We start from the raw sequence: 144,179 nt of genomic DNA on the forward strand, positions 1-144,179 counted from the left end.
TACCTCAGGTATACTTGACCTGGAAAACTGGGTGGGAATGATCCTCCACACCAGTGATGCAATTTCTGCACTAGTTACTGAGTCCTGAATCTCTCAGAACCCACTCTGAACTAGGAACTTCCAAATACTACCCTTCCTGGGTTAGGCCCTAGCCTATTTATACTAACTTCGGGGCTCCCTCTACTGGCTGGAATATGAATTGCCGGCTACAGGCCTAACTTTCTTAAAGGGAGCTACACATTATAATATTGCAGTGTCGGGTAACCTACCCGTATACTGCACACCCCCAGACTTTAATGTGAGTAAGGCCTCGTACTCACACACATGCCTTTCTGAACCGGCATCCAATGGTACATAAATTAAGCATTACATTATAAATATGGTAAATAATTATTTCACACAGAAGATATAACATTTGTAACTTAATGAACAGACGACGCAAGGGAAAGGGGCGTCTTCTTGCTTCTTAGACACGGCCGCCGACCTGGCACAGCGGACTTAAGGTGAACCAGGTTAGTCCATTTTTCTTGGTTAAAGTATAACAAGGGAAGTACACAGGGGTTTCCTGCGGGTGTATAACAGGCAAGGGCTCACATGGAGGAGTCCATTCTTGCGCACAAACGTCAAGCAAGCTATTTCCAGTAGCAACTGCCTGGGAAGAGACACCACCAGCATAATCAAAGTCCCCTAAACGGACTGGCGGACGTCCCCTGTTCATCCGGGTGGACCTTCTCAACACAGGGGTCTCCTCCTCCCTTAGCATCGAGGTAGGAGAGAGACGAGCAACAGGAGGGTCTCCACCAGTGGGACCCTGGTCAGGAACAACAGGATCCCCTATAAGGAGGACTGGATCCGGGGCATTTTGAACCGGCTCTTCTGGAGGTAAAGGCACCATAGGTGTCGGAGCGGGCACCAACAAATTCAACCATGGTGTCAGGAGCCAATGCATGGGTTCGGTGTCATACATTCGATTACTGACAGCCTGCATAGGATCCTCAGGCTGTATTGATGACTCTGACACAGGTGATTCAGATTCAGAACTCTCAGCACTGGGTTCTTTCATCAGGCAGAGCTTTAACCGGTTCCTGTGCACAATTTGGGATCCCCTGCCTTCTCGGGTAATCTCATAAGTGTGGGTCCCAGCATTTGGGATCGCAATGACAACATAGGGAATCTGCTCCCATTTACTGTCCAGTTTACTTGTACGACGGTTGTTTTTCAACCACACCACATCTCCTATTGTCAAGGGTTCTGCATGGGCTGCTTGATCATAGTCTCTCTGCTGTCGGTCTCTAGCATAATCCATACGTTCCTGAACAATGGCTTTGGCCGTATTCAATCGCCTTTGGTGCTCAGCAACCCAGTCGGTGTTAGGTAATGGGTTGATGCAATCAGGTACGTGTATGTCCAAGGAGTGATCAGCAGGCAATGTCCCTTGGCGCCCAAACATCAAGTAAAAAGGGGTATACCCAGTGGAACAATGGATGGTATGGTTGTACGTGTACATGAGCTGTGGCAACAGACTGGGCCAATCCCCTCTGGTTTCAGGAGGCACGGCCCTCAGCATTTCTATCAAGGTCTGGTTCATTTTTTCACACAGTCCATTACCTTGAGGATGGTAGGCCGTTGTCCGGATCTTCTTGCAGTTGTGTAAGCGGCACAGTTCATGGAACAGATGGGACTCAAAAGCAGGGCCTTGATCAGTGAGGATCTTTTCTGGACATCCGTAGGGCAAGAGGAAGTGTTTCCAGAACAGTTCGGCTGTAGTCTTGGCCGTCTGGTCTCTCATAGGCACTGCTATGACAAACTTGGTGAAGTGGTCAATAATAGTCATGGCATAAGCATACCCTGAGCGACTAGGCTCCAACTTCACATGATCGATGGCGACAAGTTCAAGAGGACGGGTACTTACAATGGGTCGTAGTGGTGCCCTCTGGTCGTGGTGCTCACTTCGTTTTAAGGCACAGGCTATACACTCCCGACACCATCTCTCAATGTCCTCTCTCATGCCCACCCAATAAAACCGCTGGCGGATATTAGCCTCAGTCTTTTGGACCCCAAAATGACCGGATTGATTATGATACATCTCCAACACCATACCTGCATCTCGTCGGGGTATGAGAATCTGATGCACTCTCTCGTTGGATACTGGGTCTAGGCTTCTCCGTAGTAATAGGCCCTTTTGTATGAAGAGCTGATGGCGCTGTCTCCACAGTTTGGTGAGCTCTGGATCTGCAGTCTTACGTCTAATTCTCTCAGGGGCTCTGCCACTAGTAATAAAATCCAACAACTCACCCAGCACTCTACTTTCAGACTGTAATTTCACCCATCTTTCCTCTTTGGGCTCGGGCTTACTGGAGGGTGAAGGGGCGGTGGCTCTGTCATTGGTAGCTCGAGCCTGATCCTGTTGAGCAAATTTGTTATAGAAGGCCGGCATTTCTACATATGCCCAAGCATCCCGCCCGTCATCAGGAGCTGTCTCTGTGGGAAGCCTGGATAAAGCATCAGCATTATCATTAGTACGTCCAGCACGGTATTTTACAGAGAAATCATAGTTGGCGAGGCGGGAGGCCCATCTCTGCTCCAAGGCCCCCAATTTAGATGCGCCAGAGGGTTATTGTCGGTGAATGCAATAAACGGGGTGGCGGCTAGATAGTCTTTGAATTTCTCCGTCACTGCCCACACTAATGCCAGGAACTCTAGTTTGAAGGAACTATAATTCTGATCATTTTTCTCAGCCCCTTTCAGGGAGCGGCTTGCATAAGCTATCACTCTTTCTTTTCCCTCTTGGATCTGAGCCAACACAGCTCCCAGGCCTCGTTTGCTAGCATCGGTATAAAGATGGAAGGGTTTGCTGTAGTCTGGGTAACCTAACACAGGAGGCTCGGTCAATTTCTTTTTTAACAATTGGAACGCTATTTCCCTTTCCTCATTCCACTCAATGGGCACAGGAGTCCTAGGGCTTTTCTTGGGTTGCCCCCTCAGGAGTTCCTGAATAGGATCAGCTATTTGAGCAAAATGGGGGATAAAACGTCTATAGTAGCCTGCAAAGCTAAGGAAACTCCTCACCTCTTTGACGGTAGTGGGGACCGGCCAATTACGGACAGCCGCTAGCTTATCAGGGTCAGGCTGCACGCCCTCTGCGCTTACCACATGCCCCAGGTATTTTACTGCAGGTTTGAGCAAGTGACACTTGGATGGCTTTACTTTCAAGCCATATTTGATAAGGATTTCAAATACTTCTGCTAAATGTTTCAGATGGTCCTCATATGTTTTTGAATATACAATGACATCATCTAGATACAGCAGCACTGTTTCAAAGTTTTTGTGGCCCAAACACCGCTCCATTAGTCTCTGGAAAGTCCCTGGGGCATTACATAGCCCGAACGGCATACAATTGAATTCAAACAGGCCCATGGGAGTGGTGAAAGCCGTCTTTTCCCTATCTGCTGGGGCCATGGGTACTTGCCAGTAGCCACTGGTCAAGTCCAATGTGGAGAAATAAGCGGAGGAGCCCAGAGCAGTTAGTGACTCCTCAATGCGGGGCAGTGGGTATGCATCTTTGTGGGTTATTTGGTTAATTTTTCTATAATCCACACAGAAACGGATACCACCATCCTTTTTCTTTACAAGGACCAGGGGTGCAGCCCACGGACTACGGCTGTCCCGGATTACCTTAGAGTCTTTCATCTCTTGGATCATTTCTTTTACAGTCTGATATGAAGTCGGCGGCAAGGGTCTGTATCTCTCCTTGATAGGAGGATGAGAGCCAGTAGGTATGGTGTGTTGTATGGCACTAACCTCTCCATAATCAGTAGCATGTTTACTGAAGGCCTGGTGGTGCTCTTTGACAAGCTGTAGGATCCCTTCTCGTTGATGTTGGGGGGTAGCCTCGTCCCCGACATGGAGCTCTTCCCACCAGGGTACTTGTGGCTGGGTCACCGGCGGACGTCCGCTGACTGCAGCTGGCGGCTTTTCTGTCACTGGCAGACGAATGATGTCCTGGAAGGACACCTGGGAAAGCTGGGCAACAGGGCAGTGCTTAGTAAGCGCAACAGGATGATCACTCAGGTTAATCAGACGGACAGGCACTTTACCTTGAGAGACGTTCACCAGGCACTTGGCAGCTCTCACATAAGGGTAGTTCTCCATCTGGATTGGTTCCACCAGGCTGGATAATCTTGGCCTTAGACTCCCAGGACAGCACGACACCATAAAAGAGTTTGAGAATTAGGAGGCAGAGTCACAGGCTTATTATCACGGATCCTGGCAGTACAAATTTCTCCTTTCCCATTAGCAAACCTCTGCTGAGCACTTAACACGGTAATAGTCTTCTGAATCACCCTCTTGGATGCAGAGGAAGCAGTGGGCAAAGTCTGATGCAGTGCGTCAAGTATTTCAGAATAACAGTTCTTGAAGACATTGGTGCCTAGAATGACAGGATGTCCTCCTCTGTCGCCGGCTTGTACTACTATCACCCCCTGTTGAGGCAAGGTTGCTTCTCCCACCTGCAGGGTGGGTTCCCAGTACCCATGAACCTTTACTGGCTTGCCATTGCTGGCGATAATCTCCACCCAGGATTCAGGCGGTTGGGCTAACTGGTTGGTGTCCCAGAATTTTTCAAATGTGGGCAGCTGAATGGTAGTGACCTGGGACCCAGTATCTAGTAGGGCTTCAAAGGGGACCCCGTTGATCTCTATATTGATTTTAGGATGGGATCCTACATACCGGGGCATCCAACTTGGATCCTTTGGACCTAATGTTCTACCTCCCGAGGGGTGGTCCTCAGCCTCGAGGGTAGCCCGTTTAACTGCCAGCACGTGGATTCTGTGTGTCCCACCTTTTTACAGTATTTACACACGGGCCGTTTGCGGTCTTTGGAACGATCTCTATTACGCCTCCCAGGATCCCTGGGGTGAGTCTCTTGGTATGGAGGTGAGAATGGTTTAGGAGGTGACAGGAACTCTTCCTCTGACATTAGGGGTTTTTCCCATTCTTCTATCTTTCTGCACACTCTCTCTAAACTTTTAGTGAGATGGTTTACCTGTTCCGTCAGCATGGCTATAGTATCAGTAGCTGAAGCTTGAACAGCTTGGCCGGCCCCAGCCTGGTGAGGGATAAGCGGTTTTGGCCTGCAGACTGGCGACTCAGGTGGGGTGCTCACCTCCGTAGATACTGTTGACCCCAGAATTTTTATAGCTAGCTCTTTAAAATCCAGAAAGGTACTGCCGGGGTGTTGGGCTGACAGCATTTTTAATTGAGTCCTTATTTGCTCACTAGACACCCCTGTGATAAATTGTTCCCTCAGGGTCTGGTCCTGATTATCAGCCTCCCTGGGATCTATCTGGATTACAGCCCCCAAAGCCTCCTGAAGTGATAGGGCATAGTCACGGAGGGACTCACCAAACTTCTGCTTCTTGCAAAAGAAGTGCATCTTTATCTCTGAGGCAGTCCTTGTTTCAAAAATGGTCCTGAGGCGGGTGAATATTTGCTCTAGAGTACTCCGTTCAGCATCAGGCCAGGATAATACCTCTCTGCGGGCAGCTCCCTCCAATTGTGCTAGCAGGATTTCCATCTGCTGTTCGGCATTTATGGGGTACAGTTTGAATAATGCCAGCAACTTTTCTTTAAAGTCTCTTAAGGTATGGGCCTCCCCTTTATAGCGGGGAAACCATGGGGCCCCAAAATAGTAAGGCATAGTAAAGGGCATCATGCTGGGGGCTTTAGGAGGATTAGAAGCCGCAAGTTCTCCTGGTGCCGGCTGCTCGGGAACTCCCGGCTCTGACATATTAGTTTAATAAGATGCGGCCGCTGGCGACTAAAAGGGCCGGAACAATCCCCTTCCCTCCGGTTACAAGTCCTTACAGGTATCGCCGGGGTTGTGCAGGCCAAGTCTCGTGAGACTCCGGACGTCCTGTGTACGCGGTGACGTTGCTGATGCAGGAAAAGCAGGGCCGCGGCGGTGCGATGATGAAGAGGGGCGGGATTCTCTGTGTCTTTGAAGGGATCCGCCCACGAAGGTCCTCAGCAGCGCGGGAAACTTTACTCTATGCGGCCGGCGGCCATCTTGGTCGCCATCCCCTGACAGCAAGCAGGGGCGTTGAAAAGTCAATAAATTGCAATCCACAAACACGATTTTCTCTCTGGGGGTAGCGAAGCGCCTCCGATTCTTCCCAGGCACAATTATATTCCACAGACTTGGGAAGAAAGGGTACAGTCCTTGCAATACGGTGATGGAATAGTTAAAGCACACAGTTCACACTTCTCTGCACTCCAGAAGCATGCGATCCTGTTCGTGACGCCAAAAAGAGCGATGCAGTGTCCCAGGGGGTCAGTAGTGTAGCTTTAGGTATGCTGGGCTTTGTAGTGCAGGGTAACCCACTAACCTGGGACTCACTGTCGTCTTCAAACGGGTCAGCACTGGAACAGGCAGGTGATGAACGTCGTGACGCCAGTGCCAATTGAACGGTGGCACACCGTGTAGTGACAGGCGGAATAATTGAGGAATCTTTATATTTGAATAACAGGGTAACTTTACTGAAGATACTTGAAGATAGATGAACAGTCAGTAAGTACAGTTCCAGAATATTCCACACGTTACAAAACAGTCATAGCAGTGGTTCAGGCTATTAAGCGCAGCCGCAAAAAGCTATCTTCAAGACAGGCCTCCTAGGATCAGGGCTTTCCTCTTACTCTAGATGTAGCAATACACTTCAGGCAACTATTCTCTCTGCAGGGGTACACTTCCTTCCTCTCCTGCTTTAGTTCCTGGCTGTAAGCAATACTCTCAAGGTCCAGACACCCAAATCACGGTGATAACCCTTGAGCAAAGGTTTTGTAGAGGTTCCCCTTTTCTCCTGTGGACAGGCTGTTACTTAGAGTACCTCAGGTATACTTGACCTGGAAAACTGGGTGGGAATGATCCTCCACACCAGTGATGCAATTTCTGCACTAGTTACTGAGTCCTGAATCTCTCAGAACCCACTCTGAACTAGGAACTTCCAAATACTACCCTTCCTGGGTTAGGCCCTAGCCTATTTATACTAACTTCGGGGCTCCCTCTACTGGCTGGAATATGAATTGCCGGCTACAGGCCTAACTTTCTTAAAGGGAGCTACACATTATAATATAGCAGTGTCGGGTAACCTACCCGTATACTGCAGACGGAAGCTTCAATTCACTCGCTGACTCGGCTCTTGGTCTGACTCAGGAAGTTGATTCTTTAAAACCCTGTGTGTAAATGTGTAATTATCTACCCCACTGTAGGGAAAAAACAAGCTTCCGGGGGGGGGGGGGGGGGTGAATTTAACACTGGGGTAAATAATATAATTAAAATGGAGGGTTAAATGTGTAAATGTATTTAAAAAAAATACATCTCTCTCAATAGTTATATAGCCAGTGGCGTCGCCAGGGGGGGGCCAGAGGGGGCCACGGCCCCCCCTACATCAAGCTGTGCCCCCCCATGTGCCCCCCCAACTAAAATGTCCCCCATTCATTTTGATACTAGTGTTGGTCTGTGCTGCCTGCTGCGCACTGTGTAGGCACTCCTACCGGACATCTAAGTTCACACATCTCAGTCTGATGATCTGACTGAGTCTTGGTGCCCGGGTGCCGTTGCGCTCTCTCTCACTCTCCGCCCACTGCCGCCGCGCACGTCATAAGCCCCGCCCCCGCCACGTCATAAGCCCCGCCCCGCCACGTCATAAGCCCCGCCCCCAGCCCCATACCAGTTGAGTCAGACTCAGTGTCTGAGCTAGTCTCAATCACCTAGTCGAGACTAGCTCAGCTGATCTGAATTTATTCAACTACTGGCAGCAGTGCGGGAGGCGCTCCTGCTCCTCCTCCTCCTAGGCGTGTGATGTCACCGTGAGCAGCCCTCCCACTGCCTGTAGTCTAACTTGCTTAAAGGGGTTCTGCACTTTTATTTAACTGATGATCTATCCTCTGGATAGATCATCAGCTTCTGATCGGCGGGGGTCCGACACCCGGGACCCCCGCCGATCAGCTGTTTGAGAAGGCAGCGGCGCTCCAGCAGCGCCGCGGCCTTCTCACTGTTTACCGCCGGGCCGCCCGCCCACTCACGTCACGACTTGTATCAACTAGAGTGGGCGCGGCTAAGCTCCATTCAAGTGAACAGAGCTTAGCCGCGCCCACTCTAGTTGATACAAGTCGTGACGTCAGTGGGCGGGCGGCCCGGCGGTAAACAGTGAGAAGGCCGCGGCGCTGCTGGAGCGCCGCTGCCTTCTCAAACAGCTGATCGGCGGGGGTCCCGGGTGTCGGACCCCCGCCGATCAGAAGCTGATGATCTATCCAGAGGATAGATCATCAGTTAAATGAAGGTGCAGAACCCCTTTAAGCCAGCCAGGGCCAGACGAGACTAGAGACTGACTGAGACAGACGAGACAGTGTGTGGCCCTACCGATACCGAACAGACAGACAGACAGACTGGACTGAGACTGACCTAGTGATGACGGTGTGTAGCAAGCAGGACACTCAGGTTAACTTAATAATATAAGGTACTACAACTTATGCGTTCTTTTCTTCCGGCATAGAGTTCCGTCGTCGGGGCTCTATGCCGGAAGAATACTGATCAGGATTATCCTAATGCATTCTGAATGGACAGTCCGTCCTTCAGGATGCATCAGGATGTCTTCCGTTCCGGAACGGAACGTTTTTTGGCCGCAGCAAATAGCGCAGCATGCTGCGCTTTTTGCTCCGGCCAAAAATCCGGAACACTTGCCGCAAGGCCGGATCCGGAATGAATGCCCATTGAAAGGCATTGATCCGGATCCGGCCTTAAGCTAAACATCGTTTCGGCGCATTGCTGGATGCAACGTTTAGCTTTTTCTGAATGGTTACCACGGCTGCCGGGACGCTAAAGTCCTGGCAGCCATGGTAAAGTGTAGTGGGGAGCGGGGAGCAGCATACTTACCGTCCGTGCGGCTCCCGGGGCGCTCCAGAGTGACGTCAGGGCGCCCCACGCGCATGGATGACGTGATCGCATGGCACGTCATCCATGCGCATGGGGCGCTCTGACGTCATTCTGGAGCGCCCCGGGAGCCGCACGGACTGTAAGTATACCGCTCCCCCGCTCCCCGCTCCTACTATGGCAACCAGGACTTTAATAGCGTCCTGGCTGCCATAGTAACACTGAAAGCATTTTGAAGACGGATCAGTCTTCAAATGCTTTCAGTACACTTGCGTTTTTCCGGATCCGGCGTGTAATTCCGGCAAGTGGAGTACACGCCGGATCCGGACAACGCAAGTGTGAAAGAGGCCTAAGTCTCTTTCTATTCTAAGGCTACTTTCACACTTGCGGCAGTGTGATCCGGCAGGCAGTTCCGTCGTCGGAACTGCCCGCCGGATCCGCCGATCTGCAGCTGACTGAAAGCATTTGTGAGACGGATCCGGATGCGGATCCGTCTCACAAATGCATTGCAAGGACGGATCAGTCTCTCCGCTTGTCACGCAGACAGACGGATCCGTCTTGTACATTTTTTCACATTTTTACCGGTCTTCGCAGGCCGGAAGGACGGATCTGGTATTTTGAATGCCGGATCCGGCACTAATACATTCCTATGGGAAAAAATGCCGGATCCGGCATTTAGGCAAGTCTTCAGTTTCTTTTCGCCGGAGAGAAAACCGTAGCATGCTGCGGTTTTCTCTTTTGCCTGATCAGTCAAAACGACTGAACTGAAGACATCCTGATGCAACCTGAACGGATTGCTCTCCATTCAGAATACATTAGGATAAAACTGATCAGTTCTTTTCCGGTATAGAGCCCCTGTGACGGAACTCTGTGCCGGAAAAGAAAAACGCTAGTGTGAAAGTACCCTAACTAGAGAGATTAGATCTGACTGTGACTAAGGGCTCTTTCACACCTGCGTTCTTTTCTTACGGCATAGAGTTCTGTCGTCGGGGCTCTATGCCGGAAGAATCCTGATCAGTTTTATCCTAATGCATTCTGAATGGAGAGAAATCCGTTCAGGATGCATCGGGATGTCTTCAGTTCCGGACCGGAACGTTTTTTGGCCGGAGAAAATACCGCAGCATGCTGCGCTTTTTGCTCCGGCCAAAAATCCTGAACACTTGCCGGATCCGGAATTAATGCCCATTGCCGGATCCGACGTTTAGCTTTTTCTGAATGGTTACCATGGCTGCCGGGACGCTAGAAGTCCTGGCAGCCATGGTAAAGTGTAGTGGGGAGCAGTATACTTACCGTCCGTGCGGCTCCCGGGGCGCTCCAGAGTGACGTCAGGGAGCCCCACGCGCATGGATGACGTGATCACATGGCACGTCATCCATGCGCATGGGGCGCTCTGACGTCATTCTGAAGCGCCCCGGGAGCCGCACGGACTGTAAGTATACTGCTCCCCCGCTCCCCACTGCTACTATGGCAACCAGGACTTTAATAGCGTCCTGGCTGCCATAGTAACACTGAACGCATTTTGAATGTGTAACGTGTAATTCCGGCAAGTGGAGTACACGCCGGATCCGGACAACGCAAGTGTGAAAGAGCCCTAAGACTGAGAGGAGAGCTGGCTGGCGGCTGCCCCTGAATCTTCCTGATTTAAAAGTTAAAGGGGTTCTGCACTTTCATTTAACTGATGATCTATACTCTGGATAGATCATCAGCTTCTGATCGGCGGGGGTCCGACACCCAGGACCCCCGCCGATCAGCTGCTTGAGAAGGCAGCGGCTCTCCAGTAGCGCCGCGGCCCTCTCACTGTTTACCGCCAGCCCAGTGATGTCACGAGTTACGACTAGTATCAACTAGCGTGGACGTGGCTAAGCTCCATTCAAGTGAACAGAGCTTAGCCGGGCTCAGGCTAGTTGATACTAGTCGTGACGTCAGTCACTGGGCCTGCGGTAAACAGTGAGAAGGCCGCGGCGCTGCTGGAGCACCGGTGCCTTCTCAAACAGCTGATCGGTGGGGGTCCTGGGTGTCGGACCCCCGCCAATCAGATGCTGATGATCTATCCAGAGGATAGATCATCAGTTAAATGGAAGTGCAGAACCCCTTTAAAGTTACTGTCAGTGCAGCCTGGATGATTACAGTGTTTACTTTACCGTTTAGAGAAATCATGTTCAAATGTGAGTGGTGGGAGCGTGATGTCATGAGTCATTACACTGTTATAGGGGGGGAAGGATCTGTGGATGATACTCTTATAGTGCTATAGGGAGGGGGATCGGGGGTCTGTGGATGTCATGACACTGTTATGGGGGGGGCGGGGAATCTGTAGATGACACTGTTATAGGGACGAGGATCTGTAGATGACACGATTATTGGGGGGGGGATCTGTGCCACTCTGTGGATGACACTGTTAGGCTCCATTCAGACATCCATAACAGCGGCAATGTACGGGTCGGCATTTTTTTTCGGGAACGGAATTGCGGACCCGGAAGTGCGGGTCCGCATTTCCGTATCCGCCAGCACGTCGTGCTGCCCTATAGAAATGAATGGGTCCGCAATTCCGTTATGCAAATTTCGGATGTGTGAATGGGGCCTTATAGGGAGAGGGATCCCGGTATGACACTGATATGGGGTGGATCTGTGGATGACACATATAGCATAAGATGCTATAAACGGTATGTCATCCACAGATCCCCCTCCATAAGGGTCATCCACAGATCCCCCTCCATAAGGGTCATGCACAGATCCCCCTCCATAAGGGTCATCCACAGATCCCCCTCCATAAGGGTCATCCACAGATCCCCCTCCATAAGTGTCATCCACAGATCCCCCTCCATAAGTGTCATCCACAGATCCCCCTCCATAAGGCTACTTTCACTTGCGTTCGGAGTGGATCCGTCTGGTGTCTGCACAGACGGATCCGCTCCTATAATAATACTGAGTACAAGTACTTCAGGTGCTTGCCGATAGCGATACTATCGGTTCATGCCATGTGACAAAGAGAAGGGGACTTGACACAGCTGGTAGATGCTGTATCTGGAGTAATTCCAGCATGCCCAGGCAGCTAGGACATGTTGAAATCTGAGTGATTATTTTTATTTATTTTTAAACCACAGACAGCAGGACTTTTCTTCCCTATTGCGGTTTTAGGTATTGGGTAAAGTATCGTAGCATTTCTAAGCATACTTGTGTAAATGTATCGTTGTTATAGCTGCCCCCCCCTACTTTTGTCCTGGCCCCCAGTGTGCCCCCCCAAAATTTGAAAGCTAGAGACGCCACTGTATATAGCTACTGAATGAGACAGAAGTAGGGATTCCTTTAACATATATATCTCCTTGAGAAGCCAATTTGACTCTAAAGGGTTAATTCAACCTGTAATCTAAACTCTGTGTCCTGTCACTTCTCTTATCTCTCTGCTGACTGTCATCTGTCCCTTAACCTTATCACTGCTGCACAGGGGCGGATTAAGTGCATGATAGGCCCGGGGCTGTCTACCCAACTTGGGCCCCCCCCCCCCCCTCCCTCCATTTTATTTTTTTTTATTTTTTTTTATGAAGAGGCTGCGGTGCTTTATGAGCGCCACAGTCTCTTCTTAGGCCATATGACATCTTCAGACAAAAAAAAAATACCCCAAATTGGGTCCTAAACTGAAAAATTTGGTCGTCAAATTTAAAATACATATAATTGTAATAAAAAAGACATGGAGGAGAATACAGCACCACATACCTGTTACATCCAGTGACATCTCCTGTCATGTAGACCTTCTATTTCCTCTTCTCCTCCATTTGACCCAGACCACCATGGCAAATTCTTTTAGCCGCATCTCGTCTCTACAGTTTGTAACACAGACACGTTAGATTTCTCAATTTTTCCATCAACCTCCTCATCCTGGTGTCCCCACAGTGTCATCCTGCCACCCCCAATACTGTGCCTGTTGTGCTCCCCAATGCCCCAGGAACTATACTGCTGAAAAAATAGTGACCCTGATAGATATAATTGGGGTAATTTATCAAACTGGTGTAAAGTAGAACTGGATTTCCAAAAGAGCTGTCAAATATGAAAGGTGGAATCTGATTGGCTGCTATGGGCAACTAAGCCAGTTCTGCATTACACCAGTTTGATAAATTACCCCAAATGTCCCTATAGTGTCCACAGCAGCTATAATGTCCCCTAGAGACCCCCAGTAATAATACCACCCTCTATTGTGCTCCAGGCAATAATCCCTGTATAGTGTCCCCAGAAATAATAGAATTGCCCCTATAGTGCCTCCCCAATAGCAACACCCCCATATAGTAATTTCCACCACACTGCCCCCACATAGTAATCCCCCCCATAGTAATTTGCCCCCACACAGTAATTTCCCCCAAACTGCCCCCATATAGTAGTTTGCCCCCACACAGTAATTTGCCCCACACTGCCCCCATATAGTAGTTTGCCCCTGCACAGTAATTTGCCCCACACTGCCCCCACATAGTAATTTGCCCCACACTGCCCCCACATAGTAATTTGCCCCACACTGCCCCCACATAGTAATTTCCTCCACACTGCCCCCACATAGTAATTTCCACCACACCGCCTGAGGCCTATGCGGTGAATGCCGGTGATCGGCGACGGGACAGGGAGCTATGCGGTGCTGGGCCCGGGGCTGCCGAACCGAACGTCCCTATTGTAATCCGCCACTGCTGCTGCAGCCTGGTCATCAGCCTCCGTGTAAACTGTTCTAGTGACTGACGGTTCTCAAAGAATCGAATGAGTCTCTAACTAAGGCTACATGCACACGACCGTATTTTGTTTCAGTGTCCGATCCGTTTTTTTTGCGGATAGGATGCGGACCCATTCATTTCAGTATGTCCGTTCCGTTGCTCCGCAAAAAAAATAGAACATGTCCTATTTTTTTCTAGTTTGCGGACTTGGATAGGCATTATTACAATGGATCCGCAAAAAAAAACGGATCCGCAAAAAAAAACGGATGCCATACGGAATGTCATCCGTTTTTTTTTTGCGGAACCGCAATTTGCGGACCGCAAAACACACACGGTCGTGTGCATGTAGCCTTAGTCGGATTTTTAGATTCTTTTAACCTGTGACTCATTCGATTCTTAGACTCCCTGTACTCTGTGACTCAGAGCTGCTAGTGCTTGCGTCAGCTCTGATTGGTTGCAGGGCGGGGTGAGCGGGGAGAGGAGGGTCGGCTTCCACGCTAGGATCAGATTACACTCCTCCCTGCTGCCAGCGTCTCTCTGCTCTGCTATCTGACTGAGCTGTTCGACTGGGATATATTGTTTCACATGCGGGCGTCAGGGGGCCGCTATCTAATAGCGGGAGACTCCCTGAACGTCCGGGAGACTTGAGATCCCTGAATATGAAAGTCTTAGGCTACTTTCACACTAGCGTTCGGCTGTCCGCTCGTGAGCTCCGTTTGAAGGGGCTCACGAGCGGACCCGAACGCTTCCGTCCAGCCCTGATGCAGTCTGAATGGATGCGGATCCGCTCAGACTGCATCAGTCTGGCGGCGTTCAGCCTCCGCTCCGCTCGCCTCCGCACGGACAGGCGGACAGCTGAACGCTGCTTGCAGCGTTCGGGTGTCCGCCTGGCCGTGCGGAGGCGTGCGGATCCGTCCAGACTTACAATGTAAGTCAATGGGAACGGATCCGCTTGAAGATGTCACCATATGGCTCAATCTTCAAGCGGATCCGTCCCCCATTGACTTTACATTGAAAGTCTGAACGGATCCGCTCAGGCTGCTTTCACACTTAGAAAATTTTCTAAGTTATTAATGCAGACGGATCCGTACTGAACGGAGCCTCCGTCTGCATTAATATGATCGGATCCGTTCAGAACGCTAGTGTGAAAGTAGCCTAACACTGGTAACAACTCCGGCCTAATTCTTATCCTTGAATAAAAAGGTGCTTTTCTGAATCCTGAAACTTCTATTCCAATGTTGTTCTGACAGTTGGCCTGAATGTCCTCAGGATTTGAACTGGATGTGTGGATGCTTCATGCTGTCTCCTACACCTACTACAAAGGTGCCTAATAAGTCCTCAGGTAATGACCATCTTGCTAATCCTTTGCTTTGCATAAACATGATAATTCCTTAAATATTCAGCTGCATGCAGTTTAGACATTGGTCACCCTGGAAGAGCGATCTATAGGAGTGGATTGCTCCCCTCTAGGTAGAATAGTTGCAGGCTTTAACCCTGGACTGTGAAGCCGACAGGGACAGAGTAGAGAGGCTAGGAATAGGCCTCCCTCCAGATATTCAGCTACATGGCTGTTGCTTTCTGCACAGGCTCATGAGAGAACTGCTTTGAACTGAACTCTCACTTGGATTGACCTCAACCAGCCAACTGAACTCCACTGAACTCAACTGCCTAACGTAGGTCTGAGCTAAGCTATTTATACACACTGACACTGCTCCATCTTGTGGAGAAACAAATGTAGTGCACCCTGACTAGGCCTGTGTAAAGGATCTCTGCATATAAAATCACATTGTGACACAAAGAATATGACAGGAGATAAAATACAAAATGCAGGCATATTACATGACATTAATACATAATTAAAACACTTTTGCGGTGCCCACTATCACGTAGTGGGACACTGCACTGGGAATTGAAGTTTGGCAACAGCTGGAGGTGCGCAGGTTGAGAATCCCTGGATAAAATCATTAATTTTGCAAATCATGTCCAGGGCGGAAAAAATAGCGTTGCTCACCAATCAGCAGCATAAAACAATTCAACATCTTTCAACTTCAGCTGCTTTCATATTCCTCCACAGAACCAAAGAGGAAGTGACATCCACTGAATCCAGATCGAGGGCTGGAAAGCAAAAATGGAACACAGCGTGCGCATCTAGTCGCATTGTAGTCACATGAGCGCCGTAGGAGTGTCAGCTAATCATTTGGCACATACAAGAGGTCAGCATAAGTATAACATACCTACCTACTTTAGAAAATTGTAAAGAGGGACAACGGCAATTTTTTTTATACTAGACCATGCGTTTAACTCTGCCAAAAGTATAACTGTACACACCCAGTCCCCTTAATGACCCCCACATAGTAACTATTCCCCCTTTGTGCCAGCACATAGTAGTAATGCCCACATTGTGCCACTTCACAGTAGTTATCCCCGTATTGTGCCCCTTCATAGTAGTGATGCCCACATGTGCTCTCACAGTAGTTATGCCCAAATGTGCCTCTTCACAGGAATTAAAAAACAAACGGTAAATACCTGATTCCTCCGATGATCACAGCTCAGATGCTGGCGCTCCTCAGCAGGATACAGTCACACATGGCGCTGTTGTGTAGGAGGAGTCCACAGGCTGATTCCCGGCTCCTCCTACACAGACCAGCAGCGCCATGTGTGACAGCATACTGCTGGGAGCGCTGGCATCTGAGAGGAATGGTGAAACAGGGAGGAAACGGCTCCTACTTCACCATTACAATCAGCTGAGAGCGGGACATACCTCAGCCGTTCCAGGACCGCGGGACAGCCAGTGAAATCCGGGACTGTCCCGCTGGATCCGGGACGGTTGGAAGGTATAGGTATTATATCCAACATCTTGAAAACTGGCAACTGTCAAACTATATAAATGTTGTTGGAGTGTTGTGGTCTCTTCTTCAGTTTATCTTTGTGACCTGCGGATCAGGGTCTGGATTGCAAGCACCATTTATGCACTTTATCTTCTCCACTGCTGCTGTTGTCTTCATTTTTTTAATTCCAAACAAATGTTATTGTATATTTATATCTCAAAAGTGCAAACATATGAGATAGCAGTTTACAATTGTCAGTATAGGCATGGATGACATCTTATACATTGCGCATAATTATCTCAGAAGTGCCAAAGTATGTTAAATCAGTTTACAGTTGTCAATAAAGGCATGCATGACATCTTGTATATTTTATAACGTCTTATTGCACTTGTGGCCAAAAGTGATATATGCAATATTACAACACAGCAACAGAATTTAAAGGGGAAAAAAAAGAAATGAATACGGGGGGAGGAAGGGGGAAAGGAACATATAGGGATGGGGGGGAAGTGGATGGTTGCAGCACACGTTTCAACACTTCCTTAAAAATAATCCTTTATTCTCTCAGACAATAGGAAGGAAGATGGATAAGCTACCTTGAGCGGAACAGAAGCCTCTATATGTTACCCAAGGGCCCCACACTTTTTGGAACACATGAGTGGATCTATTCTCCCATCCAGCTATTTGTTCCATTCTATATATACAGGTCCTTCTCAAAAAATTTGCATATTGTGATAAAGTTCATTATTTTCTGTAATGTACTGATAAACATTAGACTTTCATATATTTTAGATTCATTACACATCAACTGAAGTAGTTCAAGCCTTTTATTGTTTTAATATTGATGATTTTGGCATACAGCTCATGAAAACCCAAATTTCCTATCTCAAAAAATTAGCATATTTCATCCGACCAATAAAAGAAAAGTGTTTTTAATACAAAAAAAGTCAACCTTCAAATAATTATGTTCAGTTATGCACTCAATACTTGGTCGGGAATCCTTTTGCAGAAATGACTGCTTCAATGCGGCGTGGCATGGAGGCAATCAGCCTGTGGCACTGCTGAGGTGTTATGGAGGCCCAGGATGCTTCAATGCGGCGTGGCATGGAGGCCATCAGCCTGTGGCACTGCTGAGGTGTTATGGAGGCCCAGGATGCTTCGATAGCGGCCTTAGGCTCATCCAGAGTGTTGGGTCTTGCGTCTCTCAACTTTCTCTTCCCAATATCCCACAGATTCTCTATGGGGTTCAGGTCAGGAGAGTTGGCAGGCCAATTGAGCACAGTAATACCATGGTCAGTAAACCATTTACCAGTGGTTTTGGCACTGTGAGCAGGTGCCAGGTCGTGCTGAAAAATGAAATCTTCATCTCCATAAAGCTTTTCAGCAGATGGAAGCATGAAGTGCTCCAAAATCTCCTGATAGCTAGCTGCATTGACCCTGCCCTTGATAAAACACAGTGGACCAACACCAGCAGCTGACATGGCACCCCAGACCATCACTGACTGTGGGTACTTGACACTGGACTTCAGGCATTTTGGCATTTCCCTCTCCCCAGTCTTCCTCCAGACTCTGGCACCTTGATTTCCGAATGACATGCAACAGTCCAGTGCTGCTTCTCTGTAGCCCAGGTCAGGCGCTTCTGCCGCTGTTTCTGGTTCAAAAGTGGCTTGACCTGGGGAATGCGGCACCTGTAGCCCATTTCCTGCACACGCCTGTACACGGTGGCTCTGGATGTTTCTACTCCAGACTCAGTCCACTGCTTGCGCAGGTCCCCCAAGGTCTGGAATCGGTCCTTCTCCACAATCTTCCTCAGGGTACGGTCACCTCTTCTCGTTGTGCAGCGTTTTCTGCCACACTTTTTCCTTCCCACAGACTTCCCACTGAGGTGCCTTGATACAGCACTCTGGGAACAGCCTATTCCTTCAGACATGTCTTTCTGTGTCTTACCCTCTTGCTTGAGGGCGTCAATGATGGCCTTCTGGACAGCAGTCAGGTCGGTAGTCTTACCCATGATTGCAGTTTTGAGTAATGAACCAGGCTGGGAGTTTTTAAAAGCCTCAGGAATCTTTTGCAGTTAATTAGTTGATTCAGATGATTGGGTTAATAGCTCGTTTAGAGAACCTCTTCATGATATGCTAATTTTTTGAGATAGGAATTTTGGGTTTTCATGAGCTGTATGCCAAAATCATCAATATTAAAACAATAAAAGGCTTGAACTACTCCAGTTGGTGTGTAATGAATCTAAAATATATGAAAGTCTAATGTTTATAAGTACATTACAGAAAATAATGAACTTTATCACAATATGCTAATTTTTTGAGAAGGACCTGTATATCGTCACACCTAAGTTCCCAGTTTCCCAATGGAGGGGGAAATGTTTTCCGCCAATTAACTGCAACTAGTACTCTAGCCGCTGCAAATAGTTGCGTGATGAGACGTTTGGTAGCGGCTGAGCATTTTATTTGGTCTAATACGTTTAATAGACAGATCTGTGGAGAAGGTTGTACATTAATCTTGCACACTTTTGTGATAACTAAGCAGATCTGTTCCCAAAATTTTTTGATTATCTCACACTTCCACCAGATATGAAGAAAGGTGCCTTTTTCCCTTTCACATCTCCAGCATCTCTCACTGACCTCGGGGTACATTTTATGTAAAACTTCTGGCGTGTAGTACCATCTGGTTAATATTTTAAAATAGTTTTCTTGCAGCCGCACGCAAGTTGAAATCTTCGGGGTCAGTGAGAGACACCTATGTAGGGACTTTTGATCTTTATCTAAGCCTAAGTCCAATTCCCATTTCTCTAAATAAGGGTTAACATCTGGGCTTGTAAGTGTGATTATCATAGAGTATAGACTGGAGATTTTTTTTTAACAGGTTCCTGTTTCTGGAGGACTAGCTTCTCAAACCTTGTTGGGTCTGTCTTGTTTATAGGTGTAATTGGCCTTAAGTAATCCCTTACATATGATTTTTGCAGAAAAGATAAATAGGAAACATTTTCCCCTCTATCCCACTCTTTTCTCAGTGTGCCCCATTCGTCTAATACATCCACTATTGGCGTATTGATAGCTTTAGCCTCTTCTGAGAGAGTTTGTATAAATTGTGGAGGTGCATCTTGTAGAATATCCCTCAGTTGTGTCAAGGGGGAGATGGTGGCAGTGATAAAGTTATTTTTCCGTTTTTGTCTCTATAGCCGTGTCGTATTCTTAGTAATGGGATTTCCAATATATGTTTCATTAACACACTTTCCATGTAGAAGTAGGGGTCGTATTACCGAGTATTACCAAGTCTATCCCCTTGATAGCGTAGCCACTCTAGACACCTCATCCCTTGAACTGCCAAGTAATATCCATAAAAGTCTGGCACCCCCATACCTCCTTGTTTGACAGGTAAAGTAGTGTATTGTTTAGTAAGCCTGGGTTTCTTCTTGTTCCATAAAAACTTAGAGAGAGTTGACTCTATTCTGGCAAAAAATGAGCGGGGTATAAATATAGGGAGGGTTTGGAGGAGGTATAGAACTTTGGGTAATATAATGGTTTTGGTTAGTGAACGTCTTCCAAACCATGATGTGAATGGTATCTCCCAGGAATCCAATGTACGTCTAATATAATCGGATAAGTACTGATAGTTTTCCTCAAATAACCGGGCAGGATTGAATGTAAGCTTAATGCCCAGAAAATTAATGCTTGAAGCTGACCATTGATACGGGGTATTGAGCTCCAGTCTTTTCAGCCGCTGTGTGTCTAATGTCACATTTAAAACTTGCGACTTTGTGGGGTTAATCACAAAATCAATACCAATAAGTTATCAGCAAACGCCGCCAACTGATGATGAACCCCCTGTAGCAATACCCCGTATTCTGTCATCTTGTCTTATAGCCTGAAATAGACATTCAACTGTCAAGACAAATAGCAGGGGTGACAGAGGACATCCCTGTCTTGTCCCATTAGAAATTTGCAGAGGGGGAGAGAGCGTACCATTGACCACCACCTTAGCAGATGGCTTGGAATACATGGCCATGATAGCGTTGACAAAATCTGCAGGAATTCTGAATTTCGTCAAGGCTTTTTGCATGAACAACCAATCTATGCGGTCAAACGCTTTTTCGGCGTCTGTCCCCAGCAGTACTAGAGGCACAGATCGGCTACGCGCGTGATGTATAATGTTTATAAGGCGAGTAGTGTTCATTCTACCCTCTCTTCCCGCTACAAATCCTACTTGTTCGCTATTTATAAGGTTTGGCAATAATGGTTTTAGCCTGAGCGCCAGGAGTTTGGCGAACATTTTTAAATCATTGTTTAAGAGAGATATGGGTCTATAACTAGCACACATCGTCTCATCTTTTCCTTCTTTAGGGATAATAGTAATGTGAACCATCAAAATCTGTTCTGGCAGAGATTTCCCTTTGAAAGTGTCATTACATAACGCTAGGAATTGAGGAAGAAGGACTGTTTGAAACTTTCGGTAATAAACCATTGGGAGGCCATCAGGGCCCGGACTCTTATGCATCGGGATTGATTTAACCACTTCTGTCAGTTCCTGCATTGTAAATGGTTTTAATAGAGAGGCAACCTGTTGGTCTCCAAGTGTGGGAAGATTTAAAGAAGCTAGCCAATCATCAATCCTTTTGGATCTCTTTTCTCTATCTTGTAATGTATCATTGGAACGGATATTATATAATGACTCATAAAATTCCTTGAACCGTACCGCTATCTCTTCTGTATTTCTAGCTAGTGAGGATGTTGTCGTACGTATCTTTTGTATGTATGACTTAGCTTTCCTCTTTTTGATCTGTGCGAGTAAGAATTTCGAATCTTTATCTCCATGCGCATAATATTTAAAGCGCGCAGAAAGAAAAAGCTTAGCTGTTCTTTGGTTCAAGATGTTTTTGAGGGAGGAACGTGTTTGATTCAGATGAATCAGATCCTCCTCAGATCGGGTTTTTTTGTGGGAAGTTTCTAAAACTTGTATTTTTTTTGTTAGGGATAGTACCTGTTCTTCCCTTTTCTTTTTAAGGAAGGAACCCAAGCTTATAAAATGGCCTCTTATCACGGCTTTATGGGCCTCCCAGATTATGCCTTGTGCCACATCTGGAGTTGCATTAATCTGAAAATATTCCTCTAATTTTCCTGCAGCTCTCTGAACATGATCCGGTGAGTCCAGCAATGTTTCATTGAGCCTCCAATTCGACATCGGCTTTGGCACAGACTCAAAACCCATTTCTATAAATACCGGAGCATGGTCCGACAGTAGCATATTTCCTATAGAGGCATCAATACACGAGGTAAGATTATGAGTAGATACGAACAAATAATCAAGCCTTTGATATGACCTGTGGGCTACCGAGTAGTGAGAGTAATCTTTAACAGTGGGATTTAGTGTCCTCCAGACATCCACCAGTCCTAGAGAACTGATAGCTGATTTAACTCTATTCAAGGCTATTCGCGAGGTAGACGAGGTGCCTGTCGAAGAGTCTAGTAGTGGGAACAATGTGATATTTAGGTCTCCACCTAAAATCAAAGTACCTTCCGTAAAGTCCCTCAGGAGGTTTAAGGTATTACCTATCCATTTAGTTTGCACAGTGTTTGGCGCGTAAAGATTGCCAAATGTATAGGTGCTGTTTCCTATTATGCCTTTTATAAAAATGAATCTACCCGCCGGGTCCGCTAGTGTGGAGCTGACATTTAGTGGGAAGTTTTTGTGTAAAGCAATTGAAGCCCCTTTTGAGGCCGAGGAGGGCCATGTACTGTGGTGCCACCTATTATAAGTAAGATGGCTTAACCGCGGCACGTGGTCCTTCTTGAAATGTGTTTCTTGTAGCATTAGTACGCTCACCTTTTGTTTACGCATAAGCTGAATTATCTGACTTCTTTTGGCAGGTGAGTTTAACCCTCTGACATTGAAGGAACATATCTTTATAGTAGCCATTTCATCTCTTCTTGTAGGTTCATTGAGCAGCCATTATGGCCTGAGAGTGAAGAACACCGAAACGTCTGCTGCAGAGAAAAGGGTGGGACGGAAAGAAGGGAAATATGGAAAATGCAATCCAAAAAAAATATAAAAAGAGTAACATTAGTAAGTAAATCCAATGATATATCTAAACATGTAGCACATATGATGAGTACTAGTAAGTTAACCATACTTATAAAATAGTCTCCTCATAGAAGGAGGTGGATTGAGGGGAGAGAATTGGTCCGAGAACACGGCTAATCCGCGCACACGAGCATGTAAAACTTCCTTATGTCACAACAAGAGGTAGCAATTTAGATACAGGCAAACAGATCTGTGGATATTTGGCATATCTAATAAATCCAACATAACTATAAAGGGATCTGAGTGTAGCAGCTCATTAACCACTTCAGCCCCGCTAGCTGAAACCCCCTTCATGACCAGAGCACTTTTTACACTTCGGCACTACACTCCTTTCACCGTTTATCGCTCGGTCATGCAACTTACCACCCAAATGAATTTTACCTCCTTTTCTTCTCACTAATAGAGCTTTCATTTGGTGGTATTTTATTGCTGCTGACATTTTAACTTTTTTTGTTATTAATCAAAATGTAACGATTTTTTTGCAAAAAAATGACATTTTTCACATTCAGCTGTAAAATTTTGCAAAAAAAAACGACATCCATATATAAATTTTTCGCCAAATTTATTGTTCTACATGTCTTTGATAAAAAAAAAATGTTTGGGCAAAAAAAAAAATGGTTTGGGTAAAAGTTATAGCGTTTACACACTATGGTACAAAAATGTGAATTTCCGCTTTTTTAAGCAGCTCTGACTTTCTGAGCACCTGTCATGATTCCTGAGGTTCTACAATGCCCAGACAGTAGAAAACCCCCACAAATGACCCCATTTCGGAAAGTAGACACCCTAAGGCACGGGTGTAAAACACAAGGCCCGCGGGCCGAATCCGGCCCGCCAGACCTTGTCATGTGGCCCGCCGCCGGCCGCCAGCCTTCACCTTTTATTATCACTTCCTGCAGGCGGCCCCTGCAGGAAGTGATAATAAAACTACAAGCACTCGCCGAGACTGAGAGGAGGGAGGAGGCAGGCTGGGCGCTGGCAGTGTGAGTCATACGTCACGCGCCTGCGCCGCCCACTTTATGAATGAAGCAGGCGGCGTGGGCGCATGACGTATGATTCACGCTGCCAGCGCCTGTCCTCCCGGCCTGCCTCCTCCCTCCTGCCTACCGAGCGGCGAGCGCTTGTAGTTGTAAGTACCCACAGATCCCCCATAAGTGTCACCACAGATCCCCCATAAGTGTCACCCACAGATCCCCCATAAGTGTCACCCACAGATCCCCCATAAGTGTCACCCACAGATCCCCCATAAGTGTCACCCACAGATCCCCCATAAGTGTCACCCACAGATCCCCCATAAGTGTCACCCACAGATCCCCCATAAGTGTCACCCACAGATCCCCCATAAGTGTCACCCACAGATCCCCCATAAGTGTCACCCACAGATCCCCCATAAGTGTCACCCACAGATCCCCCATAAGTGTCACCCACAGATCCCCCATAAGTCCGATACAACCGGCCCTTTGACGGTGACCAAACTGCTGATGCGGCCCCCGATGAATTTGAGTTTGACACCCCTGCCCTAAGGTATTCGCTGATGGGCATAGTGAGTTCATAGAACTTTTTATTTTTTGTCACAAGTTAGCGGAAAATGATGATGATTTTTTTTTTATTTTGTAAAATGTGTGAGAAGAACTTTGCAATCAAAATGTGTAAAAAATGACCGGTGAAATCCGAAAGGTGCACTTTGGAATATGTGCCCCTTTGCCCACCTTGGCAGCAAAAAAGTGTGACACATCTGGTATCGCCGTACTCAGGAGAAGTTGGGGAATGTGTTTTGGGGTGTCATTTTACATATACCCATGCTGGGTGAGAGAAATATCTTGGCAAAAGACAACTTTTCCCATTTTTTTATACAAAGTTGGCATTTGACCAAGATATTTTTCTCACCCAGCATGGGTATATGTAAAATGACACCCCAAAACACATTCCCCAACTTCTCCTGAGTACGGCGATACCAGATGTGTCACACTTTTTTGCTGCCAAGGTGGGCAAAGGGGCACATATTCCAAAGTGCACCTTTCGGGTTTTGCAGGCAATTTTTTACACATTTTGATTGCAAGGTACTTCTCACACATTTGGGCCCCTAAATTGCCAGGGCAGTATAACTACGCCACAAGTGACCCCATTTTGGAAAGAAGACACCCCAAGGTATGCCGTGAGGGGCACAGCGAGTTCCTAGAATTTTATTTTTTTTGTCACAAGTTAGTGGAAAATGATGATTTTTTTTTTTTTCTCTTTTTTCCTTACAAAGTCTCATATTCCACTAACTTGCGACAAAAAATAAAAAATTCTAGGAACTCGTCATGCCCCTCACGGAATACCTTGGGGTGTCTTCTTTCCAAAATGGGGTCACTTGTGGCGTAGTTATACTGCCCTGGCAATTTAGGGGCCCAAATGTGTGAGAAGTACCTTGCAATCAAAATGTGTAAAAAATTGCCTGCAAAACCCGAAAGGTGCACTTTGGAATATGTGCCCCTTTGCCCACCTTGGCAGCAAAAAAGTGTGACACATCTGGTATCGCCGTACTCAGGAGAAGTTGGGGAATGTGTTTTGGGGTGTCATTTTACATATACCCATGCTGGGTGAGAAAAATATCTTGGTCAAATGCCAACTTTGTATAAAAAAATGGGAAAAGTTGTCTTTTGCCAAGATATTTCTCTCACCCAGCATGGGTATATGTAAAATGACACCCCAAAACACATTCCCCAACTTCTCCTGAGTACGGCGATACCAGATGTGTGACACTTTTTTTGCAGCCTAGATGCGCAAAGGTGCCCAAATTCCTTTTAGGAGGGCATTTTTAGACCTTTGGATCCCAGACTTCTTCTCACGCTTTAGGGCCCCTAAAAAGCCAGGGCAGTATAAATACCCCACATGTGACCCCACTTTGGAAAGAAGACACCCCAAGGTATCCAATGAGGGGCCTGGCAAGTTCATAGAAATTTTTTTTTTTTCGCATAAGTTAGCGGAAATTGATTTTTTTTTGGTTTTTTCTCACAAAGTCTCACTTTCCGCTAACTTAGGACAAAAATTTAAATCTTTCATGGACTCAATATGCCCCTCAGCAAATACCTTGGGGTGTCTTCTTTCCAAAATGGGGTCAGTTGTGGGGTGTTTGTACTGCCCTGGCATTTGAGGGTCTCCGCAATCATTACATGTATGGCCAGCATTAGGAGTTTCTGCTATTCTCCTTATATTGAGCATACAGGTAATGAGATTTTTTTTTCCGTTCAGCCTCTGGGCTGAAAGAAAAAAATGAACGGCACAGATTTCTTCATTCGCATCGATCAATCTGGATGAAAAAATCTCTGCTCAAAAAAAAAAATGGAGGGGAAAGGCGTCTGCCAGGACATAGGAGCTCCGCCCTACATCCATACCCACTTAGCTCGTATGCCCTGGCAAACCAGATTTCTCCATTCACATCAATCGATGTGGATGAATAAATCATTGCCGGGATTTTTATTTTTTTATATATACAAAGTGTTTGCCAAAGCATAGGAACGCCGCCTCCTCCTCAGCTCGTATGCCTTGGCAAATGTATCTGTTACTGCAGAGGAGAAATCTCGTCTTGCAGCGCCGCATACACCGACTTGCGTGTAATCTGACAGCAGCGCAATGCTTCTGTCAGAATGCACATCAGTACTGCAGCTAATCGATCGGTTGGTCCACCTGGAAGGTAAAAAAAAAAGAAAAAACCAGGCCGCAACGCAATAATTTTATTAACTTTGCAACAGAACATATAAACTTTAACTTTTTTAACTGAACATTAACCTTTTTGCTTACTGGTGTTTTTTTTTTTTTTTTTTTTTTACCTTTATAGAACAAACCTCTCCTTCCCCATGGGTCAATGTGCAAAGCGCAAATCGCCCAAAGATGTGGCGAAGTGCGTTATGCACTTTGTCCCATGTGAAAGGAGACGTTTGCAGCAGCTGTGTGAGTGAATGGGCCCTAATAGCCCTGTGTGTCTGTCCTGGTGAGATGATCCCTATGCTAATAGTGTACCTGTGAGTGGTACTTCCGGAAACACCCTCCAAAGCATAGGGCAGGGTGGTCAGGACAGTCAGGACAGAAATAGCGGGTGTCACGCCTTATTCCACTCCTGCTACAGACACGACATCTTTTTCGGGGGGCGGTTGGGTTGAGGTACCAGGAACGACATTGGGGAAATGTCGCTCGTGTAGACGGCTAACTACACTGGTGGATGGGGCCACGGAACCTCCTGGGTACAGGAGGTTCTCGATGATCTCTTCCTGAAATTTGAGGGAGGATCCAGTTCTCCCAGCCTTACTGTAGAGAACAAAACTATTATACAGAGCCAATTGAATTAAATATACAGACACCTTCTTATACCAGCGTCTGGTTCTGCAGGAAACTAAATACGGAGACAACATCTGGTCATTGAAGTCCACCCCTCCCATGTGAAGGTTATAGTCGTGGACTGAGAGGGGCTTTTCAATGACACGGGTTGCTCGCTCAATTTGTATTGTCGTGTCTGCGTGAATGGAGGAGAGCATGTAAACGTCACGCTTGTCTCTCCATTTCACCGCGAGCAGTTCTTCGTTACACAGTGCGGCCCTCTGCCCCCTTGCAAGACGGGTGGTAACGAGCCGTTGGGGGAAGCCCGCGCGACTAGTTCGCGCGGTACCACAGGCGCCAATCCGTTCTAGAAACAAATGCCTAAAGAGGGCCACACTTGTGTAAAAATTGTCCACATAAAGATGGTACCCCTTGCCGAATAAGGGTGACACCAAGTCCCAAACTGTCTTCCCACTGCTCCCCAGGTAGTCAGGGCAACCGACTACCTTTTCCATCATAGATCCGAAATTTGTGGGTATAGCCTGTGGCCCTTTCACAGAGCTTATACAATTTGACCCCATACCGGGCGCGCTTGCTTGGGATGTATTGTTTGAAGCCAAGGCGCCCGGTAAAATGTATCAGGGACTCGTCTACGCAGATGTTTTGCTCTGGGGTATACAAATCTGCAAATTTCAGGTTGAAATGGTCTATGAGGGGCCGAATTTTGTGGAGCCGGTCAAAAGCAGGGTGGCCCCTGGGACGGGAGGCGGTGTTGTCACTAAAGTGCAGGAAACGCAGGATGGCCTCAAATCGTGTCCTGGACATAGCAGCAGAGAACATGGGCATGTGATGAATCGGGTTCGTGGACCAATATGACCGCAATTCATGCTTTTTAGTTAGACCCATGTTGAGGAGGAGGCCCAGAAAAGTTTTAATTTCGGAAACTTGGACTGGTTTCCACCGGAAAGGCTGGGCATAATAGCTTCCCGGGTTAGCGGTGATAAATTGTGTGGCATACCGATTTGTTTCGGCCACAACTAAGTCTAAGAGCTCCGCAGTCAAGAACAGCTCAAAAAATCCCAGGGCCGAACCGATCTGAGCTGTCTCAACCCGAACTCCAGACTGGGCAGTGAAAGGGAAAACTACAGGTGCGGCTGAAGTTGGGGACTGCCAATCAGGGTTTGCCAGCACCTCTGGGATTCTAGGGGCTCTACGGGCACGTCTTTGCGGTGGCTGCGACGGGGTCACTACTGCACGTGCCACCGTACCAGCTTCAACTGCCCTTCTGGTGCTCGCTACTTCACCAGGTTGTACGGCAGTGCTGGTTCTAGGTCCCGGAAGGGCTGGGCTGCTGGTGTATGCCTCACCACGTAATCCGACAGCACCAGCCCCACTCTGCTGCGCAACCTGTGGTCTAGCGACACGGGGCCGGGTACGCCTGGTGCTATCAGGGACCTCAGCCTCCTTGTCCGAACTTTGGGTCAGAGAGCCACTGCTTTCTACAGGTTCGTATTCTGACCCGCTGGATTCATCAGATGAGGGTTCCCACTCCTCATCCGACTGGGTCAGAAGCCTGTAGGCCTCTTCAGAAGAATACCCCCTGTTTGACATGTGGGCAACTAAATTTAGGGGTATTCCCTGAGACTACCCAAGAAAAAAAAGCAAGCCTGTCTTACAAATGGGGAGGCTAGCGAAGTACCGGAGGCCGCTGCGGTTGATAAAAAATATCAAAACAGATTTTTTTTTTATCGCCACAGTGCGTGTAAAGTGAATGTGCAGCGATCAAAAAAATTTTTTTTTATTTCACTGCGGTGGGGCGGGCGTGGGCGAACGCACGTGTGGGCGACCGATCAGGCCTGATCGGGCAAACACTGCGTTTTGGGTGGAGGGAGAACTAAAGTGACACTAATACAATTATAGATCTGACCGTGATCAGTTTTGATCACTTCCAGATACTATAAAAGTACAATTGCTGATTAGCGATACGCTAATCAGCGAATAACGGACTGCGGTGCGGTGGGCTGGGCGCTAACCGATCCCTAAACTACCTAACCAAGGGGCCTAAACTATACCTAAAACCTAACGGTCAATACCAGTGAAAAAAGAAAGTGACAGTTTGCACTGATCACTTTTTTCCTTTCACTAGTGATTGACAGGGGCGATCAAAGGGGTGATCAAAGGGTTAATAGGGGTTCAGGGGGGTGATCTGGGGCTAGTATGTGTAGTGTTGGTGTACTCACTGTGTAGCCTGCTCCTCTGCTGGATCCAACCGACGAAAAGAACCAGCAGAGGAGCAGGCAGCCATATAACAGATCATATTTACAAATATGATCTGTTATCTGGCGCTCTGATTGGATTTTTTTAAAATCATCAGCTTGCCAGCCACGATCATTGGCTGGCAAGCTGATGACGATTTAGTCCCTGACGAAATGCCGGCCCGAACTGCGCATGCGCGGGCCGGCATAGCGCGTCATCTCGCGTCTCGCGAGATGACGCGTATATGCGTGACTCTGCGCAGCGATGCCGCCTCCGGACCGCACATCTGCGTTAGACGGTCCGGAGGCGGTTAAGGAGGAGCATTAAGTCATAGGGAAACGGGAGAGATATATAATTCCTATGTCAGCTACGTTTTAGTAAGACATTTATAGATTCATCATTAGTTTAACTAGCTTAGAGGACATATGAAAAACATACTAACAACCTCATAACTTATCCCCTAGCTACTTTCCAGATATGTGTAATGCTCCTCAACGCCCTTTTGCATAGATGTAAACATAGCATCAGAAATCACCACACAAACTCAATCTGGATGCAATGGTAGCCTCTTTGGAGTCATCTTGGGAGGATTCCTCTTGTCTGGAGGACGAGGCAGGGGTCCAAGCAGCTAATGCCGGAACAGCAGGGAGGTCTGTAAGATTCCTCACAGTGGTCCAGTCCTGGATCTCTAGTGGCTCTATTTCCAGGGTATTGTACAACTGTATAAGGTCTGCAGGAGACCTGATTACCGCTTTGCGTCCTGGGGGTATTCACCAGCAGTCCGAACGGATGGAGCCAGCGGTAAATAATGTTCCTACTTCGCAGGATTTCCAGGAGCGGCTTCAAAGCTCGCCGTTTCTGCAGTGTCATTGGTGACAAATCTTGGAATAAGGTGATTGTGGAGCCGAAACAAGCTTTTGGATGTTTATCCCTTGCCGTTTTGAGCAACATCTCTTTAGTACTGAAGCTGGTGAGTCGGCATATTATGTCCCTTGGAGCTTCTTGAGGCTTAGGGGGAGGGCGTAATGCTCTATGGGCCCTGTCCATAGTGAAATCATCAGTGGCGTCCGGGCCTAGTATCTTGTGAAACAGTTCCACCATTGAGGCCATGATGGCGTCTGAAGGCAAAGTCTCCGGTACACCCTTAATACGTAAGTTTTTCCTACGCCCGCGATTGTCTTGATCTTCAATAAGATTGTACAGCTGATTAATATGGGCTTGGGCATGGTCAAAGCTGTTGGTAACCGCCGAATTAAAAGCTATAGTCCCTTCCCAGCCCGCTTCAAGGGATTCAACCCTGTCTCCAACCTGCTTCAGGTCGGATTTAATATCCTGCAGGTCTTGTCTCAACGGGGCCAGTGCAACCCCTAATGCTTTTGTGATAAAGTCTCTGGATACTGGGAGGTTATCTCTGGGACATCTGGTACCGGCTTCACTATCCCTACCTCCATCTGAGTCGACCGAGGCGTCCGTTTGCTCTCCTTGTTCAGAGGCTTCTCTTTCCGGCGCCATCTTGGATTCGGCTATAGTCGGCACGGCTCCTTTTCTCAAGAATTTCTCCATTTCTCTGTGGGAATGGTGGGATCCACGTGTGCCCGGGGTGTCTTTGGCCTTATCCCTGCCGATTTTCCCCATTTCTGGGCTCTCGTTATAGCTTAAAAAGCTTGTGTACGCGTAGCCGATAGCAGAGCTCACACGGACATGTGCGTCTCGCTCTGCCGCCAAGCTCCGCCCCCCGTGTTCATTTTTTTAGATGTACATTAAGAAATAGGGCATGCATCTATAAATTCAGAGCAAATTTCTCCCTGGAATTGCTTCTCAAAATATGTCATGCAGAGCAGGTGGTGCTGGAACCAGTGGTGGTGCTGGAAGCTGCATTGCCCGGTGAAGTGTGTGGTCAGTGTATTTCTGCCTTGTGCACATCTGAGCTGTGTACTGGTGTGCGACCTGGAAAGAAGCCTATATCTGGCACAGTCTGTATGAGATTTGTGGCATCGTGGTAAGGCTCCAGCCTGTGGTACAGGACCAGTGAAACTCATGCCAATTGATAGGGGCAAACTGTGAATTTAATGTGGCCCCATGTTGTAGGTGGGTCCAAATTGACAGAAGGCGGCACCAACACAAATAGGCGGGGCGGCAATACCATAGTGCAACACAAAATGCTGTCCTAGCAGAACCAAAATAGTAACATAGGGAGTCATTTATTATACTTAAATACGCCTATATTAGGCATGTCTCAGGCGCAGATGGCTGCGCAACTGTTACTTGAGCCGATATCCGCTAACGCTCCCTGCTCACACTAGGTCTAAAATAGCGAGCGTGGAAGGGGAAGTGCAATGAGCCGGACCGTGGGTACATTAACACGGACACCAAATTATGCAGTGGGTCAGGATATGGTTATAATAGTCTATAGTTTTGTTTGTGACGCTAATTGCAGCGTTCGCAGGGTACTAACACAGGGCCCTTTAAGGTTGTTGTAACTGACATACCAGGTTAGAAATGCCAGAGTGGTGTAATGTCTCTGTGTGGTAATTGCAATAGTGTCAACGGTGTCTCCTACCTGGGTAAGGCTGGACTCCTGGATCCTGGCTCACTTGCAATAAACTGAGTGTGGTGCTAGTAGGAGTAATTGAGGAATTTGCAGCAGTAATTGAGATCCAGACCTTTGGTAAAGTTCAAACTTGTCTTTACTAGTTGCAGTTTTCATCCAAGTGAGATACAGCATTAGTCTTTGATACCAGCAGGTATTGGCAATGTGTGGCAGGAAATTATCTTTTGCTCTATCATGTGCCTGGAGCTTTTGCAGGAAAAGGACGTCTGCTTATTGCTCTGTAATGTGGCAGGAATTTATCTTCTGCACTGACTATCTTCTGCTGTCTTGGGGACTGACTTGCTGAGGAGGAATTTGGCTTCTCCTGGGGTCTCTGGACGGTACTCACAGTTATTTTCTCAGGGTATGCTTCTTCCTGTAACTGGAGGTGGCTGCTTGCTTTCTTCCAGCTGAGGCTGCAAGGCTCAGGTTGGGGATGATGATCAATTGTCTCAGCCGAGACAAGATCCTGGCTTCAGATCCCTATAACTGGGAGCTCCTACACGCACAGCCTTCCCCTAGCCGGGGTGGCTGGCACACTAACTTAACTTCCTTCCCCACCCATTAGGCAGGATGTGGACGAGCCCACTTCTGCTCACAGAGGGGGGAGCTAAACTGGAATGAACTATTCCAGCCTAGGAACACTAAACTGGCTTAGTCCTTGCTGAACACATTGCTGCCACCTGCTGGTGAACATAGAGATTACAGCAATATATATTTACAAGGCTTTTCAATGCACATTTGTGTCACCGCCAGATATCTGAGAAGCTCTGACAGACGTTCTTCAGAACCTCCTGCTTGAGGTTCTTTTGTTTTGCTTTCGTTTTGTCATCTCGTTTCCCTCTCTCAGCTGTTATCTAGTTGCACTGATTGCATCTCTTAAAATCCCCTCCCATACTGCATCACTTTGCGGTTTATACAACTTCCTGGAGTGTGCTGATGCTAGAAACTGTTACTGCTGCATCCACAAGATAAGTCTTTTTCTTTATTTCTGTCGTGTCCCCTCACTATTATAGGGTGTTCAGGTGTCATACAGTCGAGGAACGAGGGTATGCAATTTTCTACCATTGAGATTTTTGCATAGGCTGAGCAGTAAGGGAGAGAGCTAGGGCTGTTACAGGGCTTACCTTTTTGTTCCTTAGTTTTGGATCAAGTCAGTCGGATCTTCATTTGTGTCTTCTAGTTTTCTGTAACACCATCCGTGACATTATAAACCGCCAAAACCGTCTCAAGCATGTATCCGGTTTCACTTTTGACTGAACGCATGCAGGGTCGTTCATTGGAGGAAGCAGATCTCCGTAAGACTGTATATCAGTTTCAGGTAACCGGTTCAGCTTGCGTTCATGGAGTTTGTTCTGAGCCTAAGATCTCGCTCCCGGATACGTTCTCCGGGGGTAGTGAGAATTTTGTTTGTTTTAGAGAGGCTTGCAAACTCCATTTTCGTCTACTTCCCCATTCCTCTGGTGAAGAGGAGCAGAGGGTGGGGATCATCATCTCGCTGCTCAGGGATAACGCTCAGTCTTGGGCCTTTTCGCTGCCGGTGGGGGCACGGCCCCTCCGTTCAGTGGATGATTTATTTTTTAGCCCTGGGTCAGATATATGATGATCCGGATCATATTGCTCTGGCTGAGTCTAGACTACGTCTTTTATGCCAGGGTAAACAGTCCGCAGAGATATACTGTTCAGAATTTCGGAGATGGGCAGCTGATACTGGTTGGAATGATGCTGCACTCCGAAGTCAATTTTGCCATGGTCTTTCAGAGGGATTGAAAGATGCATTTGCCTTTCATGAGAGACCTATCTCTTTGGATTCTGCCATGTCTCGGGTCGTTCGTATTGACAGGCGTCTTAGAGAGAGAGGAGAGATCACTCCTTCCTGTCATACTCAGTCCAAGGACAGTGCGGCGGTCTTATTCAGTGCGCAGGGGTCTCAGTCTCTCTCAATCTCTTCTGAGCAGGAGCCCATGCAGCTGGGTTTGCTAGTCTCTGACAATAGAAGATTCAGCTCTCAGAGGAGGGTTTGTTTCTTTTGTGGAGGTATAAATCATTTGGCAAATGTTTGTCCCTCTAGGAGATTCAGACAGTTTTTTGAGAAATATTTCGAAACAAACTGAAAAAAATCCTTTAAAGGGAGTCTGTCACCACTTTTTTGCATGTTAGACCATTAAAATAGGGTTATTTGATCCAGCCAGAACATAAAAACGGTACCTTTGTGGTAGAAAACGGACTTTTCAATTTGCAGAAAACGAAGTTATAAGATTATTTTCGGAGCCCTCTCAAGTGCCCAGGGCGGTCTCTCAATCCTCAGAGCCCAGGCAGGCACCTCCTAAACGGCTGATAACGCCGCCCTCCGTGCGCCTCTGCCCGCCCGTTTACTCCCCTCCCCTGTCCCTTTCCACTGCGGCTGTGCGGTACAAATCGTAGCGGGCGCATGCGCAATGCGATGCCCGCTCCTGGCAGGGCATCGCAATACCTATTGCGCATGCGCCGGCTAAACGGCGATTAGCCGGCGCATGCGCAATAGGTATTGCGATGCCCTGCCAGGAGCGGGCATCGCATTGCGCATGCGCCCGCTACGATTTGTACCGCACAGCCGCAGTGGAAAGGGACAGGGGAGGGGAGTAAACGGGCGGGCAGAGGCGCACGGAGGGCGGCGTTATCAGCCGTTTAGGAGGTGCCTGCCTGGGCTCTGAGGATTGAGAGACCGCCCTGGGCACTTGAGAGGGCTCCGAAAATAATCTTATAACTTCGTTTTCTGCAAATTGAAAAGTCCGTTTTCTACCACAAAGGTACCGTTTTTATGTTCTGGCTGGATCAAATAACCCTATTTTAATGGTCTAACATGCAAAAAAGTGGTGACAGACTCCCTTTAAAAACGTTCCATCTGTTACTAATGGCAAGGTCGATGCGGAAATTGAAGGTTTTCAGTTTGCTTGTAGTTCCCGTTTTGTCCTACCTGCCAGGGTGGCGCTGGAGAGCAAGAACATTTTTTGTGAGATTTTTGTAGATAGTGGAGCAGCTGTCAATCTCATTGATAATCAATTTGCTTTAACACATGGTTTCCAGGTATGCACTTTGGGAAAGGATATACCTGTTTTTGCTATTGATTCCGCTCCACTTTCTCAGAACTCGTTAAAGGGCATAGTTCACAATATCCGTTTGATTGTGAGTGATACTCATGTTGAGGATGTGTCATGTTTCGTCCTAAGCGGGTTGCCTACTCCTCTAGTGTTGGGGCTACCCTGGCTCATAACCCCACCATTGATTGGCAAGCGAGGCAAATAAATGGTTGGAGTGACTTTTGCAGAGAGAATTGCCTCACGACATCTGTTTCAGAGGTTTCTACTAAGACTGTACCATCTTTTCTCTCTGAATTTTCGGATGTGTTTTCTGAGAGTGGTGTTCAGGAGCTGCCCCCTCACAGGGAGTACGATTGCCGTATTAATCTCATCCTAGGCGCCAAGCTGCCTAATTCTCGTTTATACAATCTCTCCCAACCTGAAAGGGTCGCTATGCGTGCTTATATCTCTGAGAGTCTGAGAAAGGGACACATACGACCCTCGAAGTCACCTGTTGCCGCTGTTTTTTTCTTTAAGAAAAAAGATGGTTCTTTAAGACCATGTCTGGATTTCAGGGAGCTCAATAGTATCACAATTCGTGACCCTTATCTGCTTCCTCTAGTCCCGGACCTGTTTAACCACCTTAAGACCGCTATACGCACGGATGCATCCTGGCAGCGTTCGATTCATTACTCCTGGATGCATCCGTGCGTCATCTCTCGAGACGCGAGATTTCCTGTGAACGCGCGCACACAGGCGCGCGCGTTCACAGGATCGGAAGGTAAGCGAGTGGATCTGCTTACCTGCTTACCTTAAGTAGCACCAATCACCACACTACACTACACCCCCCGTCACTTATTAACCCCTAATGAACCCCTGATCACCCCATTTAGACTCCCTGATCACCCCCCTGTCATTGATCACCCCCCTGTAAGGCTCCATTCAGACGTCCGTATGCGTTTGGCGGATCCGATCCATGGATGCGTGGATCCGTAAAACACATACGGACGTCTGAATGGAGCCTTACAGGGGGGTGATCAATGACAGGGGGGTGATCACCCCAGATAGACTCCCTGAGTACCCCCTGTCATTGATCACCCCCCTGTAAGGCTCCATTCAGACGTCCGTATGTGTTTTACGGATCCACGCATCCATGGATCGGATCCGCAAAACACATACGGACGTCTGAATGGAGGCTTACAGGGGGGTGATCAGGGAGTCTATATGGGATGATCACCCCCCTGTAAGGCTCCATTCAGACGTCCGTATGTGTTTTGCGGATCCACGCGTCCATGGATCGGATCCGCAAAACACATACGGACGTCTGAATGGAGCCTTACAGGGGGGTGATCACCCCATATAGACTCCATGATCACCCCCCTGTCATTGATCACCCACCTGTAAGGCTCAATTCAGACATTTTTTTGGCACAAGTTAGCGGAAATCGATTTTTTTATTTATTTATTTATTTATTTTTATTAATTTTTTTTCTTACAAAGTCTCATATTCCACTAACTTGTGTCAAAAAATAAAATCTCACATGAATTCACCATACCCCTCACGCGTAAAAATTTTTAGACATTTATATTCCAGACTTCTTCTCACGCTTTAGGAACCCTAAAATGCCAGGGCAGTATAAATACCCCACATGTGACCCCATTTCGGAAAGAAGACACCCCAAGGTATTCCGTGAGGGGCATATTGAGTCCATGAAAGATTGAAATTTTTGTCCCAAGTTAGCGGAAAGGGAGACTTTGTGAGAAAAAACTAAAAAAAATAATTTCCGCTAACTTGTGCCCAAAAAAATAAAAATTCTATGAACTCGCCATGCCCCTCATTGAATACCTTGGGGTGTCTTCTTTCCAAAATGGGGTCACATGTGGGGTATTTATACTACCCTGGCATTTTAGGGGCCCTAAAGCGTGAGAAAAAGTCTGGGATCCAAATGTCTAAAAATGGCCTCCTAAAAGGAATTTGGGCCCCTTTGCGCATCTAGGCTGCAAATAAGTGTCACACATGTGGTATCGCTGTACTCAGGAGAAGTTGAGGAATGTGTTTTGGGGTGTCATTTTACATATACCCATGCTGGGTGAGATAAATATCTTGGTCAAATGCCAACTTTGTATAAAAAAAATGGGAAAAGTTGTCTTTTGCCGAGATATTTCTCTCACCCAGCATGGGTATATGTAAAATGACACCCCAAAACACATTCACCAACTTCTCCTGAGTACGGCGATACCACATGTGTGACACTTTTTTGCAGTCTAGGTGGGCAAATGGGCCCACATTCCAAAGAGCACCTTTTGGATTTCACAGGCCATTTTTTACAGATTTTGATTTCAAACTACTTTGCACGCATTTGGGCCCCTAAAATGCCAGGGCAGTATAACTACCCCACAAGTGACCCCATTTTGGAAAGAAGACACCCCAAGGTATTTCATGATAGGCATAGTGAGTTCATGGAAGTTTTTATTTTTTGTCACAAGTTAGTGGAATATGAGACTTTTTAAGGAAAAAAAAAAATCATAATTTTCCGCTAACTTGTGACAAAAAATAAAAAGTTCTATGAAGTCACTATGCACATCAGCGAATACCTTAGGGTGTCTACTTTCCAAAATGAGGTCATTTGTGGGGATTTTCTACTGTATGGGCATTGTAGAACCTCAGGAAACATGACAGGTGCTCAGAAAGTCAGAGCTGCTTCAAAAAGCAGAAATTCTCATTTTTGTACCATAGTTTCTAAATGCTATAACTTTTACCCAAAACATTTTTTTTTTTATCAAAGACATGTAGAACAATAAATTTAGCGAAAAATTTATATATGGATGTCGTTTTTTTTGAAAAATTTTACAACTGAAAGTGTGAAATGTCATTTTTTGCAAAAATTTAGTTAAATTTTGATTAATAACAAAAAAAGTTAAAATGTCAGCAGCAATAAAATACCACCAAATGAAAGCTCTATTAGTGAGAAGAAAAGGAGGTAAAATTCATTTGGGTGGTAAGTTGCATGACCGAGCAATAAACGGTGAAAGTAGTGTAGTGCAGAATTGTAAAAAGTGGTCTGGTCATTAAAGGTGTTTAAGCTAGGGGGGCTGAAGTGGTTAACCAGATTATTGGGGCTAAAGTTTTTTCCAAGTTGGATTTAAGAGGGGCATACAACCTGGTCAGGGTCAGAGAAGGAGACGAATGGAAGACGGCCTTCAATACCCCTGAGGGCCATTTTGAGAATTTGGTTATGCCTTTTGGTTTGATGAATGCTCCAGCCGTCTTTCAGCATTTTCTGAACAGCATTTTTTATCATTTAATGGGGAAATTTGTACTGGTGTATCTAGATGACATTTTGATTTTTTTCTCCTGATTTCAAAACTCATAAGGACCACCTACGTCAGGTCTTGCTCATTCTGCGGGAGAATAAATTGCACGCTAAACTGGAAAAATGTGTGTTTGCGGTTCCACAAATTCAATTTCTGGGGTTTCTTCTCTCCGCTTCTGGTTTTTGCATGGACCCCGAGAAGGTCCGCGCTGTGCTTGAGTGGGAGCTTCCTGAGAATCAGAAGGCGCTGATGCGTTTTTTGGGTTTTGCCAATTATTACAGGAAGTTTATTTTGAATTATTCCTCTGTTGTTAAACCACTCACTGATATGACTAGAAAAGGGGTGGATTTTTCCTTTTCTAGTATCAAGGAGAGTTTTGCTTCCGCTCCCATCTTGGTACAACCTGATATCTCTCTGCCCTTCATAGTTGAGGTGGACGCTTCTGAGGTGGGTGTGGGTGCGGTCTTGTCTCAGGGTCCCTCTCCTGCCAAATGGCGACCGTGTGCCTTTTTCTCGAAGAAACTCTCCTCCGCAGAGAGAAATTACGATGTGGGAGATAGGGAGTTGTTGGCCATCAAGTTAGCTTTTGAGGAATGGCGCCATTGGCTAGAGGGAGCCAGACACCCTATTACCGTGTTTACCAACCATAAGAATCTGGCCTACTTGGAGTCAGCCAAGCGTCTGAACCCGAAACAGGCCAGATGGTCTTTGTTCTTTTCAAGGTTTAATTTTGTTGTCACGTTCTGCCCTGGGGTTAAGAATGTGAAGGCGGATGCCCTGTCACGTTGTTTTCCGGGAGGGAGGAACTTTGAAGACCCGGGTCCCATTTTGTCTGAAGGGGTGGTTGTGTCTGCTCTTTATCCTGAATTGGAGGCAGAGGTTCAGGCAGCCCAGGCAGAGGCTCCTGATCTTTGTCCTCCTGGGAGGTTGTTTGTGTCTCTCGCTTTACGACACAAGGTTTTTAAGGAGCACCACGATACTGTCCTTGCTGGGCACCCGGGGGGTAGAGCCACAGTGGATCTCATTGCTCGGAGATTCCGGTGGCTGGCTCTTCGTAAGTCGGTTGAGGGTTTTGTGGCAGCCTGCGAGACCTGCGCTCATGCCAAAGCCCCTCATTCACGGCCATCGGGTCCTCTCCTTCCGTTACCCACTCCTTCCCGTCCTTGGACACATCTGTCCATGGATTTTATTACGGACCTGCCTCGTTCCTCGGGGAAGATTGTGATTCTGGTGGTGGTGGACCGTTTTAGCAAAATGGCGCATTTTGTTCCTTTTCCTGGCTTGCCCAATGCTAAAACGCTGGCGCAGGCATTTATTGATCACATTGTCAAACTGCATGGTATCCCTTCAGACATAGTCTCTGATAGGGGCACGCAGTTTGTTTCCAGATTCTGGAAGGCCTTCTGTTCTCGCTTGGGGGTTCGTTGTCATTCTCTTCTGCTTTCCACCCGCAGTCGAATGGCCAGACAGAGCGCGTCAATCAGAATCTGGAGACATATCTGCGTTGTTTTGTGGCGGAGAATCAGGAGGATTGGTGTTCTTTTCTCTCCCTTGCTGAGTTTGCTTTAAATAACCGTCGTCAGGAGTCCTCTGATAAGTCACCATTTTTTGGTGCATATGGGTTTCATCTGCAGTTTGGGACATTCTCTGGAGAGGGGGCTTCTGGTTTACCTGATGAGGAGAGATTCTCCTCGTCTTTGTCATCTATTTGGCAAAAGATTCAGGATAATCTAAAGAGCATGAGTGAGAGATATAAGCGTGTGGCGGATAAGAGACATGTGCCTGGTCCGGACCTGAATGTTGGTGATCTGGTATGGTTGTCTCCTAAGAATATCAAATTGAAGGTTCCCTCCTGGAAGTTGAGTCCTAAGTTTATTGGGCCTTACAAAATCTTGTCCGTCACCAATCCCGTTGCCTACCGTCTTGATCTTCCTCAGACTTGGAAGACCCATAATGTTTTTCACAAATCCCTATTAAAACCTTATGTCCAACCCACTGTACCCTCCTCTTTGCCTCCTCCTCCGATTGTGGTTGATGGTAATCTTGAATTTCAGGTCTCTAGGATTGTGGACTCTCGTATTGTCCCCGGTTCTCTTCAGTACCTCGTTCATTGGGAGGGTTATGGTCCTGAGGAGAGGATGTGGGTTCCAGTGGCGGACATTAAGGCCACTCATCTTCTCAGGGCATTCCATAGGTCCCATCCTGAGAAGGTGGGCTCTGAGTGTCCGGAGTCCACTCGTAGAGGGAGGGGTACTGTCACCACCAGATCTTTGAGAAGTTCTGATAGACGTTCTTCAGTACCTCCTGCATGATCTTCTTTTGTTTTGCTTTTGTTTTGACATTTCTCCTCCCTCTCCCAGCTGTCATCTATTAGCAGTGATTGCCTCCCTATATATCTCCTCCCCATACTGCCTCACCTTGCGGTTTATATTACATCCTGGATTGTGTTCTCTGCTAGAAGTTGCTACAGCTAGGTTTTCAGATAAGTCTATTTCTGTATTTGTTGTTTTCCTGTTGGCTTGGTTCTAGGTGACCCTGACTCCCTCGGTATTAAGTGCAGGGAGCTGGTGGTCGTGTCCCCTCACTATTATAGGGTTTGCAGGTGTCATTCAGTCTAGGTACATGGACATGCAACCTTCTATCACTGAGATCTTTGCATGGGCTGAGAAGACAGGGAGAGTTTCAGGGCTTTAATAGGGGTCACCCTTTTGTTCCTTAGTTTTGGATCAAGCCAGTCGGATCCTTATTTGTAACTTCTTGTTTTCTGTTACACCATCCGTGACACTTGTGCTGTGTGCACTGGGAGCAGTTGTTGTCTCTATTATAAAGCTGGAGGCAGATAAACGGCTCAGCCAATGACTATAGGTGCTGGTCACACCTCACCTCTTCCTCCACAGGCCTCAGAGCATGCCCACAACACTCTTCCAACAGGTATGATTTTTCTTGAAATCAACATTGATAACCTATCTTCAGGGTAGGTCACCCGTATCTGGTCAGTGGAGGTCCTACTCCCAACACCCCTGACGATCAGCTGTTTGAAGAGGCCACACCGTCTTCCTAGGTCAGTGACCTCATGTTTATTGGTCACATGGCCTAGGCACAGCTGAATCCCATTCAAGTGAATGGGCCTGGGCTGCAATACTAAGCACCGCCACGTCCCAATGGACCGAGCTGGCTATGCTGTGAGGAGGCTGCAGTGCCCCAGCCTCTGCAGACAGCTGATTGACGGGCGTGCCAGGAGTCAGACGCCCACGATCAGATCCTGAAGATAAACCATCACTATTATGCCTCATTCACACGTCAGTGTTTGTCACCCTTCTTCCTTTTTCCTCTTTTTCTATTTGTTGCAGACAGGACCACTGGTGGGGAAAGAAAACAAAACAAAAGGATGGAGAAAGGGAGGGGGTTATTGTGAGAAAGGAGGACGGGGAGGGGAATGGAGGCCCCAAGGGATACCCACGAGAAAAAGACCAAGTAGAAGATGGGAATGAGTAAGGCTGCTCATACTGAGTTGGACTGATAGTCCAAGCCTGCCCGACAAGCGGGTCGCAATAACAGTGGATATACAAGAATAATGGAGGCAAGTGGAGCGCCAAGGGGTAAAGGATAAGTCAGGAGGTGGCGAAAGATGGCACCAACAAAGCCAACACTACTTTGGGAATTTAAGAGGCTTTTAAAGCCACCCTCTATATCATAGAGAAAGGCTGTGTATGTGAATACATCAATTAAAAGGTATGAATGGTGTAGAGCCACAGGAATAAAGAATATATATAAAAAGGACTGGCATACAATTACGACAATAAAATCAATACGAGACGACTACTGTGGTCTTCAATAAGAGAAAATACACACAATCTTGTGTGTTACTCACGTGACCAGGGAGGGTGGTGCAAGATAAGCTCAAGACACTTGACACCGGATCCTCCCTTGCCGAGGTCGCCTGTAAGATGGTGGTTCCTTCGTCGTCCTGTTGATAGATGACTCAATGGACTTCACAAGTAATACGAGGTGACTTTTATTAAAACTAGCACGACGCGTTTCGGGGCAATCAAAAAAAAAACCTTCCTCAGGAGCAAAACAAAAAAGTTTGTTCCATGTGGTGGCAGGCTAACTTCCGGTCACATGACCCAGAACCGGAGGTGCGTTCCACCCGAGGAGAGCATATTCAGTCAAACCTATTTAAAACATACCAATAGACAGTTGGAATGATTGGATGTGGTAAATATAAAAACCAATGTAGTGTAAGAAAATTATATTTGGTGCTAGAGCTTGAAGGAGCACTTCATTGGTTTACTTCCGGCATTGCTCTGTCCATGGTGCGTTCCACCGGTGGAGCGCATATCCGGCCTTCAGTACCACGTGACCGGAACCTGGGGTAGGGTGGTTATAGCAGTATCTCGGCCGCGGTGCGTTCCACCGCTGGAACGCATTTCTGGCTTCCGGTATCTCGTGACCGGAAGTAAACCAAAGAAGCGCTCCTTCAAGCTCTAGCAACAAATATCATTTTCTTACACTACATTGGTTTTTATATTTACCACATCCAATCGTTCCAACGGTCTATTGGTATGTTTTAAATATGTTTGACTGAATATGCTCTCCTCGGGTGGAACGCACCTCCGGTTCTGGGTCATGTGACGGGAAGTTATCCTCCCACCACGTGGAACAAACTTTTTTCAGGTGTTTGATGAGTATAAAATACAGTGAATTTGTGTATACTATGTTTTCTCCTGAGGAAGGGGTTTTTGATTGCACTGAAACGCGTCGATCTAGTTTTAATAAAAGTCACCTCGTATAACTTGTGAAGTCCATTGGGTCGTCTATCATCAGGACGATGAAGGGACCACCATCTTATAGGTGACCTCGGTGAGGGAGGGCCCGGTGTCCCTGGTGACATGAGTAACACACAAGATTGTGTGTATTTTCTCTTAGTGAAGACCACAGTAGTTATCTCGTATTGATTTTATTGTCGTAATTGTATGCCAGTCCTTTTTATATATATTCTTTATTCCTGTGGCTCTACACCATCCATACCTTTTAATTGATGTATTCACATACACAGCCTTTCTCTATGATATAGAGGGTGGTTTAATAAGCCTCTTAAAGCCCAAAAGTAGTGTTGGCTTTGTTGGTGCTATCTTTCGCCACCTCTTGACTTATCCTTTTCCCCTTGGCGCTCCACTTGCCTCCTTTTTTCTTGTATATCCACGTCAGTGTTCGGTCAGTGATTTCAATCAGTGATTTTGAGCCAAAACCAGGTGTGGCTCTAAACACAGAACAGGAGCAGATCTTTCCCGTATACCTTATGTCTGTGGAGGCTCCAGTCCTGGTTTTGGCTCACAATCACTGACTGAAACACTGATGTGTGAATGAGGCTATAAACTCCAAGAACTCACATTTTAGGATCAGATGCAATAATGCAAGCCAGATAGATCCCTGTATTATTTGGCAGCAATTTTAACAAAAGATAATATAGTAAGAAAATACACAAAGTATAAAAAAGCTAATATGGTTTGAATATATATATCGTATATAAGCTGCAGGTAATATTCTGAAATAAACACATTTCCTACAGTGATGATGTGCCCAAGATCCAAGTGAACTCATTGGCAAAGCTAGCATGCTCTGCGTGTTACTGCCAGTGATGGGCTGCAGCAGTCACACGGCTGTATTGCACATCATCACTACAGGAAGGTAGACAAACACCATCATGGACCACCGCAGCATCAGTGCCGGAGCGGTGGGGGATTTAACTAAGCAAAAAGCAATACATTTCCTTCTGAATCTTCACAATATAGCTGGACTATAATAGAGTACTGGTAACACTGATGTTATTTATATATTGCTATCACATAACACCATAGCGCGGTACAGAGATAGTTTTCACTCAGATCAGACCTGGTCCCCATTGAGGCTCACAGTTAGTAAGTTTGTAGTGGTGTGATAGGAAGTCGGGGCACCAGGAAGAAACCCACATAAACACGGGGAGAACAAACTCCATTCAGTGGTTACTCTTAGTCACCTTCAAACCGGGCACCGCTGCGTGTTATGAAGCGTAGTCTTCTTTACAGCGACTGCTGTCTTACTTGTGCAGAGGACAGAGAAGGCTCATCATGGCAGCTGAAATAGTCTAGAGCCATGATGGCTAACTTCCGGCACTCGAGCTGTGGTAAAACTACAACTCCCAAGATGCACACTTGCTTGGCTGTTCTCAGAACACCAGAGAAATGAATGAAGCCTGCTGGGAGTTGTAGTTTCACCACAGCTAGAGTGCCGGAGGTTAGCCATTACTGGTCTAGAGCGTCCTTCATTTGCAGCATTTCTGCTGCATTTTATCAGCTGGGGTGACAGCGATGCAGAGTTACAAATTGGCATATTGGATTTTATTTGTCAACTGTGGTCGAGCTTGAAGTGACTTCATGTAAAACGTTCCTTGTGGTTTCTTTATGTATTTATCAGTAATACAGTGGTAACTGGGCGAGATAACTCTGATCCCGGTCATTTAACCCCATCGGCACCCTGTAGCATGATTGTGGGGTGCTGATGGGTTTTCATGGCAGACAGGGGCCGCCTAACAAAGGCCCAACCTAATACATTGCCTGTGAAGAAGTAAAAAAAGCATCTAAAAAAGTATTTGTATATTTGGTTTGGTGTAAATGTAACAGTCCGTAGAGTAAAGTTAAGTTGTTCTTCATAGCTTACAATGTATAAAAATTGTAGAATTGCTGTGTTTTTTTTCTTTCCCCCAAAAGAAGACAATTAATAAAAGTGTGGGGGGGAAAAATCACAAAAAAGTCTCATTGTTCTGAAAGTCAAAATACTGTAGGCCGTGTCCTTAAAGGGTTTGGGCCAAGTTTAAAAGTTATCCCCTATGCACATAGAGAATGAGAGGAGCAGCAGAGTGCATGTTCCACCTGCCACTCTATTCAAAACAGGGAATAGGATCAATTCCGGTCCCTACGGTCAAACTCCCACCACTCGGATAGTTATCCCCTACCACTTTAAGGCCTCTTTCACACGAGTGTGTCCGAAAAAGGTCTGGATGCGTCCCGGTGCATTGCGGCAAACCCACGCAAGTAGGTACGCAATTGCAGTTAGTTTTGACTGCGATTGCGTTCCGATGTTCAGTTTTTATCGCGCGGGTGTAATGTGTTTTGCACACGCTTGATAAAAAACTGACTGTGGTACCCAGACCCGAACTTCTTCACAGAAGTTCAGGTTTGGGTTCAAGGTTGTGTAGATTGTATTATTTTCCCTTATAACATGGTTATAAGGTAAAATAATAGCATTCTGAATACAGAATGCATAGTACAATAGGGCTGGAGGGGTTAAAATAAAATAAAAAATAATTTAACTCTCCTTATCCACTTGTTCGCGCAGCCGGCATCTCTTCTGTCTTCATCTGTAAGGAAAAGGACCTTTGATGACGTCACTACGCTCATCACATGGTCATTCACATGATCCATGACCATGGTGATGGATCATGTGATGAGCGCAGTGACGTCATCAAAGGTCCTTTTCCTTACAGATGAAGACAGAAGAGATGCTGTCTGCGCGAACAAGTTTTTTTAAATGTTGCATTCTAAAGATCATTTTTTATTATTTTTAAATCTATCTCAAATATTATTATTTTTTGTTTGTTTTTTAACAATTCACTGTGCCTTACCCACTTGATGTGAAAGAGTCTTGACTTTGTGGGAAAGGGGATGCAGCTTAGGATGCATTATTTTACCACAAAAGTCTGTTGCAAAGTAATGCCTTAGGGCTCATGCACACAAACGTATTTTCTTTACGCTTCCGTTCAGTTTTTTTTGCAGACCGTATGCGGAACCATTCACTTCAATGGGTCCGCAAAAACAACGGAAGGTACTCCGTGTGCATTCCTTTTCCGTATTTCCGTTGCGCAAAAAAGTTGTGCATGTCCAATTGTCCGCAAATCACGGTCCGAGGCCCCATTCAAGTCAATGGGTCTGCAAAAAATACGGAACGCACACGGAACACATCCGTATGTCATCCGTATTTTGCACATCCATACTGTAGAAATGCTATGCCCAGCCCATATTGCTCATGTGTTTGGTGATTAATAAGTTACGGTTTCCGTTTCCGATCCGCAAAAAACGGATCGCATACGGAAACCATATGGATATGTTTTGTGGAATAACGGAATGGAAGAGGACTTAAATCAGAGGAAAAAAACCTCAGCTACAGAACAATGGATCCGTAAAAAACGGACCGCAAAACAACAATAGACGTGTGCATGAGCCCGACACGTCAGTGTTCGATCAGTGATTTCCATCAGTGATTTCAAGCTAAAAGCAGGTGCGGCTTTAAAGAGGACCTTTCATGGTTTAGAATTAATTGAGATAAATACCTTTACTTGCGGGGTACCCCCGCTGATGCTGCCACCCTGCCTATTTTTTTAAAATGCCGCTAGTGCGCCCCGCTGTGCCTCCCTGCACTTTTCCCGCTCAGTATGCTAAAACTGAGCACCGGTACAGGGAGGAGGAGATGCCAGGGTTTCTCAATGGGCGTCTCCTTCTCCCTGGCCGCGCCGCGATACAATCACAGCTCACCTTATCCCTGGCTGTGACGCTCTCCTCTGTGATTGTATCGCGGCACGGCCAGGGAGAAGGAGACGCCCATTGAGAAACCCTGGTGTCTCCTCCTCCCTGTACCGGTGCTCAGTTTTAGCATACTGAGCGGGAATAGTGCAGGGAGGCACAGCGTGGCATACGAGCGGTACTTAAAAAAAAATCAGGCAGGGTGGCAGCATCAGCCGTGGTACCCCGCAAGTACAGGTATTTATCTCAACTAATTCTAAACTATGAAAGGTCCTGTTTAAACACAGAACAGGTACAGATCTTCCTCTTATGCCTCATCTCTGTGGAGGCTCTAATCCTGGTTTTGGCTCACAATCACTGATGGAAATCACTGACGTTTGAATAAGACAACTAATGGGTGGCATAAAGTCTGACTGGACAGTGTAAAGGTGCACCAGATCTGTCACCCAGCATCAGCCACTGTGGTACATCTGGTGGACCTTTAGACTCTCTCTCTAAAGTTTACACTCTCTACATTTTAGACATTAGATTAGTAAATCTATCCCTGTGTTTTTTGCCCCCCAAAATACATCCTGTAGTCCCCCTGTACATACTGATAGAAATGTGCACGTTGTAAAATGTATCATATCACTATAGCTCCAAGAATAAGGCTTGGACAATAGAGCAACATGTTGTAAAGTTGCGTGACCAGAAACATTTGTAAGACTAGTCCACAACCTGCAGTCGCGCAGCTATTTTAGACCTACTGTTTGGCTATAAAAAAACATCCAAATTGCAAAAAGGTTGCAAGCACGTTGCAGTCACTTACAACTTGTTTTGTGGTCTTTGATGGAAAAGTCACATGCAACATATGACCCCCAAAAATGGAATAGTGATTGTGGGAGGTCGGATGTCGCAATGTGTCCCTGTTCACAATCATTGGGCTTGATGTTGTGAAGTGGCACCAGTGGTGTGTAGACATGGCCTTAGATGGGGTCTCCTTCCCTTAATTTTAAACGCCATCATTGTACATGGGGGATAATCATCCAAGTGTTTGTTTTGAGCCTGGACATTGGACTGGTCAACTGGTTGTGTATGTATAGTGAACTGGTCAGCCACTAGTTGAGTCTGGAGAGTGGACCAGTTAGCCACTAGTTGAGTCTGGAGAAAGGACTATTCAGCAAATCTTTGTATCTGGATAGTTGACTGATTGGCAACTAGCTATGTCTGATAGTGGACTGGTCAGCAACTGCTCATATCTGGATAGGGGACTGGTCAGCATCTGTTAAGGGTCCATTCACACGTTCGCAAAATGGGTCCGCATCCGTTCCGCAATTTTGCGGAACGGTGCAGACCCATTAATTTTCAATGGGGCTAGAAAATGCTGTCCGCCTCCGCATTTTCGGATCCTTACTTCCGCAAAAAAATAAAACATGTCCTATTTTTGTCTGCAATTGCGGACAAGATTAGGCATTTTCTATTATAGTGCCGGCGATGTGCGGTCCGCAAATTGCGGAATGCACATTGCCGGTGTCTGTGTTTTGCGGATCCGCAAAACACTTACGGACGTGTGAATGGACCCCAAGTCTGGGTGGTGGAGACCTTGGCACAAGGTTGTGCCTGGATAGTGGACTACAAAATAATCCCAGCAGACGAACTTGCTTTTCAGAAGAATTCTGAAGAGCGAGTTCGTCTGCTGGGATTATTTTGTATGCATCATTTGGGGATGGCTCCTTTCCTGTGCAGACATTGAAAAGGTCGCGAGCTGTCTTATTTGGGAACTGTTGCTGGGTAGTGGACTAGTCAACACCAGGTTTTGTATTGAGTTTAAAGGGAATCGGTCATCCCAATTTTGGACCATTATCTACAGTCATATATAAGTAGTACTGCAGATATAGAGTTCAGATCACTATTGTATAAAATAAAAATAGTGATCTGGACTCATTATCTGTAGTACTAAGCAGAGATTACTGTTTAAAATTGGGGACAGATTCCCCTTAAAACGGTCACCATCAGATTACGTTTGACTAGTGGACTGGCCGACAGAGTGGTCTCCATAATTTCATCATTTTCTGCCAGTATTAGTAGTCACCCTTCAGTTATCCTCATCATTGTAAAGAGAAGATGAATTCCAGAAATTATTCAGTGCTGATCCCACATGGACTTAATGTTGCTTCAATTTCCTACAAGACAAAGTAAGAAAAAAATAATAATAACTCCCTACATTACTAATTGCCATAGTATCTGTACAGCAAGAGCGTGTGATAGGATTAGTGACATCAGGAATACCCTGTGCAAATGTCACTAGAAAATATTTTCTATGAAAAGATGGCAGGTCCACGTTAAATCAGAAGATTTGTTATTTTAATAATTCAACTTTTTCTTAGAATACCCCCACCAAATTTGATTGATGAGGGTCAGATTCCAAGATCTCACCAATCAGTGCAAAAATGGGGCCATGAAACCCGGTACTGCAGCGCACCATATTCGTTTGACTGAATGGCACAAGCTGCAGGACCAGGCACAACAACTGGTACAAACCCAGGGGTGGACTGGCCATAGTCCGTACAGGAAACTTCCAGGTGGGCCCGGGGCCGTCTAAGCCCTCCTCATGGCCGCCAGCCACGTAAGTAATGATCTGACATTCCTAGAGCTGGGAGCATCAAGTACCTATGCCTGGCTGGCAGCTGCCCTCTTCACCTGAATTTAATTGTATTGCCATCCTGAGGCAACTGGAGTAGGAGAATGTGGTGCCGGCCTCCACGGTGGGGCATCTTCAGGGGAGGTAGTTTATTCTGCTGGGGCATTACTTTTTGGTGCACTGTGGTATTTGGCTCTGCCGAGGTGATATTTTGTGCTGCAAAATAGTATTGCTGACTCCACCTTTTTGTGTTGGTCCCACCTACTTTTGTTGGCTTTGCCTTCTATTAATTTGGACCCACCTACTACAACATGGGGCCACTTTTTTTTAATTTTTTTTTTCACAGCCTCTTTAACCACCTCAGGACCGCCGTACGCAGGATTACGTCTTTGCGGCGGTCCTGTTTCTCTGGGTGGACGCGCCGGTGCGTCCTCTCGCGAGACGCGAGATTTCGGGGAAAGCCGGCCCGCGCATGCGCATCGCGGGCCGGCAAAATTTAAAAGACAAGTTCGTCATCAACCTGCCAGCCAATGATCGTGGCTGGCAGGTTGCTGATTTTCAAAAAAAAGAATCAGCAGCCAGATAACACATCATATTAGTAAATATGATGTGGTTATATGGCTCCTCTGCTCCTTCTTTTGGTCGGTTGGTTCCAGCAGAGGAGCACACATCACTGTGAGTACCCACCAACACCACACTTAGCCCCCAGATCACCTCCCAGCACCCCAATTAACCCCTTGATCACCCCTTCTTGCCCCTGTCAATCACTAGTGAAAAGGAAAAAAGTGATCAGTGCAAACTGACACTTTTTTTTTTTCACTGGTATTGACTGATAGGTTTTAGTATAGTTTAGGTCCCTTGGTTAGGTAGTTAGCGATCAGTTAGCGCCCAGCCCACCGCACCGCAGTCCCTTATTCGCTGATTAGCGTATCGCTAATCAGCATTTGTACTTTTATAGTATCTGTAAGTGATCAAAACTTATCACGGTCAGATCTATAATAGTATTAGTGTCACTTTAGTTCGCCCTCCACCCAAAACACAGTGTTTGCCCGATCAGGCCTGATCGGTCGCCCACACGTGCGTTCACCCACGCCCGCCCCACCGCAGTGACAAAATTTTTATAATTTTTTTATCACTGCACATTCACTTTACACGCGCTGCGGCGATAAAAAAAACAGTTTTGATATTTTTTATCAACCGCAGCGGCCTCCGGTACTTCGCTAGCCTCCCCTTTGTAAGACAGGCTTGCTTTTTTTTTCTTGGGTAGTCTCAGGGAATACCCCTAAATTTAGTTGCCCAAATGTCAAACAGGGGGTATTCTTCTGAAGAGGCCTACAGGCTTCTGACCCAGTCGGATGAGGAATGGGAACCCTCATCTGATGAATCCAGCGGGTCAGAATACGAACCTGTAGAAAGCAGTGGCTCTCTGACCCAAAGTTCGGACGAGGAGGCTGAGGTCCCTGATAGCACCAGGCGTACCCGGCCCCGTGTCGCTAGACCGCAGGTTGCGCAGGATCCGCTTCAAGAGCAGCAGAGTGGGGCTGGTGCTGTCTGATTACGTGATGAGGCATACACCAGCAGCGCAGCCCTTCCTGGACCTAGTACCAGCACTGCCGTACAACCTGGTGAAGTAGCGAGCACCAGAAGAGCAGTTGAAGCTGGTACGGTGGCACGAGCAGTAGTGACCCCGTCGCAGCCACCGCAAAGACGTGCCCGTAGAGCCCCTAGAATCCCTGAGGTGCTGGCAAACCCTGATTGGCAGTCCCCAACTTCAGCCGCACCTGTAGTTCCCCCTTTCACCGCCCAGTCTGGAGTTCGGGTTGAGACAGCTCAGATCGGTTCGGCCCTGGGATTTTTTGAGCTGTTCTTGGACTTAGTTGTGGCAGAAACAAATCGGTATGCCACTCAATTTATATCCGCTAACCCGGGAAGCTCTTATGCCCAGTCTTTCCGGTTGAAACCAGTCCAAGTTTCCGAATTTAAAAAATTTTCTGGGCCTTCTCCTCAACATGGGTCTAACTAAAAAGCATGAATTGCGGTCATTTTGGTCCACGAACCCAATTCATCACATGCCCATGTTCTCTGCTGCTATGTCCAGGACACGATTTGAGACCATCCTGCGTTTCCTGCACTTTAGTGACAACACCACCTCCCGTCCCAGAGGCCACAAAATTCGGCCCCTCATAGACCATTTCAACCTGAAATTTGCAGATTTGTATACCCCTGAGCAAAACATCTGCGTAGATGAGTCCCTTATACATTTTACCGGGCGCCTTGGCTTCAAACAATACATCCCAAGCAAGCGCGCCCGGTATGGGGTCAAATTGTATAAGCTCTGTGAAAGGGCCACAGGCTATACCCACAAATTTCGGATCTATGAGGGAAAAGATCAGACCCTGGAGCCGGTCGGTTGCCCTGACTACCTGGGAAGCAGTGGGAAGACAGTCTGGGACTTGGTGTCACCCTTATTTGGCAAGGGGTACCATCTTTATGTGGACAATTTCTACACAAGTGTGGCCCTCTTTAGGCATTTGATTCTAGAACGGATTGGCGCCTGTGGCACCACGCGAACTAGTCGCGTGGGCTTCCCCCAACGGCTCGTTACCACCCGTCTTGCAAGGGGGCAGAGGGCCGCATTGTGTAACGAAGAACTGCTCGCGGTGAAATGTAGAGACAAGCGTGACATTTACATGCTCTCCTCCATTCACGCAGACACGACAATCCAAATTGAGCGAGCAACCTGTGTCATTGAAAAGCCCCTCTCAGTCCACGACTATAACCTCCACATGGGAGGGGTCGACTTCAATGACCAGATGTTGGCTCCGTATTTAGTGTCCCGCAGAACCAGACGCTGGTATAAGAAGGTGTCTGTATATTTAATTCAATTGGCTCTGTATAATAGTTTTGTTCTCTACAGTAAGGCTGGGAGAACTGGATCCTTCCTCAAATTTCAGGAAGAGATCATCGCGAACCTCCTGTACCCAGGAGGTTCCGTGGCCCCATCCACCAGTGTAGTTAGCCGTCTACACGAGCGACATTTCCCCAGTGTCGTTGCTGGTACCTCAAACCGACCGCCACCCCGAAAAAAATGTCGTGTCTGTAGCAGGAGTGGAATAAGGCGTGACACCTGCTATTTCTGTCCTGACTGTCCTGACCACCCTGCCCTATGCTTTGGAGAGTGTTTCCGGAAGTACCACACACAGGTACACTTAGCATAGGGATCACATCTCACCAGGACAGGCACACAGGGCTATTAGGGCCCATTCACATAGAGCTGCTCCAAACGTCTCCTTTCACCTGGGACAAAGTGCATAACGCACTTCGCCACATCTTTGGGCGATTTGCGCTTTGCACATTGACCCATGGGGAAGGAGAGGTTTGTTCTATAAAGATAAAAAAAAAAAACACCAGTAAGCAAAAAGGTTAATATTTAGTTCAAAAAGTTAAAGTTTATATGTTCTGTTCCAAAGTTAATAAAATTATTGCGTTGCGGCCTGTTTTTTTTTTTTTTAACCTTCCAGGTGGACCAACCGATCGACTAGCTGCAGCACTGATGTGCATTCTGACAGAAGCATTGCGCTGCTGTCAGATTACACGCAAGTCGGTGTATGCGGCGCTGCAAGACGAGATTTCTACTCTGCAGTAAAAGATACGTTTGCCGAGGCATACGAGCTGAGGAGGAGGCGGCGTTCCTATGCTTTGGCAAACACTTTGTATATATAAAAAAAAAAAAAAAAAAAATCCCGGCAATGATTTAATCATCCACATCGATTGATGTGAATGGAGAAATCTGTTTTGCCAGGGCATACGAGCTAAGTGGGTATGGATGTAGGGCGGAGCTCCTATGTCCTGGCAGACGCCTTTCCCCTCCTTTTTTTTTTTTGGCAGAGATTTTTTCATCCACATTGATCGATGCGAATGAAGAAATCTGTGCCGTTCATTTTTTTCTTTCAGCCCAGAGGCTGAACTGAAAAAAAAAATCTCATTACCTGTATGCTCAATATAAGGAGAATAGCAGAAACTGCTTATGCTGGCCATACATGTAATGATTGCGGAGACCCTCAAATGCCAGGGCAGTGCTAACACCCCACAACTGACCCCATTTTGGAAAGAAGACACCCCAAGGTATTCGCTGAGGGGCATATTGAGTCCATGAAAGATTGAAATTTTTGTCCTAAGTTAGTGGAAAGTGAGACTTTGTGAGAAAAAAAAAAAAAATATATCAATTTCCGCTAACTTATGCAAAAAAAAAAATAATTCTATGAACTCGCCAGGCCCCTCATTGGATACCTTGGGGTGTCTTCTTTCCAAAGTGGGGTCACATGTGGGGTATTTATACTGCCCTGGCTTTTTAGGGGCCCTAAAGCGTGAGAAGAAGTCTGGGATCCAAATGTCTAAAAATGCCCTCCTAAAAGGAATTTTGGCCCCTTTGCGCATCTAGGCTGCAAAAAAGTGTCACACATGTGGTATCGCCGTACTCAGGAGAAGCTGGGGAATGTGTTTTGGGGTGTCATTTTACATATACCCATGCTGGGTGAGAGAAATATCTTGGTCAAATGCCAACTTTGTATAAAAAAAATGGGAAAAGTTGTATTTTGCCAAGATATTTCTCTTACCCAGCATGGTTATATGTAAAATGGCACCCCAAAACACATTCCCCAACTTCTCCTGAGTACGGCGATACCACATGTGTGACACTTTTTTGCAGCCAAGGTGGGCAAAGGGGCACATATTCCAAAGTGCACCTTTCGGATTTCGCAGGCCATTTTTTACACATTTTGATTGCAAAGTACTTCTCACACATTTGGGCCCCTAAATTGCCAGGGCAGTATAACTACGCCACAAGTGACCCCATTTTGGAAAGAAGACACCCCAAGGTATTCCATGAGGGGCACGGCGAGTTCCTAGAATTTTTTATTTTTTGTCACAAGTTAGCGGAAAATGATGATTTATTTTATTTTTTTTTATTTATTTTTTTTCCCTACAAAGTCTCATATTCTACTAACTTGCGACAAAAGATAAAAAATTCTAGGAACTCGCCATGCCCCTCATGGAATACCTTGGGGTGTCTTCTTTCCAAAATGGGGTCACTTGTGGCGTAGTTATACTTCCCTGAAAGCAAAGATATAAATGTAAAAATTACAAGTTTTATTGAATCTTTTCCCATTAAATATATATCAATCTGCTTCTCCTGCTCTATAACATGGTGCTTATAGATTGCTCTGCATTATTTGGTGTCAGTTCCTCTTTAACCACTTCAGCCCCGCTAGCTGAAACCCCCTTCATGACCAGAGCACTTTTTACACTTCGGCACTACACTACTTTCACCGTTTATCGCTCGGTCATGCAACTTACCACCCAAATGAATTTTACCTCCTTTTCTTCTCACTAATGGAGCTTTCATTTGGTGGTATTTTATTGCTGCTGACATTTTTACTTTTTTTGTTATTAATCAAAATGTAACGATTTTTTTGCAAAAAAATGACATTTTTCACTTTCAGCTGTAAAATTTTGCAAAAAAAACGACATCCATATATAAATTTTTCGCCAAATTTATTGTTCTACATGTCTTTGATAAAAAAAAAATGTTTGGAAAAAAAAAAAAATGGTTTGGGTAAAAGTTATAGCGTTTACACACTATGGTACAAAAATGTGAATTTCCGCTTTTTGAAGCAGCTCTGACTTTCTGAGCACCTGTCATGATTCCTGAGGTTCTACAATGCCCAGACAGTAGAAAAACCCCACAAATGACCCCATTTCGAAAAGTAGACACCCTAAGGTATTCGCTGATGGGCATAGTGAGTTCATAGAACTTTTTATTTTTTGTCACAAGTTAGCGGAAAATGATGATGATTTTTTTTTTATTTTTTTTTTCTTACAAAGTCTCATATTCCACTAACTTGCGACAAAAAATATAAAATTCTAGGAACTCACCATGCCCCTCACAGAATACCTTGGGGTGTCTTCTTTCCAAAATGGGGTCACTTGTGGGGTAGTTATACTGCCCTGGCAATTTAGGGGCCCAAATGTGTGAGAAGAACTTTGCAATCAAAATGTGTAAAAAATGACCGGTGAAATCCGAAAGGTGCACTTTGGAATATGTGCCCCTTTGCCCACCTTGGCAGCAAAAAAGTGTCACACATCTGGTATCGCCGTACTCAGGAGAAGTTGGGGAATGTGTTTTGGGGTGTCATTTTACATATACCCATGCTGGGTGAGAGAAATATCTTGGCAAAAGACAACTTTTCCCATTTTTTTTATACAAAGTTGGCATTTGACCAAGATATTTGTTACTGCAAAGGAGAAAATCCCGTCTTGCAGCGCCGCATACACCGACTTGCGTGTAATCTGACAGCAGCGCAATGCTTCTGTCAGAATGCACATCGGTGCTGCAGCTGGTCGATCGGTTGGTCCACCTGGAAGGTAAAAAAAGAAAAAAGAAAAAACAGGCCGCAACGCAATAATTTTATTAACTTTGCAACAGAACATATAAACTTTTACTTTTTTAACTGAACATTAACCTTTTTGCTTACTGGTGTTTTTTTTTTTTTTTTACCTTTATAGAACAAACCTCTCCTTCCCCATGGGTCAATGTGCAAAGCGCAAATCGCCCAAAGATGTGGCGAAGTGCGTTATGCACTTTGTCCCATGTGAAAGGAGACGTTTGCAGCAGCAGTGAGTGAATGGGCCCTAATAGCCCTGTGTGCCTGTCCTGGTGAGATGATCCCTATGCTAATAGTGTACCTGTGAGTGGTACTTCCGGAAACACTCTCCAAAGCATAGGGCAGGGTGGTCAGGACAGTCAGGACAGAAATAGCGGGTGTCACGCCTTATTCCACTCCTGCTACAGACACAACATCTTTTTCGGGGTGACGGTTGGGTTGAGGTACCAGGAACGACATTGGGGAAATGTCGCTCGTGTAGACGGCTAACTACACTGGTGGATGGGGCCACGGAACCTCCTGGGTACAGGAGGTTCTCGATGATCTCTTCCTGAAATTTGAGGAAGGATCCAGTTCTCCCAGCCTTACTGTAGAGAACAAAACTATTGTACAGAGCCAATTGAATTAAATATACAGACACCTTCTTATACCAGCGTCTGGTGCGTCGGGAAACTAAATACGGAGACAACATCTGGTCATTGAAGTCCACCCCTCCCATGAGCAAATTATAGTCGTGGACTGAGAGGGGCTTTTCAATGACACGGGTTGCTCGCTCAATTTGTATTGTCGTCTCTGCGTGAATGGAGGAGAGCATGTAAACGTCACGCTTGTCTCTCCATTTCACCGCGAGCAGTTCTTCGTTACACAGTGCGGCCCTCTGCCCCCTTGCAAGACGGGTGGTAACGAGCCGTTGGGGGAAGCCCGCGCGACTAGTTCGCGCGGTACCACAGGCGCCAATCCGTTCTAGAAACAAATGCCTAAAGAGGGCCACACTTGTGTAAAAATTGTCCACATAAAGATGGTACCCCTTGCCGAATAAGGGTGACACCAAGTCCCAAACTGTCTTCCCACTGCTCCCCAGGTAGTCAGGGCAACCGACCGGCTCCAGGATCTGATCTTTTCCCTCATAGATCCGAAATTTGTGGGTATAGCCTGTGGCCCTTTCACAGAGCTTATACAATTTGACCCCATACCGGGCGCGCTTGCTTGGGATGTATTGTTTGAAGCCAAGGCGCCCGGTAAAATGTATCAGGGACTCGTCTATGCAGATGTTTTGCTCTGGGGTATAAATATCTGCAAATTTCTGGTTGAAATGGTCTATGAGGGGCCGAATTTTGTGGAGCCGGTCAAAAGCAGGGTGGCCCCTGGGACGGGAGGCGGTGTTGTCACTAAAGTGCAGGAAACGCAGGATGGCCTCAAAACGTGCCCTGGACATAGCAGCAGAGAACATGGGCATGTGATGAATCGGGTTCGTGGACCAATATGACCGCAATTCATGCTTTTTAGTTAGACCCATGTTGAGGAGGAGGCCCAGAAAAGTTTTAATTTCAGAAACTTGGACTGGTTTCCACCGGAAAGGCTGGGCATAATAGCTTCCCGGGTTGGCGGTTATAAATTGTGTGGCATACCTGTTTGTTTCGGCCACAACTATGTCTAAAAGCTCCGCAGTCAAGAACAGCTCAAAAAATCCCAGGGCCGAACCGATCTGAGCTGTCTCAACCCGAACTCCAGACTGGACAGTGAAAGGGAAAACTACAGGTGCGGCTGAAGTTGGGGACTGCCAATCAGGGTTTGCCAGCACCTCTGGGATTCTAGGGGCTCTACGGGCACGTCTTTGCGGTGGCTGCGACGGGGTCACTACTGCACGTGCCACCGTACCAGCTTCAACTGCCCTTCTGGTGCTCGCTACTTCACCAGGTTGTACGGCAGTGCTGGTACTAGGTCCAGGGAGGGCTGGGCTGCTGGTGTATGCCTCACCACGTAATCCGACAGCACCAGCCCCACTCTGCTGCTCTTGAAGCGGATCCTGCGCAACCTGCGGTCTAGCGACACGGGGCCGGGTACGCCTGGTGCTATCAGGGACCTCAGCCTCCTCGTCCGAACTTTGGGTCAGAGAGCCACTGCTTTCTACAGGTTCGTATTCTGACCCGCTGGATTCATCAGATGAGGGTTCCCACTCCTCATCCGACTGGGTCAGAAGCCTGTAGGCCTCTTCAGAGGAATACCCCCTGTTTGACATTTTGGGCAACTAAATTTAGGGGTATTCCCTGAGACTACCCAAGAAAAAAAAAGCAAGCCTGTCTTACAAAGGGGAGGCTAGCGAAGTACCGGAGGCCGCTGCGGTTGATAAAAAATATCAAAACTGATTTTTTTATCGCCGCAGTGCGTGTAAAGTGATTGTGCAGTGATCAAAAAAAAAATTTTTTTTGTCACTGCGGTGGGGCGGGTGTGGGCGAACGCACGTGTGGGCGACCGATCAGGCCTGATCGGGCAAACACTGCGTTTTGGGTGGAGGGCGAACTAAAGTGACACTAGTACTATTATAGATCTGACCGTGATCAGTTTTGATCACTTCCAGATACTATAAAAGTACAAATGCTGATTAGCGATACGCTAATCAGCGAATAACGGACTGCGGTGCGGTGGGCTGGGCGCTAACTGATCGCTAACTACCTAACCAAGGGGCCTAAACTATACCTAAAACCTAACGGTCAATACCAGTGAAAAAAAAAAGTGACAGTTTACACTGATCACTTTTTTCCTTTCACTAGTGATTGACAAAGGGGTGATCAAAGGGTTAATTGGGGTTCAGGGGGGTGATCTGGGGCTAAAGTGTAGTGTTTGGTGTACTCACTGTGTAGCCTGCTCCTCTGCTGGATCCAACCGACGAAAAGAACCAGCAGAGGAGCAGGCAGCCATATAACAGATCATATTTACAAATATGATCTGATATATGGCTCTCTGATTGGATTTTTTTGAAAATCATCAGCTTGCCTGCCGCGATCATTGGCTGGCAAGCTGATGACGAAATGGTCCTCTTCGAAATGCCGGCGCGAACTGCGCATGCGCGGGCCGCATATCGCGTCATCTCGTGTCTCGCGAGATGACGCGTATATGCGTCGTTGTGCGCAGCGCTGCCGCCTCCGGACCGCACATCTGCGTTAGGCGGTCCGGAGGTGGTTAAAGGGGTTATCTGAGAGTATAAAAAGCCCCCCAATATGCCGGGCCCCCCACACTGAATATACTTACCCTGCTCCCCCCGCACCGCCGCTGCTGCTTCTCCCGGTGCGCAGATGAAAACATCCGGTGTCGGAGGAGGGGGTAGCAGCTAATGGCGGACGGGGACGAGCCTCCCTAGCGTCACCTGCGATACTAGGGAGACTCGTCCCTGCCTGCCATTGACTGCTCACCCAACCCCCCCGCCTCCGGATGTTTTCATCCGCGCACCGGGATACTCTCAGATGACCCCTTTAAGACTGTCTCCTGGAATCTCTTACCTGTTTTCTTTTCCAGTCTCCACTGGACACTATCTTTCTTATACGGGTGTTTAATTTGACAGGTAAATATTTTCCCGAAATCTTCCTCTTCAACAGTGTAACTTATATGACCGAGAACATAATAGGGTTCACTCTCATCTTCAGGTTCGCGCGTTTGTGATGGGATCTCTTCTTCTCCTTTCTGCCATGTCACTTGTATGTTCTGTGGATAAAATGAGTGAATTTTGCACTCCAGCTCCAATGTTTCTCCAGCGCTGTATGCTTCTTGGTTGGCTTGGATTGCATCCATTATGGGTGGAGCTGTTCATAACCAAAGATAAGGAAAAATTACTTTGAGAGCATACAGAACTAAAGGCTGTACTCGACATCCTGATTTAACAGGCGATTGTCGGGAGGGAAGCGTTCCTTCCCAGCATTCGTCCGCCTGCTAGGGGAGGAGACCGCTGCTATTACATGCAGCGATCTCCTCCTCAGTATAGGGAGGAGCAATCTGTATGCCATCGCTCTTCCCTATACTGAATCTTTGTTTGCCGGCAGACGATCGTGGTTAGACAAGATTTGCATCGCCCGATTAACAAATGTTTGCTCGTTCGTCAGGCAATCGGCGGCAGTATTAGACTGCCAGATGATCGGTAACAAGCGTTACTACAAACGGTTGTTTGCCGAAAAATCAGCAGGTGTAATACAGGCTTAAGTAGAAGAATGGGAAATAAACCATCACAGTCTACCAAGTGAGGGACTTTTATGTAGAAAAAGATTGACAGCAGAAAAAGACACCTCCGTCCATCTAGTCTGCCCTTATCCTATTTTAGATTGATTTTTTATCTTTATTTTAGGAAGTTTGTTCCAAGCATTTACTGCTATTCCAGTAACATAATATTCTCTGACATTGTCTTTTATTTTACTACTAAGAAATGTTTGTAATCAGTGTGTTCCTGGAGTCCCCCAAGACCCAAGGAACTCCCAAAGTGTACGGGTTATGTGGGATCGCATGACATCCTTCAGACTGTTATAATTGGAATATTTCCCAACATATACCTCTGAGGCAAGCCTCTGGCACATGAAACAGTAGGTCAACCATAGGGTTCCATGTTTAAAATAATACAATAGTGAGTGCAGCTCTGGAGTATAATACAAGGTGTAACTCAGGATCAGTACAGGATAAGTAATGTATGTACACAGTAACTGCACCAGCAGAATAGTGAGTGCAGCTCTGAATTATAATACAGGATGTAACTCAGGATCAGTACAGGATAAGTAATGTATGTACACAGTAACTGCACCAGCAGAATAGTGAGTGCAGCTCTGGAGTATAATACAAGATATAACTCAGGATCAGTACAGGATAACTAATGTAATGTATGTACACAGTGACTGCACCAGCAGAATAGTGAGTGCAGCTCTGAATTATAATACAGGATGTAACTCTGGATCAGTACAGGATAAGTAATGTATGTACACAGTGACTGCACCAGCCGAATAGTGAGTGCAGCTCTGGAGTATATGTGGCGAAACCAACCTCGCCACAGTGTTTTGGAGAGGGCTGTTTAAAAGCCTCTTGCCTCAGGATTATGGCCCATAGTAACTTTAAAGGAGAAGACAGACCGGCCGCACAGCTTAAATCTGTCTGTGGAATTGTATTTTATGTTATTATGCGTTTGGTTAAATTGTATGTTATGCGAGGGCACCCAGATAGCTAATATTATTGTATTCGTGTATTCTGAGTGCCATTCACCTAATGATATGCACTCCAACTTGAGCTATCTGGGGATATGTTAAATGTCTGTGTTTGCTGTGGGGGTGTGCCATTGTGTGTTTAAATGGTGATGTCTGTCCTGTTGTCTCCACATGTGTATTGGTGATCTCCCTTTGTCCTGAGAGATAATTGGATTGCCTTCGGTTGTCTCCAGGACAGAGAGGAGGAAACCATGATGCATTGTGGGGATATGTTGTATATGTCCTGTGTCGCAGTCTCCCTTCTGGTCCTCTGGGGGCATGAACGATTGGTTGCTGTATTTACATTGTATGTGTTGTAAATTACTGATTGGTTGTATTTCAAAACCCTGTGGGCGGACCTGTATTTGCAACAACTGTAATAAAAACCAGGCTGGGTGTGCCAGCACGAGAGACCACTGCTGACCCTCAACACGGAGCCTTGTCTCGTTATTGGGGGGATTCCCTGTATGCTGTTGGAGACTGATTGCCAGGAGTGTAAGCTGACTGTACTCTTTTCCTGTTCGTCTGCCGGCAGCTATTTGCGAGGTTCCAGTTTGGAGTGCTATTTTGAATCCAGTTCGGGAGTTTGGTGTCCTGCAGCAGCTGTGCCTGTCTCTCAGAAAGGGGTATATTGCCTAAACGGATTTTAACCCCTTGTCTGCTGAAACGGTCCAATACAGTATATTACAGGATGTAACTCAGGATCAGTACGGGATAAGTAATGTATGTACACAGTGACTCTACCAGCAGAATAGTGAGTGCAGCTCTGGAGTATAATACAGGATGTAACTCAGGATCAGTACAGGATAAGTAATGTATGTACACAGTGACTCCACCAGCAGAATAGTGAGTGCAGCTCTGGAGTATAATACAGGATGTAACTCAGGATCAGTACAGGATAAGTAATGTATGTACACAGTGACTGCACCAGCAGAATAGGGATTGCAGCTCTGGAGTATAATACAGGATGTAATTAAGGATCAGTCTAGGATAAGTAATGTATGTACACAGTGACTCCACCAGCAGAATAGTGAGCGCAGCTCTGGAGTATAATACAGGATGTAATTAAGGATCAGTCTAGGATAAGTAATGTATGTACACAGTGACTCCACCAGCAGAATAGTGAGTGCAGCTCTGGAGTATAATACAAGATATAACTCAGGATCAGTACAGTTTAAGTAATGTAATGTATGTACACAGTGACTGCACCAGCAGAATAGTGAGTGCAGCTCTGGAGTATAATACAGGATGTAACTCAGGATCAGTACAGGATAAGTAATGTATGTACACAGTGACTGCACCAGCAGAATAGTGAGTGCAGCTCTGGAGTATAATACAGGATGTAACTCAGGATCAGTACAGGATAAGTAATGTATGTGCACAGTGACTGCACCAGCAGAATAGTGAGTGCAGCTCTGGAGTATAATACAGGATGTAACTCAGGATCAGTACATGATAAGTAATGTATGTACACAGTGACTCCACCAACAGAATAGTGAGCGCAGCTCTGGAGTATAATACAGGATGTAATTAAGGATCAGTCTAGGATAAGTAATGTATGTACACAGTGACTCCACCAACAGAATAGTGAGCGCAGCTCTGGAGTATAATACAGGATGTAATTAAGGATCGGTCTAGGATAACTAATGCTTTCTAGGTTCTATATCCACACAAACACTTTTCTCAGCGTTCATCCTGGTTGTGTTCTTTAAAATCATACTAAGGTAACTAATTTCACTTAGATTTTTAGCCCCCCACGGGGCTATCAATCAGTGGGTATATTGACTTTAATGGATTAAACAGAATTTGAAGATTCATCTGTGGACTCAGTTTGACCTGTTTTTCTTTCCTTTCCAGCATTTTCGCCAGACAGAATAGAGCAGTTTACCATTATTACTACTATTACTATACTACTGGCAGAACAGGTCAAATGGAGTTCAAAGTTGAATCCTTTGAACTCCATTTAACCCATTAAAGTCACTGTACCTGTTGTGGTATACGTCTGAATACCTTTTTGAAGTATTGAGAAATACACCTCTGAAAGAAAGCTGTTCTGAGGGCTAAAGCGCTATGTGAATGCAGCCTTAGTAGGATTTTAAATGTAACCCAACAATGTTCTGACCGTGTCATAGTATTTATTTCCTCAGTTACTTACCTCGTTTCTCTAGTCTCCATGTAACAGACTTGGAGGTCGTCTCGTGCATCACCCTACACCTGAATGGTTTCTCAAAGTCTTCCTCTGTAACAGTGCATTGCATAGAACTTACGACAGAAAACAGCCCTTTGTCGTCTTTTTCAGCTGCAGTAACCTGCGATGTAATTTCTTCCATGTCTTTGTACCATTTCACATTTATACTTTCTGGATAAAAAGAGTGAATTTTAGATTTTAGCTGCAACAGGTCCCCAGATTTGTAGAATTCTTGGTTGGCCTCAATTTTATCCATTTTGGGTTTACCTACATAGTAATACACAAAAATGTAAACATGTAAATACTGTATCCCTATTAAAGTCATTTTGAAAATAGGTTGCCCTAATGTAGACAAGATGAAATGCATCAAACTCCATCTCATATGGCTAACCACTGCTCCCCGCTACTTACCTGCTCCTCTCCACTGGGTCCTGACTCCTTTACTCAGTTCCCCCGCTGTCAGCATCTGCTTTGATGATGACCTTCCCCCCTATCATCACATCAGTTGGTCATTTGACACAAGGGGGGACAGGTCAGCGCTGTGGCCAGTCATTGGCTGCAGTGGCATCAAGTTAGATGATGAGAGCAAAGGAGCCGAGACCCATCGGTTTAGCTTGTAAGTATTTTTCCCTTTACAGATCTGCCCAGGAGAGGGGGAGGGGGGGGGGGGGCTTGGTACCTCTAAAAGGTGATCCACCCCTTTAATGTCTTATTTTATATGAATAAACTTAGACCTAAAGATGTTTTTCAAGGTTGACCGTCTGTACAATACACTGCAGTATGTCTGTATTGCAGTATATTGGTTTTTTACTGCCACCAGAGGTAGGATGTAATAGAGCCCTAACATGGCAGGTCTGGGGGAAGGGGAAGGTTCTCTCTACATGGATCCACCTGAATGAAGGTTCCTAGTAGCCAAACAGTAAAACATTTTTGTGTCGTTTCGGCTACTAGTAGTGTGGACCTGTAACTGTAATATGGAGCAGCACATTAAGATGAGAGATCCACTTTAATGGCTAAATCCTTTGGAGGATAGATATGTGAAGGGGCTAATTGTTAAATCTCTTGTAGCATTTATTGTTGGAGACCCTGTTTGCAAAAAGGAACGATCCATAGCAGAGCATTTTAATGTAGGTAATCCATGTATCCCAGACACATTCTACTGAGACCTGAGATGATGTCTAGTAGTTCAGTCACATGATCTCTGATTTTATGCAGACGGGTTGTCAGAGCATGCTAGGAGTTGTAGTATTATCATAGCTGCAGAAGCACAGATTACAAACCCAACACTGCCTAATTCCAATAATAAATCACCTATGTATTATCAGCTGGGGTTTTACAGAATAAAATATTCATACTCACCTTTCACCTTTAGTTGTAGATGTCTGTAAATGGGTGTTGTCAGTGCAGCATGGTGAACCTCCAGAGTGAGCAGTGCCCCATTATGTATGTGGAACATGGGAGTTATATCTATGGAACAGTCACAGTTGAAAAGGGAGCGTTTACATGGTTTCATAAGAGGGGCCAGGGCCAGGTGTCTGGGTTCATGTAAAAGTGTACCCTGCTCAGTATCGTTCTCTGGTGACCTCTTTCTGGGCTTTATGGAGCTCCAGGAATCTACTTTCTTCTGAGTTTCTTTGTCCTTCTTAAAGTATAAGTTAATAGTAAGATTGCGTGGTCTGAAGCCTGATATATTACATCTCAGAGAGCACTTCTTCTCATGAATCAGGTCTGTTGTATAAATCTCCGTTACATTTAGTTTCACTGTAAAGATCAGAAATGATACATTTATTATGGTTGCTTAAACATATCATTCATAAACTGCAACAAAATGCATTAATGCTTATGAGCATCCGATCGGTGACGCTTGTTACTGTATGCATGTACAGTGGCATGCGCTCCGAGGCATCTATTGGAAGTATATGACGAGAAATCCAGCCAACATATGGTACACCTCTAACAGACACTATAAGATGCAGTGTGAATATATTCTTAGAGAGATGATGAGAGAATCAATAGGGAAGATATCAGGGGTTGCAGAGGTTTTTGTCACACCTTGCTCTGGTGCCTGAGATCGGGTTCCATAAGCCTATCTGCCACATAAGAGGACAGCAGTACTATGGACAGTCAATAAAAAACTATGGTGGCATATCATAAACAGTAATGCAAGACAGAGCAATGCCACTATACAGATTGACATGATGTCTCAGTGGCTATCGCTATAGCACTTGGGTCAAATCCGACAAAGGATATCTGTATTGAATGTATATGTTCTCCACACTTTTGCCTGAATTATCTACAACAACATACTGAGGTTAATTGGCTTCCTAAGAGAAATTGGCCATAGCATCTGCTTGAGGAAAAGGGCTTGTCTCGCCCCAGACATTGGGGGCATATCGCTAGGATATGCCTCCAATGTCTGATAGGTGGGGGTCCCACCTCTGAGACCTGCACCTGTCTTCAGAACGGAGCCCACAAAGTGAAGGAGAGCGCACTGCGCATGCGCGGCCATCCTTCATTCATTCCTATGGGAGTGCTGAAAATAGACAAACGCTGGCTCAGCTATTTCCGTCAGCCCTATAGAAGTGAATGGAACGGTACGCGTGCTTGCCATTCATTTCAATGGGATTTCCGAAAATAACCTAGTGATATGCCCTTGAGTGATATGTCCCCTAGTGATATGTCTGAGGTTAGACAACCTCTTTAACCACTTCAGCCCCGCTAGCTGAAACCCCCTTCATGACCAGAGCACTTTTTACACTTTGGCACTACACTCCTTTCACCGTTTATCGCTCGGTCATGCAACTTACCACCCAAATGAATTTTACCTCCTTTTCTTCTCACTAATAGAGCTTTCATTTGGTGGTATTTTATTGCTGCTGACATTTTTACTTTTTTTGTTATTAATCAAAATGTAACGATTTTTTTGCAAAAAAATGACATTTTTCACTTTCAGCTGTAAAATTTTGCAAAAAAAACGACATCCATATATAAATTTTTCGACAAATTTATTGTTCTACATGTCTTTGATAAAAAAAAATGTTTGGGCAAAAAAAAATTGGTTTGGGTAAAAGTTATAGCGTTTACACACTATGGTACAAAAATGTGAATTTCCACTTTTTGAAGCAGCTCTGACTTTCTGAGCACCTGTCATGATTCCTGAGGTTCTACAATGCCCAGACAGTAGGAAATCCCCACAAATGACCCCATTTCGGAAAGTAGACACCCTAAGGTATTCGCTGATGGGCATAGTGAGTTCATAGAACTTTTTATTTTTTGTCACAAGTTAGCGGAAAATGATGATGATTTTTTATTTTATTTTTTCTTACAAAGTCTCATATTCCACTAACTTGCGACAAAAAATAAAAAATTCTAGGAACTCACCATGCCCCTCACAGAATACCTTGGGGTGTCTTCTTTCCAAAATGGGGTCACTTGTGGGGTAGTTATACTGCCCTGGCAATTTAGGGGCCCAAATGTGTGAGAAGAACTTTGCAATCAAAATGTGTAAAAAATGACCGGTGAAATCCGAAAGGTGCACTTTGGAATATGTGCCCCTTTGCCCACCTTGGCTGCAAAAAAGTGTGACACATCTGGTATCGCCGTACTCAGGAGAAGTTGGGGAATGTGTTTTGGGGTGTCATTTTACATATACCCATGCTGGGTGAGAGAAATATCTTGGCAAAAGACAACTTTTCCCATTTTTTTATACAAAGTTGGCATTTGACCAAGATATTTTTCTCACCCAGCATGGGTATATGTAAAATGACACCCCAAAACACATTCCCCAACTTCTCCTGAGTACGGCGATACCAGATGTGTCACACTTTTTTGCTGCCAAGGTGGGCAAAGGGGCACATATTCCAAAGTGCACCTTTCGGATTTTGCAGGCCATTTTTTACACATTTTGATTGCAAAGTACTTCTCACACATATGGGCCCCTAAATTGCCAGGGCAGTATAACTACGCCACAAGTGAACCCATTTTGGAAAGAAGACACCCCAAGGTATTCCGTGAGGGGCACGGCGAGTTCCTAGAATTTTTTTTTTTGTCACAAGTTAGCGGAAAATGATGATTATTATTTTTTTTCTCTTTTTTCCTTACAAAGTCTCATATTCCACTAACTTGCGACAAAAAATAAAAAATTCTAGGAACTCGCCATGCCCCTCACGGAATACCTTGGGGTGTCTTCTTTCCAAAATGGGGTCACTTGTGGCGTAGTTATACTGCCCTGGCAATTTAGGGGCCCATATGTGTGAGAAGTACTTTGCAATCAAAATGTGTAAAAAATGACCGGTGAAATCCGAAAGGTGCACTTTGGAATATGTGCCCCTTTGCCCACCTTGGCAGCAAAAAAGTGTCACACATCTGGTATCGCCGTACTCAGGAGAAGTTGGGGAATGTGTTTTGGGGTGTCATTTTACATATACCCATGCTGGGTGAGAGAAATATCTTGGCAAAAGACAACTTTTCCCATTTTTTTATACAAAGTTGGCATTTGACCAAGATATTTTTCTCACCCAGCATGGGTATATGTAAAATGACACCCCAAAACACATTCCCCAACTTCTCCTGAGTACGGCGATACCAGATGTGTCACACTTTTTTGCAGCCTAGATGCGCAAAGCGGCCCAAATTCCTTTTAGGAGGGCATTTTTAGACATTTGGATCCCAGACTTCTTCTCACGCTTTAGGGCCCCTAAAAAGCCAGGGCAGTATAAATACCCCACATGCGACCCCACTTTGGAAAGAAGACACCCCAAGGTATCCAATGAGGGGCCTGGCAAGTTCATCGAATTTATTTTTTTCGCATAAGTTAGCGGAAATTTTTAATTTTTTTTGTTTTTTCTCACAAAGTCTCACTTTCCGCTAACTTAGGACAAAAATTTAAATCTTTCATGGACTCAATATGCCCCTCAGCAAATACCTTGGGGTGTCTTCTTTCCAAAATGGGGTCAGTTGTGGGGTGTTTGTACTGCCCTGGCATTTGAGGGTCTCCGCAATCATTACATGTATGGCCAGCATTAGCAGTTTCTGCTATTCTCCTTATATTGAGCATACAGGTAATGAGATTTTTTTTTCCGTTCAGCCTCTGGGCTGAAAGAAAAAAATGAACGGCACAGATTTCTTCATTCGCATCGATCAATGTGGATGAAAAAATCTCTGCCCAAAAATCTCTGCCCAAAAAAAAAATGGAGGGGAAAGGCGTCTGCCAGGACATAGGAGCTCCGCCCTACATCCATACCCACTTAGCTCGTATGCCCTGGCAAACCAGATTTCTCCATTCACATCAATCGATGTGGATGAATAAATCATTGCCGGGATTTTTTTTTTTTATATATATACAAAGTGTTTGCCAAAGCATAGGAACGCCGCCTCCTCCTCAGCTCGTATGCCTTGGCAAACGTATTTGTTACTGCAGAGTAGAAATCTCGTCTTGCAGCGCCGCATACATCTGACAGCAGCGCAATGCTTCTGTCAGAATGCACATCAGTGCTGCAGCTAGTCGATCGGTTGGTCCACCTGGAAGGTAAAAAAAAAAAAAAAAAAACAGGCCGCAACGCAATAATTTTATTAACTTTGGAACAGAATATATAAACTTTAACTTTTTTAACTGAACATTAACCTTTTTGCTTACTGGTGTTTTTTTGTTTTTTTTTACCTTTATAGAACAAACCTCTCCTTCCCCATGGGTCAATGTGCAAAGCGCAAATCGCCCAAAGATGTGGCAAAGTGCGTTATGCACTTTGTCCCAGGTGAAAGGAGACGTTTGCAGCAGCTGTGAGTGAATGGGCCCTAATAGCCCTGTGTGCCTGTCCTGGTGAGATGATCCCTATGCTAATAGTGTACCTGTGAGTGGTACTTCCCGAAACACTCTCCAAAGCATAGGGCAGGGTGGTCAGGACAGAAATAGCGGGTGTCACGCCTTATTCCACTCATGCTACAGACACTACATCTTTTTCGGGGTGACGGTTGGGTTGAGGTACCAGGAACGACATTGGGGAAATGTCGCTCGTGTAGACGGCTAACTACACTGGTGGATGGGGCCACGGAACCTCCTGGGTACAGGAGGTTCTCGATGATCTCTTCCTGAAATTTGAGGAAGGATCCAGTTCTCCCAGCCTTACTGTAGAGAACAAAACTATTATACAGAGCCAATTGAATTAAATATACAGACACCTTCTTATACCAGCGTCTGGTTCTGCGGGAAACTAAATACGGAGACAACATCTGGTCATTGAAGTCCACCCCTCCCATGAGCAAATTATAGTCGTGGACTGAGAGGGGCTTTTCAATGACACGGGTTGCTCGCTCAATTTGTATTGTCGTGTCTGCGTGAATGGAGGAGAGCATGTAAACGTCACGCTTGTCTCTCCATTTCACCGCGAGCAGTTCTTCGTTACACAGTGCGGCCCTCTGTCCCCTTGCAAGACGGGTGGTAACGAGCCGTTGGGGGAAGCCCGCGCGACTAGTTCGCGCGGTACCACAGGCGCCAATCCGTTCTAGAAACAAATGCCTAAAGAGGGCCACACTTGTGTAAAAATTGTCCACATAAAGATGGTACCCCTTGCCGAATAAGGGTGACACCAAGTCCCAAACTGTCTTCCCACTGCTCCCCAGGTAGTCAGGGCAACCGACCGGCTCCAGGGTCTGATCTTTTCCCTCATAGATCCGAAATTTGTGGGTATAGCCTGTGGCCCTTTCACAGAGCTTATACAATTTGACCCCATACCGGGCGCACTTGCTTGGGATGTATTGTTTGAAGCCAAGGCGCCCGGTAAAATGTATCAGGGACTCGTCTACGCAGATGTTTTGCTCTGGGGTATACAAATCTGCAAATTTCAGGTTGAAATGGTCTATGAGGGGCCGAATTTTGTGGAGCCGGTCAAAAGCAGGGTGGCCTCTGGGACGGGAGGCGGTGTTGTCACTAAAGTGCAGGAAACGCAGGATGGTCTCAAAACGTGCCCTGGACATAGCAGCAGAGAACATGGGCATGTGATGAATTGGGTTCGTGGACCAATATGACCGCAATTCATGCTTTTTAGTTAGACCCATGTTGAGGAGGAGGCCCAGAAAAGTTTTAATTTCGGAAACTTGGACTGGTTTCCACCGGAAAGGCTGGGCATAAAAGCTTCCCGGGTTAGCGGTGATAAATTGTGTGGCATACCTGTTTGTTTCTGCCACAACTATGTCTAAAAGCTCCGCAGTCAAGAACAGCTCAAAAAATCCCAGGGCCGAACCGATCTGAGCTGTCTCAACCCGAACTCCAGACTGGGCAGTGAAAGGGAAAACTACAGGTGCGGCTGAAGTTGGGGACTGCCAATCAGGGTTTGCCAGCACCTCAGGGATTCTAGGGGCTCTACGGGCACGTCTTTGCGGTAGCTGCGACGGGGTCACTACTGCACGTGCCACCGTACCAGCTTCAACTGCCCTTCTGGTGCTCACTACTTCACCAGGTTGTACGGCAGTGCTGGTACTAGGTCCAGGGAGGGCTGGGCTGCTGGTGTATGCCTCACCACGTAATCCGACAGCACTAGCCCCACTCTGCTGCTCTTGAAGCGGATCCTGCGCAACCTGTGGTCTAGCGACACGGGGCCGGGTACGCCTGGTGCTATCAGGGACCTCAGCCTCCTCGTCCGAACTTTGGGTCAGAGAGCCACTGCTTTCTACAGGTTCGTATTCTGACCCGCTGGATTCATCAGATGAGGGTTCCCACTCCTCATCCGACTGGGTCAGAAGCCTGTAGGCCTCTTCAGAAGAATACCCCCTGTTAGACATTTTGGGCAACTAAATTTAGGGGTATTCCCTGAGACTACCCAAGAAAAAAAAAGCAAGCCTGTCTTACAAAGGGGAGGCTAGCGAAGTACCGGAGGCCGCTGCGGTTGATAATAAATATCAAAACTGATTTTTTTATCGCCGCAGTGTGTGTAAAGTGATTGTGCAGTGATCAAAAAAAATAAAAAAAATTTGTCACTGCGGTGGGGCGGGCGTGGGCGAAAGCACGTGTGGGCGACCGATCAGGCCTGATCGGGCAAACACTGCGTTTTGGGTGGAGGGCGAACTAAAGTGACATTAATACAATTATAGATCTGACCGTGATCAGTTTTGATCACTTCCAGATACTATAAAAGTACAAATGCTGATTAGCGATACGCTAATCAGCGAATAACGGACTGCGGTGCGGTGGGCTGGGCGCTAACTGATCGCTAACTACCTAACCAAGGGGCCTAAACTATACCTAAAACCTAACAGTCAATACCAGTGAAAAAAAAAAGTGACAGTTTACACTGATCACTTTTTTCCTTTCACTAGTGATTGACAAAGGGGTGATCAAAGGGTTAATTGGGGTTCAGGGGGGTGATCTGGGGCTAAAGTGTAGTGTTGGTGTACTCACTGTGTAGCCTGCTCCTCTGCTGGATCCAACCGACGAAAAGAACCAGCAGAGGAGCAGGCAGCCATATAACAGATCATATTTACAAATATGATCTGTTATCTGGCTCTCTGATTGGATTTTTTGAAAATCATCAGCTTGCCTGCCGCGATCATTGGCTGGCAAGCTGATGACGAAATGGTCCTCTACGAAATGCCGGCCCGAACTCCGCATGCGCGGGCCGCATAGCGCGTCATCTCGCCTCTCGCGAGATGACGCGTATATGCGTCGTTGTGCGCAGCGCTGCCGCCTCCGGACCGCACATCTGCGTTAGGCGGTCCGGAGGCGGTTAAGGAGATTAGATTTGGATTGCCCCTACTAAGTATATGGAGGGATGTGAATGATGACGCTAATCTAGGCCATTAAAGAGGTTGTGCAGTATCAGAAAAACAATGTCAGATTAGTAGGGGTCCGACTCCTGGCACCGCCGCCTATTTGCTGTTTCAAGGGGTTGCTGCCTCCTCTTCATTGTTTACCTGCATGTCATCTAGCTTGTAGTTGTTGTGCAGGGTAATTACAGCTGCTCGTCACCCCATTGCCACCGCTTCCCTTGTGTTGCAGTCACAAGGGCCTTAACATTGGCCTCCAGGTCTGCCATGTACAGAGGCCTATTAGGACCTGCCAGAAGCAGAGTCTAATAGGCTGATTTCAGTTTTACACTAACAGGCATAATGGACTGCAAAACCGAAGTGTAGGAGTGCAGAGATCACAATAACGCCTATACAAGCGTCATAGGTGCATGGACAGGGCATTTTACTCTCTAACAAAAAAGTCTTAGGCCTCTTGCAGACAAACGTGTCCAGATAAGGTCCTGATGCGTTGCGGCAAACCCGCGCGAGTAGGTACTAAATTGTGTTCCATTGTTCAGTTTTTATTGCGCGGGTGTAATGTGTTTTGCACTCGCATGATAAAAAACTGAATGTGGTACCCAGACACGAACTTCTTCACAGAAGTTCAGGTTCAGGTTTGGGTTAGGTGTTGTGTAGATTGTATTATTTCCCCTTATAACATGGTTATAAGGGAAAATAATAGCATTCTGAATACAGAATCCATAGTACAATAGCGCTGGAGGGGTTAAAAAAATAAATAAAAATAATTTAACTCACCTTAATCCACTTGTTCGAGCAGCCGGCATCTCTTTCGTCTTCTTCTTTGAGGAATAGGACCTTTGATGACGTCACTGCGCTCATCACATGGTCCATCACAGGGGTGTGGAAATTTTTTAAAAAAACTACTTGTCGAAGGACTAAAGCGGGGTCTCAATCTACTTGTCCCTCATGACAATCTACTTGTCCTGATACAAAAAGTAATTTTAAATCAAAACCATATTTAAGTGAATCCCTTTAATGTACATGCCATACTGGGGCAGTGAATCCCTTTAATGTACATGCCATACTGGGGCAGTGAATCCCTTTAATGTACATGCCATACTGGGGCAGTGAATCCCTTTAATGTACATGCCATACTGGGCCAGTGAATCCCTTTAATGTACATGCCATACTGGGGCAGTGAATCCCTTTAATGTACATGCCATACTGGGGCAGTGAATCCCTTTAATGTACATGCCATACTGGGGCAGTGAATCCCTTTAATGTACATGCCATATTGGGGCAGTGAATCCCCTTGATGTACATGCCATACTGGGGCAGTGAATCCCTTTAATGTACATGCCATATTGGGGCAGTGAATCCCCTTGATGTACATGCCAGTATGGGGAAGTCCCCGCCCCCCCCCCCCCCTATTCATGGAGGGTGAGTGGCTGGAAGTTGGAACCTGGCAGCACTCCTATTGACACTTCAATTGCAGGGAGAAGAAGCAGAGCGGCAGCCTGACAGCAGAGCATAGCTGACCCAGAGCAGTCACCACACACACTACCTTCTGGGCTGTCTATCACGGCACGGGCTGCCACCATGTCAGGAGCTCCTACTACAGCCGCTGACTAACGTGTGCCTCCGCTGGGAGCTGACTTCCGGCCTGCACAGGAGCGCTGATAACACTGCGGTAAGCAGCCCGGACTTGCTGCACCGGGCTGTGTATTAGAGGAAAACACGGCTCAACCCTAGCCCTGCTACTTGCCCGCAGGGCTAAGCTGCCTGCACAAACTACCTGCCCGGCGCCCGGAACTGCATGTCCCGGGCGTCGGGCGATAGGAATTCCACACCCCTGCATCACATGATCTTTTACCATGGTGATGGATCATGTGACGGACCATGTGATGTGCGTAGTGACGTCACCACAGGTCCTTTTCCTGTGCACAGCAAAGAAGACAGAAGAGATGCCGGCTGCGCAAACAAGTGGCTTAAGGTGAGTTAAATTATTATTTTATTTTTTATTTTATTTTTACCCCTCCAGCCCTATTGTACTTAGCATTCTGTACTCAGAATGCTATTATTTTCCCTTATAACCATGTTATAAGGGAAATAATAATGATCGGGTCCCCATCCCGATCATCTCCTAGAAACCGAGCGTGAAAATCGCACTTGCTTGCAGATGCTTGCAATTTTCACGCAGCCCCATTCACTTCTATGGGGCCTGCGTTGCGTGAAAAACACTGAATATAGAACATGCTGAGATTTTCACGCAACGCACAAGTGATGTGTGAAAATCACCGCTCATGTGCACAGCCCCATAGAAATGAATGGGTCCGGATTCAGTGCGGGTGCAATGTGTTCACCTCACGCATTGCACCCGAGCGGAAATCTCGCCCGTGTGAAAGGGGTCAGGATTCGTTCACGTCACGCATTGCACCCGCGTGACGTGAACACATAGCACCCGCACTGAATCCTGACCCATTCATTGGCCCCTTTCACACGAGCGAGTTTTCCGCGCTAGTGCAATGCGTGACGTGAACGAATCCTGACCCCTTTCACACGGGCGAGATTTCCGCTCGGGTGCAATGCGTGAGGTGAACACATTGCACCCGCACTGAATCCGGACCCATTCATTTCTATGGGGCTGTGCACATGAGCGTTGTTTTTCACGCATCAGTTCTGCGTTGCATGAAAATCGCAGCATGCTCTATATTCTGCGTTTTTTTTTTTTTTTTTTTTTTTTTTTTTTTTTTTTAATTGTTTTATTCGTTTCACCATACAATCTAGAAACAGTACAGGATTCCGAATACAGCATCAATACAGAGGTGATACATTATTTTATCAATTTCATACACAACAATAGAAAATATCCCAACCCCCCCAATTCCCCCTCCCCCCCTCCCACCCAACTAGGTCATTTCAGCAAAACTGTCTCCAGGTTCGATCAAACTGTCTCTCTAGAATCCTCTGATATATGTCCTATCAGTATTCCTCCAGGCTCACTCCCTTTACTTCACATTAGAGGTTAAATGGCTAGCCTCCCCAGGGTGCCTTTGAGGGCCTCTAGACTATACCATTCTGTATATTTGAATGACTGCATAATGTCCTTAATTTCCTCCTGCGTATAGTTATTGGCAATAAACAGTTTCCACCGTTTAAAAAACCCTTTGGTTTTCTTGTCTTTATTCGACTCAGTGTCCAACTTGTCTAGGAACATAAAATGAACCATCTGCACCTTCACATCTGGAAGCCCAGGTACCTCTGCCTTCAACCACCGCTGTAGTAGGCATCTTAGTGAAATCACCAGAACTGCATCTACTATCAAGGGGGGAGAACTCCGCGATTCTGCAAAGTCATGAAATAGCATAGCTTCTGGAGCTAGTCTCACGTCATACTTCCAGATTTCCCCAATCCAATTTCTTATCTGTCCCCAGAATTTCTGCACCTGCGGGCATAACCAAACGCAGTGCGCTAAGTCTGCCTTTTCCAAAGCACATTTCGGGCAGGCAGTAAGGAAATTCACATCCCCTGGTCTCCTGGGAAATGTGAAGGCATAGATGGCCGAATGGATTAATCGCAAGTGAGACTCTCGCCACACCTCGCATGGAACAGCCCTGCACACTCTAAGCCACCCCTGCAGAATTTTGTCAGGTGCGACTGATATATTCAGCATCTTCTCCCACCTTTTAAAAAGGACCTGTGCCGAGGACTTATTACCTGATTCACGCAGCACTCTATAGATATGCGAAATGGAAAGTCTATTCTTGCTAGCTCCTAAGGAGAAGATCAAAGAATTACCCGCACATTCACTCGTTACATCTTTCAGCCTCTCCTTACAAAAAAAATGTATTTGCTGGAAGGGGAGCACATGCGAGTTGCCCAGATTATATTTTTGACTTAACTCTGGAAAGGTGAGATATCTTTTCTCCTCTACGTGGAGAAGATCAAGCAGGGTATTTATGCCTCTCATCTGCCATACCTTAAACATTTTGTTCGAGACCCCTTGTGGGAATTCAGGATGTTGCCAAAGCCCCATTATTCTAGAGGCCAAAAAGGGCCTCTTAGCTAGCTTACGTGCCTCTCTCCAAGCTATCATCGTATCTCGCAATACAAGCGAATTCTTCAGAGGCAATGGCAAAGCCTGTCTTCTGGTGTGAAGTAGATTCGTTAGTGGCCAGGGGTGAGCCAATTGTGACTCTAGCTCAAAATTAGAGAAATGGCCCGTGCCATGTATCCAATCCAGACCATGTCTAAGAAGACACGCCAGATTATAAATTCTAACATCTGGTACATTTATCCCACCCAACTCCCTAGGCAGCATCAATGTCTTCAAGGCAATACGCGATCTCCTACCTGACCACAGAAATTTAACAAATAATGAGTGCAAGTCATTGATATCAGAGTGCTTCAAGAGTAATGGGATTGTTTGTAACGGGTACAACAACCTAGGGAAACATACCATTTTAATCAAATGGCTCCTTCCTGACAGGGACAACGGAAGACTCTGCCATCTACCCAGGTCACTCTTAATTTTTTTAAACAAGGGAAGGAAATTCAAATTATAGAGGGTAGAAGGGGATTTTCCTATACGTATTCCCAAGTAAGTGATCTGGGAGTTACTAATCCTGATACCTTCACACGCCATCAGGGGTGCCCCTCTGCCTGTCAATTGCTTAAGCGGCAATAATACACATTTATCTCGGTTTATTTTAAAACCTGACACCGGCCCAAAAGAATCCAGGAGGTTCAGGACTTTCTCCATATCTTCCAAGGGGTCGGCCATAAACAACAAAACATCGTCTGCAAACAGAGATGTATATATTTCCCTTTTCCCTACTTTAATACCTCTGAAAACGTCACCCCCCTCCAACATACGGGCTAGCGGCTCCAATGTCAGGTTAAATAACAACGGGGAGAGGGGACATCCCTGACGCGTTCCCCTACACAGCGGGAAGGGAGAAGACAAGAAGCCCGGAATTGCTATCCTAGCCCTGGGAGACGTATAAAGTGTCGAGATGAAGGTACGGATTGAGCCACTGAAACCCATTCGATCCAAGATCTCATCCAACCAGTCCCACCTGACATTATCAAAAGCCTTCTCCGCGTCTATCGCAAAAAGCGACGGACGCGGAGAAAGACAGGTGTTCCACTGAACTGCATCCAGCACCGTCAACACCTTTCTGATATTGGTAACAGCCGCCCTACCCTTAACAAATCCAGACTGGGAAGGGGACACCAAACCTGGCATAAAAGAAGATAATCTGTCCGCCATAATCTTCGCCACCAACTTAAGGTCCACATTGATTAAAGATATTGGGCGATATGAGGAGGGGTTCAAGACATCTTTCCCCGGCTTAGGGATTAACTTGATATGCGCCAAATTATCTACCGCTGATAACGGTGAACCCGTCAATAACCCATTATAAACCGCTGCCAGCGGGGCTTTTATCTCATCACCCAGCATCTTAAAGAACTCGCCCGTATAACCATCAGGCCCCGGAGCCTTATGTAAATGTAAACCTTTAATGGCTAAACAGACCTCGTCTTCAGATATTGGAGCGTTCAGTGTCTCCAGCTGGGTGGTTGCAAGAGTAGGCAGCTTCATACACCTGGAGAGAAAGGACGACAAAGGGGCCTTGGGACCAGGGTCTCTATAGAGATCTCTATAGTAGTCGCCCAGAATAGCAACTATTTTTTCAGGCCTATCATGAACAACACCCCCAGAATCAGCTATTTTTAAAATATGTGCCTGGTTCCTAGAATTTTTAATAAGATTAGCCAACATTTTTCCTGACTTATTTCCTCCTCTAAAATATCTATTTTCCACATTGGACATGTCACACTTGATTTTCCTTTCATACCATAACTCGTACTCCCTTTTAGCTAGGTGCCAAGTCTCTTTATTCTGTGGGGTCATGTTTGATTGATATGTTGTATAGGCCACTCGCAGAGAAGAGCCAAATTTCTGAAGTTGATCCGAAATTTTTTTCTTCAGGCCCCTGACATACGCTATGATCCTACCTCGAAGAACGGCCTTAGCCGTGTCCCAGAATAGCGACGGATTCTCTATGCTAGATATGTTGTCTCCCCTATATTCCAAAAACCATCCCTTGAGAACCTCATTAAACCCACCATCATTGTACAAATATGAGGGAAATCTCCAGATGATGTCCTGCCCCTTCGGCCGGTCTTCAGAAAGCACAATAGAAATCGGACAATGGTCCGAAATTACCATGTCATGAATCTTTGGATCTAACACTCTCGGCCTCAGGGAATCCGAAACCAGAAAGTAGTCGATCCTGGACCAGGAATCATGAGGAGGTGAAAAAAAAGTAAAATCTCTATCATCTGGATTGACTACTCTCCATATATCTGTCAGAGCTGTGTCTCTCAGGAAGGGCTCCAGTACTTTATCATGGACATGTACATGTGGGGTTTCCGTACCTCTACCGAGACGTCTCCTATCTTCCCTCATATTGACTACTGTGTTCAAATCACCGCCAACTAACTGTTTGGGCATCGTGTCTCTATTTATTCTTATCGCTAAATCAGCAAAAAAATGCTTGTTATCTCCATTTGGGCCATAGACATTATGCAGCTTTATTTCTCCCGCACCCGTGGTAAGATGTAGTGTACACCACCGCCCTGAATCATCTGATTCCACTCCAAGAATGTCATACACTAAATTCTTGTGTAACAGGAACAGTACCCCTGCTTTGTGCTGTACTGCTTGGGATCCCACGACTCTTCCTACCCAGGATTTTTTCATGCGACAAAAGTCACCTTCTAACAGGTGAGTTTCCTGTAGCATTGCAATATCAGCCCTCAAATGCTTTAATCTTTTTAAGATCATATTACGTTTCTGAGGGGAGCGTAGCCCTTTAACATTCCAGGATATAATTTTCAACATCGTGAAGGGAGCATATAGATCCCTCTGAGACAGTATTGTGCCAGTGACCAACTGAACCCCCATAGAAACAAGCCCTCCTTCCCACCCCCCCACCCTCCATATTACAACAAACCCCAGTGAACCTAAACATTTCCAGAGCAAGGCGCACTATATCCACTCCTAGTGCATTCCTTTACAGCTCACATTGACTTCACTTTTTTCCGAATGCGGAGACAGACAAACTACTATTGCAAATACTCTCTAGCTCCAGAGAAACAGTTGAGACAAAGGAAAAATAAAAGTACAGTATGGCTAAAAACAAAAGCATACATCAAACATAGTGCAAAATATTAAGGCTGGTATAGAAAGAGCACTTCTCACAAATCATTCTTTCCTAGCAGCATTGACCTCATGACTCTCCTAGTAAGGATGTAGACCCCACATAAGAACTATAGGATTACTACATTTTACAGTCCTGTAGAACCACCTGGCGAATCCGATGGTATCCTCAGCGATTCCTCCTGGGGCGAACACCATCCGACTGATCTGTGTCTAGCGACGGATCTTCTTGCAAGCTTTTAAGCAAGTTCCTTTGACCTCGCGTTACAGGACCTATTTTCCCGTCTAAATCAGCCGCTGCTTTTTCAGGTGAGGTATAGGTTTTACTGGAACCATCTAGTTTGAAGACTCTCAAGGTAGCCGGGTAAAGCAGGGCGAATTTCACTCCTCCACGATGAAGCTGTGTACACAGGGGGGAGAAAGCTTTGCGCTTTTTCGTCACCTCCATAGAGTAGTCCCCAAACATAAGCACTTTCACTCCCCTAAGTAGGATGGGTTCTTTGCGGGCCTTAAAAGCCTTAAAAACTGCCTCCTTATCTGTGTAGTCCAGATATCTCATGATAATTTGCCTCGGTCTGTTCGGCTGATCATCTATGGCCACCCGGGGAGGGCCCACTCTGTGCGCGCGCTCCACTTTACAGCGCCTCGCTATCCCCAAGGCCTGAGGCAGTTCCAGCTCACAAATGTCAATCAAGTCCCCCTGGGGTATAGATTCCTGCAACCCCACTAACCGTAAGTTGTTGCGCCGGGACCTGTTCTCCAGGTCGTCTATTTTCTCCCATAAGCGCTTGTTGTCGGCCAGGGCTGTCTGAAGTTTTAGGAGAATCGACTCAGTGGTGTCCTCCATTACTTGGATTCGGCCTTCCGCCTCCCCTAGTCGGTTCTCGTGTTGCTGGACTGTGTCCTGTAGCTGTCGCATCACATTAGCGACCGACGCTGCCAAAGTCTCCCGCAGATCTGGGGCCAGTTGTGTGGCTACCTCCACCGCCAGCTCTTTATAATCAATTTGCGGTTTACCGCTCGCACTGCCCGGCGATTCAGCTGCCACTGTCACCTCAGGCATAACTGGCGCCATATTTGAAGCAGCCTGCTCTTCCTCGGGCAGTGAGGAAGCCGCTTTGCCTTTCGTTTTTTTGCCCATATTCGTCAGGAACCGATCCATATGTTATAGTCGCTCCTTATGGCAGACGAATCGTCCGATCTCCGGCTAAATACAGGCAATATGAATCTGTTTGTGCCTCAACTGTTACGGAGCTCCCGTGTCTGCCGTCCTCACATGTCGGCGCCGGAACCGGAAGTCTATTCTGCGTTTTTCACGCAGCCCTGGCCCCATAAAAGTGAATGGGGCTGCGTGAAAAACGCATTGCATCCGCAAGCAAGTGCGGGTGCGATGCATTTTTCACTGATAGTTGCTAAGAGATGTTGTTTGTAAACCTTCAGTTTTTTATCACGCGCGTGAAAAACGCATCAAAACACATTGAACCCGCGCGGAAAAAACTGAACGCAATCGCAGACAAAACTGACTGAACTTGCTTGCAAAATAGTGCGAGTTTCACTGAACGCACCCTGAACGCATCCAGACCTAATCCGTCACACTCGTGTGAAAGAGGCCTTAGGCCCCTTGCAGACGAGCGTGTCCGGATGCGTTGCGGGTGCGATGCGGCAAACCCGCGCGAGTAGGTACCCAATTGCATTCAGTTTTGACTGCGATTGTGTTCCGTTGTTCAATGTGTTTTGCACGCGCGTGATAAAAAACTGAATGTGGTACCCAGACCCGAACTTCTTCACAGAAGTTCAGGTTTGGGTACAAGGTTGTGTAGATTGTATTATTTCCCCTTAGGCCTCTTTTACACAGGCGTCATATTTTTGGCACGGATAAGAGGCGGGTGCGTTGCGGGAAAATGCACGATTTTTCTGCGAGAGTGTAAAACATTGTAATGCGTTTTGCACTCGCGTGAGAAAAATGGCGCATGTTTGGTACCCAAACCCGAACTTCTTCACAGAAGTTCGGGCTTGGGATTGATGTTCTGAAGATTGTATTATTTTCCCTTATAACATGGTTATAAGGGAAAATAATAGCATTCTGAATACAGAATGCATAGTATAATAGTGCTGGAGGGGTTAAAAAAAAGAAAAAGTTAACTCACCTTCTCCTCTTGATCGCGTAGTTCCCGGTCTCTTTACTTCTTTAATGATGAGCTGTGGGCTAAATGACCTGTGGTGACGTCAGATCACATGCTCCAATCACATGGTCCATCACCGTGGTGATGGAGCATGTGATCTGACGTCACCACAGGTCCTTTAGCCCACAGCTCATCATTAAAGAAGTAAAGAGACCGGGAACTACATGATCAAGAGGAGAAGGTGAGTTAACTTTTTTCTTTTTTTTTAACCCCTCCAGCACTATTATACTATGCATTCAGTATTCAGTGAATAGACTGTCACCTAGAAACCATGCGTGAAAATCGCACCGCATCCGCACTTGCTTGCGATTTTCACGCAACCCCATTCATTTCTATGGGGCCTGCGTTGCGTGAAAAACGCAGAATATAGAGCATGCTGTGATTTTCATGCAACGCACAAGTGATGCGTGAAAATCACAGCTAATGTGCACAGCCCCATAGAAATGAATGGGTCCGGATTCAGTGCGGGTGCAATGCGTTCAACTCACGCATCGCACCCGCGCGGAATACTCATAAGGCCCCTTTCACACGAGCGTGACGGATTAGGTCCGTGTTCGTTCAGGGTGTGTTCAGTGAAACTCGCACTATTTTGCAAGCAAGTTCAGTTGTTCAGTTTTTTTTTGCGTGGGTGCAATGCGTTTTGATGCGTTTTTCACACGCGTGATAAAAAACTGAAGGTTTACAAACAACATCTCTTAGGCCCCTTTAACACGGGCGAGATTTCCGCGCGGGTGCAATACGTGAGGTGAACGCATTGCACCCGCACTGAATTCGGACACATTCATTTCTATGGGGCTGTGCACATGAGCGGTGATTTTCACGCATCACTTGTGCGTTGCGTGAAAATCTCAGCATGCTCTATATTGTGCGTTTTTCACGTAACGCAGGCCCCATAGAAATGAATGGGGCAGCGTGAAAATCGCAAGCAAGTGTGGATGGGGTGCGATTTTCATGCACGGTTGCTAGGAGACGATCCGGATGGGGACCCGATCATTATTATTTTCCCTTATAACATGGTTATAAGGGAAAATAATAGCATTTTGAATACAGAATGCATAGTACAATAGGGCTGGAGGGGTTAAAAAAAAATTAAAAACAATTTAACTCACCTTAATCCACTTGTTCGTGCAGCCGGCATCTCTTCTGTCGTCTTCTTTGAGGAATAGGACCTATGATGACGTCACTGCGCTCATCACATGGTCCATCACATGATCTTTTACCATGGCGATGGATCATGTGACGGACCATGTGATGTGCGTAGTAACGTCACCACAGGTCCTTTTCCTGTGCACAGCAAAGATGAAGACAGAAGAGAAGCCGGGCTGCGCGAGCAAGTGGATTAAGGTGAGTTAAATTATTTATTTATTTTTTAACCCCTCCAGCGCTATTGTACTATGCATTCTGTATTAAGAATACTATTATTTTCCCTTATAACCATGTTATAAGGGGAAATAATAATGATCGGGTCCTCATCCCTATCGTCTCCTAGCAACCTTGCGTGAAAATCGCACCGCATCCGCACTTGCTTGCGATTTTCACGCAGCCCCATTCACTTCTATGGGGCCTACGAAAAACGCACAATATAGAACATGCTGCGATTTTCACGCAACGCACAACTGATGCGTGAAAATCACCGCTCATGTGCACAGCCCCATAGAAATGAATGGGTCCGGATTCAATGCGGGTGCAATGCGTTCACATCACGCATTGCACCCGCGCGGAAATCTCGCCCCGTGTGAAAGGGGCCTTAGGCCTATTAATACGTGTTAGACTGTTCTCTGCCATTCATGAATGCAGTGCGCACTATGAACGGCACAGGCAGCACAACGATACCGCCGGTGCCTGAAATATCCAATAACAAAGCTCTGTATAGCAAGGAGCTTTGTTATTTAGAATGAAGCTGCTGATTGCTCAGTTTGGGCTGGCTGCCGGAACGTACGGTGCAATGCTCTGAAGCTGTGAGGGGAGCGGCACCGCAATCTTCAGTACTACTAGCGGAATGGTGGCCTGGCAGGTTAAAGGGCCTCCTGGTGGGCATTAAAGGGGTTATCCAAAAATAGCAAATACCACCTCATATGCTGTGCCCCTCACAGTGAATATACTTACCCTGCTCCCCGCGCCGCTCCTGGTCCCCGCACCGCCGCTTCTCCCCGTGCACGGATAAAAACATCCAGTGTCGCGGAGTAAGGAGCAGCCAATGGAAGGCGGGGATGGGGGGATGGGAATGAGCCCTCTAGCGTCACCCGAGATGCTAGGGAGGCTCATCCCCGTCTGCCATTGGCTGCATCCTCCCCGACACCAGGAGTTTTCATCCATGCACGGGGAGAAGCCGCAACGGCAGTACGGGGACCAGGAGCGGCGCTGGGAGCCAGGTAAGTATATTTACTGTGAGGGGTCCGGCACATGGGGGGGCATTTGCTAATCTTGGATAACCCCTTTAATAAATGTTTATCATAGTGCCTACATGGGGTTTCTAAGCAGTATATTGGACTGTACTTTATCACTTGGCTATAATTGCCTGCTCTACATTAACTACAGAACCCTCCCCGGGGCTTATTAACACTATCCTGGAGGGAAAGGAATGCTGGTATTTACATGGTATTGTACTGGGAGGGGAGTGATGTTATTGACATGGGACTGTATGTTGGAGGGGGATAGAGGGAGATAAGACATGTTATTTACATAGGACTGTATGTTGGAGGGAGGGGAGACATATTATTTACATGGGACCAGGCTCAGACTCGCCCACAGGGGAATCGCCTGCTGGGCCCCTGAGAAAGCTGTGCCCCCAGTCCACCAGCACAGCATCTATAAATAACCTTTATCAATGTAAAAAAAAACTGGGTAGGACTATACAGTTTATTATTATAGACCCATCGGAAGGTTAAGATGGCTTCTAGGAATAGAGGCAGGCCAGCCAGTATCCTCTGTTCCCTGGGACCCACTTTTGGAAGTTGTTGCAGAGATCCCCATAATCAGCGCAGAAGATATATAGAAAAACGGCTCCGGATTCAATACAGGTCCTCTAAAACTTCTCCTTTATTTTGGTATAAAATAGTACAGCAGACACATCCACCTTGTATACAGTGATTGTTATTGAATCCGGAGCCGTTTTTCTATATATCTTCTGCGCTGCCTTAACCACCTCCGGACCGCCTAACGCAGATGTGCGGTCCGGAGGTGGCAGCGCTGCGCACAGTCACGCATATACGCGTCATCTCGCGAGACGCGAGATGACGCGACTATGCGCGCGCGCATGCGCAGTTCGCGCCGGCATTTCGCACAGAAGTATTTTGTCAGCAACCTGCCAGCCAATGATCGCGGCTGGCAGGTTGCTGATTTTTAAAAAATCCAATCAAAGTGCCAGATAGCAGATCATATTTGTAAATATGATCTGTTATATGGCTGCCTGCTCCTCTGCTGGTTCTTTTCGTCGGTTGGATCCAGCAGAGGAGCAGGCTTCACAGTGAGTACACCAAACACTACACTATAGCCCCTGATCACCCCCCTGAACCCCAATTAACCCTTTGATCACCCCTTTGATCACCCCTGTCAATCACAAGTGAAAAGAAAAAAGTGATCAGTGCAAACTGTCACTTTTTTTTTTCACTGTTATTGACCGTTAGGTTTTAGGTATAGTTTAGGTCCCTTGGTTAGGTAGTTAGCGATCAGTTAGCGCCCAGCCCACCGCACCGCAGTCCGTTATTCGCTGATTAGCGTATCGCTAATCAGCATTTGTACTTTTATAGTATCTGGAAGTGATCAAAACTGATCACGGTCAGATCTATAATAGTACTAGTGTCACTTTAGTTCGCCCTCCACCCAAAACGCAGTGTTTGCCCGATCAGGCTTGATCGGTCGCCCACACGTGCGTTCGCCCACACCCGCCCCACCGCAGTGACAAAAAAAAAATTTTTTTTTGATCACTGCACAATCACTTTACACGCACTGCGGCGATAAAAAAATCAGTTTTGATATTTTTTATCAACCGCAGCGGCCTCCGGTACTTCGCTAGCCTCCCCTTTGTAAGACAGGCTTGCTTTTTTTTTCTTGGGTAGTCTCAGGGAATACCCCTAAATTTAGTTGCCCACATGTCTAACAGGGGGTATTTTTCTGAAGAGGCCTACAGGCTTCTGACCCAGTCAGATGAGGAGTGGGAACCCTCATCTGATGAATCCAGCGGGTCAGAATACGAACCTGTAGAAAGCAGTGGCTCTCTGACCCAAAGTTCGGACGAGGAGGCTGAGGTCCCTGATACCACCAGGCGTACCCGGCCCCGTGTCGCTAGACCGCAGGTTGCGCAGGATCCGCTTCAAGAGCAGCAGAGTGGGGCTGGTGCTGTCGGATTACGTGGTGAGGCATACACCAGCAGCCCAGCCCTCCCTGGACCTAGTACCAGCACTGCCGTACAACCTGGTGAAGTAGCGAGCACCAGAAGGGCAGTTGAAGCTGGTACGGTGGCACGTGCAGTAGTGACCCCATCGCAGCCACCGCAAAGACGTGCCCGTAGAGCCCCTAGAATCCCAGAGGTGCTGGCAAACCCTGATTGGCAGTCCCCAACTTCAGCCGCACCTGTAGTTTTCCCTTTCACTGTCCAGTCTGGAGTTCGGGTTGAGACAGCTCAGATCGGTTCGGCCCTGGGATTTTTTGAGCTGTTCTTGACTGCGGAGCTTTTAGACATAGTTGTGGCCGAAACAAACAGATATGCCACACAATTTATCACCGCTAACCCGGGAAGCTTTTATGCCCAGCCTTTCCGGTGGAAACCAGTCCAAGTTTCCGAACTTAAAACTTTTCTGGGCCTCCTCCTCAACATGGTCCTGACAAAAAAGCATGAATTGCGGTCATATTGGTCCACGAACCCGATTCATCACATGCCCATGTTCTCTGCTGCCATGTCCAGGGCACGTTTTGAGGCCATCCTGCGGTTCCTGCACTTTAGTGACAACACCGCCTCCCGTCCCAGGGGCCACCCTGCTTTTGACCGGCTCCACAAAATTCGGCCCCTCATAGACCATTTCAACCAGAAATTTGCAGATATTTATACCCCAGAGCAAAACATCTGCATAGACGAGTCCCTGATACATTTTACCGGGCGCCTTGGCTTCAAACAATACATCCCAAGCAAGCGCGCCCGGTATGGGGTCAAATTGTATAAGCTCTGTGAAAGGGCCACAGGCTATACCCACAAATTTCGGGTCTATGAGGGAAAAGATCAGACCCTGGAGCCGGTCGGTTGCCCTGACTACCTGGGGAGCAGTGGGAAGACAGTTTGGGACTTGGTGTCACCCTTATTCGGCAAGGGGTACCATCTTTATGTGGACAATTTTTACACAAGTGTGGCCCTCTTTAGGCATTTGTTTCTAGAACGGATTGGCGCCTGTGGTACCGCGCGAACTAGTCGCGCGGGCTTCCCCCAACGGCTCGTTACCACCCGTCTTGCAAGGGGGCAGAGGGCCGCACTGTGTAACGAAGAACTGCTCGCGGTGAAATGGAGAGACAAGCGTGACGTTTACATGCTCTCCTCCATTCACGCAGACACGACAATACAAATTGAGCGAGCAACCCGTGTCATTGAAAAGCCCCTCTCAGTCCACGACTATAACCTCCACATGGGAGGGGTCGACTTCAATGACCAGATGTTGTCTCCGTATTTAGTTTCCCGACGCACCAGACGCTGGTATAAGAAGGTGTCTGTATATTTAATTCAATTGGCTCTGTACAATAGTTTTGTTCTCTACAGTAAGGCTGGGAGAACTGGATCCTTCCTCAAATTTCAGGAAGAGATCATCGAGAACCTCCTGTACCCAGGAGGTTCCGTGGCCCCATCCACCAGTGTAGTTAGCCGTCTACACGAGCGACATTTCCCCAATGTCGTTCCTGGTACCTCAACCCAACAGTCACCCCGAAAAAGATGTTGTGTCTGTAGCAGGAGTGGAATAAGGCGTGACACCCTCTATTTCTGTCCTGACTGTCCGGACCACCCTGCCCTATGCTTTGGAGAGTGTTTCCGGAAGTACCACTCACAGGTACACTATTAGCATAGGGATCATCTCACCAGGACAGGCACACAGGGCTATTAGGGCCCATTCACTCACTGCTGCTGCAAACGTCTCCTTTCACATGGGACAAAGTGCATAACGCACTTCGCCACATCTTTGGGCGATTTGCGCTTTGCACATTGACCCATGGGGAAGGAGAGGTTTGTTCTATAAAGGTAAAAAAAAAACAAAAAAAAAAAAAACACACCAGTAAGCAAACACGTTAATGTTCAGTTAAAAAAGTTAAAGTTTATATGTTCTGTTGCAAAGTTAATAAAATTATTGCGTTGCGGCCTGGTTTTTTCATTTTTTTTTTTTTTTCTTTTTTTACCTTCCAGGTGGACCAACCGATTGACTAGCTGCAGCACCGATGTGCATTCCGACAGAAGCATTGCGCTGCTGTCAGATTACACGCAAGTCGGTGTATGCGGCGCTGCAAGACGGGATTTTCTCCTCTGCAGTGACAGATACGTTTGCCGAGGCATACGAGCTGAGGAGGAGGCGGCGTTCCTATGCTTTGGCAAGCACTTTGTATATATATATATATATAAAAAAATAAATAAAAATCCCGGCAATGATTTATTCATCCACATCGATTGATGTGAATGGAGAAATCTGGTTTGCCAGGGCATACGAGCTAAGTGGGTATGGATGTAGGGCGGAGCTCCTATGTCCTGGCAGACGCCTTTCCCCTCCATTTTTTTTTTTTGGCAGAGATTTTTTCATCCACATTGATCGATGCGAATGAAGAAATCTGTGCCGTTCATTTTTTTCTTTCAGCCCAGAGGCTGAACGGGAAAAGAAATCTCATTACCTGTATGCTCAATATAAGGAGAATAGCAGAAACTCCTAATGCTGGCCATACATGTAATGATTGCGGAGACCCTCAAATGCCAGGGCAGTACAAACACCCCACAACTGACCCCATTTTGGAAAGAAGACACCCCAAGGTATTTGCTGAGGGGCATATTGAGTCCATGAAAGATTTAAATTTTTGTCCTAAGTTAGCGGAAAGTGAGACTTTGTGAGAAAAAATAAAAATAAAAAATCAATTTCCGCTAACTTATGCAAAAAAAAAAAAAATTCTATGAACTTGCCAGGCCCCTCATTGGATACCTTGGGGTGTCTTCTTTCCAAAGTGGGGTCACATGTGGGGTATTTATACTGCCCTGGCTTTTTAGGGGCCCTAAAGCGTGAGAAAAAGTCTGGGATCCAAATGTCTAAAAATGCCCTCCTAAAAGGAATTTGGGCCCCTTTGCGCATCTAGGCTGCAAAAAAGTGTCACACATCTGGTATCGCCGTACTCAGGAGAAGATGGGGAATGTGTTTCGGGGTGTCATTTTACATATACCCATGCTGGGTGAGAAAAATATCTTGGTCAAATGCCAACTTTGTATAAAAAAAATGGGAAAAGTTGTCTTTTGCCAAGATATTTCTCTTACCCAGCATGGTTATATGTAAAATGACACCCCAAAACACATTCCCCAACTTCTCCTGAGTACGGCGATACCAGATGTGTGACACTTTTTTGATGCCAAGGTGGGCAAAGGGGCACATATTCCAAAGTGCACCTTTCGGATTTCACCGGTCATTTTTTACAGATTTTGATTGCAAAGTTCTTCTCACACATTTGGGCCCCTAAATTGCCAGGGCAGTATAACTACGCCACAAGTGACCCCATTTTGGAAAGTAGACACCCCAAGGTATTCTGTGAGGGGCATGGCGAGTTCCTAGAATTTTTTATTTTTTGTCGCAAGTTAGTGGAATATGAGACTTTGTAAGAAAAAATAAAAAAAATAAAATCATCATCATTTTCCGCTAACTTGTGACAAAAAATAAAAAGTTCTATGAACTCACTATGCCCATCAGCGAATACCTTAGGGTGTCTACTTTCCGAAATGGGGTCATTTGTGGGGGGTTTCTACTGTCTGGGCATTGTAGAACCTCAGGAATCATGACAGGTGCTCAGAAAGTCAGAGCTGTTTCAAAAAGCGGAAATTCACATTTTTGTACCATAGTTTGTAAATGCTATAAGTTTTACCCAAACCATTTTTTTTTTTGCCCAAACATTTTTTTTTTATCAAAGACATGTAGAACAATAAATTTGGCGAAAAATTTATATATGGATGTCGTTTTTTTTGCTAAATTTTACAGCTGAAAGTGAAAAATGTCATTTTTTTGCAAAAAAATCGTTACATTTTGATTAATAACAAAAAAAGTAAAAATGCCAGCAGCAATAAAATACCACCAAATGAAAGCTCTATTAGTGAGAAGAAAAGGAGGTAAAATTCATTTGGGTGGTAAGTTGCATGACCGAGCGATAAACGGTGAAAGTAGTGTAGTGCCGAAGTGTAAAAAGTGCTCTGGTCATGAAGGGGGTTTCACCTAGCGGGGCTGAAGTGGTTAAACTGGGACACACCCAAGGCTTCAGGAGTCGGGAGCAATAAAAGACCAGGGAGGTGAGCTGGATAAAGTATGTGTGCAATATAAATCCCCATAATCAATCATCTTCTAGCATCTTGTTGCTGTCTGCCTCTATGTGGGCAGGTAATATTTGCATTTTGCTGTACAGTGGACCCCCAGAATGAATTTTACTGGTGGGCTCTAGGCATCCCAGTCCGACACTGCATGGGACTGTATGTTGGAGGGCGCTGGAGGGAGGGGAAATATGTTATCTAGGCTAGTAATAGTTCCTCTGCATGTTCACACCACCGCTACTTACTTCTGTTGTTCTGCTCCATTAGTTGAGCAAAACAACAAAAATAACGGAAGTGCTGGAACGGGCACATAACTGACACAAGCTGAGATGAGAAGACTCCATTGACTATAATTAGATCCATTCAGTTTACATTCGGGATCTTGCCTTTTTTAGACTACTTTCACACTAGCGTTTTTACTGGATCCGGCAGGGTTCAGCAAAAACGCATCCGTTACTGATAATACAACCGCCTGCATGCGTTATTAATGGATCCGGTTGTATTATCTTTGAACTCCATTGAAAGTCAGTGGAGGACTGATCCATCAGATTGTGTCTGAGAAAACGGATCCGTCCCCATTGACTTGCATTGTGGGTCATGACGGATCCGTTTTGCTTCACATCCCAAGATGGAAAGCAAACCGCAGCTGAGAACGGAAGAGAATGCATTTTGGAGCTTTCCATTCTATTCAGTTACGTTTTGTCCCCATTGACAATAAATGGGGACAAAACGGAAGCGTTTTCTTCCGGTATTGAGACCCTATGACGGATCTCAATACCGGAAAATATTAACGCTAGTGTGAAAGTAGCCTTACCAGACAAGAATCTGTGACAAAGCCCCCGAACGAGGCCTCCAACGCAGATGTGAACAAGCCCTTAACATTATGTAGGCCTACGTATTATTGATTTCAATTCCTGCAACTTTTGTACTCCTCCATCACAAAAAATACTAAAATGGCAAGAGGAGTATTTTTGCTCTTCTAGAAAAAATGTACTGCAACCTCTGTTGGAGTGGATACATTTCTTATCATTGTAATTGTACTGAGCTGCACAATAAAGGTATGGTGTACCAGTAATTGTTACCTTACATCAAACAACACATGGAAAAGCAGATAAACTATATTTTTTAAAAAATGCTACTTGACTGCAGCCTCTGATTATATCTTTATGAATATTTCAGATCCCTTGTAGGTGTCAAGTGAAGATGTATTGCTGAGCGCCATAGTCCATTCCAGTCCTTACGTAACAAGGTTTTCCTAGTAGTAAGTAAAGTTCTTACCTTTTTTACAATAGTATAATATTACTCCTGCCAGTACCAGTTGTATAATAAAAGCCCCAACATAAACCCATGGTCTTTTTTTACCTATAGGGAATAAAGAGAATAGAAGAAAGGAATACACAGTTAATCAAAGCAATAAAGGATAATATCTGGTATGAGGTTTTGCTAAACCTAATATCTATCTAAGCATCTAATGTAGTGGTAGGCAACCTCCGGCACTGCAGCTGTTGCAAAACTACAACTCCCACCATGCATACTTGTGCTGTTCTTCTCAGAACTCCTATTGAAGTCATTGGATCATGCCGGGAACTGTACTTTCATAACAGCAGGAGTGCCGGAGGTTGCTGACCCCTGGGCTAATGGGTAATGAGTGAGCAGTTTTTACTAAAACTAGATATAAGTTGGGTACCTCGCAGGATCTTTATCAGAATAGATAGACTATTTAGGAATCTGATGTGGCGCAAAAAAACTGCTAGGATCTGACGAGATACGTTGCAGAGAGGAAAAGATGCAGGGGGGCTCTCTATCCCCAACTCCTGGCTATATTATATATCTTCGCAGCTGCAGCAGTTGAGAGGGTGGGGAAGGATCCCTGGGGACGTTGCGTCTGGGGACTCACCGGTAGCTTTGCTGATAAGATAGTGGAACACCCTACACTACTGTATGATACATAAAGTCTGGCAGAGGTGTCGTGTTTTGCTGTCTATACAAGGCTTCACCCAGGTCACTGCTGTGTGGAAGAATCCCCAATTGCCTGAGGGGTTTTCGCCCTGGGACCGTAAGGGCGTGAAATTATATCAGCTGCAGAAAGATGGTGAGTTTAAGTCCTTTGAGCAACTTAGAAATGAGTTTGCTCTTCCTCACACAGCCTTTTATCAGTTTTTGCAGCTGGGACACGCATTTCAGGCCCAGGCGAACTCTATGTCACTTAAATGTCTGACTGTTCCAACAAATCCTCACGGGTTACTCCCCGAGTGGATTACTTTCATCCATTTATAGGAATCTATTTGTGAAATCAGTGACACAGGATACACTAGTGGTCAAGTATAAATGGGAGGGGGAGGTTGGACCAATATCAGAGGAACAATGGAAATCGATATTGGCATTGACACACCAGTTGTCGCTTTGTGGAGGCCAACACATGTCTCAACCTGTTCACAGGGTATATAGGACTCCAGCATTTCTGTTCAAGGAAGGAGTTAGACCTGATGCATCCTGTCCTCGGTGTGGAGTGAGTCCTGCTTCCTTGCTACACATGTTCTGGGACTGTGCAGAGCTTAATAAATTCTGGGCTGATGTGTTGGTAACTATTAAAGACGCGTACAATATTGAGGTCTCGGCTAATCCAGCGACATGTGTACAGGGAATACTGGACATTAAAAGCCGTCATTATCGTCTGGGAGTGCAACGTCTGCTTTTCCAGGCTAGAAAACTGATTGCTAAATACTGGCTTAGACCCCAGGCCCCATTGAGGTTGAGGGTTTTAAGAGTGAATAAGTTATGATAGCTACAATTCTTCCCTGATAAGAAATCATATTGATATCTTGCACCGTTTGTAGATAATATGCATAATGTGTATTACTGCTGAGACAATATATGTCAATTAAAGGAGATTATGTATACCTCATACTGTAATTTGTATGTGCAATAATATTTCTATTTTATTTCTACCTCTTGGAAAATGAATACAAATTATCTGATTAAAAAAAAACTAGATATACAAGTGAAAAAGAGAAACAACTTCTGAAACAGGAAATGTGGCAACGCAGGTAACATATGTGGCCTTAATGCAGTGCATTCTGCGCAGTGGTATTTCCTGCAGAAAGTCTACAGCATTTACTGTACAAGTGAAGCGGATGAGATCTCAGAAATGTCAGTTTATGCTGCGGGTTTCACCTGCAGCTTTCACCCTTTATAATGCAAAGACATAAATCACTGCAAAAGGTGCACCACAATGATATGCAACTGACAATACTGGCCAATCCCTCAGGCTGAGACTTTAGCCAATGTATTCCGGTCAGGAACACAACTGAGCCCTTTTGCACCACCGTCAAGGTATCTCAGTGTGGCTTTATAATGCAAAGCTTGAAAGCCGTGGAAGACCTACTGAAATATCAGCAGCAAGGCCTGAGCAAAAAACAGTCCATTTCAGGTTTGGTTTTTACAGCAGCAGATTTTGACTAGATTTGTAGGAGATTCCACAGCAGACCTACTACCTTTGGCTACACTTATGCTTGCCTCTTTTTGGAGGAAGCCATCCATGAACATGTAAGGCTACTTTCACACTGGCGTTTTGGCTTTCCGTTTGTGAGATCCGTTCAGGGCTCTCACAAGCTGTCCAAAACGGATCAGTTTTGCCCTAATGCATTCTGAATGGAAAAGGATCCGGTCAGAAATGCATCAGTTTGGCTCCGTTCAGTCACCATTCCGCTCTGGAAGCTGCCTGCAGCGTTTTGCTGTCCGCCTGACGAAGCGGCGCCGAATGCATCCGCTCTGGCACACAATGTAAGTCAATGGGGACGGATCCGTTTTCTCTGATACAATCTGGCACAATAGATAAAACTTATTAGTCTCCCATTAACTTTCAATGGAGTTTAAGACGGATTTGTCATGGCTATAAAAATCTATAAAGCCAAGTGAGTGAACTTGACAAATTACTCCCAATAATAAATAACAAAATATACTGATCCCCTCCTAGGGGACAAAGGGGTAAAACGTAACATTTAATAATGTATCTAAAAACGTGAAGCACTAACCCAGAGAGCCTCTCGGACAAACTAACAAATAGACAGCCCTAATGGGCCTGGACACACAAACACTAAATGGTAACAAAGGCAGGAAGCAAACAAAAGGAACGTTCTCATCCATCAGATGCTGTAGACGTGGGTGGTGTAGTCACTTGGGTAGATGCAACCTTCCATGCGATAGACTGTATTGATGTGTTACCATACGGAGAAGATGCCAACGTATGAACCTCAGCAAAGACAGGAGACGGGAGCAAGAAATCCCTAGTACACCCTATAAGAGGTAAACTCCCAACGTGTCACGTTTCATTCAGCATGAACTCATCAGGGGAGATGTACATGAGTAATAGCAATCTAGTGATGGAGCTTACATTACCAAAAAAACAAAAAAGGCGGAAGGGGAGGGTTGTAGAAACAAACAAGCAGTGGTTAAAGGTGATATAAAAATATTCCAACAAATATAAAAGGGGCCAGGTCAGTGGAGCCATGGCCACCAAAAATCACAAGTAGCTTGAACACAGTCACACCAGTGGGTGATGCCTGCTGGAGTCCAGATATGACCCAGGATATATACTATCCAAATCGGCTGTCAGCAGTGGTGAGTTTGCTTGTTTCTATAACCCTCCCCTTCCCCCTTGTTTTTTCGTAATGTAAGCTCCATCACTAGCTTGCTATTACTCATGTACATCTCCCCTGATGAGTTCATGCTGAATGAAACGTGACACGACGGGAGTTTACCTCTTATAGGGTGTACTAGGGATTCCGCCCGAAATAGGGATAGGTATCCGGACGGGGACGCTCCTTGCGGGGCAAGTACCTCGTATAGGCAGGTAGGGTGATTTTGTCCCTGCCCCTTAACCAGGGTGTACTAGGGATTTCTTGCTCCCGTCTCCTGTCTTTGCTGAGGTTCATACGTTGGCATCTTCTCCGTATGGTAACACATCAATACAGTCTATCGCATGGAAGGTTGCATCTACCCAAGTGACTACACCACCCACGTCTACAGCATCTGATGGGTGAGAACGTTCCTTTTGTTTGCTTCCTGCCTTTGTTACCATTTAGTGTTTGTGTGTCCAGGCCCATTAGGGCTGTCTATTTGTTAGTTTGTCCGAGAGGCTCTCTGGGTTAGTGCTTCACGTTTTTAGATACATTATTAAATGTTACGTTTTAGGCTACTTTCACACTAGCGTTCGGGCGGATCCGTTCTGAACGGATCCGCCCATAATAATGCAGACGGAGGCTCCGTTCAGTACGGATCCGTCTGCATTATTTTTAGCATAGAACAGCTAAGTGTGAAAATAGCCTGGGACGGATCCGTCCAGACTTTCAATGTAAAGTCAATGGGGGACGGATCCGCTTGAAGATTGAGCCACATTGTGGCATCTTCAAACGGATCCGTCCCCATTGACTTACATTGAAAGTCTGGACGGATCCGCACGGATCCGCACGCCTCCGAACGGCCAGGCGGACACCCGAACGCTGCAAGCAGCGTTCAGCTGTCCGCCTGTCCGTGCGGAGGCGAGCGGAGCGGAGGCTGAACGCCGCCAGACTGATGCAGTCTGAGCGGATCCGCCTCCATTCAGACTGCATCAGGGCTGGACGGCTGCGTTCGGGTCCGCTCGTGAGCTCCTTCAAACGGAGCTCACGAACGGAAACCCGAACGCTAGTGTGAAAGTAGCCTTACCCCTCCGTCATGGCTTTAGAATACATAATACAACCTGATCCATGCGGTTGTATTATTGTAATGGAAGCATTTTACATGTGAAACAAGCAATGTAATCTACTCAACTGCCCTAGAGGTCTATGTAGAAGAAACCACTTGGCACAACTGTGGCAGAAATTTTAAGCATTAAGCCCTCAGTGCGTGGATTTCCACCTCCCAATGTTTTCCATCGCTGTTCATACAGCTGTAGGTTATTTCCGTGCCATTTCAGTGCACAATTTTTCTTGGTACAGTTTCTATGTAGACACTGTTAGGGCCCTTGCACACAACCGTATGCCCTCCGTGACAAACGGTCTGTGAGCGGGCCATATGTCCTGGAGCTGCATTGATCGTGCGCACAGGAGCACACAACATCATAAATTACAACGATGCTGTGCACATCGGGCCGCCCGCGGGGCTATTGTCATACAATCCTATGAGTACGGGACAATAGTCCCACAGGGCGGCCTGACGTGCACAGCATCGTTGTAATCTATGATGTTGTGCGCTCCCATGCGCACGATCAATGCCGCTCCGGGAACTATGGCCCGCTCATGGACCGTATATCTCGGAGGGCGTACGGTCGTGTGCAAGAGGCCTTAGGCTGACTTCACACTTCAGTTATTTGGTCAGTTATTTCCATCAGTTATTGTGAGCCAAAACCAGGGGCGGGTCAAAAACACAGAACAGGTGCAGATCTTCACATTACACCTGATCTCTGTGGAGGCTTCACTACTGGTTTTGGCTCACAATAAGGCCCCATGCACACTGCCGTGTTTCACAGCCGTGTGCGGGCCGTGGAACCGCGGCCTGGATCCCTCCTGAGAGCAGGAGCGCACGGCGTCACTGGTTGCTATGACGCCGTGCGCTCCCTGCTGCCGCCGCAATACAGTAATACACTGGTATGATCTATACCAGTGTATTACTGTACTGTGCCGGCAGCAGGGAGCGCACGGCGTCATAGCAACCAGTGACGCCGTGCGCTCCTGCTCTCAGGAGGGATCCAGGCCGCGGTTCCACGGCCCGCACACGGCTGTGAAACACGGCAGTGTGCATGGGGCCTAACTGATGGAAATAACTGACCAAATAACTGAAGTGTGAACTAGGCCTTACCCTTGCTCGAGGATTAGCCTAATTGAAGCCGTGAGTGGATCTACTGTATTAAAAATGTAAAACCGCTCCAGAGACTTAAGGGGCCAGATTTATCATTAGCTCAAGTCAGAATAATGGAGTGAAAAAGTCTCAAATTTTGGCGCAATCGCTTAAACTGCGCAAAAATTTGCGACTTTTTTCTGCTCTGCACTATGCTCGCCAGTTTTCTGAAAGTGGGCGTGTTTTCTTATGTAAATGAATCTCTAGACAGATTTACTATTTAAAAAGTCGCAAAAAAGTCGCAATTTCACTCCAGTGAGGACCATGCTTATCTTATGAGACTTTTTAATAGAACATGCGACTTTTTCATAAAAACTTGCGACTTTTTCGTAAAGATGTGCTACTTTTGTAAAGCTGCTTACTGACGGATAAACTGCTACCGTCAAACCACATTTATTACAGTCTTAAAGGGCCGATCATAAATCTGACTTGGCTAAAACTGACTTTAGCCATATGTTAAAGTGGAGTGAGCTGTCAGAGTCGTGATAAATCTGGCCCAAGGTCTTTAGGTTTCTGTCATGGATTCTACAGCAGATTTTCTGTCTGAAAGATCTGCCATGTCAATGGACCCTTTATTAGGTGTGGGGACGCTTGGCTTCCCATTCTGAACCATTTACCGGTAATCAAATCACAAATAAGGTTATCTACCAGGTTCCATGACCCAGAAGAGGTGGAAACCATAGTCAGCTGCTGATATTGGATTTACAGTTATGTCTCTACCAGTAAATCCATGGGATGACCTCCTATATGAGTTATCAAACATTAGGGTACGGCTACATGTAGTGGATTTCTGGAACACATTTACTAAAGTGTCGCCGTCTGTTTCCAACTGTTTTATTTTTCAATTAATCATTTACCAACTGTTTTTGTGCCTATTTTGGAGGCATTTGCACCTGTTGCACCAATTTGAGTATTAAGACAAATTCTGAAGTTTTCTAACTTTTGTGTCTCATTTCTGTCCTGTTTATATAGGTGCTCCTTATTTTGCGCCAGATTTTGTTGTAAAAACAGTCTTGTCTACTTCACCCCAGGGCCTGCATACTTTTCTGTCTCTGTTTTGAGTGGTAAGTTTGCCTACGTTCATTGAGATGTGCGCCAAAGTTCAGCTCACTTGCGTAATTTTTTCATGCGCATACTATTTAGACCAGTTTAGTGAATTTGAATCTATCTTACAAGAAAACGACTGCTAGATGTCAGACTTAAACTAAAAAAAGACTAACCAGATTTATGAAAGAATAATAAATGAGGCATAAACTGAAGACAGACTTTGCCAATACGCCTGTTTTTGTTTTTGTTTTTTTGCTCCAAAAAAGAGGCGAGCTTAGTAGTGGGTTTCTGCATTGGAAATGACGCTGCAGATTTGTTGCGGATTTTGTTGCACCTTAGCTATGGATTTAACCCCCTGTATTGCAAAGACTTGCAAGTGATTTAAACCCTAAGGCTGGGTTTACACGGGCGTTGCGGGTGACATGCGGGAACAGATGCGGTTGCGTTGTGGGAAAATGCGTGATTTTTCCCCGCGACTGCAAAACGTCTTAATGCGTTTTGCACGCACGTGAGAAAAATCGGCATGTTTGGTACCCGGACCCGAACCCGGACTTCTTCACAGAAGTTCGGGTTTGGGATCGGTGTTGTGTAGATTGTATTATTTTCCCTTCTAACATGGTTATAAGGGAAAATAATAGCATTCTGAATACAGAATGCATAGTAAAATAGTGTGGGACTATTAAATGGTTAGAAATCTCGCCCGTGTGAAAGAGGCCTAAAAATAATTTTCAAAGCATCTCTTCCTAAAAAATTTTTTAACCTTTTTCTAACCATTTAATAGTCCCACAAGGGGACTATAATAGGTGATCTTTTGATTGCTTCTAAAATATATTAAACATCCAGCAAGTTAGGATATATATAATTATAATGGGTTAAGTATTCAGAATTGACCTAGTCCAGCTACAGCATAACCCTAGCAAAAATATAAATAAATAAACTTTATTACTAATTACGACAAACACATTGTCCACAAAATGTCCAGGCGTACATCAGACCACCGAGGTGATTAGGCCATAATGTATGTTAAAGATAGCCCTAAACTACAAACCCTAAGACTAGGCCCTGAGCCCAGGGGCGACTCCTGATGGTGGAGGCCCCCTGTCCTCGAACCTGACTGGACACTCCTGATGTGCCCTATTAGATAAGGTTGTTGGAGGCCATGATTATATATGGTGGGCTGGTGTAGGCGTGGACAAGGAGGATCAATAACAAACAATGCACAGTGTATGCAGCCCTGTTGATACAAAGGACCAACAGGTACACGGTGCAGTAAACTACAATTAAATAAACCTAAAGACACCAAAAAAGTGATAGTAATGTCACAGATCTAGTCTGTGTGCAGCCCCAACGCGTTTCCCCCACGGTGTGGGATCATCAGGGGGTGGATACAAATAGGATAAATCAATAAAGGAAGAAACCGTGTCAGACGGAGGGAGGCCCAAACAATGTTGGCATCTCCATAATATAGCCGTCTAGCAGGTGGTGTCAAAAAAGACATACATAATTAAAAGATTAGACCAGATAATATTCCTGGGAGGTCTAGAGGGATGAAAAGAGTACCAGACGTCTTGATATATCGGGCATGTGCATGTCACATATGACCATCAAGGATGGATGTTAGGTCAAGGCAGAATATAAAGCACACACGTGACCACGATTGGTACCAGAAGGTACAGACGGCAATCTTCAATATAGTGGTGCTCTAAACGGCAAGTCGTATTACTAGTATCCACAATGTGCTTAACTCATATCCAGCGTGACGATATACTTAGGATGTGATCTGGATAATGTAGCCCGGCCCCTCAGGATATGGCCGTCCACTAGTTAAAGTCCATGTTGATGGTGAGTCCCTCAGGTGCAATGGACGTGCTTACCCTCCCAGGGTCCAACTTCTAAAATATATTGCACTATTCCTATAGCGCAATGTATTTTAATGTTGGTCCTCTCCTGACATTCACCAGCAGGCTGTGCCAGAGAGGCGCAGCCTGCTGGAAAAAGTTGGAACCCCGGCCTGCCTGCACTGGCATTGGTACCCCATAATCTAATTTACAGGGTGCTGATGGGAGACAGAGGTAGTCTGCTCCCTTTGTAACTGCTTACATGCCGGTGGCGCCATTGCCAATGGCATGTAAGGGGTTAAACAGCCCAGATCGGCACTCCTGCCGGTCCGGGCCTTTAGAGCAGTAACATGTTACAGCCGTGTCCCCACTCTCTGCTGTAAAAAAGGCGGAGGCCCAGCCTAAGGCCCCCTAGTGACCACCATAAAAAGGCGTATTGGTGATCAGTGATGGCCAGTTCGCAGTGTTCGCCGACGAACACATGCGATCTGCCATCTTTATTCCCAAGTCCGGCGATGCAGAGGTAAGTCCTTACCTGTGCCTGCGCCACGAGCCGCTCTGAAACACATGCGGTCACCGGGAGCAGGCAGTTCCGAGAATGTCGAGACTCCTCAGACCAGGCAACATTTTTTCAGTCTTCAACAGTCCAATTTTGGTGAGCTTGTGCAAATTGTAGCCTCGTTTTCCTATTTGTAGTGGAGATGTAGGTGGAGGAGCGCTCACTGCAACAATTCCACCCCCTCACTTCCAGTCACCTCTCTGCTCCCTTTGTTATATACACAGTCCTAAGTTTGGGTCTGAGTGGCTGACAATATACTCACACCTGGTAATTACGCCACCTAGGACGGTCTACAGGTCCTTCTAAAAAGATTAGCATATTGTGATAAAGTTCATTATTTTCTGTAATGTACTGATAAACGTTAGACTTTCATATATTTTAGATTCATTACACACAACTGAAGTAGTTCAAGCCTTTTATTGTTTTAATATTGATGATTTTGGCATACAGCTCATGAAAACCCAAATTTCCTATCTAAAAAAATTAGCATATTTCATCCGACCAATAAAAGAATAGTGTTTTTAATACCAAAAAAGTCAACCTTCAAATAATTATGTTCAGTTATGCACTCAGTACTTGGTCGGGAATCCTTTTGCAGAAATGACTGCTTCAATGCGGCGTGGCATGGAGGCAATCAGCCTATGGCACTGCTGAGGTGTTATGGAGGCCCAGGAGGCTTCGATAGCGGCCTTAAGCTCATCCAGAGTGTTGGGTCTTGCGTCTCTCAACTTTCTCTTCCCAATATCCCACAGATTCTCTATGGGGTTCAGGTCAGGAGAGTTGGCAGGCCAATTGAGCACAGTAATACCATGGTCAGTAAACCATTTACCAGTGGTTTTGGCACTGTGAGCAGGTGCCAGGTCGTGCTGAAAAATGACATCTTCATCTCCATAAAGCTTTTCAGCAGATGGAAGCATGAAGTGCTCCAAAATCTCCTGATAGCGGCTGCATTGACCCTGCCCTTGATAAAACACAGTGGACCAACACCAGCAGCTGACATGGCACCCCAGACCATCACTGACTGTGGGGACTTGACACTGGACTTCAGGCATTTTGGCATTTCCCTCTCCCCAGTCTTCCTCCAGACTCTGGCACCTTGATTTCCGAATGACAGTCCAGTGCTGCTTCTCTGTAGCCCAGGTCAGGCGCTTCTGCCGCTGTTTCAGGTTCAAAAGTGGCTTGACCTGGGGAATGCGGCACCTGTAGCCCATTTCCTGCACACGCCTGTACACGGTGGCTCTGGATGTTTCTACTCCAGACTCAGTCCACTGCTTCCGCAGGTCCCCCAAGGTCTGGAATCGGTCCTTCTCCACAATCTTCCTCAGGGTCCGGTCACCTCTTCTCGTTGTGCAGCGTTTTCTGCCACACTTTATCCTTCCCACAGACTTCCCACTGAGGTGCCTTGATACAGCACTCTGGGAACAGCCTATTCGGTCAGAAATTTCTTTCTGTGTCTTACCCTCTTGCTTGAGGGGGTCAATGATGGCCTTCTGGACAGCAGTCCGGTCGGCAGTCTTACCCATGATTGCGGTTTTGAGTAATGAACCAGGCTGGGAGTTTTTAAAAGCCTCAGGAATCTTTTGCAGGTGTTTAGAGTTAATTAGTTGATTCAGATGATTGGGTTAATAGCTCGTTTAGAGAACCTTTTCATGATATGCAAATTTTTTTCGATAGGAATTTTGTGTTTTCATGAGCTGTAGCCAAAATCATCAATATTACAACAATAAAAGGCTTGAACTACTTCAGTTGGTGTGTAATGAATCTAAAATATATGAAAGTCTAATGTTTATCAGTACATTACAGAAAATAATGAATTTTATCACAATTTGCTAATTTTTTTAGACGGACCTGTATATGTTTTTATCCACACATTAAGTTGAAAATACCCACGTTTTTAAACTATTAGAAAAAAAGTTATATTTTAGCGACAACACCTTAATAGTGAAACGTCAATTTCCTGTTGGTCGCCTATCGCCTACAATATTATTGAGTGAATACTAACCCGCCTGAACTGAGACCACCTTGGCGCTGGGTAGGTGGGCACAGATGTATTTTGATCAAAATGTATTGGCTAAGAGTCTCAGATTTTATCATTAGAGTGAGGGCTTATTCCATATGTTATGTTTGCATCTATTACTAAAGTGCATTATTTTCTGTGACTTTTAATTTAATTATGTCACTAAGGCCTCATGCACACGACCGTGCAGTTTTTTGCGGTCCGCAAACCGCGGATCCGCAAAAAACTGAACCCGCCCGTTTGCCTTCCGCAATTTGCGAAACGGAACGGGCGGCCCATTGTTGAAATGCCTATTCTTGTCCAAAAAAACGGACAAGAATAGGACATGTTCTATTTTTTTTTTTTGCGGGGCCATGGAATGGAGCAACGGATGCGGACAGCACACGGAGTGCTACCCATATCTTTTGCGGCCCCATTGAAGTTAATGGGTCCTTATCCGAGCCACAAAAACGGCGGCTCGAATGCGGACCCAAACAACGGCCGTGTGCATGAGGCTTAAGTGGTTAAAAATGCAAGTAACATTCTTGAGAGAGTGTGAATGAGGCTTTAGGAGGTTAATGTTCAGTGGCCATAAAGGTTGGTGTAATGTGCATTACAAGAACATTCCTAATGACTTAGATACTTACATTTAATACAGTTCACTGAGAGAGTAACAATAGATGTCAGACGATCTGTCAGCGACCTGTGGGAGACTACACAGGAATACACGTCTCCGTCCATATCTGTGCTCACAGGTCTCGTAGACAGGACACTGGTCACATTGTAGGTCCCATCGTGGTTCTGGACGGGCACACTGGTGCAGGTCTGGCTATTCAGTTCAGATTGTTTGGAGGAAGCTTTACTGTACTTCAGCCATTGTATTTTCACACTTTCTGGATAGAAGCCATTCACATAACAAGTGACAGATCTCTCCGTGTCAGGATCCATTACTAGTGTGGAGTCACTCAGCCTACAAGATGGCATAGCTGAAGAGAAAGACATGTAAATTAAAATTCTTATTATTTGAGATTTTACAATATTGCTGGTTCAAACATTAAAATCACTGATCTGTCAGGCGAAGTGAACAACATTTGATTGTCTTGTGACAATGGTGTCTGTCATTGGTTGTGATGTATTTGTCAGCAGGTAAACACTCGATTCATAAAATTTCTGTGGCTAGATGACTGGCCTTTTTGGAGATGTCCAGACCCATTGTTGTAGGGTGTTCCCGGTATTCAGTGGTTAGTACCTACCAGAAGTGGTCTAGGTAAGGAGAACCGGTGACAGGGTCTTGGATGTCCAGTGCACATTGATGTGTGTGGGGACTGAAGGCTATTCCATCTGGTCAAGATCCCTCAGGACTGTAGAGCAAATTGCTGACACTATTGTTTATGTTACACTCCTGATTTTGCTTTCATAACTGCATCAAGAAACATGTACCTTAAAGGGGTTATCCCATCTTAGACAATGGGGGCATATCGCTAGGATATGCCCCCATTGTCTGATAGGTGCGGGTCCCACCTCTGGGACCCGCACCTACAAGGAGAACGGAGCAGAGAAATTTGAGGAGGGCGCACTGCGCATGCGCGGCCGCCTTCCATTCATTTCTATGGAGCAGTCGAAAATAGCCGAGCGCTGGCTCGGGTATTTCCGTCGGCCCCATAGAAATGAATGGGAGCGGTGGCAGCGCATGCGCGATGTGCTCCCATTCACTTCAATGGGAGAGGCGGGGAGCTGCGCCTGGTGGTGGACGGACACAAGGAAACCCGGGGTCCTCCAGCCGCAATTCTCCCTGGCTCCGTTCTCCTTGTAGGTGCGGGTCCCAGAGGTGGGACCCGCACCTATCAGACAATGGGGGCATATCCTAGCGATATGCCCCCATCGTCTAAGATGGGATAACCCCTTTAACCCTTTCAGGACCGAAGGTTTTTTTTGTTTTTTTTTTGCCGTTTTTGTTTTGCGCTCCCTGCCTTCCCAAATAACTTTTTTATTTGTCTGTTCACATAGCCATATGAGGGCTTGTTTTTTGTGGGACAAGTTGTGCTTTCTAACGCCACCATTTAGTATTGCATATGATGCAGTGGGAAGCGGGAATAAAATTCCAAATGGGGTGAAATTGCAAAAATATAGCGATTCCACCACAGTTTTACGGTTTTTTTTATTGCGACGTTCAATGTACGATAAAACTGACCAGTTACTTTTATTCTACAGATCATTACGAATCCGGCGATACCTTATATGTATAGTTTTCCTTACGTTTTGATAGTGATAAAAAAAATTAAAGTGAAGAAAAAATGGAAAAGTTATGATTGCTGGAAAAGAAAGGGGGACATGTTACTGGTCCTTAAAGGGCTTCTGTCAGCAGAATTGTATCTATGAAGCTGAGAAAAATTATGTTTTAATATATGCAAATGAGCATCTAAGAGCAATGGGGGCGTTGTCGTTACACCTAGAGGTTCTGCTCTCTCTGCAGCTGCTGCGCCCTCTGCACTTTGACAGGACCACGGCTCTGTCAATCAAAAAGTGCAGATGGTGTGACAGCTTTTTATCACGTGCATGCAAAATGCATTGCACTCGCGTGGAAAAAACTGAACGCAGCGCAATCGCAGTCAAAACTGTCTGAAATTGCGATGCATCCAGAGCAAATCCGGGACGCCCGTGTGAAAGAGGCATAACAGATTTTGTTGCAGAAAATTTGAGGAAGTTTCCAAAAATCGCTGTGTTTGCTGTCCTAAGTCTTCAAACATCTAGTGTGGTTTTTGCTGCATTTCCACAGCAAAAACTGCAGCAAAACTGCATGTATTACATATATTTTTTTCCGCGGAAAAGCCAGCAGACTTCAGCCCCTCGATTGCAAAGGGTGAGATCTGCAACCACAGGCCAATTTATGCAGCAGTTTTTTTTACACAGCGTGTAGATGAGAATTGAGAAATTCTCATCCACTTTGCTAGTATTTGTTGCTTGCAAATCCACAATGGCAAATTTGCAGGTAATTAATCACATGTGAACCCGGCCTGAGAGTTTAAACTCATTGGGGGTCATTTATCAAGCTCGCCTGTTTTTAGATGTAAAATTAGGTGTATTTCATTCGGCTGTCAGGTTTTTGCCGTTGATGAATTAGACTCTGTGTATTTTTATTAGTCTGACCTCTGGTCTTTTTCAGTAAGGCCTCATGCACACGGCCGTTGCTCGGCAGTGGCCGTATTACGGCCCGCACACAGCGAGTCCGCAATACACAGGCACTGGCCGCGTACACCCCGCTTCCCGGATGCGGACCCATTCGCCTGAATGGGTCTGCAATCCAGGAGATGCGGTGCGGAACGGAGGCACGGAATCACGGACTCATTCAAGTTGAATGGGTGTCGATCCGTCCCGGCCGCTTCATGGATGTTGCCCGTGCATTACGGACCGCAAATTGCGATCCCCAATGCACGGAACGGTCGCACAACGGCCGTGTGAATGAGGCCTTAGGGTGATGGCACACAGTGCAGTTCTGACATGCATTCAGGATGCAGTTTTCAGTTTAGCAGCCTCATTAAACCCTGGTGTTCTGCATTGTGGTAATGATTTAAGTAATTTCAGCTCGCTACAATAAAGAAAACTGCATCCTGAATGCATGTCAGAACTGCGCTGTGTGCCAGCACCCTTAGACAGGTTCATTTTCACTTAGACTAGTCTAATTTATTTGAGCATGAAAAATTGTCGCATATGGGCGGAGAACAGTGGCATGTCTCCCTGAAAGTGTGACTTTTAATGCAATAAAAGTCTCTTTATCACTTAAAACTGTTGAATAAAAATAAGCCTGGAGTGGAGTAAAAGTTAGACTGTTTTTGCGCCTAATTTATGCATAAAAAAATGGAACCTACATAAGTAAATAGATTGAAAAATTCACAAAAAATAGAAAAATTTCTATACAGTATTATTGCTGTAAGTTGCGATTATTTTTATATTCACATGGAGGATCTAAACCAAACGCATTTCGGGACTTTGGAAATTTTAAGTTCGTGACAACCTACAACCCGGAATTACGAATGAAAACACTGGCGCCAGTTGGGAAAGCACGTGTATAAGGCAGACGCCGGCAAAGACTATACAAACCAAGAAAGTCTTGGAATTCACGACATCACATTACGAACCAACGTTCATCGATTTATTATGTGCCTCTAGTGGAAAATGTCAACACTCATGTAAGTTAGTGGGGGGGGGGGGGGGGGGGGGGGGGCTGGTGCAGTATACCATGCGGGACGCCGCGAAGCGTACACCGAATCCCGCCCTTGATCGAACCTTGTGAGTATAACTTACTGTGCAGAAGAAAACTCGAGCGATATGTTGGCTGTGATGTTCGATTTTTACTCTTATACAAGTTGACTTTAATACGACAGCTAATTGGATATATTTTCAAGATTATGTGATTTGGAGCACTACGAACATTCCTGACACTATCATTGTGGAAACGTATAGAGAGACTATTTTATTTCATGTGATTATTATCAGAGAATTGCGATCATTGTATCAGTTGGATGCAGTAATTTGTCAATTGTTATAATGCAGTGCGATTAGTTTTATGGCGGATCTATCGGATCCATCTATTACTCCGCACTTAGTCCCTCTGTGAGTGAATTGCTACATTTTAAAGTCTGTCCAGACCATTCATTATCAAATGTGTACAGTATACCACAAATTTTATTTTATTATATATTATTAATAAAGTACCACCTACTAAATCTCAGCCTGACAGAACGTTAAATGTGAAGAAAATAAAGTTTTTATTAGAATCAATCAAAAGGGTAATAGATAAAATCAGGCATACAGGGAATCAGAAGTGCGGGGAGGGATCAAGTAATAGACCGTCCGACACTCTCAGTGTTGGAACACACTGATAAAGGTGTAGCCTGTAGCAACAGGGTAATAATAACACTACACTTAGTACAGGGACTAGCAATGCTGATCTAATCCACCTGACAATTCCTAATGCTCTGTATGTTGAGCTGTACAGTGGATGGTCAGCAGGGTTGAAGCAGCTATAGTGGGTCCTGGTGCACCCGATTAGCGCTACCCTGTTAAGTGAGCGGTATGTAACGCTTCAATACGCTCCAAGCCAGACAGCCAGTGTGAATAGGATATCACTTATTTAAAGGAAACCTGTCACCGGGATTTTGTGTATAGAGCTGAGGATATGGGTTGCTAGATGGCCGCTAGCACATCCGCAATATCCAGTCCCCATAGCTCTGTGTGCTTCTATTGTGTAAAAAAAACGATTTGATACATATGCAAATTAACCTGAGATGAGTCCTGTCCCTGACTCCTCTCGCGTACAGGACTCATCTCAGGTTAATTTGCATATGTATCAAATCGTTTTTTTTTTTACACAATAAAAGCACACAGAGCTATGGGGTTTAGGTATTGCGGATGTGCTAGCTGCCATCTAGCAACTCATGTCCTCAGCTCTATACACAAAATCCCGGTGACAGGTTCCCTTTAAGCTGCCCTATCTATTGAGCGATGAATGACACATTAATTCGCTCAACGCGTTTCTGCATGACTCGTGTGTCATGTGTCATCAGGAGCGAACATAATTCCTAACAGTGTCAGATATGAGTGAAGCTGTCGCACTGTAGCGTGCATACATCGCGCTGTGATGGCCGTGTGCGGCCAAACACACGCCGGATATAAATAATCTAACACCCGCCCCCAGAAGGTATGTGCCGGCGTCAGTCACCAATCAGGGAAGGAGGCGCGTCCTCTGACATGCTCCCTGACGTGGCCGTCGCACAATAGAGCGTAATACACTCTCGGGGAGGAGCGCAAGTATGCTCAAATGTATGGGGGAACAATCATATGCGGTATGTGGTATCGAGTGACATCGCTGTAATTAGTTAATCAGGATATATAACGGAGGCCCATGTAAGAGAACTAACACGATGTAATCAAATTAAGCAACAAACTGCCATACATAATGGAGAAGACAACTAACATGGAGTGTACCACCCCATAAATGATACGGGATGATATCATACTTAAAATCACACACTGCATATGTCACGACCAGAGTCTCTAGTAGTGACAAAGTGATGGGCTGATACACATCAGGACCATATCTGCCGTCCCATGACCTCCTAGATCAGTGATGGCGAACCTATGACACAGATGCCAGAGGTGGCACTCGGAGCCCTCTCTGTGGGCACCCGCGGACTGGAAAAAGTCTAAGTTGTACCAATATGCCTTAGACTTTTCCTGCCATTCATCAACACAGGGCGCACTATGAACAGCACAGGCAGCGCACTGAATGTAGGCAGGCTATTGTAGGTAAAGTACATGGAAGATATACTATATTGCACTGTAGTGTTCAGATTAAATTGCTGTGTTGGGACTTTGCGATAAATAAGTGGGTTTTGGGTTGCAGTTTGGGCACTCTGTCTGTAAAAGGTTCATCCTCACTGTCCTAGATAAAGCAGGAAAATGAGACGGCCTCATTTAATCCCTTAGGGTATACAGTATCTAACTTAAAGATCCATTCGGTTTCCTTGCGGAGCAGCGGCACATCAATGTCCCCTCCGTGAATGGATGTCACAATGTGCTCAATCTTCTGAACCTTAAGCACATCTGGATTACCACCATGATGATCACAAACATGGCGTGCCACAGATGTGTCACGGTTATTTTTAATGTCGAATAGGCGTTCGCCAATACGTCTCCTCAGCTCACGTCTAGTCTTACCCACATATTGCACACCACATTGACAAGTCAATAAATACACGACTCCCACTGATGTGCATCTGATGAAAGATCTGATGGAAAATCTTTCTTTAGTCACATGACTAGTGAAGAATGTCCCTTTCATAATATTGCCACAGATAACACATGCTCCACATGGAAAGGTCCCAGTTAGTGTATTTTTTAGCCATGTATCAGGTGTTGGGTGTAGGTAAGTGCTATGAACCAGGCGGTCGCGTATATTTGAACTGCGCCGATATGTGATAGGGGGACGGTCTAACACTAACTGACCAATGTCCGGATCTGACTGTAAAATGGGCCAGTGTCTCTGAAGGATCTCACGTACCTGTTTCTCCGCTTTATCATACGTGGCTATAATCCTTGGAGTGTTCTGACCATGCAACCTTTGCTTGGGGACCAGTAATTGATCACGGCTAATACTCATAGAGTGATGGTATGCTCTTTTGAAAGTATGTTGAGGATAACCTCTGCGCATGAACAGAGTCCTCAGATCGTTTGTGGCCACCTTAAAATCCCTCATTTCTGAGCTATTCCTCCTAGCCCTCAGGTATTGGCCCTTCGGGATGCCACTCATGAGGGCTAGGGGATGGCCACTATCCCACCTCAGCAGGCTGTTGGTAGCAGTCTGCTTGCGGAGCAGATTTGTGGTGATCTTCTTATCTGTCCCCACAGCAACAGTCAGATCCAAGAACGTGATTTCATGCTCATTAATGTCAGACGTGAAGAACAGACCTAGCTGGTTATTGTTAAGCTCAGCTATGAATTGAATACAACAATCCTTGGTCCCCTTCCACAGTATAAACACGTCGTCGATATATCTGATCCAGATTAATATCGACGATGTGTACTGTTCCATAGCTTCACTAAAGACGACCTCTTTCCCACCAGCCCAGGTAGAGATTTGCGTAAGTTGGGTACACGGACTGCCCATCGCAACTCCCCTGAGCTGGTGGAAAACTTTACGGTCAAAGAGGAACACATTGTGACTCAGGACAAAGTCCAATAAAGCCATCACAAAAGCGTTGTGTCGATTAAGATGTTCGCCCCTCTGTTGAAGGAAGGCCCGCGCAGCTAAAAAAAACAGTGTCATGTGGAATGGAGCTGTACAAGGCCTCCACATCTAGGCTGGCAAGCCAAGTATCCTCATCACATTGAATACCCTCCATTATGTACTGTATTTTCCGCCGTATAAGACGCACTTTTTCTCCCCCCTGCGTCTTATACGGCGAATGCTTTCAGTTTTACATCGCAAGCTGCGATGTAAAGATAGTGGGGACTCGGGAAGGGACTGGGAGGAGGAGCTGGGGCCGGCAATAGCGGCGGATCGGTGCAGTCACTGTACTATAGCCCCGCCCCGGTATACTAATATAATATGTCATATTCAATTAATAGTTATTAAATATGCCCCTTTATGCCTAATAGTACCTTAAATCCTAAGCGCTTCAGTACAATGCAGGCCGGGCGGGCGGCAGCGTAACTCCCTGATGTCACGTACCTGCGCTGCCTACTTTATGAATAAAGCAGGCGGCGCAGGCAAGTGACGTCAGTGAGTGACGTGCCGCCCGGCCTGCCTGCCGGCATTGTACTGAAGCGGTTAGGATTTAAGGTACTATTAGGAATAAAGAGGCATATTTAATAACTATTAATTGAATAAGACATATTATATTAGTATACTGGAGCGGCGGGGGATCTGTGGATGGCACAGTTATGGGCTGGGAGGGTCTGTGGATGACACATGTTTAACAGTGCCATCCACAGATCCCCCCCCTGTAACAGTGCCAGCCACAGATCCCCCCATAACAGTGTCTGTCATCCACAGATCCCCCCCATAACAGTGTCCGTCATCCACAGTTCCCCCCATAACAGTGTCCGTCATCCACAGATCCCCTCATAACAGTGTCCGTCATCCACAGATCCCCCCATAACAGTGTCCGTCATCCACACATCCCCCCATAACAGTGTCAGTCATCCACAGATTCCCCCCCCCCCCAATAACAGTGTCAGTCATCCACAGATTCCCCCCCCCCATAACAGTGTCAGTCATCCACAGATTCCCCCCCCCCCCATAACAGTGTCCATCATCCACAGATCCCCAGTAATAGTGCCATCCACAGACCACCATTAGTTCCAAACCCACCAAACACACAGCACACCTTTTTGGTTAAAAAATTTTTTTTTTCTTATTTTCCTCCCCAAAAACCTAGGTGCGTCTTATAGGCCGGTGCGTCTTATACGGCGAAAAATACAGTATGTCTGTTTGTTGCTTAACCACTTCAACCTCCCTAGCTGAAACACCCTTAATGACCAGGCCACTTTTTACACTTCGGCACTACACTACTTTCACCGTTTATCGCTCGGTCATGCAACTTACCACCCAAATGAATTTTACCTCCTTTTCTTCTCACTAATAGAGCTTTCATTTGGTGGTATTTCATTGCTGCTGACATTTTTACTTTTTTTGTTATTATTCGAAATTTAACAATTTTTTTTTGCAAAAAAATGACATTTTTTACTTTCAGTTGTAAAATTTTGCAAAAAAACGACATCCATATATAAATTTTTCGCTAAATTTATTATTCTACATGTCTTTGATAAAAAAAAATGTTTGGGTTAAAAAAAATGGTTTGAGCAAAAGACAACTTTTCCCATTTTTTTATACAAAGTTGGCATTTGACCAAGATATTTATCTCACCCAGCATGGGTTCATTAGAGCAGGGCACACTATGAACAGCACAGGCAGCGCACTGAATGTATGCAGGCTATTATAGCTAAATGATAAAGTACATGGAAGATATACTATACTGGACTATAGTATTGCCGTGTTCTGCGATAAATAAGTGGGTTTTGGGTTGCAGTTTGGGCACTCGGTCTTTAAAAGGTTCTCCATCACTGCCCTAAGGTATTCGCTGATGGGCATAGTGAGTTCCTAGAACTTTATATTTTTTGTCACAAGTTAGCGGAAAATTATGTTTTTTTTTTTTTTTTCCTTACAAAGTCTCATATTCCACTAACTTGTGACAAAAAATAAAAAACTTCCATGATCTCACTATGCCCATCATTAAATACCTTGGGGTGTCTTCTTTCCAAAATAGGGTCACTTGTGGGGTAATCTGTAACAAATGGCCTGTAAAATCCAAAAGGTGCTCTTTGGAATGTGGGCCCCTTTGCCCACCTAGGCTGCAAAAAAGTGTCACACATGTGGTATCGCCGTACTCAGGAGAAGTTGGGGAATGTGTTTTGGGGTGTCATTTTACATATACCCATGCTGGGTGAGAGAAATATCTTGTCAAAAGACAACTTTTCCCATTTTTTTTATACAAAGTTGGCATTTGACCAAGATATTTATCTCACCCAGCATGGGTATATGTAAAATGGACACCCCAAAACACATTCCCCAACTTCTCCTGAGTACGGCGATACCAGATGTGTGACACTTCTTTGCAGCCTAGGTGGGCAAAGGGGCACACATTCCAAAGAGCACCTTTAGGATTTCATAGGCCATTTTTTTACAGATTCCTAGAATTTTTTATTTTGTGTCACAAGTTAGTGGAATATGAGACTTTGTAAGAAAAAAAATCATCATTTTCCGCTAACTTGTGACAAAAAAGAAAAAATTCTAGGAACTCGCCATGCCCCTCACGGAATACCTTGGGGTGTCTTCTTTCCAAAATGGGGTCACTTGTGGGGTAGTTATGCTGCCCTGGCATTCTAGGGGCCCTAATGTGTGGTAAGTAGTTTGAAATCAAAATGTGTAAAAAAAATGACCTGTGAAATCCTAAAGGTGCTCTTTGGAATGTGTGCCCCTTTGCCCACCTAGGCGGCAAAAAAGTGTCACACATGTGGTATCGCCGTACTCAGGAGAAGTTGGGGAATGTGTTTTGGGGTGTCATTTTACATATACCCATGCTGGGTGAGAGAAATATCTTGGCAAAAGACAACTTTTCCCATGTTTTTATACAAAGTTGGCATTTGACCAAGATATTTATCTCACCCAGCATAGGTATATGTAAGATGACACCCCAAAACACATTGCCCAACTTCTCCTGAGTACGGCGATACCACATGTGTGACACTTTTTTGCAGCCTAGATGCGCAAAGCGGCCCAAATTCCTTTTAGGAGGGCATTTTTAGACATTTGGATCCCAGACTTCTTCTCACGCTTTCGGGCCCCTAAAATGCCAGGGCAGTATAAATACCCCACATGTGACCCCATTTTGGAAAGAAAACACCCCAAGATATTCAATGAGGGGCATGGCGAGTTGATAGAATATATTTTTTTTTTTTTTGGCACAAGTTAGCGGAAATGGATTTTTTTTTTTTTTGTATTTTCTCACAAAGTCTCCCTTTCCGCTAACTTGGGACAAAAATTTCAATCTTTCTTGGACTCAATATGCCCCTCAGCGAATACCTTGGGGTGTCTTCTTTCTGAAATGGGGTCACATGTGGGGTATTTATACTGCCCTGGCATTTTAGGGGCCCTAAAGCGTGAGAAGAAGTCTGGAATATAAATGTCTAAAAAATTTTATGCATTTGGATTCCGTGAGGGGTATGGTGAGTTCATGTGAGATTTTTGTTATACAAGTTAGTGGAATATGAGACTTTGTAAGAAAAATAAATAAAAAATATCTATTTCTGCTAACTTGGGCCAAAAAAATGTCTGAATGGAGCCTTACAGGGGGGTGATCAATGACAGGGGGGTGATCAGGGAGTCTGTATGGGGTGATCACCCCCTGTCATTGATCACCCCCCTGTAAGGCTCCATTCAGACGTCCGTATGTGTTTTGCGGATCCAATCCATGTATCCGTGGATCCGTAAAAATCATACGGACGTCTTAATGGAGCCTTACAGGGGGGTGATCAATGACAGGGGGGTGATCAGGGAATCTATATGGGTGATCACCCCCCTGTCATTGATCACCCCCCTGTCATTGATCACCCCTCTGTAAGGCTCCTTTCAGACGTCCGTATGTGTTTTGCGGATCCGATCCATGTATCCGTAAAAATCATACGGACGCCTGAATGGAGCCTTACAGGGCAGTGATCAATGACAGAGGGGTGATCAGGGAGTCTATATGGGGTGATCATGGGTGATCAGGGGTTAATAAGTGACGGGGGGGGGGGTGTAGTGTAGTGTAGTGGTGTTTGGTGCTACTTTACTGAGCTGCCTGTGTCCTCTGGTGGTCGATCCAAACAAAAGGGACCACCAGAGGACCAGGTAGCAGGTATATTAGACTCTGTTATCAAAACAGCGTCTAATATACCTGTTAGGGGTTAAGAAAATCGCATCTCCAGCCTGCCAGCGAACGATCGCCGCTGGCAGGCTGGAGATCCTGTCTCTTACTTTCCGTTCCTGTGAACGCGCACGCCTGTGTGCGCGCGTTCACAGGAAATCACGGCTCTCGCGAGATGACGTGTATATGCATCACTCTGCGCAGAGCTGCCGTCTCCGGACCGCGGATCTGCGTTAGGCGGTCCGGAGGCAGTTAATTTGATTACATCGTGTTAGTTCTCTTACATGGGCCTCCGTTATATATCCTGATTAACTAATTACAGCGATGTCACTCGATACTACATACCGCATATGATTGTTCCCCCATACATTTGAGCATACTTGCGCTCCTCCCCGAGAGTGTATTACGCTCTATTGTGCGACGGCCACGTCAGGGAGCGTGTCAGAGGACGCACCTCCTTCCCTGATTGGTGACTGACGCCGGCACATACCTTCTGGGGGCGGGTGTTAGATTATTTATATCCGGCGTGTGTTTGGCCGCACACGGCCATCACAGCGCCGATGTATGCACGCTACAGTGCGACAGCTTCACTCATATCTGATACTGTTATGAATTATGTTCGCTCCTGACGACACATGACACACAAGAGTCATGCAGAAACGCGTTGAGTGATTTAATATGTTATTCATCGCTTAATAGATAGGGCAGCTTAAATAAGTGATATCCTATTCACACTGGCTGTCTGGCTTTGAGCGTATTGAAGCGTTACATACCGCTCACTTAACAGGGTAGCGCTAATAGGGTGCACCAGGACCCACTATAGCTGCTTCAACCCTGCTGACCATCCACTGTACAGCTCAACATACAGAGCATTAGGAATTGTCAGGTGGATTAGATCAGCATTGCTAGTCCCTGTACTAAGTGTAGTGTTATTATTACCCTGTTGCTACAGGCTACACCTTTATCAGTGTGTTCCAACACAGAGTGTCGGACGGTCTATTACTTGATCCCTCTCCGCACTTCTGATTCCCTGTATGCCTGATTTTATCTATTACCCTTTTGATTGATTCTAATAAAAACTTTATTATTTTCACATTTAACGTTCTGTCAGGCTGAGATTTAATATATTTTCATTGAACGTGTACAGTTACATCTACCTTATACTGTGAATTGAAAGTACCACCTACTCCAGATAGTGTGAGTGCCCAGCTCTCTCTTTATTTTACGCCTAAAAACAGGTGCGAACACTATAGTAAATGTGCCCCATTATGTTTTGGAAGAATATGGGTCTAGGACCTTGGCTGAATACATTTAAAACATAACTTTTACTGATAGAAATTAAAATCTAAACCCACATAGTGCTCAAATGAACGGTGAAAAAGTGGAAAAGAAAATAAACTTATTATTAGGAGATAAAAATATATATATATATATATACACACCAGTAGACAGTGTAAATTGGAATAGTCTTACCAGTTCTTTGAAGATATACTCGGGTAAGTGGCTACCTTTGAACCGTCCTAAATAGACGGGCGGCGCGGTCCGTATACTGCTGCAACTCTTCTGGGGACAAAAAAACGATATAGCCCTACATAAATGCCCGAACATTGGTTGGGATAGGGGCTATGCCGTCTCTACCTAGCAGTAATCGGAGCACCCTGCCCGATAGGGACGACCCCGTCAGGAACCTGTCCCTCTCTGTTTAGGGAATAGGCACCGTTCATTTGAGCACTATGTGGGTTTAGAGTTTAATTTCTATTAATAAAAGTGATGTTTTAAATGTATTCAGCCAAGGTCCTTTTTCCAAAGGAATTGTTGTATATTTGAGGGTTGGACCTTTTTTCCTTAAACCCAACTACCGTGTATTTAATAGTGGATTTAAGAATATGGGTCTAAAAAATATAAATTATGATCAGATCTACAGATTATTATTAGTGTTGAGCGAAGCGAACTTCGAATGCTTCATCCGAAGTCGCTTCGTTCAGAACTTCGGAATAATACTGTACAGAGATCTGCCTCCGTACAGTATTAAAATGTATGTGCTCCGATGAGCCGAAGGAAGTTATTTGTGAAGTTGCGCGTGACTGATCCAAAGCTTGCTTCACTCAACAAATTATTATGCTAGGAATAGCTAAAATGAATATTTAAAAAAAGAATGTAATAGTTTTATGCTGTATGACATGAAAAGGAGAGTGCTTTTTCTAAGCTTCGCTCTTTCCTATAGGCCCTTTTTGGCGTCTTTAAAGCGGCCCCAAAGCAGCGCCACAGCATACTGCTGGGAGGACACAAAGCTGCACCTTATGCCGCTAATGTGTTATAGGACATGCATATTTTTTTGGGTGAGTGTTGAATTGTGCAGCTCTGGACTACACTGTTCCAGATTGGAGCTCGGTGAACTATATGAGCTTCTTTCCTCTCCGATAGCAGCACTTACCTGACACCTGCACTGTGACTTTACTAATGGCTTCTTCAGGAGTGACGATTACAGAACAGGTGTATTCTCCTTCATCACTGAACTGAAGGTTGGGTATATACAGACTGGCATCTCCCCGTACAAGATTTGTTTCTGATATATATGACCCAGATCTGTTATGGGTATAATTTTCACCATCAAAGAAAAGGACAAGTTTATTTACTGTTCCTATAGTCCAGCGAACCGCAACATTAGAAGTAGTCAAAGATGAAGCCTTGTAGCCAGTGAAGTGACAAGGGACGGTTATCTCATCACCCACCAGTGCCTTTATAGGGGAATCATTTTTGAGTATTTCCAGTTGACCTGAAGGATAGACAGAAAGCATACTTACATGACATGTGATATTTACGCCTTATAGTACAAAAGTAATGTTATAGAAATCTCTTGATCTTAAATTTATTTTTAATGCAACAAGATAAGACAAAAATATGAAATTTCACAGATTCTTCAAAAAAAGGATAAAATTATATGTCTAGTTTGGTTTGCCTCCTCATACGACTAAGATGTCTACCAAAAGGTTCCATCAGTGGAGGTGCATCATACCCAGGATAGTTTCTTCCTATCGTTGGGACTAGGCTGGAATTTATACAATGGCAAATTCTGTGCTAGGTTGACCATTAAGTAGGACCCATCAGCTCCCCTGACACTGTTTGTTTTAGTAAATATTAGTGTCGCCCCTAAATAAGAAGCCTGGAGCATCTTTTCTTAGAACTCTGCAGTCTGCCTTTCCTATATTATCCCTACTAGAAATGTATTAATAAATTGCCAACTAGTTGTTACCATTCTCCTTGCCAAAGGGGTGTGTCCTTACATAGTCTGACACTGTAGGCTCTGATTGAAGAGTGTAGGGACACGACCCGGAGTGGTTACACCCAGTGTGTCAACATATTCATAATTCCAGGAGGAATATCAGAGGAATGGTACAGTGCCTACGAGAGTCTTAAGTAAAGATGCTGTAGATACGTATTTACTAGAACAGACATGTCCAGACAGCTGACGGGTCCTCTAAGGTTTTTTTTTATTTATTTTTTATAATATATGCAATTTATGTCATTATAATGGGGTCTGACAACTGGTAGACCCAGATCAAACAGTACTTTCCATAGCTTTCACAAAGTAGAATCCTAGGATTGGAGAGAGTCCCAGTTGTCACCTCTTTCCCTTTATGATCGAACAGTTGTACCACAATTGGGAAAACCCCATTAACCTCTTCCTGCACAGTGCTGTGGGCTCAGGAGCTGAACTCGTATCATCACATGCTGAAATTGGTTGCAACTGACAACCAACTTCCCATGTTAATGGCTTGGATTGGAGAGATTATTTCTTTAGACACGGCAGTCAGTAGCATCTTTTATCACCCCATCGGCACCCATCATGACACCATCAATAGGTATCCATAACAGAGCTGCAGTCACGATGCCCCTATTATGCCCTCCCTGACTTAGAACTGATGCGTGCCAGTTTTTGTGGTATGTCCTACAAACACGTGCAAAATACACACATTACAGTCTAGTGTAAAATAATACAGTATATCCAGGGTTAGGAAAAGAGTCTGGTTAAATCCTGTCTGTAAGACTGTGTCTACCCAATGGAGTTTGGGATAGAAGAAACTGCAAATGCAGACTGTTGATGAAACATCCATTTTAGACTATTGCTGGTTAAGAGCATCCAAAATCTAGAGTGCATGGGGAGCCTGTGACTGTCAGACAGATCATGTCAGAGAAGGGAAGTGTTTGTGTCCAATGGCTAAAAGTTGTGCATGTAACATGTGTCCTGTATATAAGCGCCATGTGTGAAGCCATATGTTCTATGTGTGAGAGGTGTGTAGGTGGCATGCGTGCAGCATTATTTCTTTGCGTGAGTGTAACATGAATTCAAAAGATATGAGAACAAAAAAGCTTACGCAGACTAAGTGAATAAATATATTTACTAAGTGTGACTACATATAAGACGATACAGAATAATAAAAAGTAAATAAATGCTTCAAGTCACGGTAACCGCGCCCTTCCCTGCCCCTTTGCTGTGACTGACGGCGCTTATGCAGAGAGTTTGGCAAAGCCAGCCGAACTAACAGCTGTCAGACACAGCGAAGGGGCAGGGAAGGGGCCGTGGTTACCGCGACTTGAAGCATTTTCAGTACTTTTGCTGCATCTACCTTCAGGAAGAAAGGCATCATCAGAAACACACTGCTGGCTACACGCAGGTACTGCTGGAGGCTTGGGATGGTTTTGGGAGGTGAAAGGTTCCCTTTAAAGTGGTTATCCAAGCCTGGAAATGCCCCCCCATATGCCCGGGCCCCTCACAATGATTCTACTTACCTGGCTCTCCGCTCCCTGCGCTGGTCCTGGTCCCCGCACAGCCGCTGCTGCTTCTCCCCGTGCGCGGATTAAAGCATCCAGTTTCGGGGTGGGGCAGCCAATGGCAGGCAGTGACGGGGACGAGCCCACCTAGCGTCACTCGCGATGCTACGGAGGCTCATCCCTGTCACGCCTGCCTATGGCTGCCCCACCCCAACACCAGATGTTTTTAGCCGTGCACGGAGAGATGCAGCGGCAGCCGTGCGGGGACCAGGAGCGGCCCAGGGAGCCAGGAATCAGAATCAGTGTGAGGGGCCCGGGCATATGGGGGGGCATTTCCAGGCTCGGATAACCCCTTTAATCAGGGTAAAAAGAAATACTCCCCTAATCAATTTGCTCGCGTAAAGGCCGTCGCAGCCATCTTCATTGAAGTCACTGCATGAATTATTGCGCAGTGGCGTCATCTCGCTGGCCGGTGACTGTATTGAAGACGACACTGCGCCCAGCCAGCTCGCTGGTGTGGTGACACCATACGTCACTCTGTGTGAGTTTTGGGCTGCATTTTCAATCAAGATGGCCGTAACAGTCTCTTCACACGCAAAAGGATGAGGTGAGTATGTATATTTTTTGTTTTTACCGCCATTTCAGGGAAAATCGATTTGTTACCATGAAGCGTCAGGGAATTTGGCTTTACGTTGAATCGAATTCTTCCTGAATTTCGGATCCAAGTCAATCTGTTTGACTTCAATTCGCTTAATACTAATTTGTACTCCAAAATGATATCAATAAAATATAAACCTCAGGAGGCACTAAGGAGACTGAGCAGGAAACAATGATTTACTGTAGGTGTCCACATAAACATTGATTTCATCAGGTGGTCTGTGGCACCTTTACTTGGGCCTCATCGGGAACTAGTGTTCATACTTATATTTGTTCCCAATAATCGGCCCATCAATTGCCCATTGTAGACCTAACATTAGTTTAATGTAGGGGAAGGGGGCAAGGCCGTATCCACCATGAAGCGAGATGAGCACCTCACCTCAGACGGCAGCCGACCTGTCTTTTTGGGGGATGGCAGTTTACGGCATTGGCAGGGGAACCTGTGGCTACTGTCCCTGCCGCTCAGATCTCTAGGCCACACCATCATGACCTCCTGCGCCGGGTCAGGCAGCGCCATGATGTGGTCACAAATGTCTGTGTTGGGAACTAGACATTTGTGATCACGCCATTGTGCTGCTTTAGATGCGGGCAGGAGGTCACAGTGGTGTAATGTTGAGACGCGGCAACTTAGATGGCAGCGAAGAACAGCAGACAGGTGAGTGTTTAGAGATTATATATATATATATATGTTCAGGCATTTTGGGGGTGGCATAACAGGCTGGAGCACTACGGGGGTGGCATTATAGGCTGTAGCACTACAGGGGGCGTCATAACAGGCTGGAGCACTATAGTAGGGTGGCATTTCAGATAGGAGCACTACAGGGTTTGTCATAACAGGCTGTAGCACTACAGGGGGTGGCATTACAGGCTGGAGCACTACAGGGGGTGGCATTACAGGCTGGAGCACTACAGGGGGTGGCATTACAGGCTGGAGCACTACAGGGGGTGGCATTACAGGCTGGAGCACTACAGGGGGTGGCATTACAGGCTGGAGCACTACAGGGGGTGGCATTACAGGCTGGAGCACTACAGGGGGTGGCATTACAGGCTGGAGCACTACAGGGGGTGGCATTACAGGCTGGAGCACTACAGGGGGTGGCATTACAGGCTGGAGCACTACAGGGGGTGGCATTACAGGCTGGAGCACTACAGGGGGTGGCATTACAGGCTGGAGCACTACAGGGGGTGGCATTACAGGCTGGAGCACTACAGGGGGTGGCATTACAGGCTGGAGCACTATAGGGGGTTGCATTATAATGCAGGTGGCACTACAGGGGGCGTCATAACAGGCTGGAGCACTATAGTAGGGTGGCATTACAGGCTGGAGCACTACAGGGGGTGTCATAACAGGCTGGAGCACTACAGGGGGTGGCATTACAGGCTGGAGCACTACAGGGGGTGGCATTACAGGCTGGAGCACTATAGGGGGTTGCATTATAATGCAGGTGGCACTACAGGGGGTGTCATTACAGGCTGGAGCACTATAGGGGGTTGCATCATAATGCAGCTGGCACTACAGGGGGTGTCATTACAGGCTGGAGCACTACAGGGGGTGGCATTACAGACTGGAGCACTATAGGGGGTTGCATTATAATGCAGGTGGCACTACAGAGGGGGATTATAATACATAGACATTCTAGGAGGGGGCATCATACATACTGGCACTATGTGGAGGTTTTAACTGCAGATGGGCATTATAAATGCAGGGGCTACTAAAGGGCACAATGCCAGGGACGGAGGTACCAGACTTAGTCTTTGTCCCTGGTGAGACTCTGCTGCTTTACACTCAGGGCTGGGCTATGAGTTTTTGCAGTTCTTCTTTCACTTAGCAGTTATAACAGGCACAAAAATCAGATAAAGGTGAGACTTACCAGAAGAATGGCCGAGAAGACTGAAGATTATCACCAGGAGGAACATCTGGGTTACGTATTGTATGAATCCCATCTTACATCTGTAATCATCGAGCCGATATACACTGTACTATGGGTTACTACGCTGTCTTTTCTGCCGCACCCTGTTTGCCTTTTACTTTCACTTTCATTTTACTTTCTATTGAGGAGCTCTATTTCCCAGTTTGTTAGGCTACTTCCACACTGGCGTTTTGGCTTTCAGTTTGTGAGATCCGTTCAGGGCTCTCACTAGCGGTCCAAAACAGATCAGTTTTGCCGTAATGAATTCTGAATGGAAAAGGATCCGCTCAGAATGCACCAGTTTGCCTTCGTTCAGTCACCATTCCGCTCTGGAGGCGCTGCCTGCAGCATTTTGCCGTCTGCCTGACGAAGTGGAGCCAAGCGGATCCGTCCTGACACACAATGTAAGTCAATGGGGACGGATCCATTTTCTCTGACACAATCTGGCAAAATAGAAAACGGATCCGCCTGCCATTTGAATTTCAATGGAGTTTGACGGATCCGTCTTGGCTATGTTACAGGTAATACAAACGGATCCGTTCATGACGGATGCATGCGGTTGCATCATTGTAACGTAAGTGTTTTTGCAGATCCATGACGGATCCGCAAAAAACGCTAGTGTGAAAGTAGCTGGTTGATGCCTGAAGATGCCTGTTTTCCATCTACAGGCCACATTTAGGTGCACCTGTGAGGCCTGGGCCATATCAGCCAGTCTTGAGTGGGACTCGCAGACTCCTCTCTCCTCCCATTGCAAGCATGGTTACATGCTGGAGGTAACTGGTGAGTTGTTTGTGAGTCTGCCTCATGCTCCTGTAATTTGCCCACTGGCTCCTGTTATTTCACATACGGCTCAGGTAGGAGAGTGTTAGGTCCCTGAGCTACTTGAGAAACCTTGGCGCGGTGCTCGGGCTCAGGCATGTCCTACACCGTAGGACATGTTGGCTAATCTCTCAATTTTAAAATCAGTTTGAGGGTTTAGTAAGACCGCAGAGTGCACCTGTTTTTGCTATTATATTGTTATATTGATTATTACATCCATATAATTGCTGTCTTGTGTAGGATGTCTATTGTGGTACTTGTGGTCCGCTGCGGGCATCCTCCACCGTATGCATTTTTGCTGGGGATCGTCATTAGCAACGGGCCACAAGTGCAGGATTTGCTCCCCTATATATATGCACAACTGCATGTGGGTTTGAGCACCTCCTGCCAGGGGCGTAGCTAACGGCTCATGGGCCCTGGTGCAAGAGTTCAGCTTGGGCCCCCCTTCCCTCAGTGCATTGTGTGTCTTCTTATGTGGCACAAGGGTCTTTGGGCCCCTCAGGCTCCTGGGCCCAGTAGCGACTGCTACCTCTGCACCCCCTGTAGCTACGCCCATGGCTCTGGCGTCCACATGTCTGTTCCGATTAGCTAGGCCTGATGAAGGGCTACAAATAGCCCGAAACGTTGCCTAAATTTATGTCCGGCTGAAAAAAAATCACCGATTACTTCACCTTCAATTTCAGAGTCCTGTCAATTTGTATATATATGGATGAAAGTGTTCCTGAGGTGGAGCTGGGAACGAAATTAGACGAGCACCCAGGAAAAGCCAGTGAATGCATGAGTGCTGTGATCATTTGAATTGTATTATCAACCATATAACCTGATGCAGCATTTTGATCATATACAGACGTGGACAAAATTGTTGGTACCCTTTGGTCAATGAAAGAAAAAGTCACAATGGTCACAGAAATAACTTTAATCTGACAAAAGTAATAATAAATTAAAATTCTATAAATGTTAACCAATGAAAGTCAGACATTGTTTTTCAACCATGCTTCAACAGAATTATGTAAAAAAATAAACTCATGAAACAGGCATGGACAAAAATGATGGTACCCCTAGAAAACACAGAACATAATGTGACCAAAGGGACATGTTAATTCAAGGTGTGTCCACTAATTAGCATCACAGGTGTCTACAACCTTGTAATCAGCCATTGGGCCTATATATATGGCTCCAGGTAATCACTGTGTTGTTTGGTGATATGGTGTGTACCACACTCGACATGGACCAGAGGAAGCAAAGGAAAGAGCTGTCTCAAGAGATCAGAAAGAAAATTATAGACAAGCATGTTAAAGGTAAAGGCTATAAGACCATCTCCAAGCAACTAGATGTTCCTGTGAGTACAGTTGCACATATTATTCATAAGTTTAAGATCCATGGGACTGTAGCCAACCTCCCTGGACGTGGCCGCAGGAGGAAAATTGATGACAAATCTAAGAGACGGATAATCCGAATGGTAACAAAAGAGCCTAGAAAGACTTCTAAAGAGATTCAAGGTGAACTTCATGCTCAAGGAACATCAGTGTCAGATCGCACCATCCGTCGTTGTTTGAGCCAAAGTGGACTACATGGGAGACGACCAAGGAGGACACCATTGTTGAAAACGAATCATAAAAAAGCAAGACTGGAATATGCCAAACTACATGTTGACAAGCCACAAAGCTTCTGGGAGAATGTCCTGTGGACAGATGAGACAAAAATCGAAGTTTTTGCCAAGGCACATCAGCTGTATGTTCACAGACGAAAAAATGAAGCATATCAAGAAAAGAACACTGTCCCTACTGTGAAACATGGAGGAGGCTCTGTTATGTTCTGGGGCTGCTTTGCTGCGTCTGGCACAGGGTGTCTTGAATCTGTGCAGGGTACAATGAAATCTCAAGACTATCAAGGAATTCTAGAGAGAAATGTACTAGCCAGTGTCAGAAAGCTTGGTCTCAGTCGCAGGTCATGGGTCTTGCAACAGGACAATGACCCAAAACACACCGCTAAAAACACCCAAGAATGGCTAAGAGGAAAAAATTGGACTATTCTAAAGTGGCCTTCTATGAGCCCTGACCTCAATCCTATTGAGCATCTTTGGAAGGAGCTGAAACATGCAGTCTGGAAAAGGCACCCTTCAAACCGGACACAACTGGAGCAGTTTGCTCATGAGGAGTGGGCCAAAATACCTGCTGAGAGGTGCAGATGTCTCATTGACAGTTACAGGAAGCGTTTGATTGCAGTGATTGCCTCAAAAGGTTGCGCAACAAAATATTAAGTTAGGGGTACCATCATTTTTGTCCATGCCTGTTTCATGAGTTTATTTTTTTACATAATTCTGTTGAAGCATGGTTGAAAAACAATGTCTGACTTTCATTGGTTAACATTTATAGAATTTTAATTTATTATTACTTTTGTCAGATTAAAGTTATTTCTGTGACCATTGTGACTTTTTCTTTCATTGACCAAAGGGTACCAACAATTTTGTCCACGTCTGTATCTACCTGTGCATCTGGGATAAACATTGTTTATGGTGAAACTCCTATAATGTCTCATGAAAACCACTTTTGCTTGCATACTCTATTATTGCTTATGGATATCACATGGGGGTCCCCTACTTGGGACCCCCTTCCTTTGTGATCAAGCCATTCTACTGTACAGAAGGATCTCCCATTCTTGCTGATTCATGTCCACATCTAATTACATGGTCTGTCGTTCATTTGAAAGCATGTCCTGTAATACTACATTCTTGCAGGTAATACACAGGGCTGGCTCGCCAAATCCCATCATCAAGCTGGGCTAGCCAGCGCCTCTGCTCTGCTCACTGCGCTGCCGCCACCTGTCACTAGTCTCAGACTCAGAGAGAGTAGAGACTGTAGAGCCGAGGGCCGAGCCGAGGCTAGTCAAGAAAACTCACCTCGCGCGCCGCACAGTCACTGCCGCCTGCTGATTCTTCTGACAGTATCTGACTGACTGGGAGCCGGACATGCGCGCAAACCACGCCTCCGGCTCCCAGTCACTCAGACCTCACGCTGCTTCCGCGGCTGGCGCCGCCCCCTCTGACACACGTGGTGAGCTGAGCTGCCTAGTGCCTGCCTACTACAGCCTGCGCTGCGCCGTGCGCACTGCCCCGGGCCCCGGCACTATTAGATAACATTTTGAATAGGAGGCGGTGGGGGGGGGCCGTGGGCCCCCCTGGCTCAGGGGCCCGGTCGCAATTGCGACCGCTGCGACCCCTGTAGCTACGCCACTGCCTCCTGCTAATACTGCGCCATTCTTTCCAGTTTGTATATATTGAAAGTAGCGACAGGTTTCATTGTCTCCTTTTCTTTCTGAAGAGGCTGAATAGTGTGTATAAGGCTAGGAGCGCACAGACATTAATCTGAAGAAGAGATCACTTCACTCCAACCGCGATTCTGGAAAACTGTGGATTTATTCTCGTGTCCATAAACCTGCAATGTTTCAGGTCTCACCGGGGGCTTTTTTCAGGCATACTGTAACATACAAACATGGTGACTTTAAATAGGCCCAAACAGGTAGTGACATCATAGTGTATGCAAGTAACATTCACTTCATCAAAAAAGTCCAAATTTCATCTCCAAAAAATACATGATTGAGAAAACATATTGTGAAAGAACCTGATCCAATAATTGTGTTGTTAAAAATCCAACTCATATCTGTGCATTAAAGTGCCAATATAGTGCAAATAGTTAAAAACAGGCATGCCCAACCTGCGGCCCTCCAGCTGTTGCAAAACTACAACCCCCAGCATGCCTACACAGCCTACACCTATTAGGGCATGCTGGTGCGGTATGCCAGACCTTGCAGGGGATTATGTGTGAGGTCACGGTGTGAGCAATAGGGGGGCCGAGGTGAATACAGTTCTGGTTACTCACGGTTATGTCGTCCCTGGGCAGGCTCGCATAAAAGTGAAAAGGAGAATGGCAGAAGAATTCTCTGGGGCACACTCTGGTGTAAGGAACACGGGCCAGATGGTGGTTTGAGGTGCCCTTGATGGTCTGTATTAATGTGCCAGTGGCAAGGTCCCTTGTAGTCGTGACGCCAGTACCTTTTGTATGGAGGTACAACCATTTACTGTAGTGTTAGTTGAGGAACTTGAGACTGAGGCAACCAAGATAAAATGCAAGGTGGAACTTTACTGAAGATGACTTCTGATAACAGTACATCCAAAGTATTAAAACAGTCTCTTAATACAATCCGGCATTAAGCACAATCTCCCATACATATGGGGAAAGGGAAATGCAAGTCCTCAATTGTTCTGTCTGGTTCTGATCAGTGGTCAGGTAGGTTGATACACTGCTCCAAATCAGATAGATACGTGCACGCATGGCGAGAGAGATAACACTGACACTCTAGATAAGGGCAAAGCATAACTCTAATTTATTAGGTGGGGGCTTCACATTATATACCCTCCATATAAGTGGGAGGAGTGGGCTCACATGATTGCTCTTTTAGCAAGAAGGAATGTAAACAGGAAATAAGTTTAAAGGGAACCTGTCATGTGGATATTTGATTATAATCTAACTAATTATATACAATGATTAACTACTAAAAAGTGCCTTAGATGTATTCACTTGTGTGACAGATGGTTACCTCATAATATACACACAAAGATGCCACATGCTAATGAGCTGATTTGAGTCTGGCGTGATGTCATCGAGTCCAGCGTATATTTAATTCAGAGCTATAGCCACTCCCCTCCCAACCTGCTGCTGATTCCTATGGAAACAAACTGTGACTCAGCAGCGGGTGGGTGGGGAGAGTCAGGAGCTCATGAATATTCATGACTCATCATTATCAGCTGGAGCTTTTCAATACAAGATGTTGGCAGATTGACTGGGTCAATTAAAGAAAGTGACCCAGCATTGTGCTAAGCGAATCAGTCACTTATTTATAGTTAGGACACCATAAAACTGGTGACAGGTTCCCTTTAAGGCATACGTATGATAGACTTAGAGGAATTCCTGACAGTTTCACATTTTTGCTGCAAATAGTTTAAATCATATACAAACGCAAAAACACAAAATGCAATCGCACACTGCAACCAGCACTCTGCCCTGCCTCTATGCTGGATGTTGAATGAGGCATTGGTGTACATTTTGGCCAAAGCGTAATAAGCCACTCACCACGTAAAGGTCGCCTTAATGAGTGGTCCCTAACACTAGTTCCTACCTGTTATGGGCCATGACAGCCACACAAAGTCCAGGGAGCGCAGGTACAGCATGCACGCCATGCACACTCTGCTTTTAACCCCGTCCAGGGTTGTGCGGGCTGAATCCCCCATATAGTTTCAATCATAGAGTGCATACTGGGGGTTGTGTCTCAGACTGACACCATTTTGTAAGTGACAAGCAAATGAATGAGCCCTCCCCCAGAGCGTTTAGCTTGGGGGAAGCATGGGGGCACATACACATAAGGGGTTAATGTTGGTAGGTATTTTGCGCCCCTTTTCTCTCCCCCCCCCCCCCTTTTTTTTTATCTTTCCAGGTGAATTTACCTCAAGTTAAATCTTACCTGGTAAACCGGTTTTGGCTGGTTTGAAGCGGTCTTTGGCAAGTTTGACAGGACCCTCCTGATTGGCTGTGGCGGTTGCTGGGGGAGAAATCCATCAATTTGATTTGGCGGGAAGCTGGCACCTTTATATTGCGGCATTCCGCTGTATTGAGGTGCCAGTTTAAGAAGACTGTGACCTGCGCTGGACCTGCGGACTGAAGACAGCATGGAGGAGCTACTGCGGCAGCTGATTCTGAAAGCAGAGTCGGCCGGTGGTGAAGAATGGCTCAGGAGCTGTTTGAGCCAAGCGCCGCCTGTGAAGAAGCAGCTGGAAGAGGAGAGCCCAGCAGTGCCGGTGTCAGCAGTGGAAGAGGCGGCGGTCTGTCAGCTGATGGAGGGGGAGGTTTCAGCGCTTCCCTGCAAAAGAGCTAGGAAGTCCGGGAGCGCCGTCCCCCCCCCTCCCCCCCCCTTCTGAAGCGGGACGCCATCGCAGCAGAGCGCGCGGAGCAAGTGAAAGCAGGAAGACACGGACCCAGTCGGCCAGGAGAGAAGTGTCCAGAGCGCAGAACAGCGCCTGCCTGTTGTGGATCTGAGAGAAGACGCCGAGGAGGAGCGCAGGCCGGGGGGCGGAGCTACGTGGTCATGTGATACGCTGGCTTCTGTCGTCATGCAGGAGAAGACCAGGGCGGGAAATTCAAATATGAGCAGTGTTTTGGGGTAGCTTGTTGAGGGGCTCCCTCCTTCTGAGGTTGAGGTACCTCCAAGTCCCCATAGAATAATAAAGACAGCCTCTGGTGTGTTCCAGGAGGAGCAGGTGGATGGTGAGAATTTCAATGTGCAGTCTGTGAGTCCACGCTGTTGTCTGGGCTGGTTAAGCTGCTAGCAGAGTTTGCTAGCAGGCAGGTGCCCCACACAGCGTCTGACGTATGGGTCAAGAACAAGAAGCAGGTTGCTACTGGTAACGCTGCAGGGAGTTCAAGACCAGTGTTGGAAAAGGGTTTTGATGTTAATGAAATGTGTATGAAGGAGGCTATGGTATGTGAGGTATCGCCCCTGGGTTATCATTTAGCGCCTGGTATTAAGGAAAAAATTTGGAGATTGGAATTTGTTGAGATCATGTCCCTGTTGCCTTCTGCTAGGGAGCATGTGGTACGGGAGAAAAGGATGATAGAAATGAGGATAAGAGAAAGCGTACGATGCCAAGGTCTTTCAATCATTGGCTGCAAGCCTTTTTTATATATGCTGCGGTTCTTGGTGAAAAGCATCCTGAGTTTTGTAGTAGCCTTTTCCAGCACCTGGATATTATTCTTGAAGCGTACCGAAATTTCTGTGGTATGGCATGGTACCAATATAATGAGGTGTTTCACCAGAAGTTGCCGGTGCACCTGTCACTTAAATGGGGAGTTAAGGACATAGGTCTTTGGGTTAATCTAATGTTACTGCAGAAAGCGTTTACTCCCAGAACATTAAATACGCCTCAGCCTAGTTTGAGGAAAGGGGTATGCTTCGCCTTCAATGAAGCAACCTGTAAGTGGGCGTCTTATTGCCGCTATAAGCATGAGTGCTCGTTTTGCGGTGGTGTTTTAAAAGGGGTTCACAATCTAGTCAGCAGCAGCCTTCCACAAGAGAGAAAGTTTCCAAAAGCACCGACCCCAGTGAAGCTTTTAGAAATGCTTCCATGGTTAAGGCAGAACCTTTTCAATACGTTTTTTTAGTTCCTGAGTTTACAGGTGAGGGCTGCTGCTGGATAGACAATATGAAATCCGCCAGTTTATTCACAGATGTAGTTAGGAGTAAGTTGTGTAAAGAATTAGAACTAGGTAGAATAGCTGGGCCTTTTGTCAACCCTCCTTTTGTAAATTTCCATATTTCACCTTTGGGAGTCGTTCCCAAAAAGGCTTCTGGGGAATTTAGACTTATACACCATTTGTAATTTCCTGATGAGTGTTCGCTTAATGATGAGGTGGATAAGTCTAAGTCCTCTGTTTTTTATACGTCATTTGATGACGCTTTGGCATTAGTAAGACAATTTGGGATGGGGGCCTTGCTGGCTAAGGCGGATGTGAAATCAGCCTTTCGCTTGCTGCCAGTGAGGCCCTCTGGATTTAATTCGTTAGGATTCCAGTTTGATGATGATTACTTTTTTGAAAAATGCATGCCTATGGGGTTTTACAGTCGTTAGTTCCAAATGGGGGTGTTTTACATTACTTAGATGATTTTTTGTTTGTTGGTGATTGCAGTTTTAGTTTATGTTCGGAGGAGTTGTTTAAATTTTTAAAGGGTCTGTGAAGGGTTTGGGATACTGATAGCAGAAGAAAAGACAGTCTTTCCCTGTACTTGTTTAGAATTTTTGGGCATAGTTATAGATACAGTTAACCACCTCAGCCCCCCTAGCTGAAACCCCCTTAATGACCAGGCCACTTTTTACACTTCTGCACTACACTACTTTCACCGTTTATCGCTCGGTCATGCAACTTACCATCCAAATGAATTTTACCTCCTTTTCTTCTCACTAATAGAGCTTTCATTTGGTGGTATTTCATTGCTGCTGACATTTTTACTTTCAGTTGTAAAATTTTGCAAAAAAAATGACATCCATATATAAATTTTTTGCTAAATTTATTGTTCTACATGTCTTTGATAAAAATAAATGTTTGGGCAAAAAAAAATGGTTTGGGTAAATGTTTCTACAATGCCCAGACAGTAGGAAATCCCCACAAATGACCCCATTTCGGAAAGTAGACACCCTAAGGTATTCGCTGATGGGCATAGTGAGTTCATAGAACTTTTTATTTTTTGTCACAAGTTAGCGGAAAATGATAATTTATTTTATTATTTTATTTTTTCTTACAAAGTCTCATATTCCACAAACTTGTGACAAAAAAGAAAAACTTCCATGAACTCACTATGCCCATCACAAAATACCTTGGGGTGTCTTCTTTCCAAAATGGGGTCACTTGTGGGGTAGTTATACTGCCCTGGCATTTTAGGGGCCCAGATGCGTGAGAAGAAGTTTTAAATCAAAATCTGTAGAAAAATGACCGGTGAAATCCGAAAGGTGCACTTTGGAATGTGGGCCCCTTTGCCCACCTAGGCTGCAAAAAAGTGTCACACATCTGGTATCGCGTACTCAGGAGAAGTTGGGGAATGTGTTTTGGGGTGTCATTTTACATATACCCATGCTTGGTGAGAGAAATATCTTGGCAAAAGACAACATTTCCCATTTTTTTTATACAAAGTTGGCATTTGACCAAGATATTTATCTCACCCAGCATGGGTATATGTAAAATGACACCCCAAAACACATTCCCCAACTTCTCCTGAGTACGGCGATACCACATGTGTGACACTTTTTTGCAGCCAAGGTGGGCAAAGGGGCACAAATTCCAAAGAGCACCATTCGGATTTCACAGGCCATTTTTTTACACATTTTGATTGCAAACTACTTCTCACGCATATGGGCCCCTAAAATGCCAGGGCAGTATAACTACCCCACAAGTGACCCCATTTTGGAAAGAAGACACCCCAAGGTATTCCGTGAGGGGCATGGCGAGTTCCTAGAATTTTTTGTCACAAGTTAGTGGAATATGAGACTTTGTAAGAAAAAAAAAATCATCATTTTCCGCTAACTTGTGACAAAAAATAAATAAATTCTAGGAACTCGCCATGCCCCTCACGGAATACCTTGGGGTGTCTTCTTTCCAAAATGGGGTCACTTGTGGGGTAGTTATACTGCCCTGGCATTCTAGGAGCCCTAATGTGTGGTAAGTAGTTTGAAATCAAAATGTGTAAAATATGACCTGTGAAATCCTAAAGGTGCTCTTTGGAATGTGGGCCCCTTTGCCCACCTAGGTGGCAAAAAAGTGTCACACATGTGGTATCGCCGTACTCAGGAGAAGTTGGGGAATGTGTTTTGGGGTGTCATTTTGCATATACCCATGCTGGGTGAGAGAAATATCTTGGTCAAATGCCAACTTTGTATAAAAAAATGGGAAAAGTTGACTTTTGCCAAGATATTTCTCTCACCCAGCATGGGTATATGTAAAATGACACCCCAAAACACCTTCCCCAACTTTCCTGAGTACGGCGATACCACATGTGTGACACTTTTTTGCAGCCTAGATGCGCAAAGCGGCCCAAATTCCTTTTAGGAGGGCATTTTTAGACATTTGGATCCCAGACTTCTTCTCACGGTTTCGGGCCCCTAAAAAGCCAGGGCAGTATAAATACCCCACATGTGACCCCATTTTGGAAAGACACCCCAAGGTATTCAATGAGGGGCATAGCGAGTTCATAGAAATATATTTTTTTGGGCACAAGTTAGCGGAAATTGATTTTTTTTGTTTGTTTTTTTTCTCACAAAGTCTCCCTTTCCGCTAACTGGGGACAAAAATTTAAATCTTTCATGGACTCAATATGCCCCTCACGGAATACCTTGGGGTGTCTTCTTTCCGAATGGGGTCACTTGTGGGGTATTTATACTGCCCTGGCATTTTAGGGGCCCTAAAGCGTGAGAAGAAGTCTGGAATATAAATGTCTAAAAAATTTTACGCATTTGGATTCCGTGAGTGGTATGGTGAGTTCATGTAAGATTTTATTTTTTGACACAAGTTAGTGGGATATAAGACTTTGTAAGAAAAAAAATTAAAAAATTTCCGCTAACTTGGGCCAAAAAAATGTCTGAATGGAGCCTTACAGGGGGGTGATCAATGACAGGGGGGTGATCAGGGAGTCTATATGGGTGATCACCCCCCTGTAAGGCTCCATTCAGACGTCCGTATGTGTTTTGCGGATCCGATCCATGTATCCGTGGATCCGTAAAAATCATACGGACGTCTGAATGGAGCCTGACAGGGGGGTGATCAATGACAGCGGGGTGATCAGGGAGTCTATATGGGGTGATCATGGGTGATCAGGGGTTCATAAGGGGTTAATAAGTGACAGGGGGGTGTAGTGTAGTGTGGCGATTGGTGCTACTTACAGAGCTGCCTGTGTCCTCTGGTGGTCGATCCAAGCAAAAGGGACCACCAGAGGACCAGGTAGCAGGTATATTAGACGCTGTTATCAAAATAGCATCTAATATACCTGTTAGGGGTTAAAAAAATCACATCTCCAGCCTGCCAGCGAACGATCGCCGCTGGCAGGCTGGAGATCCTGTCTCTTACCTTCCGTTCCTGTGTGCGTGCGTTCACAGGAAATCTCGCCTCTGGCGAGATGACACACGGATGCGACCAGGAGGAATGAATCGACCGCCTCCCGGACGCATCCGTGCGTTCAGCTGTCGGGAGGCGGTTAATATGGAATTTCGTTTGTCATCAGAAAAGTTAGTTAAGATTAAAATGCAGTTGAGTTTGTTACTGGGTAAAGAAAAATGCACGTTAAAAGAAATGCAGTCTTTGCTAGGGTCATTAAATTTTGCTTGCAGAATTATTCCTATGGGAAGGTTTTTTTCTAAGCGTCTTTTCTTTGCGACGCGGGGCCTTAAATCCCCCCGCTCGCATATGAGGTTAACTAGGAGTTTAAAAGAGGATATGGCTATGTGGTTTGAATTTTTAGAAAATTTTTAATGGAGCAAACTGTTGGCAGGAGGAGTTTGTGGAGTCGGATGCTCTGGGTTTATTCACAGATGCAGCTGGTAGCTGTTGTTACGGGGTTTATTGGGATGGCAGGTGGTCGGCAGAGGCCTGGCCATCTTCGTGGATAATTAATGGGGTGACTCGTAATATAGTCCTGTTAGAGTTTTTTCCAGTGTTAGTATCGATTGTTTTATGGGGTAGCCATTTTAAGAATAAAAGGATGGTAGTCAATACAGATAATAAAGGCGTGGTTTTTGCAATCAATACACTATCATCTAAATGCAAATTAGTAGTTACATTGCTGAGGCATTTCGTGCTTTGTTGCTTGAAGCTTAATATTTGGGTTAAGGCGAAGTATATTCAAGGTAAATTTTATAATTTGGCGGATTCTCTGTCTCGTTTCCAGTTTGCCAGATTTCGGGAGCTAGCACCAGGAGCGGAGTTGGAGGGGTTGCCGTGCCCTCAACATCTTTGGGACCTATTATGGGATTGATATCAGAATCAATCAGACAGTCGGTGGCTATTAAAACATGGGCTGCGTATACAGCCGCATGGCGGGACTGGGTTTTATTTTCTAATGCATTGCCCAATGATGTAGATGACCTTGATTGTGGTATGTTTATTTGTAGCTAGTTTATTTAAAAGGAACTTATCATTTTCATCAGTTGCTAGAACAGTAACAGGGATTTCCTTTTTTCTTAAGTTGGCAGGAAGCCGTTAGCAGCTTACTTTCCGATTTAAACAAATGATGAAAGGTTACCGTAAAAAAAATTAGTGTGTAGCTAATAGGAGGCCAATTTCAGTTGAGTTATTGGGGAAGTTATATGAAATTTTGTCTGAAATTTGTTTTGATAGTTTTAAAGTTTTGCTTTTCAGGACTAGTTTTATTTTAGCATTTTTTGCAGCGTTAAGGATAAGTGAATTGGTGTCTGCTAGTCGTTTAGTATGTTCTGGGTTGAAAATGGAGGAGGTGGTGTTAAAGGCTAGTTTTGTGGAAATTTTGTTGAAACGGTCAAAGACGGATCAATATGGGAGGGGCAGAATTATAAGATTGAACAAGTGGGTGGGTTCTTCATTGTGTCCAGTGGGCATAGTTCGTGCTTGGCTTGAAGTTCGCCCGTCTGGTCCGCCTCCTTTTTTGATTCATAAGGATGGTTTTCCCTTGACTAAATTTCAATTTAGTGCTGTACTTAAAAAATGCTTGGCTGCATTTGGGCTGAGTTCGTTAAAAATTTCTTCACATTCATTTAGAATTGGTGCCGCAACGTAGGCGGCTAGGTTTGGGTTAGATGATGCTATCATCAGAAGGATAGGTCGTTGGGATTCGGATAGAGCTAGATTGTATGTTAGGCCTGATTTATTATAACCAGAACTTAATTATTTTCTATCTTTTCAGGGAGTCAGATAATTGTTTGGATTTTGGGCCATTCGTATATATTCTGGGCCCAGAAGAGAGCAGAGAAGAGAACGTATACTGAAAACTTATCTTTTGATGGCTCATCCTTGCAGGTTTTTGTGGCAGGGTATTAGAGGAATGGGATGGAGCGGTGTTTTAGGTGAGATTCAAAAGTTATGCACTAGTCGCCCTCATCCGAATATTTTAATTTTTCATGTGGGAGGGAACGATTTAGGTAAAATCAAGACCTGTAGGTTATTATGGGAAATGAAGAGGCATCTGTCACTGTTGAGATGCATGTTGCCAGACACGTTTTTTTTTTTTTTTCTGAAATAGTGCCTCGCTTGGTATGGTCTTTCAAAGAGCAGTCATTCTGTGAAAAAAATCTGTAAAAGGGTTAATAGAGCCATGTGTAAATTCATGCCCCCTGTTGGGCGGATACTCTTACAGGCATATTGATTTGGAAGGTTGGGAGATAGGTGCACATTGTCCGACCTAAAAAGACCTATCTGAAATTGGAATTGACATTTTTAATTTAGGTTTGCAGGGTGCTATTGAGAAAGGGCTGCAATGCTTGTGGGGGGCCTCGCCTTTTTAAGGCGTGGCGTGAGGGATTTATCGCTCAGCTACAGCTGAGTGGATTGTGGTTTTTAATGGTTAATGGACAGAGTTTTAATGGTAAAATTATTTATTTATGCTAATTTATTGAGTTATAATTTGATGGTAATTTATTGGTAACCCATAATAAAGCAATGCGGCCTTTTCATCCAACTTTGAGTTTGTGTTTTTTTATTATATCTAGGTATTGTTAATTATAACGGGGATGATTGTGTGTAGTGTGCCTCCATGTCCATTATATTCCATAACACAATGAAATACAGGCTCTAGTAATACATAAGAAAGCTACTGCTCAGACTAGGCTTGTAATAATATGCAGACATCCCAACCTGCAAAAACTCATTTCCGGGAGGTTTCCTTTTTTTTTTCCTTTCACGAACGCGCTGATGACGGAAGCTTCAATTCACTCGCTGACTCGGCTCTTGGTCTGAGTCAGGAAGTTTATTCTTTAAAACCCTGTGTGTAAATGTCTAATTATCTACCCCACTGTAGGAAAAAAACAAGCTTCCGGGGGGGCTAAATAACACTGGGCAAATAATATTATTAAAATGGAGGGTTAAATGTGTAAATGTATTTAAAAAAAATACATCTCTCTCAATAGTTATATAGCTACTGAATGAGACAGAAGTAGGGATTCATTTAACATATATATCTCCTTGAGAAGCCAATTTGACTCTAAAGGGTTAATTCAACCTGTAATCTAAACTCTGTGTCCTGTCACTTCTCTTATCTCTGCTGACTGCTGTCTGTCCCTTAACCCTATCACTGCTGCAGCCTGGTCATCAGCCTCCGTGTAAACTGTTCTAGTGACTGACGGTTCTCAAAGAATCGAATGAGTCTCTAACTAAGTCGGATTTTTAGATTCTTTTAACCTGTGACTCATTCGATTCTTGGGGCTCTTTCACACTTGCGTTCTTGTCTTCCGGCATAGAGTTCCGTCGTCGGGGTTCTATGCCGGAAGAATACTGATCAGGATTTTCCTAATGCATTCTGAATGGACAGTCCGTCCTTCAGGATGCATCAGGATGTCTTCCGTTCCGGAACGGAACGTTTTTTGGCCGCAGCAAATAGCGCAGCATGCTGCGCTTTTTGCTCCGGCCAAAAATCCGGAACACTTGCCGCAAGGCCGGATCCGGAATGAATGCCCATTGAAAGGCATTGATCCGGATCCGGCCTTAAGCTAAACGTCGTTTCGGCGCATTGCCGGATGCGACGTTTAGCTTTTTCTCAATGGTTACCATGGCTGCCGGGACGCTAAAGTCCTGGCAGCCATGGTAAAGTGCAGTGGGGAGCGGGGGAGCAGCATACTTACCATCCGTGCGGCTCCCGGGGCGCTACAGAGTGACGTCAGGGCGCCCCAGGCGCATGGATCACGTGATCACATGGCATGTCATCCATGCGCATGGGGCGCTCTGACGTCACTCTGGAGAGCCCCGGGAGCCGCGCGGATGGTAAGTATACCGCTCCCCACTACTACTATGGCAACCAGGACTTTAATAGCGTCCTGGGTGCCATAGTAACACTGAAAGCATTTTGAAGACGGATCCGTCTTCAAATGCTTTCAGTACACTTGCGTTTTTCCGGATCCGGCGTGTAATTCCGGCAAGTGGAGTACACGCCGGATCCAGACAACGCAAGTGTGAAAGAGGCCTTAGACTCCCTGTACTCTGTGACTCAGAGCTGCTAGTGCTTGCGTCAGCTCTGATTGGTTGCAGGGCGGGGTGGGCGGGGAGAGGAGGGTCGGCTTCCACGCTAGGATCAGATTGCGCTCCTCCCTGCTGCCAGCGTCTCTCTGCTCTGCTATCTGACTGAGCTGTTCGACCGGGATATATTTTTCACATGCGGGCGTCAGGGAGCCGCTATCTAATAGCGGGAGACTCCCTGAACGTCCGGGAGACTTGAGATCCCTGAACAACTCCGGCCTAATTCTTATCCTTGAATAAGAAGGTGCTTTTCTGAATCCTGAAACTTCTATTCCAATGTTGTTCTGACAGTTGGCCTGACTGTCCTCAGGATTTGAACTGGATGTGTGGATGCTTCAAGCTGTCTCCTACACCTACTACAAAGGTGCCTAATAAGTCCTCAGGTAAGGACTATCTTGCTAATCCTTTGCCTTGCATAAACATGATAATTCCTTAAATATTCGGCTGCATGCAGTTTAGACATTGGTCACCCTGGAAGAGCGATCTATAGGAGTGGATTGCTCCCCTCTAGGTAGAATAGTTGCAGGCTTTAACCCTGGACTGTGAAGCAGACAGGGACAGAGTAGAGAGGCTAGGAATAGGCCTCCCTCCAGATATTCAGCTACATGGCTGTTGCTTTCTGCGCAGGCTCATGAGAGAACTGCTTTGGATTGACCTCAACCAGCCAACTGAATTCCACTGAACTCAACTGCCTAACATAGGTCTGAGCTAAGCTATTTATACACACTGACACTGCTCCATCTTGTGGAGAAACAAATGTAGTGCACCCTGACTAGGCCTGTGTAAAGGATCTGTGCATATAAAATCACATTGTGACAGGGAGAATATGACAGGAGATAAAATACAAAATGCAGGCATATTACATGACATTAATACATAATTAAAACACGTTTGCGATGCCCACTATCACGTAGTGGGACACTGCACTGGGAATTGAAGTTTGGCAACAGCTGGAGGTGCGCAGGTTGAGAATCCCTGGATAAAATCATTAATTATGCAAATCATGTCCAGGGTGGAAAAAATAGCGTTGCTCACCAATCAGCAGCATAAAACAATTCAACATCTTTCAACTGCGGCGCGCTTCAGCTGCTTTCATATTCCTCCACAGAACCAAAGAGGAAGTGACATCCACTGAATCCAGATCGAGAGCTGGAAAGCAAAAATGGAACACAGCGTGCGCATCTAATCGCATTGTAGTCACATGAGCGCCGTAGAAGTGTCAGCTAATCATTTGGCACATACAAGAGGTCAGCATAAGTATAACATACCTACCTACTTTAGAAAATTGTAAAGAGGGACAACGGCAGTTTTACTAGACCATGCGTTTAACTCTGCCAAAAGTATAACTGTACACACCCAGTCCCCTTAATGCCCCCCACATAGTAACTATTCCCCCTTTGTGCCAGCACATAGTAGTAATGCCCACATTGTGCCCCTTTACAGTAATGCCCGTATTGTGCCCCTTCATAGTAGTGATGCCCACATGTGCTCCCTCACAGTAGTTATGCCCAAATGTGCCCCCTTCACAGGAATTAAAAAACAAACGGTAAATACCTGATTCCTCCGATGATCACAGCTCAGATGCTGGCGCTCCTCAGCAGGATACAGTCACGCATGGCGCTATTGTGTAGGAGGGGGAGGAGTCCACAGGCTGATTCCCGGCTCCTCCTACACAGACCAGCAGCGCCATGTGTGACAGCATACTGCTGGGAGGAATGGTGAAACAGGGAGGAGACGGCTCCTACTTCACCATTACAATCAGCTGAGAGCGGGACATACCTCAGCCGTTCCAGGACCGCGGGACAGCCAGTGAAATCCGGGACTGTCCCGCTGAATCCGGGACGGTTGGAAGGTATAGGTATGATATCCAACATCTTGAAAACTGGCAACTGTCAAACTATATAAATGTTGTTGGAGTGTTGTGATCTCTTCTTCAGTTTATCTTTGTGACCTGTGGATCAAGGTCTGGATTGCGAGCACCATTTATGCACTTTATCATCTCCACTGCTGCTGTTGTGTTCATTTTTTTAGATGTACATTAAGAAATAGGGCATGCATCTATAAATTCAGAGCAAATTTCTCCCTGGAATTGCTTCTCAAAATATGTCATGCAGAGCAGGTGGTGCTGGAACCAGTGGTGGTGCTGGAAGCTGCATTGCCCGGGGAAGTGTGTGGTCAGTGTATTTCTGCCTTGTGCACATCTGAGCTGTGTACTGGTGTGCGGCCTGGAAAGAAGCCTATATCTGGCACAGTCTGTGTGAGATTTGTGCCATCGTGGTAAGGCTCCAGCCTGTGGTACAGGACCAGAAGGCGGCACCAACACAAATAGGCGGGGACGGCAATACCATAGTGCAACACACAATGCTGTCCCAGCAGAACCAAAAAAGTAACATAGGGAGTCATTTATTATACTGTAATACGCCTATATTAGGCGTGTCTCAGGCACAGATGGCTGCACAATTCTTACTTGAGCCGATATCTCCCTGCTCACACTGGATCCTGGCTCACTTGCAGTAACTGAGTGTGGTGCTAGTAGGAGTAATTAAGGAGAAAGTTTTCATCCAAGTGAGATACAGCATTAGTCTTTGATCCCAGCAGGTATTGGCAATGTGTGGCAGGAAATTATCTTCTGCTCTATCGTGTGCCTGGAGCTTTTGCAGGAAAAGGACGTCTGCTTATTGCTCTGTAATGTTGCAGGAATTTATCTTCTGCACTGACTATCTTCTGCTGTCTTGGGGACTGACTTACTGAGGAGGAATTTGGCTTCTCCTGGGGTCTCTGGACGGTACTCAGTTATTTTCTCAGGGTATGCTTCTTCCTGTAACTGGAGGTGGCTGCTTGCTTTCTTCCAGCTGAGGCTGCAAGGCTCAGGCTGGGGATGATGATCAATATTCTCAGCCAAGACAAGATCCTGGCTTTAGATCCCTACACACACAGCCTTCCCCTAGCCGGGGTGGCTGGCACACTAACTTAACTTCCTTCCCCACCCATGAGGCAGGATGTGGGCGAGCCCACTTTTGCTCACAGAGGGGGGAGCTAAACTGGAATGAACTATTCCAGCCTAGGAACACTAAACTGGCTTAGTCCTTGCTGAACACATTGCTGCCACCTGCTGGTGAACATAGAGATTACAGCAATATATATTTACAAGGCTTTACAATGCACATTTGTGAGGATGTGATATAAAATTACATTAGATGACAATGTAGATACACTTAAGAGGTTGTAGCGGGGTAAAAGAGTTTTGTAACACAACTCTGGGGTGTTACAGAAGGCCTAGCAGGGCCGTCTCATTTACCATTTTCTACGCCTGTTTCAGGCGTAGAAAAAGATCTAAATGTAAGACAGCTCGGAAGCTGTCTTGCATTTAGACTGGTGCTGGATTATGGCAAGTTATGGCAAGGCCGGCGCTTCTTCATAACTTCGGCGGTACCACCGTCATCTATAGGTCTAAAACGCCGGTCTTAATCAGTGTGCCCCATAGATTGTAAGGCTGAAAATCAGGCAATCAGAATAACTCTTTGGATCAACGACCCATCTCTAGTAACTATATGTATTATTATTACACTCCAGAAATACATCCAGGCCCCTCCCGAACTCTTTTAGTGAACTCACCATCACCACCTCATCAAGCAGAGAGTTCCATAGTCTCACTGCTCTTACCGTAAAGAATCCTCTTCAAACCTGCTTTCCTCCAGACGCAGATGATGTCCCCTCGTCACAGTCCTGGGTATAAATAGATGATGTGCTGCCCCCTGATGTATTTATACATAGTTATTATATCTCCCCTTAGTCATCTTTTTTCTAAACTAAATAGCCCTAATTTTGATAATCTTTCTGGGAACTATAGTCCTGAGATCCCCAACCACCAGGCTGTGGACCTATACTCACCAATTTGTGGTACTGGTTTTTGGGGAGTGCCGGAGTTGAACGGCGGTGCCGGGAACTATAGACCTGTATATTCCTGTGCCCCACCTTCAGTCTCATACACTGAGGCCCGCTAGGCCTGATGTTATCCTCAGCCTGAGGCAGTGCAGGATGGTCGCAATTGCATCATCACAACCTTCTGCGTGGGACAACACCATCGCGACGCCAGAGACCCAGCGCAGGAGGTCGTGATGACATTTGCATCCACCTGTGCTGTGATGCAGGCAGCAGGCCAGAAGAGGCCTGCATCGCAGACGGTGGGAGTGAGGCAAGTATTTTTTATTTTTTGTATGTGGACACTACAGAGGTGAGTTTGGGGAATTATTTATACAGAGGGCATTAATTGTAAAGAGACCACTACTGGGGGCATAATATGTGAAGATGGGTTAAAATGGCGCTACTGGGGGCATTTCATGTAAGGAGGGCATTATATGTGAATAGGCCACTAATGGGGGGGGCATTGTATCTATCTACAGGGGCCTAAATGGGTTAGATTACTAAGTCAGGGTATAAAAGGAGGCATTATTACTAAATGTGTTGTGTGTTTCCGGTTATGCAGAAACAAGTTGTGGTCAGAAGACGTCATTATAGCGATTATAAGCAAATCGACTTAGGGTAACACAACCGAAGTTGATTTGTATAAAATCTCGTTCTAATACTGTACAGAGCAGCAGCTCCGTACAGTATTAAAATGTATTGGCTCAGATGAGCCGACGTCATTGCTTCACAAAGTCTTGTGAGACTTTGCGCAATAACTTCATTCATTCATTAATTTGTACTGTAAAAAAACATTTCCTGAACTCAGGTTCAGTTCCAAAGTACCACTTGGAACCGAACCAGAGTTTGGGAAATGTTTTTTTACAGTACAAATTAATTAATGAAGTTATTGCACAAAGTCTCGTGATACTTCGTGAAGCAATAACTACGGCTCATCTGAGCCAATACGTTCTAATACTGTATGGAGCTCCTGCGTCCTACGGTATTAGAACGATGTTTTAAGCAAATCGACTTCGGATGTTTCATCCAAAGTCGATTCGCTCATCCCCAATAGTGATTTGTGCAGCACTGGGAGAAAAAAAAAAAAAAAGAGAACTACTCCAGCCAGCGGAGACTTCACCTGTAAGTGACTGAGTGGGAGCCTGAATTATTAATGATTGGGACCTAAATAGGTATGGACACGGTGGAGCGGTATTATTTGGTCTTCATGTAGTGTTATTATTGGTAATGTTGGCTGCTGATTCAGTAATATGTACTCTGTGTTTTGTTTTGCACCCCCACCCCAGTCCGCGGGAAAACAGTCTTTCATTAAAGTGGATCACTGCTGTAGTCCAACCATTCCAGTTATTACTTTAGTTGCCCTCCTCTGCACCTTCTCTAGCTCTGTTATGTCATTATTCACTGGAGCCCAAAATTTTAGGCAGTACTCCAGTACTACAGCCTGACATACCTATACTGGCACAGGTGTGACACCTGGGGCCCAGCACAGGCAGTCTCAATGACATCATTGCTTCGTGACCACCAATTTACTGCCTCATAGACCTCAGGCCTAGAGATCTCCTGACCTAACTGTATCAAAAGCCTCCCTCAGCCGGTCTGCCTCTTTTCATCTTCCCGTTTGGTGCGTGCATTGTTTCAAGGATCAGGGTGGCTTTCTGTGTGATGGAGAGCCCTGCTTTATGGAAATACATTTCTGACTTTTGGTCAGTCTACCACTGTTCCTCTGCTCTGCAGGTGTGTAAGGCCATTATCAGGTCTTCGCATCACATCTACTCATTTTTATAGGATACACAGTCCAACATCCTGAGATCCTTTTCCGGTTGCAAGATTCTGCAGCCAGCAATGGATTATAAATCGGTTATGTTGTTTTTTTTCTTCCCTGCTTTGGGATTGTTTTAGGATGTCCCATGATCTTCTGTGTCCCCCAATGACACGAGCGAGAAAACAAGATTTATTTTTCATGACTCACCTGTAAAATTTCTCATGGAGTTCATTGGGGACACTGCTCACACCCAGTTACTTTCTTGGTCTTAGGGGCATCTACTGGTTTTACTTGACTGGTTCCTCTTGTTCTTATTTCTGACCCATCATGAGTTTTGGCTTGGGTTAACGGTTCACCCTTTGGTAGCTTCTTCAGCCTGCTTGTTCTGCTTGCGTACAAACACATTTTTTTGATACAGTGCTGGAAATTTGGTGGCAGTAGCAGTATTCCTTGCACTTTTTCCCACGTTCGCTCGTGATTTTTACTCGTTATTAAACTTGGAACTAATTGCTATTAAATAGTGGAAAGGTGGAGGCACTGCCCACATCAGCCATTCAGCTTTTTATTTTTAATTAGGGCCTCTGAAAAATAAGAGCGAAAATTGGATTGGTCACTATTGGCAGCTGCTCCACTTTTCCTGTCCACTAGTGAAAACCACAAAGGCCGTGAGTTGTAGGCAGACCGCTGTACTGATGGGAGGTTTTAAGACAAGTGCTCTACTTTCCTCTACCCCTGTGAAACTTTCCTCTTTTTTATCATTTATTTTAGTTTTTTATATTTCTTTCTACGATATACAAAACACAAAGCAACATTGAAAGTAATATATATATAGAATTATCTTTATTTTGTACATATTTGTTCTGTGTGATGTATAAAGAGACAAGACAATCTGAAAATAGATAAATTTAAATATCTGTAACTACACAAAATACATGGAATATGCCAAATAAATATAAATTATATTTGATTCCCCATATGTTAAAACGTATTGAGACTTTACATATAGAAGTAATCTACAGAAGAGTCTCAATATAAACATATTACACTGCCGGTCTTGTACGGAGTTACATCCTGTATTATACTCCAGAGCTGAACTCACTATTCTGCTGGTGCAGTCACTGTGAACATACACTGAGCAAAAATATAAACGCAACATTTTTGGTTTTGCTCCCATTTTGCATGAGCTGAACTCAAAGATCTGAAACATTTTCTACATACACAAAAGACCAATTACTCTCAAATATTGTTCACAAATCTGTGTTAGTGAGCACTTCTCCTTTGCCGAGATCCATCCATCCTCACAGGTGTGGCATATCAAGGTGCCGATTAGACAGCATGAATATTTCACAGGTGTGCCTTAGACTGCCCACAATAAAAGACCACTCTGAAATGTGCACAGTTTTGCCTTAACGGGGGGTTTATCTGGTTTTCAGAAAAGCAGTCAGTATCTGGTGTGGCCTCACGCAGTGCAACACATCTCCGTCGCATAGAGTTGATCAGGTTGTTGATTGTGGCCTGTGGGATGT

At 45.7% G+C, this 144,179-nt stretch overlaps 1 protein-coding gene and 1 long non-coding RNA gene across 3 annotated transcripts; one reads left to right on the forward strand and one right to left on the reverse strand.

The window, feature by feature from the left end:
• The first annotated feature begins 21,609 nt into the window (after nt 1-21,609).
• LOC122920271 lies at nt 21,610-92,525 on the forward strand. The gene is made up of 4 exons (XR_006386900.1): nt 21,610-21,726; nt 22,388-22,517; nt 90,917-90,998; nt 92,177-92,525. It is a non-coding gene; the product is annotated as an uncharacterized LOC122920271 (long non-coding RNA).
• On the reverse strand, nt 46,864-121,455 carry LOC122920269. 2 transcript variants are annotated; one of them, XM_044269647.1, is made up of 8 exons: nt 121,321-121,455; nt 116,454-116,795; nt 102,701-103,039; nt 91,016-91,099; nt 64,429-64,830; nt 63,037-63,336; nt 59,166-59,465; nt 46,864-48,767 (listed from the first exon to the last, which is right to left on the reverse strand). In XM_044269647.1, the coding sequence occupies exons 1-8, from the start codon at nt 121,391-121,393 to the stop codon at nt 48,760-48,762; spliced, it is 1,848 nt and encodes a 615-aa protein (XP_044125582.1). In that variant the 5' UTR covers nt 121,394-121,455; the 3' UTR covers nt 46,864-48,759. The 2 variants fall into 2 exon arrangements, with proteins under 2 accessions (XP_044125582.1, XP_044125583.1); XM_044269648.1 differs by lacking the exon at nt 116,454-116,795 and having other exon boundaries at nt 121,321-121,453.
• Nucleotides 121,456-144,179: the final 22,724 nt, after the last annotated feature.

The sequence above is a fragment of the Bufo gargarizans genome, chromosome 10 (genome assembly GCF_014858855.1).
Source record: "Bufo gargarizans isolate SCDJY-AF-19 chromosome 10, ASM1485885v1, whole genome shotgun sequence".
In the NCBI taxonomy this organism is placed as follows: domain Eukaryota; kingdom Metazoa; phylum Chordata; class Amphibia; order Anura; family Bufonidae; genus Bufo; species Bufo gargarizans.

What these genes read in the sequence shown, in the direction of transcription:
- LOC122920269 (XM_044269647.1), bottom strand. Translation starts at nt 121,393, where the DNA reads ATGGGATTCATACAATACGTAACCCAGATGTTCCTCCTGGTGATAATC. An exon ending in TCTTCTCGGCCATTCTTCTG is followed by an intron (nt 116,796 to 121,320) that starts GTAAGTCTCACC and finishes TCTATCCTTCAG; the next exon opens with GTCAACTGGAAATACTCAAA. An exon ending in ATGGAGACTAGAGAAACGAG is followed by an intron (nt 59,466 to 63,036) that starts GTAAGTAACTGA and finishes GGTTATGAACAG; the next exon opens with CTCCACCCATAATGGATGCA.